Source organism: Carassius carassius, chromosome 19 (assembly GCF_963082965.1).
Source record: "Carassius carassius chromosome 19, fCarCar2.1, whole genome shotgun sequence".
Classification (NCBI taxonomy): domain Eukaryota; kingdom Metazoa; phylum Chordata; class Actinopteri; order Cypriniformes; family Cyprinidae; genus Carassius; species Carassius carassius.
The window spans coordinates 26,105,957-26,237,617 of NC_081773.1; the positions used below are offsets into that span (position 1 = coordinate 26,105,957).

The window sequence follows — 131,661 nt, forward strand, 5'->3', positions numbered from 1 at the left end:
CTGTACAGTTAAGCTATTAAATAATGTCTTCATGTGCTTCAGTGATTAATTCAGGCCTTTCATTTTTTATAAAAAAATATTCAAAAACACACATAAAAATAGTGTTTCGCCAAATCCATTCAGAAAACGTTTGCTGCAGCAAATTAACCACATATGGCAAATTGTTGCAAAGAATATGTTTTTGAGGTTTTGCAAATAAAGCCAATATCTTAAGTCTCTCTGTCTGTTGTTTAAAACCTAGTGAACACTCATCAACTGCCTTCTGTGGCAACATCATAACTAAAATTAAATATCATACCTATATGAAACAATATTTCTGAGCGTCATACATTTAAAGCGCATCTGGCAATTTTGCAGAGCAACTTAACCGCACTGTAATATGAGGACAAATCATAATATCTAAAAAAACAAACAAACAAAAAGCAAACAAACAACAACATCAACAAAAAACACTAAATTACATTAATTTGGCAGATGTTGTATGCATATGAGGATATTCCATTTATCAGTCTGCATGTCCGTGTAAATTGAACCCATGACCTGTGTGCTACAGTAATATCAAGTTCTACAGAGTAACATTTTATGTGTTTCAGTGAAAAATTCAGGCCTTTATATATTATTATTATTTATCAAATATTTAAATTGATTTAATAACACTAATAAATAACTCTTTACAAATGACTTCCCTTGCAAAACTAGAGAGTTGTGCCAAATCCCTTTAGAAAACATTTGGCAAACATTGCTGCCGCAAATTAACCATACATTAGTGGCAAATTGTTGGAAAGAAAGAATGTTGTTTGCAAAGGAGACCGATATCATATGCCTCTATGGTTCTGGTTTATAAACTAGTGAGCAGCCATAGACAACTACTTTCTATTAGCAACATCATAATCTCATACTATTGTAAATAGCATGCCTCTCACACAGAAGTCACATTCAAGACAAAAAATAGCATTCTTTTGGTTATCACAGCATATTTGCATAAAAAAAACAATGCAAAATCAGCTTGATTAAATGTTTTGCCCTTACGCGAAATTCCAGTTTGCCTAGATTCCTATCAAAATGACTGGATTCTGCAGAGCAACTTAACTCCACAAGTGGGTTGTTTTTTTCAAGAGTTTGGTCATAGGATATTGCTAAGGTAATGCCATGATACTCTAATAACCAGTCAATTTTGGATAACACTAAAACATCTGATCAATTCTTTCAAGTACACTCTAAAAAATAAAGGTGCTTCACGATGCCATAGAAGAAACTTTTTGTATAAATGGTTCCATAAATAACCTTTAACATCTTAAGAACCTTTCTGTTTCTCAAAAGGTTCCTTGTGGCAAAAGAAGATTCTTCAGATTATTAAAAAGTAAGAAAGAGAACCATTGACCTAATGGTTCTTTGTGGAACCAAAAATGGTTTTTTTAAGGCATCTCTTGAAGTACATTTTGAAGCACTTCAAAAGCACTATTTTTAAGAGTGTACTGAATTAAGTATATTTCGAGTTGCCCCTTCCTGTTTTGTCCACCATTTTTTTTTACAGATATTGTCATGATGTATTAAGGAAGTTTCTTTCTTCACAAAGCATATACGCAAAGCTGCCTTAAGAATTTTTAATGTCCCTCCTTTCTGGAACGCAACTATAATAGTAAGTATTGATATCTATGTAAGCAACTCACTAGACCTTGAGCAAAAAAAAGTGTTATTTTTTCATAAGGAACATGTTATTTTATAGTTATATTTTTATTATAGGTCTACTGTGAGATGATTTATGTGGTATTATTGTTCCCTTACTGACAAATAATGACTGAACAAAAAGTAATTGTGTGTGGGTGCGCACCATGAATACAAGATGGTTTGCCTTCGGGGACAGTAAAGCTGATCTCATTCATTTATTTGAAATCAATATAAATTTGAAATTTATTTTTAAAGAAACCCAGTTTGATCTGATGCTTTGGAGGCCATGGTGACCAGATCTCCCATCTGATTTTCAGAACAGACAGGCATCTCAGCGAGATCTAGTTTTTCAGCCCTCACTTTAGTGTCTGCGATCCAGTCCACTTCCTCTTTATTAATATTTCATGCGACCAGTCGCTGTGGGAAATCTCTCTCTGCTCCTAAGCAAGAGCTGACAGAAGATATCTTCAGGCTTACCATCTTCCTCCAACACCAAATGGATGCAGTCAGACACTCACACCTCGACTAGCCCGGTTAATGGCTGACTTGCCCGCTTCCCCATCACAACAACAGCATGTGAAATGAACAAAAGAAGTAATTGGTGAAATGAATGAGGTCTACTTGTCTAAAAAAAAATGTATCAAGCACATTGTTCACTTCACCGCGTGATGCTGACATCTCTATTTTCCTCCATGAAAGCGCTTCACTTTTTAATAGCATCTTTGGGTAACAGCAGCTCCTTTCCTTAAAAGAGACTCGAGCTGGATCTGCCAGACTCCATCAGAAAGGCAGGGATGCATAATTGAAACACCTGGTAAATTACACAAGAGTAGGTGATTACATTTCATGAAGGTCTTTTAGCTGTAACGATGCTGCATTACACTCATGCTGTATTGTCTAAAGGTCTGTTTGGTGAATCCCACTCTTTTTATTGGTGCTTTTATGTACAATTTTTCTTAAAATGTCTTTATTATTCTTTTTCCTTTTTTTTCATATTGTCTTGAGTTTTGATACTATTCAGAACCTGTGTATTGTCTTACTCTTGTCAAAATCAATCAATCATACAGATATTCTTAAATATAGACATTCTTAAAGCTAAGATAATATAGGTAAGATAAATAAAGGAAAACCTTTTGAGTATTTTACATAAATTATATTATATAATGTTATTATATTATAATTACATTATGTTTCCACAACAGTTTTGCAATCAATAATGTTTTTTCGAAAGCTATGTACTTGTTTACCAGGAAGCAACAGTGATAGGAAAGAAATTAAATTCGTAAAAAAAAAAAAAAAAAAAATGCTATAAACTTTACAGTTTTGTGAAATTACGGAGAAAAAATAGTGAAAATATTATTTAAATGTGTATATTTAGGATAAATAAATGCTAGCGATAATATTAGCCATTATTAGCCAATATTATTTCCACCACAAAATTAGAATTAAGTATTATGATTGTTTATGACTGATGTTTTGCGTGGATGTATTTCTATACTGGACTTTGTTACAGGGCAAAACAACTGAAATATTTAGCTTTTTTTATTTCTGTCACAAGAAATAAGAGTGAGGAAATTATATTTTTTAGGTGAACTATGCCTTTAAGAGAGTTTCATTCAAAAATCCAAATGGCCATAGTTGAATAAAAAAGCACTTGTACTCAGTTGATTGAGTGAGGCAGTTTTCATCCTGGCTCTTATTACACACCAGCTTTTATCATCTTGTCAAGTGATAAACCTGTGTCATGTTCTTCATTATCTCCTCCAGCGCTGGAATCACCATAATGAATCCACTATTATGTGTGAGCTTTGCAAAGAGCATGGCTCTTTTTCACAAGCTGTAATGTGATCTTAAAGTCTACAGCCTTTCAGAGAGATTGCAGTTTAAAAGCTTCCATATTTATTTCATGTCAATTCATTCACTAGACAAGACTGTGGTTACGGTGCTCTCTCAGAAAAATGAAAAGGGAAATGCAAGATTGCATGTGCCTTCGAGGGGCCTTTTCACCTGTTTGACCAAGAACAGACAGTACAGAGGACACATAGAGCAGAAGATCTGCATTCTGCACTAAAAATTGCTCTAGTCTATACATACAATTCCAGAACTTTTTTTTGTTTGATGAACAAAACTCATCACAATATACAAACACAATTCAATTCAAATCAATAAAAAAATCATTTAAAGATTAATTCATCACATAATGATGATAATTTGAAGACTTTACATCACTTTGGTAGATGTGTAAAGCATTGAATTTGCAAAATAGTAAACTGAATAGCCCTGTTTTTGACCACTGCATGTGATCCTTTTTTAACACATTATTTATAATGAATTGTAACTGATTTTTTTCAAGTGTAGGCAATTTCAATTGCTCATTATGGAAGCACTGATGATCAACAACTGGCAATTTTCAGCAAAGGAGGACAGGAAAAAAATAAGGCAATGACCACAAAGGAACAATGCAGAAATTGAAACAGATGTGTAGGTTTTCATCTATTGCATCTATGTTTAAACAGATATAGGCTAACTGATTTCAGCTAGCCAAAGCATTCATGCCTGAAAACAGAAAAAAATGGCTACTTGGGAAGAAAAAGCTTTGAATAACATGTCAAGTGACTAACCAGTTTGTTTTGAGTTTACGGTCATTTAGATGAGCGTAAAGCAGAAAAATGCCATTGAAATTCTGTCGAGCCATTCTTGCTACAACATGATGCTAGAAACAAGGTCATGGGTTTGATTAACAGTGAATGCATGAAATGTAAGTCTTGAATCTTTGAATCCTTGAATCTAATGTATAGCTTTGAATGATAAAATGTAGAAGCGCAACAGAGAATAAAACTTGTAAAGAAAACAAAAAGTCAAATAAGTTTTTTTTTTATTATTATTATCATGCCTTTTTAAGACCGGAAGGAAACAGGTACGTTTTTTTTTTTGACAGACATATTTTTTTTTGACAGTCTTTAATAAATGTGTAAAAAAAAAAAAAAAGCAATACCTTCAACACATTCAAGTATTTGTTGTATCTTTCCAAGGAGTTTCCCCTCAACACCTGTTTGAATTGTTTGAAAGGAACAGTTCACGCCAAAATTAAAATTTGCTAAACATTTCCTCACCCTCTGGCCATCCAAGATGTGATTTAGGTTTTTTCTTTGGAACAGATTTGGAGAAATGTACCATCACTTGTTCACCAATGAATCCTCTGCAGTGAATGGATGTTTTCAAACTGAGAGTCCAAAAAGCTGATATAAAATATCATAATAATCCAGTACTGTAAGCAATCCAAAATCTGTGTTCATAAGAAATCCATCATTAGGATGTTTTTAACTTCAAACCATTGCTTCTGGTTAAAACACAAATCCTCTATCCAAAATATCACTTTCTCCAGTGAAAAAGTCACCTTGTCCATTCACTGCAGAGGATCCATAGGTGAGCAATGGAAATGAAGGAAAATTTCTCCAAATCTGTTCTGATGAAAAAAACTAAATCACTTACATCTTGAATGGCCTGAGGGGTGAGAAATGTTTCAGCAATTTTTTTTTTTTTTACTTTTGGGAGAACTAATCCTTTTAGGGCTCTTTCTCTTCAGGTTTATATATTACTCTACTCATAGGTAGAAAAAATATGCTGTCAATTTAATACAAATTAAATATTTTCCAGATAATATTTTCTACTGAACTTGGGAGCAGACGAGCGACAGCTTATTCCCTGTGACTGTAAAGACTTCATTAAACTTTACTGAAATGAAGAGCCCTCAAGGACAAGAGCGCTTGTGAAACATGGCAGGATTCAGCGTCTACGTCCCGGGAGGGTCCTCGGAGACATTTGAGACGGATAATAAAGAGTCACACTTTCCAGATCTAAAACTGGCTTGAGAGAGAAGAAACCTCAGAAATGTTGGTAAGATTAGACCTTGTTGGCTATAAACAATGAATAAAGCTGAGATTTTGGTTACTTGCATTCTGTAAGACGTCAGTGTAAATGTGATAAGACTTCAGACCCAAGAGGGCTGTGCTTGGTCTTGTTTTGGCTATCTTCATTAGAGTGTTCTTCTCACTTACAGCCTTGAAAACCCCCAGAGAAAAACACAGGGAGTGTGCTGCTGCCTGTCTGCTCCTTAGGAGGAATAAAAATAGAAACAAGAGATGGTTGTTGGCATACAGTAGAGATGTAAAATTAATTTGGATAAAATAGCTCAGATTATGGTTTTGGGATTATTAGATTCAAGACACTAATGAAATCATTTAATTACAGACTTTTGCATTTTGGCAAATGCAGGTGTACCTTTTTTATTTTATTTTTTTCCACTGATAAGGTGCCATGCAAATCTTCATTCACAATTCAAGCGAAAAAAAGGTGGTTTGAAAGTTTGGAGTTGGTAAGATTTGTGAAAGAAATCTTTCATGCGCACAAAGGCTGCATTTATTTGATCTAAAATACAGTAAAAATATAATAAACACCATAATAAACTGACTTATTGATCTAAATGAAAAATAGAAATCAAGGACACATTTTGCTGCCATTGTGACATCTGTGTTTCAGAATCACCAGCTGCCTTCACATTTAACAGTCCAGAGATGTGTTTCCACTGCACTGTCTTCAAGGAGAGATGGAGAGTCAACATTTAATTTGGATCATCTGGTGGAGGGAAAGAGAGGAGCTTAAGGGAGGGACTCAGTTGCAGCAAGGAAGGAATTTGAATGCAATCATGCAATCAGCACTGGCTTCCTTGGGGTGCACTTCTTTCAGTGGGCTGGTTTGTCTCAAATACACACACATGGTCCTTGCTGAGAAGCATAAGCGTATGCTTATTTCCCAAGGCCCCTATCCAGAAGTTGTTCAGATCTATGGAAATGATGTTGCATTAAAAACTTAAGCATCTTTGTATGGCATGCTTTTTGTAATGACACTAATGATGCTGTATTAAAGATCAAACATCTGTTACAGTAAACACACACACAGCTATGAGCTTTTTCAAGAACAGCACTTTCAAAGCACGCTCAACTGCCAAACTGCATCCATTTTCAAGATCTAACTGTTATAGAGGCTTGGAAAGATGTCCTACTTTACCTTAAGCTCTGTTTGACTGCAAAGGTGTGTGTTCATGCAGAGAAGAGCTCTGTAAATCACATACTGGAGTGAGGAAGAACATCCATATTTTATGACGGAATATGGCGGAAAGCTCCAGCAAATTCCAAACATGAGTGGGAGGTCACAGCCCGATTTACAAACAGTCAATTGGGTGGATGAGCCATTGATTTATGTCCCATCGCTGCCTTAAAACAGCCATATGAATCACATTTCATTAGGCAAAGTATCACTGAATTAATTCACTCCATTCATAATTGGAGTCAGTCTAAATGAGTCAGGGTCATATTTGATTTGAGCGGGAGCCTTGCAGACCAATCTATCAACCTCTGTGATGTGTAACATTAGTTTAAAGCTCTCATTGCCTCAAGAAGCTGAACGTTGGGTGTGAGGGATTAAAGAAGGCCTCTTATTAGAGGCTCATCTTCAAGAGAGGCCATTCAAGCACTGGACCCATAAGCATGGGATTTATCTAATGAATTTTAAATGGCTGTCGTCAAATGAACAAGTAAATATACAAGAAGAAGAATGAAATTGAGCATGCTAGCACTGTCAAGGCAACCAAATATTCAAGATTTTTTTTCTCTCTCCGGCCATAGAACAAAGAGGTTTGGTTCTTACAAACATGCAGCTTTTCACTTCACACAACATCAGTTGATAGACTGGAGTCTTGTGGATTATTATGATGTTTTTATCAGCTGTTTGGACTCTCATTCTGATGGCACCCATTCACTGCAGAGGATCCATTGGCGAGCAAGTGATATGATGGCAAATTTCTCCAAATCTGTTCTGATGAAAAAACAAAATCAAGTCAATATTCAGCAAACTTTTTACTTTTGGGAGAACTATTCCTTTTAGGGATATTTCTCTTCAGGATTATACACCTACTCATATGTAATAATATGCTGTCAACTTAATACAAATTAAATATTTTCCAGATAATATTTTCTGCTGAACTTGAGAGCAGACGAACGACAGCCTTAAACTGTAAAGACTTCATTAAACTTTACTGAAATGATGAGCCCTCAAGGACACGAGCGCTTGTGAAACATGGCAGGATTCAGCGTCTACGTCCCCGGAGAGTCCTCAGAGACATTTGAAATGGATAATAAAGAGTCACCCTTTCCAGATCTAAAACTGGCTTGAGAGAAGAAACCTCAGAAATGTAAAATAAAATAAAATCTTCTTGTAGTAGTACCCGATATACAGGTGCTGATCATTAAAAAGTTGATTTATTTAACTAATTCCATTCAAAAAGTGAAACTTTTTATTCATATTATATTCATTCATTACAAACAGACTGATATATTTAAAATGTTTATTTCTTTTCATTTTGATGATTATAACTGACAAGTAAAGAAAATCCCAAATTCAGTATCTCAGAAAATGTGAATATTGTGAAAAGGTTCAATATTGAAGACACCTGGTGCCACACTCTAATCAGCTAATTAAATCAAAACAACTGCAAAGGCCTTTAAATGGTCTCTCAGTCTAGTTCTGTAGGCTACAAAATCATGGGGAAGACTTCTGACTTGACAGTTGTCCAAAAGACGACCATTGACACCTTGCACAAGGAGGGCAAGACACAAAAGGTCATTGCAAAAGAGGCTGGCTGTTCACAGAGCTCTGTGTCCAAGCACATTAATAGAGAGGCAAAGGGAAGGAAAAGATGTGGTAGAAAAAAAGTGTACAAGCAATAGGGATAACCGCACCCTGGAGAGGATTGTAAAACCAAACCCATTCAAAAATGTGGGGGAGATTCATAAAGAGTGGACTGCAGCTGGAGTCAGCGCTTCAAGAACCACTACACACAGACGTATGCAAGACATGGGTTTCAGCTGTCGCATTCCTTGTGTCAAGCCACTCTTGAACAGCAGACAGCAGAAAGTTATGTTCTCTGATTAAAGTAATTTTTGCATTTCCTTTGGAAATCAGGGTCCCAGAGTCTGGAGAAAGAGAAGAGAGCCACACAATCCATGTTGCTTGAGGTCCAGTGTAAAGTTTCCACAGTCAGTGATGGTTTGGGGTGCCATGTCATCTGCTGGTGTTGGTCCACTGTGTTTTCTGAGGTCCATGGTCAATGCAGCCGTATACCAGGAAGTTTTAGAGCGCTTCATGCTTCCTGCTGCTGACCAACTTTATATAGATGCAGATTTCATTTTCCAACAGGATTTGGCACCTGCACACAGTGCCAAAGCTACCAGCACCTGGTTTAAGGACCATGGTATCCCTATTCTTAATTGGCCAGCAAAATCGCCTTACCTTAACCCCATAAGAAACTATGGGGTATTGTGAAGAGGAAGATGCGATATTCCAGACCCAAGAATGCAGAAGAGCTGAAGGCCACTATCAGAGCAACCTGGGCTCTCATAACCCCTGAGCAGTGCCACAGACTGATCGACTCCATGCCACACCGCATTGCTGCAGTAATTTTGAAATTTTGTAAACTTTTCATGTTCATGAAAAACTACAAACTACAGTTAGTCCAAAATGCAGCAGGTTCTTACTAGAACCAGGAAGTATGACCATATTAGCCCGGTCCTGTCAACACTGCACTGGCTCCCTATCAAACATCGTATAGACTTTAAAATCTTGTTTATTACTTATAAAGCCCTGAATGGTTTAGCACCTCAGTATTTGAATGAGCTCTTGTTACATTATAATCCTCCCCATCTGCTGCGTTCTCAAAACTCAGGTAATTTGAGTAATTGAGCAGGCGGCAGATCCTTTTCCTATTTGGTGCCTAAACTCTGGAATAACCTACCTAACATTGTTCGGGAGGCAGACACACTCTTGCAGTTTAAATCTAGATTAAAGACCCATCTCTTTAACCTGGTTTACACATATCACACTAATTTGCTTCTAATATCCAAATCCGTTAAAGGATTTTTAGGCTAAAATTAGGTAAACCGGGAACACTTTCCATAACATCCGATGTACTTGCTACATCATTAGAAGAATGGCATCTACGCTAATATTAGTCTGTTTCTCTCTTATTGCGAGGTCACCGTAGCCACCAGATCCAGTCTGTATCCAGATCAGAGGGTTACTACAGTCACCCGGATCCAGTACGTATCCAGACCAGATGGTGGATCAGCACCTAGAAAGGACCTCTACATCACTGAAAGACAGCAGAGACCAGGACAACTAGAGCCTCAGATACAGATCCCCTGTAAAGACCTTGTCTCAGACGACCACCAGGACAAGACCACAGGAAACAGATTATTCTTCTGCACAATCTGACTTTGCTGCAGCCTGGAATTAAACAGCTGGTTTCGTCTGGTCAGAGGAGAACTGGCCCCCCAACTGAGCCTGGTTTCTCCCAAGGTTTTTTTCTCATTGACGATATCATTGACTTGATTGCAAATTAATGCACAGACACTATTTAAACTGAACAGAGATGACATCACTGAATTCAATAATGAACTGCCTTTAACTATCATTTTGCATTATTGACACACTGTTTTCCTAATTAATGTTGTTCAGTTGCTTTGACGCAATGTATTTTGTTTAAAGCGCTAAATAAATAAATGTGACTTGACTTGACTTCATACTTTTCATATGGCCAAGATTTCTAAAAATCCTTTCTTTGTATTGGTCTCAAGTAATATTTTAATTTTCTGAGATACTGAATTTAGGATTTTCCTTAGTTGTCAGTTATAATCATCAAAATTAAAATAAATAAACATTTGAAATATACCAATTTGTGTGTAATGAATGAATATAATATACAAGTTTTACTTTTTGAATGGAATTAGTGAAATAAATCAACTTTTTGATGATATTCTAATTACATGACCAGCACCTGTATTTAAATTAACTTATTTCACTTCTTTCTAGAATCATTAGTTAATCAGACTGAATGAATAAATGAATGAATTATTAATTAATGATTGATTAATTGATTAATTAATTAATATGTAGTAATACATAAGCAGTACAACATTACACTCAGGATACATTTTAACCCCCAATTCTCATTACTGTGACATGAAAAAGGGATTAATACAAATTAAAATTAAAATAAAGTTTCCAATACAATCAAATAAAATACAAATAAATTCTAGCAGTAACCTTAAAATTTTCAGGATTATTAGGCTAAACTTGTTTTAGCCCCAATCGTCAATACTTTTATAAAGAGTCTCATTCTCATCACTGCGACATGAAAAAAGGGTTAATATATAAATGTAATAAAACATAATAAATTATGTATTTATATACCCACTACATCATTACATTAAAATATTACTTATAAATATTAAAAAATATTATTATTTTATTTTAATATTTCATTAATATTTTATATAAATGACTACAACAGCAATATGAATAACCATTGAAAATTTGAAAAAGACAAAACCAGTTTAATTCTAGTACTGAACTGAGGCATACTGAGGATCACTGGCATACTATTTCTCATTTTCCTTTCATGTTAAGATTTATGTAAGAAATTATCTATAGCTAGCCGGTCATTACTGCAAAACAAAACTAATGACACTGGTAAGGTGATTAGGACCTCAATGTGAAGCCCTGAAGGAGTTAACTTGAGAATAATGACAGTCCTATCCTCATCCTATTCCCCCTCTCTCATTCTATCCCATAATTTCTCGTCTTTTCTCTGCTGCTTTACAGTAAAGAAGAAGCAAAAGGCCCCAAAATACAATAAAAAAGACAAATGTTTAGAGGAAGTTGAGCTGAAACATAACTTTAAAGCAGCAATAAAAGTAAAAGGGCCCTGAAGGGTACACAAATACCCTGACAGTGTTTCCTTAAGCTTAAAGAAGTCCATTAACCGACAGCAAATCTCTCAAGTGACGCTGTGGAATCTGCACACAATTCAACACCATGACGACAGATGGAGAAATGTTTTTCTTTTGCAACACCCCACAGCAGCACAAAGATCATCTCAAAAGGCTTCAGCCCTGTGGAAACCACAGCAACTCTACAGATGACCACAGAGCGCCATACGTGACAAAACTGCTATCTGCTCCCAAATTAAATCCAGCTGAGAACTGCGGCAAAGAGAGAGAGAGAGCGATGGAGAGAGAACGTGAGAATAAAGACGCCTCACACTTAAGACTGAGCTGCATCTCTTTGCCCCCGTGGGACAGAGGGTCTTTTCTCCTCCCTGAAGGGGGTTGAATGTGACATAGAGGCAGAGCCGTCCCCTGACAGAGAAGCTCCAATGCAGGGGACAGATGTTCCAGCTGGGCTCAGCCGCCGTGACATCTCGGCCTCCAGCTGCTGACCGCCCACTTTCCCATAGCGCAGTCTAGTTAGGGAAGGGCCTTTGCTTTTCAAGAAGGAGAAATGGAATGGAGGGAGACTAAATAAATTAGAGTGCAAGTCCACAGCCTCGGCTTGAGACTGGCATCGCATAAAGAAAGATCCACACTGCAGAGGATTCTGGTCAGGAATGTCCACAAAAGAGTTTCAACCATAGTTTCACTTTTTACAAGGCCTTTAAGGCCAACAAAGAATCAGAGAATAGAGAGAAGAAATTTGCAGAATGTTCATAGTCTTGAAACACTATTAGCAGGAACAATTATGCAAAGAAAATGCTGAAGAATTCAAATTTTATACAACAAAGCACACTTTGCACAATGCCTCCCACAATGCAACGTTTGGCCTTCCACTTCCAGCCGTGACTTCACTTCTTTCTTTTTTTTTTGACTGATTATTTGACTAGTCTTTCAAATCCAGGACATTTAAATAAATAAATAAAAGTTTTATTTACACAGAACTTATATATATATATATTAGGGGTGTAACGGTACGTGTATTCGTACCGGACCGTTTCGGTACAGGGCTTTCGGTACGGTGCACGTGTGACCGAATGACCGAATGCAATATTTTGTGTGCGGAACATATACATTTTCGTGTTTCCAAACGAACATATTAAGTTGCGGAAGTCTCCGTGTTCAGCGCAAATCCCGCCCTGCAGCTGATTCTAAGGCCGGTGACACACTGGCTGCGTGGCGTGAGCGTGGCGTTTCTGCTGCGTGTAAGTTGCGTGACACCTGCTTCGCGTTTTCTGTGTCTTTACCTGTTTTTATACAGTCTATGGTCTTTACACACCAGAATGGTGCCTGACGCGGCACTGACGCACTGCTGCTACTGTAGGTGACAAAGAGGGAGACCGCCGAGGCGCCGACAGACCAGGATCTTGTCTTCACGACAACAATATCTATACTTCATGTTGAGCATAAATATAAAGCCTACTGATAAAGGACACCGTCAACAGTATTGACTGCAAAATAGACTATGTTTGACACGTGCAATATGCTAGTGTGTCACCGGCCTAAGGTTTTCAAAAGGCATCACGCGAGTGTGAACATAACTACCACTAGGAAAAAACGATTGTAATTCAAACGCAGCTCCCGTCGGCATTTAAACAGACCTTTGCTCTTAATTCCGATCAGTCCAACGCAATAACGAAATCTGAGCAGGTCTAAAAACTGAAACTGTTCATGCTGCACTTTACACTTTGGAAAAGTTATATATATATATATATATTTAAATATGAGCAGGCCTACAAGCTGGGATTGGTAATGCTGCACTGTAATCATAGTTATTTATTTATATTTTTCATTATATTTTATTATATGATATTGGTTTGAGAATGAGAGTATTTTATTTAGTGGAGAACTTTGCAGCAGTATTTTATTTCTTATTCTTTTTTTATTTTATATATATTTTATTAAAACTTATTTAAAAAAGTGTAAACAAATTGTTAAAAAAAAGTTTATAGTAATAAACAACCTGCAGTTTAATGTTTGCATTTCTTTCCCTTACTGTACCGAAAATGAACCGAACCGTGACTTTAAAACCGAGGTACCTACCGAACCATGATTTTTGCGTACCGTTACACCCCTAAAATATATATATATATATTCTGTTTTCTTTTTTTTTAAGAAGTCTCATGTGCTCACCAAGGTTACATTTATTTGATAATAAAATTCTAAAATAAATATTTTAAAATATTATTACAATTTAAATGAATTTCTCAATTTTAATATACGTAAAAACTTTTATTCTGTGATGAAAAGCTGACTTCTCATCAGTCATTGTCCTGTGATCCTTCAGAAATCATTCTAATATGCTGATTTGGTGTTCATAAAACATTTTTTTTTAATAAGTATTGAAAATAGCTGTGCTGCTTTATATGTTTGTAGAAACCATTTAATTTTTTCAGGATTCTTTGATGAATATAAAGTTTAAAAAAACAACATTTATTTCAAATATAAATTTTTTTTTCAATGTAAAAGTGTTTACTGTGACATTTGACTAATTTAATGCATCACTCCAAACTTTTGTTTGTTAGTACATATTAATATATTAATGCATTTATGTACTTTCTGAAAGCCGTTTATAATTAATGCAAAATAATACAAAATAACACAAACCATTAAATCAATATGCCATCTGGATTGCCATGTGCAGGCAGTGTGAAAAGAACACGTGACAATAATGTAGCATATTGTATTGCAAGAATTTACCAAGAAAAAACTCTTTTCACTTTTATTTTTAATAACTGTAGGCAGTAAACAGTATCTACTGTGCAGTATTCAGTAAATAGCCAATATTCCATCCAAACACTGCCAAAGCTGCACTCAAGACCCTTGTTTACATTCTACTAAGTGTCTCAAACAAATCTTTGAGTCAAGAGGTTTGATGCCATAGACTGGCAAATTCTAGTTGTTCTTCCCTGGAAGCGTTCACTGCCTGGGAACTTGTAAACATGTCTGTTTCCCAAAGGACTGATAAAAACCTGTGTATTGACTCCCAGAAACTGCATAAATCTAGCTGATCAGATTGGACATTTTGAGGAAGCTCTTGCCATTTTAAGGGCAATTCACATCGAACATGGCCATGCCGTCTGAGGCCGAGACTGGACAAGCGGAGCACAACTGTCTAAACTCTGGGATCTTGGCCAGGGTCTGAAAACCCATTGCATTCGACATTCATTCCTTGGCATCTATTCCAGGCGGCCTCCATTAACATGGAGCTCCAGAGGGAAGCAGTGAACTCTACCCCCTGCTGTCCACAGTCTCTACAGATCACTACCACAGGATCAGACACAGGTAGATAAATTAAAGGGGTAATTCATCACTGGCATGATGAGGTTTTAATAAAATTGGCTGTTTAAGCAGTAGAAATGTGATTTTTAAATGCAGTATTACAGAAAAGACTAGAAAAAAACTATGGAAGCCCATTTCCCCACTGAATGAAACAACAGAGTAGGGTATTTTTTTTTATCCTACAATTCAGATTTTTTTTTTTTTTAAATCAAGCCATTCTGACTTTTTTTCCTCACAATTGCGAGTTTACATCTTGCAATTCTGACTTTTTTTCCCCAGACAAAAACAGAGAAAAAGAGCTGTGGCCAAAAAAATACGAAAACTTCGGCAGAAAACTTGTAGTTTTCAGAAATGTCCTGGGGCAGGGAAACAGTTAATACACATTGTTCATTTATGTATACTACTAACATTGTTACAAAACAATGCTGGTTGAAAATGGGCAAACTAGGAAAAACATGGATTCATTTAGTCTCATTTTTTGTGAGATATTTTTATTTTTTGCCCTCATAATTTTAGGGGCATATAACTGCATTCTAATAGAAAATATATTTAAAATGGCCTAAAATATGAATATTATATATTTTGATATATTTAAAAATGTCAGGAAAAAAAAGAGGACACACTTATGTCAAACCACCACTATAAAATAAAAAATAGATTTGATAAAATATAAAGACACACACACAGACACGCGCGTGCACACACACACACACACACACACACACACACACACACACACACACACACACACACACACACACACACACGCACACACACACACACACACACACACACATTCATTTTGTCTGAAAATAATCCATTGTATGCATAACATCCATATGGCAGCACAGCAGGTTTTCCATTGTGGTACAGCATTGTCATATGGCAAAATTCATAATTCTTCCATAATTCATAATTAATCTTTCTCAATTTTCTGAAAAGCCTTTGAAAAACTGTTTTGTAACAGCAACATATAGTCAACTTAAAAGTTAAAAAGAAAATCACGATGCTGAATAAACATACCAATGTTATTTAACCAAACATTTCATCTATAGTCCTGTAGGATAAAAAAAACAAAGGTCACGTAGCCACAGCATATTATGGTTATATTAATGTATTGTTATAGTGTGTTATGGGCAGAGAGTGAGGAAAATAATACTTTGCCATATAGCTATGCTCTATACCATACAGAGTTGAATAAATGTGCAAAAAGATTAAAAAACTTATTGTGCATGAAGTGCAATATCCCACAGTGCTGCACAGTGACACACCACACACAGAACACACAGCTCTCTGCTTACACGGCACAACTGCACTCCAGAGAATCACTCTCATATCAACCAGAGAGAAAGAGGAAGCAAGAAGAAAGGAGGCCGATAAGATCCACTCAACTCAGATTAGTTTCTCACACAAAGCGGAGGTGCTGTGCGACGGTGATATTCAGGACTTTAAAACACTGAGACAAATTGGCTTTGTGTAAAATCTCAGAGCCAGGTTTAATGGAGGCTCCCCGAGGGAGCACGGAGAGTAATTTGTGGCAGCACGGAGACAAACAAAACACTCGGGCTTGCTCTGACAGCCACAGATGGATTGCATAAAGACTTCATGGGAAGATGGGGTTCAGCGCACGAATCGACTTAAACATGACCCACATTCTTCAGTCTCGATCCTCTCCGCTCGGCTGCACGCTCACAGCCACTGCAGGCCTCAGATCCACGTGCAAAAACACTCGGAAAGCTGCTCAGCAAACCAAGTGAGGGAAAAAATAAATCATGTTTAAATGAAAAAGATGACTGCTGTCAAATATTCTGCTACATAATAAAGGTTGCCTACTTAATATTAAATCGGCATATTCTGCTTCAAAAAATGCCTTTGCAAAAATAATGTTTTCAGACAGGTTTCCTTAAAATACATTTAGAATTTTATGACACTACTACTGGTCTTAAAAATAAAATAAGTGATGCATTAATATTCCAGGCCGATCTCACGGCAATTCGTACATATTTTACGAGGTGGCTATAATGTGACAAATTCGTACGACTTCACTCGTACAAATTCATACGATTTTTGCTGAATCATACATATTTTACGAGTTGCACAAATTGTATGAATTTGTAGAATGACCTACACCTAACCCCGCCCCTAAACCTACCCATCACTAGACTGAGTGAGGTCGTACGAATTAGCTACCACGTAAAATACGTACGAATTGGTCGTGAGATAGTGTTAAATATTCATAGTTCTGACTTATTAAAGTGATAGTTCACCCAAAAATTCATTACTCACGCTCATGTAGTTCCAAACCCATAAGACCGTCATCTTCTTCTACCATCTTCCACCATTTTGGAGAGTACCCCAGAACGTAATCAGCGTTGTTTACGTTCAGCAGAAAGCATGCACATGCTGAACGTAAACAACACTGATTACGCTGATTATAGGGTACTCTACAAAATAGCGGAAGACGGTAACTCGGGGAGAAGAATTGTTGAATAAATTGTTATCTTTGTTTTCTTTCAGCGCAAAAACTATTTTTGTTTCTTTGTAAACTCACGGTTGAACCCCTGCTGTCTATGAAGGGTTAGAGAGATCTCCGATTTAATAAAAAAACATCTTAATTTGTTTTCTTAAGATGTTTAAAAGTCCGATGTTTAAAAGTAAACATCGGACTGCATTATGTTCTGCAACACCTAGACAGACCGGGGACCTATGTGAGGATCCTGTTTGTGGACTTCAGCTCTGCCTTCAACACGATCATCCCAAACTTCCTCCTGCCCAAACTAACTCAGCTCTCCGTGCCCACCTCCGTCTGTCAGTGGATCAACAGCTTCCTGACAGACAGGCAGCAGCTAGTGAGGCTGGGAAAATACACATCCAGCACCCGTACAATCAGCACCGGAGCTCCCCAGGGCTGTGTTCTCTCCCCACTGCTCTTCTCCCTGTACACTAATGACTGCACATCTAAGGACCCCTCTGTCAAGCTCCTGAAGTTTGCAGATGACACCACACTCATCGGCCTCATTCAGGACGGTGACGAGTCTGCTTACAGACAGGAGGTTAAAGAGCTGGCTGTCTGGTGCAGTCTCAACAACCTGGAGCTTAACACGCTCAAAACAGTGGAGATGATCGTGGACTTCAGGAGAAACCCCCCTGCACTCCCCCCACTCACCATCATGAACAGCACTGTGACTGCAGTGGAGTCATTCAGGTTCCTGGGCACCACTATCTCTCAGGACCTGAAGTGGGACATTCACATTGACTCCATTGTGAAAAAGGCCCAGCAGAGGTTGTACTTCCTTCGCCAGCTGAGGAAGTTTAACCTGCCACAGGATCTGCTGAAACAGTTCTACTCCACCATCATCGAATCCATCCTCGGCACTTCAGTAACTGTCTGGTTCAGCTCAGCTTCTAAATCGGACCTCAGAAGATTACAGAGGGTAGTCCGGACTGCTGAGCGAATTATCGGTACAACCCTCCCATCTATTCAAGAACTGTACTTATCCAGAGTGAGCAAAAGGGCTGTTAAAATCACTCTGGACCCCTCACATCCAGCACACTCCCTCTTTGAACTGTTGCCATCTGGTCGACGCTACAGAGCACTGAGCACCAGAACGACCAGACACAGGAACAGTTTCTTCCCTCAGGCAATCCATCTTATGAACAGCTGATAATAACTGTGGGACACACTACACTATTTATATTTATATACACTACACTTTTTATCCAACACACATACTTAGCGTACACGTAAATCTTTTGCACATAATATACATGTACATACATGGAACACACTATACTACTTATATTTATATTTATATACACATACACTTATTTATCCAAACACACATACTTAGCGTACAGTTACAATTTTTCCACATAATATACATGTACATACATAAATGCTCTTTTTAATATACCTGCCATACATTGTCAATTTGTATATTGTCAGTCCTTACCCACCTATTTGTATTTTTTTGTATTTTTTATTCCTTATTGTGTTTTTTGTTCTGTCGCTGTTATGTTGCACTGCGGAGCTCTGTCACGAAAACAAATTCCTCGTATGTGTGAACATACCTGGCAATAAAGCTCATTCTGATTCTGATTCTGATTCTGATAATTTAAACATTAAAAACCAATCATTTTAATTGCTAAAAGGGAATGTTTAATTTTAAACAAAATTATGTACAATAAGCCTAATATAAATGTAAAAATAGAGCATAAACAATTAAATATACAATATTGACTGATACTGATCAAATAAAGTCTGATATCAAAAGATTTGGTAAAATATATTGTGTTAAAAAAATGTTTAAACCACAATGCTTCCATTCCCTGTGTTCAGTAACAGAGTAGAAAACATCAGTTAAATATTTATTAAACTATTATTAAATTCCTTTATTTGATCAAAAATACAAAGTCAAACTAAAAAATGAATATATTTATTTAATTATTACAATTTTCGAGTCTTTACAGTCACTTTTAATCAGTTTAATGTGTCCTTGCCAAATTTAGTTTTCTTTAAATTGGCAAGGAATTTCTTAATAAATTAATAAATAAAAGAACAGTAATGTAACTAATAAGCATAAAGCCAGTGACAAGTCAGATTAGAGCTTGAGAAAAATACACAAAAACCACATATATGACCTTAAAAAAGCACAAGAAGACATGAAATGCATCACTCTTAAGTAGCGCCGTGCTCCTGCCTAACAGTGACAGCTTTTTTCCACAACCAGAAATGAAACCAGCGGTCAGGAAACTGTAGTGCACTAACAAGAGCATTACTAAAGAAAAGGGCAGAAGAGGCCTGTGGAGGCAGAGGCGTAGAGAAAAGCTCTGCCAATCTATCACAACAAAGCCTTTTGTTCTGGGCTGAATGTGAAGTCCCAGCTCCCAGACTGTGATACCCTCCTCCAGCATGGCACCTCTGGCCATGTCAAGTCCTCCATCTCTGGCAAGAAGCACCAGAGGGAAGCGACCCGCCGATTAATAACCTGTAACGGCAAGAAAAGCCCTCTGCCAGCCAACCGTGATCCTCAGTGTGAGTGACCGCTCTCCTGTGGCACAGAGCACCATTCATCACGGTCAAATGAAAGCGGCTACGGCAGAATGGACCTCATTCACTACGCTGTCCGTTCAAATTACACCAGCCACAAGGGGCCGCCACACAATGTGCCTTGTTTGGGATTTTCCTGATGGGATTCTTCCAAAAGGCCGTTCATGGAAACACCTTGTATGAATGGACATCCATTAAGCATGGAGGATGTCCAATCAGTCTCCAAAGTGTTGAGTGTGAAGAGCAGAAACTGTAATGGAACAAAACCAGGAGAGCCAAAGACATCAATCAGAGCCAGTGTGTCAATGGAAGTAAACTATTTTTATGTTGTAATGATTTTTGTGAGCTTAAAGATAATAATTAGATCACTTGCCATCTTGTTAAATGCAGCATGAACAGCATGTTTAATTGTGAAAAATGACTCTTTATAAATGGTTCTTTATAATGAAATGTACAAAAAGACTCATGAGTCACTGGTTTCTCTAATGAAGTCTTTTGACTCACTTAATTCATCAGAGTTGTATTAAAGGGACAGTTCATGCAAAAAATAAAAATTCTGCCATCATTTACTCACACTCCACTTGTTCCAAACCTGTATGAGTTTGTATGTGTATGTGTTTTTAAAAAATATATATTTTCATACTACAGTCAACGATTTGGCTGTAAACATTTTGTGATCAATAGATAGATAGATAGATAGATAGATAGATAGATAGATAGATGTAAATGTTGACCATTTTAATTTATCAAAAACTTTCATCTTTAAAAAAAAAAAAAAGATCGACATTTTTAATGCGTTTACACTTCATAATTTGTATCAATAATAATTTAATGGTTTGTTAAATGTAATATTTAGCTAATCTAAAAATGAACCTTAATCAGATACAGCACATTATTATGCAGGGTTGCCTAAATTCATTTGTAGCATTAAAAATAGCAGATTTTCAATTATTCATTTGGATTAGGGAAAGACTATTTATTAATAATAGCCATTTGTCTTTTATGAAGCCCTTAAAGTAACACAGTGATGAAAAATTCGATTTCGATGCTTTTGCGTTCTTTGTGCATTCTGCTGAAAAACGTTGCTTTTGCTGACAAAGCAGTCAAAATTAAAAAAAAAATAGTTTCCCAGGGGAACACATTAAAAAAGCATTTAAGTATTATTTATCCTTTGATCTCTTTTTTTTATCACCATGTCCCTTTAGGAGCTATGCAATCTCTATTAGCCATAACATGAAAATATTCATTTTATATTGATATTGGTATATCCCTGTTAGTTAGGTCCAATTATTGAGAAGAATGTCTTACAAGTACTAAAATAGAGTAAAGAAATTAAGTGAAATCGGAATCGTTAAATTCCCATTCTAACAGCGAACCTCCAGACACTCACTGCACTTAATCAGCGTAATCAGGTCAAAACGACCCAGATGAAAGTGAGAGAGAAAGAGAGACAGAATGAGAGATGGGGAGATGAAGACAGGGACAGACAGCAAGAGACGAGAAAGACATAGTGCAGCTCCTCACGTCATTAAACCAGTTAAGCAGTTTTTACAATCTGAAATCACATGACAGGCTGTCATAACTAAGTGGAGATTTGAGCTGCTGAGTTACTGGAAGGTGTCCAGTCTGTTGTAAAGGCAGGCAGCGGTGTTGAGTGTTTGTTCCTGGCTGCATGCTAACACAGAGTGTTAAGGATGAGGACCATCACACAGAAGCAGCACAGGGTCACGGACATCTAAAGATTAGAGCTGCTGATCAGTCTCCAGATGCTGCCATCCATTTAAACCGGGTCACAGACTGCCTCTGGAGTCATTCAAACGGATGGTGGACTTCCTGAAAAAAACATCAAAACATAAAATAAACTTTTTTAATATAGATCTTGTTTCATTCTACACAAGAAAATCTATACTTATCTTTCCATTTTTCTTTTAAATTTTAGTCTTATTTTGTGCAATCTTGTCATAATTAGACAATTCATTTTTATTTCAGTTTTAGTTATTTTAGTACATCAATTTAAATGTAATTAAAAATTGGCAACTAAATGAAATATTTCCTTAATATAATTTTTTTTTTAAATTTAAGTAATGTTTTTAATTTAAATTTAAATGTAAAGTTTATTTAATTTCTAGTAATTCCATTTTTATTTGTTTTAATTTTAATTTCAGTTTTAAATGACTATAATAATCCAGTGTAGGAAAAATGTTCATAAAAGTTTCATGACTTTAAAAAAATTTCATACATTAACTTATTTTTCCCAAAGATTGGCTGTATAAAAATTTTCACTCAGAAACTGCTAGTAAATTTCATAAACAATTACAAATAAGCAAAAAGTAAAACTGAATTAAAAATACTCCACCAAACTACTGTTATAAGCATGAGCCCCGTCAGACTGGTCGTGGAGGAGGTGTTGCAACAATATATAGTGATATTCTCAATGTTACCCAGAAAACAGGATACAGGTTTAACTCTTTTGAAATACTTCTGATAAATGTTACACTGTCAGACATGCAAAAGAAATCTAATGTATCTCTTGCTCTGGCTACTGTGTATAGACCACCAGGGCCGTATACAGAATTCCTAAAAGAATTTGCAGATTTCCTCTCAGACCTTCTAGTTACAGTTGATAAGGCGCTAATCATGGGAGATTTTAATATTCACGTTGATAATGCAAATGATACATTAGGACTTGCGTTTACTGACCTAATAAACTCCTTTGGAGTCAAGCAAAATGTCACCGGGCCCACTCATCGTTTTAATCATACACTAGATCTAATTATATCGCATGGAATCGATCTTACTGCTATAGATATTGTACCCCAATGTGATGATATTACAGACCATTTCCTTGTATCGTGCATGCTGCGTATAACTGATATTAACTATATGTCTCAGCGTTACCGTCTGGGCAGAACTATTGTTCCAGCCACCAAAGACAGATTCGCAAATAACCTGCCTGATCTATCTCAACTGCTATTTGTACCCAAAAATACACATGAATTAGACGAAATTACTGACAACATGGGCACTATTTTCTCAAATACATTAGAAGCTGTTGCCCCCATCAAATTGAAAAAGGTTAGAGAAAAACGTACTGTGCCATGGTATAACAGTAATACTCACTCTCTCAAGAAAGTAACTCGTAGTCTTGAACGCAAATGGAGAAAAACTAACTTGGAAGTTTTTAAAATTGCATGGAAAAACAGTATGTCCAGGTATAGACAGGCTCTAAAAACTGCTAGGGCAGAGCATATCCACAAACTCATCGAAAATAACCAAAACAATCCAAGGTTTTTATTTAGCACAGTGGCTAAATTAACAAATTACCAGACGCCACCTGATTCAAATATTCCACCAACGTTAAATAGTAATGACTTTATGAATTTCTTCACTGATAAAATAGATAACATTAGAAATACAATAGCGAATGTAGATTCTACAGCGTCTAACACTTCAGTTTCATCCATCGCACCCAAAGATAAACTGCAGTGCTTTACAAATACAGGACAGGAAGAGCTAAATAAACTTATCACTGTATCTAAACCAACAACATGTTTATTAGATCCTGTACCCACTAAATTACTAAAAGAGCTGTTACCTGTAGCCGAAGAACCGCTTCTCAATATCATTAACTCGTCGTTATCTTTAGGTCACGTCCCAAAACCATTCAAGCTGGCGGTTATCAAGCCTCTTATTAAGAAACCAAAACTAGATCCTAGTGTACTGGCAAATTATAGGCCTATTTCAAATCTTCCATTTATGTCTAAAATTTTAGAAAAAGTTGTGTCTGCTCAATTGAGCACCTTCCTGCATAAAAATGATCTGTATGAAGAATTTCAGTCAGGTTTTAGGCCCCACCATAGCACAGAAACTGCACTTGTTAAAATTACAAATGACCTGCTTCTTGCGTCAGATCAAGGCTGCATCTCATTTCTAGTCTTACTTGATCTTAGTGCTGCGTTCGACACCATAGATCATGACATACTCATAGATCGATTACAAAACTATACAGGTATTCAAGGGCAGGCTCTAAGATGGTTTAGATCCTACCTGTCCGATCGCTACCATTTTGTTTACTTAAATGGGGTGTCATCTCATTTATCATCAGTAAAATATGGAGTGCCACAAGGATCCGTCCTAGGTCCCCTTCTATTTTCAATATACATGTTGCCCCTTGGTAATATTATTAGAAAATACGGAATTAGCTTCCACTGTTATGCTGATGATACTCAGCTATATATTTCAACGAGACCAGATGAAACTTCCCAATTATCTAAGCTAACAGAGTGTGTTAAAAATGTAAAAGATTGGATGACAAATAATTTTCTCCAATTAAATTCGGATAAGACAGAGATATTAATTATTGGACCAAAAAACACCACACAGAATCTTGTAGATTACAATCTGCAACTAGACGGATGTTCTGTTACTTCCTCTACAGTCAGAAATCTGGGTGTTATATTGGACAGCAATTTGTCTTTTGAAAATCATATTTCCAATGTTACAAAAACCGCATTCTTCCATCTTAGAAACATTGCCAAGCTACGAAACATGTTATCTGTTTCTGATGCAGAAAAGCTAGTTCATGCTTTCATGACCTCTAGACTGGACTATTGTAATGGACTTCTAGGTGGTTGTCCTGCTTCGTCAATAAACAAGCTACAGGTAGTCCAAAATGCAGCAGCTAGAGTCCTTACCAGGTCAAGAAAATATGATCATATTACCCCAATTTTACAGTCTCTGCACTGGCTACCTATTAAGTTCCGTATCAGTTACAAATTATCATTACTTACCTATAAGGCCCTAAATGGTTTAGCTCCTGCGTACCTAACTAGCCTTCTACCACGCTACAACCCATCACGCACCCTAAGGTCACAAAACGCTGGACTTTTGGTAGTTCCTAGGATAGCAAAGTCCACTAAAGGAGGTAGAGCTTTTTCACATTTGGCTCCCAAACTCTGGAATAGCCTTCCTGATAATGTTCGGGGTTCAGACACACTCTCTCTGTTTAAATCTAGATTAAAAACGCATCTCTTTCGCCAAGCATTCGAATAATGTATCTCTTAAATTGTGAGTGTAGTTGCATCTGCATTTTTATTCTTTAGCTTGGGTTAAACTAATTTTACGTTGTTGGAACAGCAGCTATGCTAATGATGTCTCTATTTTGTTTCTATGTTTTGCCACGGGATTTATATCCCGTGGTAACTAGGATTTACACAAGCTCCAGTCTGGATCCAGAACACCTGAGAAGAGATGATGCTGACCCTCAGAGGACCCCAGATGATGCTAACCTTGAATCAACAAACAGAACTAACAATTATTGCTACATGTGTGACTGCATCCTATAATTACTATTAATTAATAATATTGAGAGTTCATCATCTAGCTGACTACGTCTTGTATTATTATTATTATTATTTTTATTTTTCTAAAATCCTGTCAAACGTGCACAAACTACTAGCTACTACTAAATATTGTAGAAACATAATTTTCTGTAAAGTTGCTTTGTAACGATTTGTATTGTAAAAAGCGCTATACAAATAAACTTGAATTGAATTGAATTGAAAAAAATGAAATGTTACAGTAGAAATTCTGAAAAGCATTCTTCTAAAACATACTCTACTTACATAAAACATACATACTCTATGGGGGAAGTCGTAGCCTAGTGGTTAGAGAGTTTGACTCCTAATCCTAGGGTTGTGGGTTCCAGTCTCGGGCCGGCAATACCACAACTGAAGTGCCCTTGAGCACAGCACTGAACCCCCATCTGCTCCCCGGGAGCTGCAGCATAAATGGCTGCCCACTGCTCTGGGTGTGTGTTCACAGTGTGTGTGTGTGTGCACTGCTGTGTGCACTTTGGATGGGTTAAATGCAAAGCACAAATTCTGAGTATGGGTCACCATACTTGGCTGAATGTCACGTCACTTATTTAGAATGAAACCTGAAATTCTATATTGCTAGGGGATGGTAGTGTAACAACCAAAAAAAATAAAAAATTCTAACTGGTTTCAGCAGAAAGATTTTCAGGTTGAAATAAAATCTTAAGACATGGAAGATGAACTATACTGACTTGCTGGGAGAGGATTTTGTCCGACACGTCATCCGCGAGTGTTTCGTGAGAGCGTGCGGAGCTGAGGTCAGCTGCTATCTCAGCAGTCAGAGAGCATCTGAGTCTCCTCCTGCGAGAATCGCAGAGAAAATCCCAGCAATAATCCACCTCTTCACAGGTCTGCTTCAATTTTCATTACCTACGCAGCTAGCAGATGAGGCCCACAGGACCTCAAGCACATAAAGAACCCGCTAAAGACCCTGACATCATACAAACCCCTGACAGAGAAACAAGCTTATTATCGACTCTAAAGTCACAACAAGCCAACTGAGATAAACCAATACTGTAGTAAAACCTGGCTTTATTAGCGCAAATAAGATATTCTCACCATCAGAAATAATGCTACTAAATAATACAAACAAGATAGATTTGATAGATAGATATTCTTGGTCTATAAAACCTATAAGAACCTTTTTTGTGTTATTCGTCTGGCTCAGGACGTTCTGGAATCAGCATGTAAATGCTGTCATGCTGTTGAACAGTCACATTGTAAACATATGTAAAAAAGATGCTGTGGCAGTGGAAAAAGCTCTGCATGTCAAGTAGTGAACAGAGAAAGGCAGTAGGGTTTCCTCACACTGAAATTTTATGAATGAAAAATAGTCTCTGTGATGAATAATGCATTGACTGTAAAGGAAACAGCTCCATCCATTCGAGCTGCTAGTTGTTTGTTATCAGCGGCCGCTGCTGAGGGGGTTTTGTTCAAAACAATCTAATACTGGGAACGTTTCTGAAACATTCGTTCCAGTCTCGTTTCTCGTTCGTAATTACTGTGCCTGATGTGTGTGAGGAACAGCGAAATGTATTGCTTGTAATGCAGTCATTTGGAACAGCTGGGAAGAACTGAGCTTGAGAGAGAGAGAGAGAGAGAGAGAGAGAGAGAGAGAGAGAGTCTTACATCATTATTACAGCACGCCAGAGGAAGAGAAAGGGAGACAAAGAGATGGAGGAGAGAAAAGAAGGGTGGATCACATAACCTGTAAATATAGCCTACAATTTGCATGGTAGGAGGACAGCACATTTGGGCTGTTCTCTGACATCGTGTAGGGAATTATAATACATCTGGCACAATGGGGCGATCACATCTAACCAGCTCCAGTCTTTTATTTAAAATAATGATTAAGGGGGCCATATTCTACACTGCTGCACTGTATTTCAATGAAGTCCTCTAATGTTAGCTAGAGCTATGCGATATGATGGTATATGCAGAAATGTGTCAGTCAGTAGAGGTTCTGCTACAGCATTTATGGACTGGACTGCTTCATGAAGATTAAACACAATAAAGATGTGTCAATAGAGTGTCAAGATGAGGATAAACTAGGTTTCATTTGATAGATAAATGGTAACAACTATAGGGAGACACAAAGATAGAACAACAGATAGAGCACTAGACAGATAGAACGTTAGATAGAAAGACAGGATGATAGAAACAGATAGAACAACAGATACAGTTAGAAGGGGAGAACGATAGATAGGTTGGCAGGTAGACAGACAGATAGAAGGATAGATAGAATGATAGACAGAATTATAAATAGACAAATAGAGAGACAGAAATGTAGATAGTCAGATAGACAGAATGATAGATATTATAGACTGACAGAAGGATAGAAAGACAGACAGGACAATACAGAAGAGCAGACACAATGATAGACAGCTAGAATGATAGATAGACAGAACAAGAATGAGAAAAAGGGAACGATAAATAGACAGAATCAATGATCGATAAATAGAATGACAGATAGTATGATACTAACTGCGATAAAAAGTACTATACACAGATACATTATATAGATTAGTGATAATAGGACAGATAGATAGTACGATAGACAGATAGATAGATGGATGGATGGATGGATGGATGGATGGATGGATGGATGGATGGATGGATGGATGGATGGATGGATGGATGGATGGATGGATGGATGGATGGATGGATGGATAGATAGATAGACAGACAGACGGACGGACGGATGGATGGATGGATGGATGGATGGATGGATGGATGGATGGATGGATGGATGGATGGATGGATGGATGGATGGATAGATAGATAGATAGATAGATAGATAGATAGATAGATAGATAGATAGATAGATAGATAGATAGATAGATAGATAGATAGATAGATAGATAGATAGATAGATCATCATATTCAACATTTTTTAAAATCCATTGCGTAAAATCTGAGGAACATTATCAATGTGATTAACTACTGAATATTTGAGGTCGAATTAATGATAAGGTAAATGACACAGACATGCTTTAACCCATCCACCCAACCATATACACACACAAAAAAATTAGAGGCAAATAAATGTGTAAACTCACAGAAATCCATCAATAAGAAAGCACAGAAGCCTCTCAAACGCCAGTATGCTGTACTGCACTTTGAAACAGGCTGTCATTAGCAGCAGTGGCTGAACCTCATTATGACTAATGGAGGCACTGAGACATGCAGGAATATTCACATTACTAGATTGCAGGTCTTAACCACACTCACCCAAAAGCTCAGAGACAGCATGCTGGAACAGCAGGTGTTGATTAAAGCCATTTGTACTGCTTATCTGAAACCAGTTCCATTGTTTTTCCTATTCAGTTTGTAAATGCTTAAAGCTGGTTTCAGATCAAATCTTTGAGCCATTTAACAACTACACATGCAATATCCTCACACCACCCTCCCTAAAAACAGAGATCCAGTCCACCAAAAGGTGCAGGAATCCTCCTCAAGTGCAATCTGAGAGGTCATTTTGTGTTGAGTGTATTTTTAGAGTGCATTTAGGTCCAGCGGCTCAATCATGTGCGTGGGAGAGGGACACAGCCATCATTTCCATGGCCTCCTGTTGCTGTTTTTTTCTGCTGATGGTGCCGTGCAGTCCCCTTTCAAAAGACTGTTTCCAAAAGCTTTTTATCTCTGTCACTCCACGCTGAAATCTGAATCTTGACGTTGCCCCTGGGCATGCACTCTTGATTTAAAGGTTGCAGGTGTGTGCTGTGTCGACAGCTCTTTCTGTGAATGAATATGTAAGCTCATCTCTAAATAACATGCACACTTTTAACTAATATTTTGTGCGTGTGTGTGTGTGTGTGTGTGTGTGTGTGAAATACTATGTATACTCTTTAATTTATTTAAATGTTTGTGCTATATAAATAAATTAAGCATAAGTTTTAAAAGTTTTATTTACTTTTTTAAATTAGTCAAATATGAATATTATAAAATTTGCATTATAATAAAAAATATATAAAATATTATATATACAAATATTTGTAACAATAAAAACATAAATTATGTGTGTAAAATATTTACTATTTTAAAAGATAGTAAAATGTGTTTATTATATTGTGTGTGTGTATATATATATATAAACGGTTTTATTTTTAAGTTTACATTAATTAATTTATTCAAACACACCAATCAACTAAAATGAACCACTCTTTACAATTGGATTAGCACAGCTAAGTTGCTTGATATTCATAGATGCATTATGTAATATTCGTATGCTCTTAGATTCAAAGCAAAATTCAAATCCTAATGCAAGTCTGACTTCCTGAAATTTAAATTCAAACAAAATTCTATTCTGTATTCTGTGGGCAACATTAACTCAAATTCAATTCCCCAAATTCAAAAAAATCTCAATTCCAACAATTGTTACAAAACTGCCACACTAAACACATCCGAGGCACTGGAAATTGCAGTTAAGTCATAGACATGTGGTTGCTTTTACTTAGCTATTCACCAACAGTGGCCTGTGGGCTGACTGCACCACAATAAAACAATCAAACACTGCTTTAAACACACTGAGCTCCATTTGCTTAAAGCCACAGCGTCACAGCAGGGAAAATATCTTTTTAATAGCTTGCTGGATGATAATCAATTAGCCCCTGAGTGCCATATCTGAACGCATCTGAGTGTGCTAATGTTGAGTGACATTGACTCGTGTCCTGTGAATGCCCATTAACGGGAGGACCGATCGAGTAGTCAGCTTATCGGTAATGCCTGTTTAACCTCTTCTCCCAGCTTTAACAAGCTGACAGGGCGCCCTGGGCACGATGGGAGCAGGACCTGGCCAATGGGGCGGTAAAGACAGCAGCTTTTCAAAGGGAAATTAATTCAGCTGACATGCGTCACATTCTCAATGGTCCATAAAGGATCATGTCCCAAGTTGAAATTTTCTTTAAATGAATCACAACGTGCTGGTATTGCACACACAGACTGGGTCATCCCTCACGGATGTCGATAAAGTGATCTGCAGCTCACCGTAAGAAACCTTTTAGTGAAGCATTCGTTCAGCTGTGAGAATGCGGCAGAAGAGATGATCTTACAAAAAGATGGGAAATCAATAATCTGTGAACGCACGATGTCCCAGTTGACTTTATCTCACGTTATGATTGGAAGTTAAATGAAACTGATTGATTTCTTATCATTACACTTCCACAAATCCAATTACATCAACATTATATAGGTGAAGAGTACCTCTAAATTAAGGATGTGCAAAACTACACGTTTTCTTTATTATCTAGTCCACCACATAGTGATCAAGTATGTTTCTTAGAGAATATATAGACATCTTACATAATGAACGTACTAACGTTTTGTCAATGTACTATTCCTACAGGGAATAAAAACACTCAAACAGTATATTGGTTACATCCTCAATAAAATGCGATTTCTCATCCATTTAGCTTCTGTTTATTTCTGTAAACGTATAGTAAACCTAAAAAGAACGTCTTGTTCTTCAAGCTTCTTTGTATTGTGATTCCAATGTTCAAATGTTTGATACCAAAAAAGAACATTTATTTTTAAAGTGTGCCTGTTTACGCTTTGCTGCACTAATAATAACAAAAATATCAAACAAAGTTACAGTTGTAATATTTCAGTGTAAAAACTTTGTTGTTATTATATTAAATAAAATAACTAACAAGAATATCAAGCAAAATTACAGTTGTAATATTTTACTGTAACAAATTATTTAAGAAAAATAATAATTACAATTTGAGATTATATAAATGACGGCATGTCATTTTTTCCAGTTTGCACCCTGGGTTTTTAAAAATTACACTTACATTTATTATTTATTAGCAGACACTTTTAAGCCAAAGCAACCTGAAACCAGTAAATTGTCAAGATAAAATGTAAATTTTTATCTAATGATTTAATTTAATTTCAGCTATATGCACTATATTATTCATTTTTATTATATTAACTTTATTAATTAACAGCTTTAATTAAATAAACTTTATTTAGCAGCACGAATTATGTGCCCAGCTACATCTGATTCAAATATTATGCTAATTAACAGTGAGCGGTGGTTTCAGACATTACAGTGCTTCACTCGCACTGACTCTTATTCTGCCTGAAAGAGTGAAAAGACCGAGCTGAAGGTGGAGCGATTCGACCAATCAGATGAAAGCAGCGTTTCAGCTCCGCCCACAAGTGCGAATGAAATATTGAAGCCATAAACCGAAATGATCAAAACGTACACGGACCAACTGTCTTGTCCATGTTCTCTCACTTGAATCCTCTTCTTGAGATTTGAGTCTCTTGACCTTCTGCAAGCCCCGCCTTGTTCACGCAGTGATTGACATGGCGCGAGGGGGAGGAGACGTGATCGGCTCAGAATGCATTTTCAATGAATTTTGACATTGAATTTTGCTACATTCATTGCGGGACATTGAATGAAAATACAATCATAAGTGTCTTTACTGTGAGTGTTAATGCAATTAAGAAAAATAGCATTTGAATGATAATTTTGCCACAGTTTTTGCTTGAACATGTTACACATATCTAATCATTTCTATAATACATTTTCATTTTAATTTTGCAACTTATAAGGCGTTAAAATTAGTATTCATTTTACATATTAAAACTAGTGTGTGAAATGGCAAATTAAAATTATGTAATTTAATTTTCATTTTCATTTTGCACCATACGTTGCACAAATGTATTGGAAAATGTAAATGTAAATACAGAAATGCATTGCCATTTTACATATTGAATTGTCATTTTGCATATTACATTCCAAATTGAATATTGCTACCCATATGCTTCCATACATAACTGGTTTCACAATGTTAAGGTAAGAAAAAAAAAACTGCTGTATAAACTGAATTCTGTGGCAGGTTCTGCAGAGGTCTATCAAGCGCATCACTTTTGCATACAATGCATGGGTGATGTGAGAAGCCATCAATCATGTATTCATGAGAACCTGAGGTCAGCTGTAGTCTGATTGAAGCAAATGGAGCGAATGAATGCATAGAGAAATACCTCACAATACAAGCATGCAAATCATGTGTACATGCATGCAGCGCCACAGTCATGTATGAGATGTCAGAAGTCATGAAACCACCCTGCCGTAATGGAGAGCTATTCTGACATATAACGATGAGCTGTCAGTGCCTATATCCATAATGAACCTTAAGTTTGCAAATGTACAATAAGCTGAAGACTTATCCAGGGTTGGGATTTGCAGAGCAGTCATCATTTATTTACCATATGTACAGTAGTTCTGACATATTTCAGTCCACTGATCACTAAGATATCATATGGCTTCAGAAGTCTTCGGCACACGTTGTATGGACTAATTTTATAGCACTTTTTTACTGAGGTGGTAAAAACCTGATTTTAGTTTCCTTGTGTGGGTCAGATGCACTGAAACTGATTTTATTAATCAATTATGTAAAAACTGTATTTAATTATCAGCATTTAAATCAAAACAGAGTTGTATATTTAAAGATTTCGAATTAGAATTTTACATATACGGCGTTATATATAAATTTTATCAAATAATTAATGTTTCTTCTCCAATTTGTTGTTGAAAAAAACATGTATACAGTGGATGTAATAAAAAAAATCAAATAATAAAGTCAATGGGTTAAGTAACAATTAATAATGTAGCGCATATAGCTGAAATAATATACAGTAATACAATGAAATGAAATGAAAACATCCGATGAAAAACTAAAATTAAACTTTAAATTTTACCTTGACAACTAACTGAAATGCATTTAAGTGTAAGTACTAAAATTACCAACTGGAAATAAATAAAAACTAAAACGGAACTCAAAATAATTGAACCTGAAGAGTTATATTAATGGATATTTAAAAATATATTGATTATTATTTTTTTTATATTTAAAAAGACAAAAGCTAACAAAAATGACAAAATCTAAATGACAAAAAAGGTAACTCAAATTAAAAAGAAAACTGCAATTTTTAAAAAATAAAATCGAATTCAAAATATTAATAAAACCTTTGATAGCATATAAATGCTAAAATGACAATGATTTTCTGTTAATCATTTTGTTGTTCATTGAAGAAAAGAAAACATAACTGGGTTGGAATGAAATGGGACTGAGTAAATGACACAATCAGCGGGTGCATGACATTCATTCTTAGCAAATTCCTCCCTAAGTCTACATGGTACAACAACAAGAGGCATTATAGTGCAAAACTAGCTCCTGCTCTGTTAAGACACCCATTCTTTCCACACAGGACAGTAATATTTGAGCAGCTATTTTAATAACTTTACCAACACGATTTCTGTTTAAGGAATTCACTAAAAGACATGATGACTTTCCAGTTTATATTCTACAAACATTAAGCAAACACCACAGAAAATCTTGTAGATGATTTTGTGGAATCGTCCCGGTGAGTTGCCTTGACCATGCCTGGTCATGCCTCTTTAATGCACCAGCACCACAGCACTTCCCTCTATCACATCTGACTGCGGGGAGCTGGCGTTTACCACCAACCGCCTCACAAATCACAGGCGCTGCGGTTTGATCTACATTTCACAGAGCTGCAGGATGGCACATTGCGTCGCCTCTTATTAAAGTAAATGAGCCTCATCTTACTCTGACTTATGGGATACACAAATTCATTGCTTGTTGAATGTATAATTAGAATTCACTGACATGTGTAACATAAAAAAACTTTTTTTTTTGGAATATAATGGAATTTAATAGAATAGTTCACCCAAACATGAAAACTTTGCCCTAGGCCATCCAAAACTCCTAAAGCAACTTTGTTGCTAAAACTAAACTACTCTAAAATAGACTAAAACAATTAAAATCAAATTAGATGAAAAACTTAAAACTAGAAATATTGCCTTGAACATGTTGAAACGTAATAAATTAAAATAGATCAGTACAAAATTGACTAAAACTGAAATAAAAATATTTGATAATCAGTATTTAAATAAAAGTTGTATATAAGCATGTAATATGTGTACAATTTTTTATATTACGGAATTATATTTCTACTCCAATTTGTTGCTGAAATATATTAACATATACAATGCTTGCAAAAAAAAAAACATTTTCGTTGCAGATTTATGCAAACATTCATTAAATAATAAAGACAAAAGAACAGATTAATAATGTAGTGCACATAACTGTCACGGTGTGGTGTTGGAGAGAAGCACGTAAACGATTATATACGTGAAAATATAATCCGCTATCAATCCAAACTCGACACAAGCACACTATCCAAGTGGAAGCCCTCCTTAACTGCGTGTGCATAGAAACGAATGTATCAACAGAACAAAGGAAGACAAAAGGGATGCAAAAAGACTGTGGTAACGAAACACAAAATCAGCTAGCTCTGGGTATATCCTGTAATCCCTCTTTCAGCCCCAGGCCTCAGCAGCAGAAACTGGAAGTAATGTCCCTAGACAATCTAAAGACAACAAAGAGAGCACACACCCATCGCATTCACAGCTCACATCCATTTCTCACTCAACGCCGCTCTCTGGTGAGAAATCATTGCAAGAAGTCTTCGGTGATTGTAAATAAATTTGTCGCGAGAGAAACGCCAATTGTTTTTGGAGAAGTCCCTCAGGTGGCAGTACAGAAGCTTCTGCGTGAATCTGTGATCTAAGTGGCTCCTACCTCTGCGGTGAGCCGTGAGTTCTGAACAGTCATCTGTCATAATCATCCTCCTGCAGAAAGCATTGTTTAAATGACTGTGAAGTGACACAAAGGCCTCTTAAATCTAGCATTCAGGAGAAAACCTGGGCAGGGAAAACAATGGAAGGACGCATGCTTTCAGCCACTCGCAGGAAATGCGGCTCCTCCAGGGGCCGTTTTGACCCCTGCCATACCGACCTTGAGGTCTACGCTGATTTAAAGAGCCCATCCTGCAGAACATGATATTAATTAGGGGAAGAAAAGATACACGTGCTATTAGGGCTGGAGTACAGGAGGTTGTGAGCTCTTTGCATACTTTATGTTAACCTGATAATCAAAAAAGCAGCAGTGGTGCACAACAGACCTGTAAAACAATTTCCTACAGCAATTTTTGGCTCCATGTTTAAAAACGTGGTGTCAGATGATCACATTCACTTTAAGCCAACAAATGTTTACATATGTTTAGCTCGTAGGAAGCTCGCTAGTCAGGTCTGCCATGTTTTACAGTGGCATGCGAAAGTTTGGGAACCTCTTGCAGAATCTGTGAAAATTTGAATAATTTTAACAAAATAAGAGAGATCATAATAGATCTTTTTTTTTCATTTAGTTCTGCCCTTTGTAAGCAACAGAAGATACTTGTATGTTTCCCGGAACACAAATTAAATACAATTTACCTTGATCTTCAAATTCCAAAAGTTTTCACCCCCCAGCTGTGAAAACTGCATCTTCTTCTGGAGCATCAGTAAATGCTTGAACCTTTTTTAATAGTTGTGTTTGAGTCCCTCAGTTGTCCTCAGTGTGAAAAGATGTATCTCAAAATCATACATTCACTGTGGGAAAGGGTTTAAATATGCAAAGACGCTGGAAAACTGAAGGATCTGCCGAACCTTAAAGATTTTTCTGAAGAACAGTTCTCAGTTTAACTGTTCAGAACAGACAAGGGACTCATGCACAACCATTAGAAAACAGAAATCCAGTCGTGGATCTTCCAGGTAACAGCACACAGTATTTTAATAATTTCAGCAATTTTTCGTGTGTTGTGGACTATATGCAAAAATCTTTTATGTAAAATATCTTACTCTTAAAATAACATGCATTTAGTATGATCTCTCTTATTTTTTGAAAATTAATCACATTTTCACAGATTCTGCAAGAGGTTCCCAAACTGTCGCATGCCACTTTATATAAAAATGCAACTTTCATATTTAATGCTGGTTTTAAATTGAATTGGCAGCAACAGATTTGACTTGGAATGAAAGAAAGTTGAATTTACCAAATTACAGTTAATAGAAATTAAACAGGTGGGAAATAAATTGTTCTTCCACTGTGGTTTAGAAATGACTAAATATAAAGAAATACATATTGAAGTCGTGGCCTAATGGTTAGAGAGTCGGACTCCCAAACGAAAGGTTGTGAGTTCGAGTCCCGGGCCGGCAGGAATTGTGGTTGGGGGGAGTGCATGTACAGTTCTCTCTCCACCTTCAAGGTGTCCTTGAGCAAGGCATCGAACCCCCAACTGCTCCCCGGGTGCCGCAGCATAAATGGCTGCCCACTGCTCTGGGTGTGTGTTCACAGTGTGTGTGTTCACTGCTCTGTGTGTGTGCACTTCAGATGGGTTAAATGCAAAGCACAAATTCTGAGTATGGGTCACCATACTTGGCTGAATGTCATGTCACTTTCATATAAATTAAGTGCACATTTTTATAGGCCATATTGAAAATTAAATGCTTTTAAAAAATTCAGACAAGTATGTAAAGTCCTCACGCAAAGTTTGCCTTAAAATCCCAATGATTGAAATTATATGAATTTCTACATCCTTAAATACAATTTCAAATTGAAATTCCTCATTGTTTGCTACATCAATAAAAAAGAAATAGCCTAAAGAAAAAAAATATAATAGATATGCTTAATTAGAAAAATTACTATATTGGAAATGAAAAACAAAAACACTAATAGAACTTAAATAGTTAAATAGTTATATATATATATATAAAGTATATATATATATATATATATATATATATATATATATATATATATATATATATATAAAGTATATATATATATATATATATATATATAAAGTATATATATATATATATATATATATATATATATATATAATATTAATATAACAAAAACATGCTAAAATTACAAACTTAAACTAAAATTAAAAAGGCTAAAAAGCTAATACATTTTTAAAATAATACTAAAATAACACTGGTTATACACTGACGATAATTTTATTTAAACTATGATAGAAACATTTTCGTGCCATAAAATATTAGTGATAAAAACAATCAGCTATCAATCCAAACTTGACAAAACTGAAAAAAAAAGTCCCACGAGGCAGCCTTTCAGAATGTATAGAAATTAATGCATCAAATTCAATTCAAAATCAATCAAAATTTAGAACAATACAAAACAAATTCTAAATTCAATTTTAAATGAAACACAACACTGGAAAAGCCCTGGCCATATTCTGGCATGTAATGCACACCATTCACAATCAAACAAATACCTTATGGTTTAATCACTGCCTTATGAATAAATTCCTCAAAAACTAATGAGTACAGTGTCAAATCACTGAATATCCTGATTTGTTGGAGAGGCAAAACGTCACCAAAATGTGTTGGACACCATAACCAGCTCCACCGTGCTAGTTCTGCAGGACTAACCAGTAAACTACACCAGCCTGGAAACTCATGCTAGTTTAAGCAGATCATTGCCACAGAAAATAAGAAAGTGAAGGAGTGAAATCACAAAAGAAGGCTATAAAAGTGGAAGCCAACATGGCTGAGCGAGCTAAATCTCAAAAAATGTTGCTAGCCAAGCCTAGAATCAGCCCACCATTACATTCTATTACCCATCAGGGGAGCCAGGGAAGAAGTGGCCGCAGATTGCAGTGATTAAAAACAAACTCTGCCAGTGAGCAGTCAGAAAGGAGGGGCTGCACTTCACTTTGTGGGAGCTGAATAATACAGCTGCTCTTCCATACGGAGAGGGGCTGGAGTCGGCTCGCTCTGTCTGTCTGTGGCCTTGGGGACGCCTCTTGAAATGCCTGCACCGGCCAACATAAATAACCAGTGCCGACTTCTCACTGTCGCCACAAACCACTGCTGCACACCTTCCGTCAAGCAGTCTCTGAGCCACAGCTAAACCCAGGCCAGAAAGACAGAGTGAACACGTACAAAAAATAAATCAACATGGGACAATGGCTCCTCAGTTCCTTAGGCTCCAAACCTACCCTGTATAAGTAAGAGAGTGTGAACGCTTCTAGCTACGCAAGCTCGATTTCACACATTGCTATGTTCCAAAATGTGTCAGAACCACCACTGTACTGCAAATCTCTGAGGTTCCCTCTCCCAAGAGAAGTGACGTCAAGCATGGAAGTTGTGCATTAAATCTAGCCCTTTCTTCTACAATTTGAATTCAGTAACTGCTGTTTCTTTTGAGATTTCTGACAAGTAATAAACAAACTTTGCTGTTCAATTAGATATATTTTACTATTAATTTTGCTGTTCAATTCTTATTTTATTTCAAGCACATGCTACTTTGTTTTTCACATGTGATTCCGGTGTAAATGACGCTTTAGAAATGTGCACCTTTTTAGATATGGTTTTCTTCTGCATTGTAAAGATGGCCTATTCAATAGTTGGCTGAAGAGTTTTTCGCTTGTAACTATAATACAAGTATGGAGTGAAAAGATTTTGAACTTCCAAAGAATCCGAAAAATATATATCTATATTACAAGATCCGGAAAAATATTAAGCAGCACATCTGTTTTCAATACTGACAATAAATTTTAAAAAAAAAAGCAAATCTTGATTAGCAAATCAGCACTGAAGACTGGAATAATAACTGCTGAAAATTCAGCTTTGCTCTTAAAATAATTACATTTTAAAATATATGAAAAAAAAACCTTTACTATTATTATTTAAAATTATTATTCTATATAATTATTTGTTTAATTTCTTTAAATTAGAAATAAATATATTTAAAATATTATTTTACAATATTACTGATTTTACTGTACTGTATTACCATAGTGTATTACTGTATGAAATAATTGCAGCCTTGATATTAAATAAATTATTTTTCCCAAACTTCTGAACAGTACTGTATGTAATAGAAAAAAGGCAAGTGGACAGTCAGTAATATATCCAATATAATGATGTACATCTCTATATAATGATGTGCCTCTTCTTATGCTTGAATGTAAAATGACCAGACCTGAAAATGTGCAAATTATAAACTTTCACTCTAAAATGGTACAAACTAACTATGATTATGATTTTTTTACTTTGTTTATTGAGTTTTTCTTTTTCACCAAACGAACATAATATTGATACTGATAAATGCAGTGCACAAGACTCTGGCTTTCTCTGTCTTCTTTGCAGCTCCTATAAAATAACAAGAGAGAAAATACTGTCAAGTTCAACATTATGATGAATAAATATTAATGGTAACACTTTACAATAAGATGTCATTTATTAACAATAATGTATTTACATGAATGAACAACGAACAATACATTACACAATTTATTAATCTTTGTTAATGTTAATAAAAATGGAGTAATTGTTCATGTAAGTTCACAGTGCATTCATGTTTACAAACACAACTTGCGATTTTAATAATTCATTAGTAAATGCTGAAATTAACATGAACTAAGATTAATAAATGCTATGGAAATATTGTTTATTATTGTTTTTTATATATGTTAACTAATGAACCTAATTGAAGAATGACCGCAGATGAGGCATTCAGTGCATGGCACTGCAACCAACTTATCCTTTTATAGAGTTTAATGCAGCAAGATCAGTTTTAATTGTGTAACTGTTAATAGATTTGAACAAAGAAATAAAGTGTGACTACGCACAGGCCGTATTGAATGCAAATACAAAAACTAGACTAGTAAAGAAAACGCGTTACTTATTAAAATAATCACCCTTTAATCAAATATATGAACACAGAAAACTGCTGTTAACAGGTTAATATAACGTTTCCCATTCTATGACCAGTAAAATAATGGCAACTTACTCTGATGAACACGGCTCTCCTCTGAGTAGCTGCGAGCGCTGTGTCTCCTTCTTGTGTGACAGTGTCAGCATTAAGGCACAGTACTGCCACCTGGGAGCTCAACCAGGTACTGGCACTGGAGTATTTACATGTGGTGTTATCATAAGAGAAATGCTCATTTTAAATATTGCAGTTATTGCTAATACCGGTATATCATTACACACTAAATTAACACGATATCTATAATTGTTGCTTTGAATATCATGGTTATCGCCAATACCGGTATATCGCGACACCCCTAATCTCTATCATGTCCTACTAACTGTACTAACCCTACCAATTTTACACTGATCAAGGGTCAAAATTTTCTTTAACATAGTTGTGTAGAGAAATGTTTCTGGACATTTCAAGAGCCATAGTCAAACATATGAGCATATTCTAACCTGCAATGCTACAGCACATTTTTTGCACTAAGTATATTCCTGTTTGTCATTGTGAGGCAGTAAAGGTGTGGAATTCTTCAGCACTCATAAGTAACAATATTAATTCAGTCTATTTCCATTTGAACACACAGTCGGTGGCAGCGTAGCAATTGTGCTGTCAGAGGACAATGGACCCAGTGGAGATGTAGAAAAGAGCGAGGAGCAGGAGGGGGGTGTTGATGATTTGAGTTCAGCGGCATGTTAAAGCATCATGCCAGAGGCAAATAAAAGACTATAAAACACCCCTGGATGGCACCCACAAGATCAGGTTTCTACTCCATCACTGTAAACCACTTTCCAATCTTTGAATATCACCAATGACTGACAGTGTAGGATTCTATCCAGAGAGTTTCACACAGCAGATTTGAATTCACAGACAAATAGAAAGAAAAACATGTTAATTCTAGAGAAAATTAAGACTAATCAGCAGTGATACTAACATAATAATTGCACATCTTGAGTGTTTTTTGAGTGTTTCACGCCAATTGAAGTCCATTGATTTTACAGAAGTATAAAGACTATAAGTACAATTAGTATATAAGTAATACTAAAATAACACTGTGCAAAAAGTAAGAGCTTTTACTAGCAACTATCCCAAGTAATGTCAAAGAGAGCAGAAGAAAATAAAAAAAAACACATTTCACACTTTGAAGAGCCATGCAATTCCATTACTGGAAAAACACTAAAGAAAATAAAAAAACAGTTATTTTTGAATGGCTGTCAATGGAGAAACAGGCCTTTTCATCCAGAAGGGTCTAACAGGGTCATCCTAACCACCAAACCTTGACACAATTTATATTTTGCAAGATGTATTTATAGAAAAAAAAAATTATGACACACCATCTTTCAAAAAAAGATAATGGCACAAGAGATGCATTGCAATGGTTAAAAATGTCCATCTGACACATATGCACATTCACCAACAATCAAAATAGAGCTCATGCGTGCTACCACCCCACCCCCTAGACCTTGCTTGACCAAAATTCCCATCCTAGTGGCTCATCATGCAAATGTTTCATTGACTGCAGAATGAAAACACAAACATCAAACTAGTGGCTTCTAACAGATGAAGCATTGTGAGACTCCAGAGTTTCCACTGCTTATAGGGCAGCATTCACTGGAATCCCATCAATCAATGGGACCTTAGCTCTGCTGCAAGTGTTTGGCATACTTCCATGCAAATTTGCACAACACAAACAAACACAAACACACACGCTCACAAGTCTGGCACAGTTTAACAGACAGAACAAAGAGAAGACAATATATTAATGACCAGTTATCAGTTTCCTTTCTGCTGGCAGATAACAGATTTTTTTCTTTTTTCACTATTAGCATAACCAATCTTGTTTACAAAAGCAGTGAGTGAGTACAGTGCCTGTCTGCGACAGTATCAAAAAGATCACAAAGTTGGCTGTTATTTGAACACTAGACAGGGATCATCTGATTTTTTTTCTAAAGAAAGAATAACACACTCATGAATGCTTTATTTATAAGGCTGACACAATAGGCTTGTTTGAGATTAGCAAGTTGTATGCATAACAATCACCACCAGGTGCATGCTGGGTACAAATGCTATCTGACATGCTGTGATGTCAAAATACAAAATACTTTCAGGTTTTCAGAGCCAGGTGCCACAACTGCTTTCCACCAAATGAGGAAACTAAAAGTATAATGGGGAATAAATTACTGAGAAGGAAGCTTAGTGGTGATTGTTTATCATTCTAAATATAGGAAGGTGTGTCTGTGGTTAGTAATTTGCATAACACACACCCACAGCATCTCCAAATAAGGGTGTTCCATGCAAACACTCAACATTATTAACTGTAATTGTATCCTGTATCTGCAATTGTGCTCTCTAAAGCTGCACTTTTTTTATCTGGCAAATGGAACATCCAGTACACAGACACAAATGAGAGTGTGAAAAATATTATTAATAATGAAATAAAATATTTGTATTAAATAATATTTAAAATGATCTTTTTTTTTATAAACTAACAAATATATAATAATACTTGAAATGTTATTATTTAAACACTTAAAAATTCATATTATTTTATATTGAAAATAAATATGTCAGAGACATCCCATTTTAGTGTCCACATTAAATTAAATTAGCAAAAAGTATTTTATATGCACAGAAAGTAAATTAAATGCAAACAAAGTGTCTACTTTAATGTTGCTGTCAAAATATGAGTGAAATAACATTCTATCGTCATTCAGTGTAACAGATTTATGTAAAAAATTAATCAACTTATTCTGACTTATTAAAATATATAAAAGAAAAAGTGATCATAGCATTCTAAATTTTATTTTATTTTAGATGATTCAAAATTTGCTGCCAGACAGGTATAACCTAGTGGTTTGAAGGATAGCGATTTTTGTTAGAAAAAAATTAGATTTTTGGGGCTGCACTGTGAATCATTTAATGTTATCAAATGATTATTGTACTAAATATGCCTGACATTTTTTTTTGGTATATGAACTATTGATAAACTGAATCAAATGTTAGTGGGAGTCTTCTGTAAATCATGGCAAACATGTATTATAGTCAATATTTTATTTTTATTTTTTCGCTTAAAAGCTCCAGAATACAGTAAAATACAAAATGATGCATTTTTGTTTTGATTAAGGGCTACCTGAATCCTTGCTGATGGGGCTATGGGGATGAATAAGACCAAAAAGGTTTGGAAACACTGGTGTATATACAGCATAAACCAGCGGTTCTTAATTCCAGTCCTCACAACCACCTGCTCTACACATGTTGTATGTTTCTCTTATGGCTTCAGAAGTTTGTTCTATCTGAACGCAAGTGCCCTGCGAAGTGGACATCACAGGATATTCTGCCATGATTCCAGTTCGAATTGAACGTATATATTCCATTCAGAGTACATTGAAGTGTGTGAGAGGAGTAGGGAGCAATGAACACTGTGTAGGGACCATGTCAGTGGGAACACAGTTCAATCACTTCTAACGAGCTGATTATGTGAATCAGGTGTGTTAACAAAGAGAGCCATGCAAAATATGCAGAGCCAGGAGGCGCGAGGACTGGAATTGAGAACCGCTGGCATATAGGATGCAGTATTCCTAGCACTAGTAAGCTAGTATTCCATTTAAAACATTCCGAGGCTTTGGGCCAGTGTCAATAAGCTCAGTATTGTGTCACAAATGTAAAGCCTGGTGTGCTGCTCCTCCCTCTGACATCAGACATGTGTTTATAATTTCACAAAAGCTCCTATTCAAGCGGGGTCTCCGTAAAAAGCTTCAGTGACGGGTCTCTTACACTTGAGCAAGTCCTCAGCATCGCACTTCAGCACATTTACAGCACCGTACATACAGAAAGCAGCCCACCGTTGAACCTGTGAGGTCAGGAAAAGCAGAACAGATTGCACACAGCTGCTCTCTTAGTATCTGCATACAAAAGCAGTTGGAGCAAAACACCCTGTTGCTGCAAGAAATTGGTATTTAAACAATTCTAATTGAATTAGTTATTGAGGCTCTCCTTCAACACTATTGAATATGCACAAACACATCTCATCTACAGTGTCAGCCAAAATGCACATGATATAAAACAAAGTTGACTTTTAAAAGCAGTGATCTTTTGTTAATATAAAGTGCTGTCATGAATCAGTAAAACTCCACTGCAATATGAACAGCAACCAGCTGTGCTATTAAATATTAATGCTCTTTTCTGCCTCTGTATGCTGACAGCCTAATTAGGAGCTCATTAATATTCAAGTCCACAATCATTTTGGGTTAAAGCAATTCCAAAATTTACTCTCGCTTAACCTTTAAGGCACAAAATGTGGATTTTAGTGGAGTTGATGTTGCATGTTTATCAGCAACGCTCTGGGTAAAGTAACTTAATGATTTTTAACATAGTATAAGGCTCTTTTTTTCAGATCGGGTTTTAAACATCTTCGAGTAGCAGACAATTTGTTGCATTCAAACTGTTACACAAACGGTTATAGGTCAACCACAACCCCACTTGGATTTTTGGTTTCCAAAATGCAGTAACATTCATTGTTATAGACCAAAAAAAAAAAAAAAAAAGTGTATTTTTCTTGGCAAGAGCAATAACAGCTCCCTTGTTATAGGCACTATTATTGTCTGTCCCAGTGCACTCTTCTTCCTGTATATGTCATTCCGTGCATTTTTCAGTACACACAGGCATATTCAATCAGATACAGCTTCTCTTTGCAACATGGCATTTATAGGACATCTTGTGCTATAAATTCACAGAGAAAAGGAAATAAAACGATCCTAATTCTTGTATTTAATATCAACATGATATCAGAATTGACCTTTTTATTTTCCTAATGCACATTCTGAGACGTACTGCCCATAATTCATCAGTTGTGTATACTCTTCACAGTTCAATCAATTCACAATGGATACATCAAGGCACATTCTAAGTTTCTTCTTTCTTCACACAGAAATGTTTTGAAGAATGGAAGCAAAATGGGTTGCAAAAAGCATTTTATGCTGACTTTAAATGGCTCATTACATGGATTTATATTTTTGTCATATTTCGCATAAAGTATCTTTTTCAACTCTCAAACTGGCCAAAATGAACAACTTTGGGGAGCGTTTCCCTTAAGGCTTGTAAGTAAATGGCCCCCGTTTTAATTGGCTCATGCAAATGCATGAAAAAAAAGCATGTTAACGCTGTGAAAACATCGCAGCTGCTGCCGGATCCAATACAGTTGCTTTATATTTCAAGAAACATTTCTTTGCAAACTCTTGATTACACTGTACCTTGTTTACAAAATAATCCGGGACATCATTCAAAATACACTATCCATTACTTTCTGAAGGCTTTGTCCAATGGACAATGGACAATGGATTTGTCCTGTTGTCGGAAATAGCTCAAGTGCATCGAGTAAATCTGAAATTAATCAAGCATCTGTATGCAGTGTAGATAACATCAGTGATTACAATGGGTTCTATCTGCTTTTGAAGTCAGCCATTAAGTGATTGAAGTGGGCGGGGCCTATGATGCGATGATGTAAAATGATTTGTAAATGTATTGCTCTAGAATTATTCATATTCAAATGCATTTTTCATGTGTAAAATCACAGATTCCAAAATATGCAATTGTATAATTGTTGGTGCTTGGTTAAATACATAGGCTACTTATGAGGACATGTAAGCCACGAAATTGTAAATTATGTTATCAAGTACAATCCAGAGTCCCTTGTATCCCATCCATCTTCATATAGAAAACAGCAGCTTGGACATTCTGCTAAGTCCTTTTCTGTTCTACACAAGACATAAAATCATGGAGTGCCATGAAACTTTTCCTTTGACAGACTGTCTAAGGTCATCATTTCTGTTTAGATGTGAGTCAATTCTACTCCGTTTTTTAATATCAACATTCCTGTCCTCGCAAGCCTTCTAAAGTGTTTTATCTCTCCACTTATATTTGATTCATATCACTGCTTTTGTATTTCACTCTGAGCTCCCGTATGTCATTTTTTGACATCCAGTGGTAAGCATAAACCCACACGGTTCTGTTTTCTTTTGCTTCCCCGTGCTGTCAATGCGCTGTCACACACGATAAGCACAAGAAGTGAGACACCCGCACACATCACGCTGCCGAGATTCTGGAAAAAAGAAAAAAACTAATACCGCCTCCTAAACCTGCCCTGCTCCCATCTCACCTGGAGATTATCACTTAGAATGCGCTTAGAGAGACGGGAAAACAGTGTTGCTCTCATCACGGCGATCTAGTTTAGTGGAGTGCGACATCATTTGCTTCAAAAGTGTTCTTTAATCTAACATTTCAAAGCAGGTGAAACTGAAACTGTGCTGGTATGATACGGAGATTAACATTTCAGTCCATTGTCAAAGAACAATAGAGTTTGAAAGATATGAGCTCTCCAAAAGTATTTGGACACTCGAAGTCACTTAAAATGTCTGAATGGCACTGACAGCTAAATATCAAAGCAAAATAAATTGTCTCCATTTCTGTCACCTGACTGAGTTTTTTTGCTATTGCAACCCTTGTTACACAAAGGAGACACTTTGTTGGAGACACTTAATATCCATTCCTTAATATTCATTCATTCCTTAGGATCCAAACAGTGATGAATTTAGAAGCCACCAAACACTTCCATGTTTTCCCTATATAAAGACAGTTACATGAGTTGTTACACGAGTAAGTATGGCGATTTTCTAAGCGGATAAAAAATAATGTATGGTGGAAGAGCACTTTGCAGCACTTCGACCTCGGAGCAGTAATATCATCACTCCTGAAAACTCCTCACGTTGGTTGTATTGACGGAAGTTAGAGGGAGAGGGTCGAAGTGTCGAAGGTCGAAGTGCTGCGAAGTGCTCTTCCGCCATACATTATAGTTATCATTTTTATCCGCTTAGGAAATTGCCATTGTTTATTTAGTGTCACCATACTCGTGTAACTACTCATGTAACCATCTTTAAATAGGGAAAACATGGAAATGTATGGTAGCTTCTAAATTGATCCCTTTTTGGATCCTAAGGAATGAATGGTGCTAAGCTAAATTGCGCAGTACAGCAATTGGGTATACGCACTGAGAGGGAGAGGTACATATCAACTCATCTAAGTTGAGGGAAGAACATAGTGGAATATGAAAAAACGGTGGTGTCTTACTTTAAATATAAAAAAACTGTAAAAATTACAATTTATATATTATGTGGTGCATATTTAGCAAAATGCTCCTAATTTTTTCAATTTCATTCAGGTAAATGTGACATTATGTGACATTGTTCACGAGATGTTTTATTGGCATATTTCCGCAGTTGAAACTCTGATTGAGAAATTACATGATATAGATTTTAAGTTTGGTAAGCACCCTTTCTTTTAAAAGACCTTTGGATGTTCATTTATGTTTATTTTGTGCTGTAACTGGTATGAATGCGGAGGAGATGATCAGTTTACGTTAAATCAGGTTAAATCAGCACAAAATCAGCACCTATTGTTTGAATATTGTAATAAAATGTACAGAATTTGAAATCTGAGACTTTGTTTCATATTAAAGTAACAAAGTACAAAGCTTATTGTGAGTTATTGGATGGGAGGATGCACTACAGTATTCAGTTAATGAACTGAAAACAGGCTAGACAAATCGATTCATGGGATTCAAGGATAGTTCAGAATTTTTTTTACCCAGCCTTAATAAGGACGCTAATGTCTTCAATAAATCTGTTGAGTGCTGAATTGAACTTGTTTAATAATTGAACAAATCATGCTCGACCAATGATGCAAACTTCTTCAAATATGAGACAAATTCTCCTCTAAAGACAATAGTGTCTTTATTCCGCTCAAATCAGTTCAGAGATGATTCTTTTCAATTAGGCGACTCTGTAAAGTGATTATCCTAAGCCTGTGCACATTTAAAGTTTGTACTGAACATTAAAGCTTGCTAAAGCTATCTGGGCGGTCACCAGTAATGTAGAATAAACTGTGCCTTTTGGAGATACCGGAGTGGCCTTACTGTACAGAAATACACATGCAACCTCAGAGCTATTTTAAAATGCTGTCAGAGGAAGGATGACTAACAATCCAGCAAGGGAAATAATTGGGCAATGTTCCTTAACATGTCAAATCACTTATTACAAAAAACAGATGCTATTGTCTACAGTGGAGAGTCTCAAATATAGCTAAACAGATGAAATATAATGAATGAACTCTAGCTTTAGAATTTAAATGGATACACTTGAACTAAGCATGCACTGCAGAGTGTAATCATTATAATTAGGGAAAACCGAATGTATTATAACACCATGAACTATACTCTTAAATTTTTTTGGTTATGTTATATACATATAATGTTCAATCCATCCAGACCAACTGAAAATCTGCACAATATAGAGGCCTAAGGAGGCTACAGTGAATTAAAAACAGTATATGCATTAGAGCAGTATGTACTATAAAGAAAGGACATTCAGAGTGTATATTATTAACTATAGAAAAGTCTATATATAAGAGCAATATGTTGGCATAAAACTACAGAGAAGACATGCTAGTATAGGTACTAAAGAGTAAGGTATTTTAAATCCAAATACTAAAGACTAGAAGTAATGAAGTATATTCAATTGAGCTGAATGTGATATAGACTATAGTAAGCATATAATCAGTAGAAGTATAAATTAACGATTATACAGAAATCCAATGATAGTCATATATTATATAGCACTACAGACAATAGAGATAGTTCATAGATGACAGTCAGAACATAGAACAGTCTATACTAATGTCAATAAAGAAGTGAAGCAGAAGACCATAGATTAGTCATGTAGTATCACAGAAGGGAAAGTATATACACTATACAGAATTTGTGCAAAATATACTACTGAGAAGTAAAACATCTTATAGAATAAAGAGGTACACTTTACCGACTCTAGAGAATCAATACAGTGCATATAAACTACCAAGACATGCTTTATTATAAATGAGAGTTTACTTTAGACTAGAAGTAGTGCATACACTATAGAGCAGAATGTAAAAATGACTATAGTAGTGCGCTGTACATTAAAGTCATATAGGCTCAATATCATCATAAAACATACAGTAGCCTACACTTAAAACAGGTGACTACAGAGAAAGCTGAATGTATTTTAGACTATAACGACATCATGCAGAATATGCTATAGAGTAGAAAGTAATACAGATTATATTGAAGTAAAAGAGCATATAGAATAGAGAAGTAGGCTACACACTATTTACTCCTGAGGAGTCAAAGAGCGGCACGGAATGAAGTGTAGCAGACAATAGAGAAGTCATACAGGAAGTCATGCAGTGCTGCTGTGCAGGGACTCCCACCTGCGCTGGAATTCCAGCCAAACTTCTCACCCACGCTCAAAGTTTCCGTGAGCTGATTGCGCTCACCATGGAGCCCTCACAACAACAACATGTCAAAACTTCCTCCCGACGCGGCGCCACAACATCCCCCCTCGCTCTCGACAGGTCGCTGCCGATGTCTTCTTCACACGCACGGTGACAGGTTTTAAAATCCTGCTCAGGTGGAGCATATCGTCAGGTGATACAATTTGACGTTGGTTTAAAGGTTGTGTGGGACCATCCGAGGCGGTAGACGCTTATGTCCAAGCGCTGCACAGCGCCACCCCTCGGCCCAGAGTTAAACTGCAGCGCCTCCTCTCCTTCCTACTCTCCAATGTTCACAGCTCGGCCGGAGCCCGTCGTCTTCCCGGCTCCATTTCAACTGGATTTTTAACACTCCTAACCACCCCAGATCAGGACAGGACCGCGTCTAAGGTAAAGAAGAAGCTCTAAGGGTCTCGTAGAGTCCACACTAGACGGGGTAACGTCGTCCTTTCTTAGTGTTTTCAGGTCTGAAGAGAGGGGAGCTCGAAACTGACTTCACGCATCAGTTGGTACACCATGCTGATACTGGAGTGCCTCCTACCATAACAAACCTCTTACAAAGGATTTTAAAAGATCCAGTCTGAATCATTTCGCCCCGGCGTGCGTTAAAAGGCTCGATTTTTCCTCGCAATCCGCTCGCGATATCGCCTCGTTCTCCTAAAGTGAAGGGGGTGGACATGCTGCGAATAGGTGCAATTATTGCTTTCCTTTGCAGCTCTTGAAATCCTCTTCTTCTCAGCGACAGATTCTGCTGGAACCGCCGTGTGTTTTTCTCGTTTACTCTCATAAGCTCAGCCACTTGCACCTAATCAGCAGATGGAGAGTGAAAAAACTAAAGGCTCTTTTTGCGGAGGAGGGTTTTGTGAACGTGTGATGGTCGCTGCAGCTTGTAACATTAAGCGCAAAACTGATACAATGTATCTCGGATCCATTTGAAACGTCATAATGGTTGCATCAATGTTGCCGCTGCGCTATTTACAAATACTATCAGCTCAGTCGCGAATGGCTTAAGTTGGTGTGTGTGTGGCTATACGTGTGAAAACGGGGAAGATTTGTCCTTCAGAATGACAACAGTTTGATGTAATTGGATCGGATCATCTGTAGGCTTGCTTGTGTTTTCAGAGTCCAGATCCTATGGATTCATTGTGGTTGTTGCTCTCCTGGCAAGCCGTTTGAGCGTTTACTCCTAACTAACAAATACCTATTTTTGTTGTGTTTATTGGAACTTCTTTTAATTACCAGTGTAAGTAATCCAACACTGACTAGCCTCATTAGATTCTACTTGCCAGTGTTTACTGACATTCATTACTGTTGTGACAAGTGACTATTCCATTACCATTTTTTAAACAATTAATTTCTATGGGAATATTTGATTCATATATTAGCTATTCACAGCCAGCTACTAAGCATTCCAGCTGTTGCAGGCACCTATTCCAGTTTTTCTTCTACCTGTTTATTTGACACCCGTGTTTATTATTTTATTTAGTTGCAACTATCTATTTCACTGTACCTTAAAGGTCTATTTATTAGAGGCAATTGTTGCTAGTAAATTTAGATTTATGTATTTGGTGGATGCTTTTATCCGATACAGAAATAAGTGTTTAAAAGAGCTTGAAATTCTATTCTTTATGCCTGTAGAAATGGTCTAAATGTGTTTGTATATCCTCCTTGCTTCTGTTTGTATTTAGAAACAAAAGGGTTAGGGTTCCAGGTGGCCTTGAGGTTAGGATTTAAGTTTCCACTGAGCAAATTTGAGATTTGTGATCACAGTCAGCCCTGCTTCAGAACTTCTTGTTGTCCTTTTACAAAGGTGGAAAATGTCCAGTGAACGACAACGGTCAGATGATGAAAGTCCCAGCACCAGCAGCGGCAGTTCCGATGCGGATCAGAGAGATCCTCCGGTGCCAGAACCAGAAGAACAAGAGGAGCGAAAACAACCCACGCCTCCACAACAGCAGAAGAAGTCCACCAAACTGTCCAGCAAAACAACAGCCAAATTATCCTCCAGCGCAAAGAGGTAAAGCTGACAAATCTATCTGTTTTGCAGTTGAAAAAAATTAAATCTCATTTCTAAATTCAGTCCTTTCAACACATTTAACTGCTTTTTATTATCACTTTTTGTGCGTTCAAGTTCATTTTCACAATGTGCCAATTAACAGTTTTGGCGTCTGTGCTCCATACTTGAGAATAAAAGCACTAAGCTTAAATAATTACTTCACTGCATGAGCAAAGAAGCCGTGCAATCGGCTTATATTTAATTTCAACAAACCACACCATGCTTACTTAGCAAAAGTTCTTTTGAGGCATCCCAGAACTTCTATGTAAAGTTGTTTGAGGAGCAAGAGAAGTGAATCGAATCCCTCTGCCTCATGGAGACTAGTAAATACAGCGATTCCACCATAAAAAATTTAATTGATGCTAAAAAAAAAAACCCCACTAACCAATCAATCTGCATCAATGCTCATTAAAACACCATAGACTTTCTCAATGTGGGTGGAATGACAGATCAAAAAAACAAACTGTTATTCTTAGAAAATGTCAAAAATCCTGCCCTGGCTCCTTTACATGCTGTTGATAATGCTTAAGTAACAGCATCAGAGCTGTGCATTAAAGCTCTTGTCAAATATGCCCGAGAACACCCCCCCCCCTCCCTCTGCCTCATTTGCATATAAGCTTTAAAAGAAAATCTTTTGTGCCTAAAGTGACTTAAACCCGCTGACGAGGGGCGGGGGGTGTGCTAAGGGGAGCGGGCTTTGAGCTGAGGTGATGATCAACGGTGTGCGATGGAGGGAAAGGCAGAAACGAGCACGGCAAAGTTTTCCTGTTATGGGATTCGGGTTATGCCTCCGAGAACAAAGAGGAAGCAGCCATGTTAGCTGTGCTGAAGGGAGAGCCAGCCGTGCAGTAAACGCAGCAGAGGTAGAGGGCAGTGTAATTCCCTGGCTGCTTGCAATTCTCACAGCTTTCTCACCATCTCTCCCTTTCTCTCTTCTCTCCCTCGCAGAATCCAGAAAGAGCTTGCAGAAATCACTCTGGATCCTCCACCCAACTGCAGGTATGTGATTTAAGCGTGCCGTCATATATTATTCCTTTAAGGGCTGTTTTGAGATAGGACGGCTGTGGGAAAGAATTGACTCTTATCACCGGCTGTTGGAGTTTTTAGACTCGCTTTAAACCGATGGACTCCTTAGGAAGGATAGCATTTTTTTTTCTTTGGGCAGTATTGTTGCTGATGTTCCTGTGGTCTTGCCGCTGTTGTGTTTTTAATAATATAGCATATGCTGCTCCGAAGCATATGGCTTTAATTTCACATCCTCATGCTGAACTTACTGCTGAACCCTCATCTGTTTTAATGAGCTGACCTAGAGATGCCAGAACAAGACGAGGGAGCTTTTGAAATTCTCTCTGTAGCTCTTCTGTTTTGAAGGACAGCAGTTTTCTGATTGTTTCTTGGTGTTTTCTTTAAAGTCTTTTCATTAGGTGGATTTTGATTGGAAGAGTGTCCTCTGGTTGGTAATATTCTTAACACTCTGTGCTGGATGTGTGTTTTGGCTTTCTGCAGTATTGGAAGAGATTTATGCTTATTGATTTATGCCTCTCAAACTAGATTTTATAAACATTGTCATGAATTGGCTCTATCTGAGGTGGTGTGAGATTACATTTATTGGAATCATAAATGTATGTCGTGATAGACTGATATTTTAGTATTTAAACTGGCTATTTTGAGAATATCAGCATTAATTGTCAAATGAGCATTTGGGAGAAATGCGTCTGCAGTTCATTTTAAGTCAAGTAAGATAGTCTTTTATTCAGAAAGGATCTATTTAATTGATCGAAACAACAATATGAAAGATTATTGTGACAGTCTTTTAAATGATCTTTTCATTAAAGAATCCAATGATCAAGAAATAAAAAATGCGTGTTGTATAAAAATTATTTCTGAGGATGATATGAGTGACGACTGGAGTAATGGCTGCTGAAAATTCAGCTTTGCCATTGCATGAATAAATAAAACTTTAAGTTAGTTTAAACTATTAAAGTACTACACAATATTGCTTTTCTTTTGATCAAACAAAATGCATCTAGCATAAGAGATGCCATTCAAAAACCGTAAAAAAAATTTACCGCCCCCGACTTTTGAATAATATTTCAGCTGCTCTAGTTTTTGGCATTTAAAAACCACACAGACTGGCAAATGTTATTTAAATCAAATGTTTGTCAAACAGCTGTGCAACAAATGCGCTTGCCTTTTTTAATTTAACAGTCAAGGAGAGTGCTAGAGTGTCTCAGTTACCCAACATCAGATAAAGCCAAGTGCAAGTCCAATGTCCAAGAGCAGGCATTGAATACAGCACGTTCATTTGATCCAGCGTTATGTCAGAAAGTTCTCCAGCAACTGGTCTCAGCTCGGTTGACAGGGCATGCACCACTGACTCTACAAACTGGGGCTGATAAAGCACAGCGGATCCAAAAATGTATCATGTTAAGATGCTATGTTTTTGCATATTTTAGCAGCTGAACCGGATGACAGAGTGCTGCTATTCAGCCCAGTTTAGGTAGTGTGACATGAAGCGTAAAAGCAATGCAGATGTATGTTTTTAATACATTTGCGGAAGTTTGCCAGTTTCATTCTGTGATTTACTGAATTAACATCAGATTTGGTGTTTAAAAAAGTCATTTGTATTCTTTGCATGGCAGAATATAACTGCTTAAATTTTGCACTGGAAACAGATTGGTGTAAAAACAGTTTCCACTCAGTAAATTTCACAGATAATTACAAAAAATGGCAAGTAACATTGAATTAAAAAGTGGAAAGACTAAAGTAGTATTTACAGGACTCAAAACTATTGTATTGCTTCAAAAGAACTGCACTATTGTGAAATCAGGAGTCTTACTAACCACTTTTAGAATTCTTTTATGGTGGTTTATTAATATTGTTTTTTTTTCTGAAAATTTGAGCCTCTATTTGTTGTGTTTGAAATGAAAAAAGCAGCCAGGATCCGAATTTGTCCACGCTTGTGTTCCATGGAAGAAACTAAGTCTAAGAATTTTTCATTTTTGGGTGAACTGTTCCTAAGTGCAAATGTTCAGAAACGAAAATGCCTTGCTTTTTTGAGAGGGCGCAACACAGTGTGCTCTGCCAGCCGTGAGATCAGTTCAGCAGCTTGGAGCCGTGAGCCAGAGATGCTGATAATGGTAATTGACAATGCAGGGATTTGGTGGCTTTTCATGGTCTGATCTGTTCAGCACACTGAGATGTTTATCCCGTAACGTTCATCATTAGCTCCTTCACTGGTTCTTTTCTCAGACAGCATTTCCCTTGAGCGCAGTTTACCTGGAGGCTGACACATTATACTGATTTGTTGGTAATGTGCCACATCACATAGTATCTGTGGGAACATATCGCATATCACTCTGGGCTTTCATATGGCTCCGAGTTTATTTCTTACAGCAGGTCTGGCCTTCATTACTTGAATGAAATGAAAATTCATGTAATTCCAAACCTGTATTCTGCTCTTTCTTTTTTTTTTTCCTGAGGAAAAAGGTAGGTTTTTTTTTAAAGCATCATATTACACAGTACAGTGATGTTTATGGGAAGTCGTGGCCTAATGGTTATAGAGTCGGACTCCCAATCGAAAGGTTGTGAGTTCGAGTCCCGGGCCGGCAGGAATTGTGGTTGGGGGAGTGCATGTACAGTTCTCTCTCCACCTTCAATACCACGACTTAGGTGCCCTTGAGCAAGGCATCGAACCCCCAACTGCTCCCCGGGCGCCGCAGCATAAATGGCTGCCCACTGCTCCGGGTGTGTGCTCACAGTGTGTGTGTGTTCACTGCTCTGTGTGTGTGCATTTCGGATGGGTTAAATGCAGAGCACAAATTCTGAGTATGGGTCACCATACTTGGCTGAATGTCACTTCACTTTCACTTTTTTAGAAAAAATACTGACCAGATGCTGTCAAGTGCCAAAAAAGATTAAAGGAAAAGTTCACCCAAAAATGAACATTTGCTAAAAAAAATAGGACTCAGATCATCCCTAGATGTAGATTAGAAAAGCATTATTTCAGCAATGAACAGCTTCATCGAAACTTACATCACTTGTTCACCAGTGGATACCCTGGAGTGAATGGGTGCCATCAGAATGAGAGTGCAAACAGCTAATAAAACCAATAGAATGGATCGAAAACTCAAACTTTAGCTAAAAGGTATAGTTTGAAGTTAAAAATAAATTCACTTTATAAGATGTTGATTGATGGACTGGAGTTGTGTAGATTACTTGTGGATTATTGTGATGTTTTTATTAGCTGTTTGGACTCTCATTCTGACGGCATCCATTCACATCCATTGGTGAGCAGTCGATGCAATGCTAAATTTCTAACAAATCTGTTCTGATGAAGAATTGGTCCCATTTACACTTGGATGGCCTGACACCAAAAAACCATTAGCATATGACTATTACAAACTCAGAATCATATCACAAAGTGCCTATCTGTTATAGCCCTTAGGACACTCAAAATCAGCTAGATTGAGCACGACTCATTTGGACGGTATTAAGGTCTCAAGACAAATGTTTTGGGTGATATTCTTTTAATCAGGCAGTGTTGCTGGTGTCTCTGTCAGCTCTCCTTCAGAGATTGATAGCGTAAACTATGCTTTTGTCACTGGTTTCACGCTGCTGTTGTAATAACTGTTTAGGCAGGCGCAGTTAGACTAACGTGTTTGAAATGATGTGTTCCAGCATGACTAAAGGGGAAAATGCTTATGCTGATCCACTTAAAGACACATTCAAATGCTTCTGTGTTCAGGTGCTGCCTGACTTTCTGCATTTTCTCTCAGATCTCTGTCCAGCCACTTGTCCCGTCGCTGTGATTTACAACTAGATCCTTCCTGAGTAGCAGATTTTTAACTGCGATGTGGAGAGCACTCTTTGAGTTTTTAAGCAATCTATTAAAATTCATGCCGTGGAGCGAGAGGCCGATTGCTTCCCGGCATGAATTTGCATGTCTTCATAAAAATAAACAGTAAAGCTCAAATCGCCTCTAAAGATGAATGATGTGTACTAGTCGAAGCTGTGCATCCATGCTGAACAGGCAGAAAGAGGAAGCATTGCAATAAGAAAGAAAAAAAATTATCTTGTAGTCCCAGCGAAGCAACTTGCAGATAAAAGCACATTTGTTTTTGTTTTTTTTCTACTCAACGACCACTGTGTAACTTCAGTCATGGTTTACGGTTTGAATTGTCACATTTTTGAAAATATAACCTGTTCGAGTTGTGAATAATTCCCCTAAGGCTCTTAATATAACCAGAGTATGTTTGAGGAAGTAAGAGGCTTTGACATGAGCTCGCTTGGTGAGTTATAGCATGTCAGTTGAACTGTGCCTTGTTTGTGTGTGTGTATGTTACACTTAGGCAATATAGTTCTAAAAATATAATAATATTTTTTCTACCTTTTTGATTATATTAATTTTAATAAATGTTTTATGATGTTTATTTTATTTTATTTTAAAAGAGGAAATGTGGTTCTAATGAAGCCATATTAAATTCTGAGAACTTTTAAAGAACAAATCAATGCATTTTTGCTGCTGAGGTTAAAAGCAATAAAAATAAATAAATAAATAAAAATAAATAAAATAATCAATAAAATAAATGCGCTGTAAAATCACCGTGTTTGTTCTATACTACCAACAAAATATTACATATACAGTAAATATTTTATATCAACCAGCTCTAGTGTGTGTGTCTCAGATGTTCTGAACTTAGAAGCAATAAAAGTGTTAAAAGTTGATTTATTTTTATTTTTGCTTGATGATAGAATTCCTTAGAGTAAAGATTTGCCATATTGGCCCTCATTATCAAAGCTCTCTCATGTGAGAATTGAGCTTGCATGCCTCTGTTGTGTTTTTTTTTTTTTTTCTGTCTCTGAGTTTACGTGACCCGCGGTTACAGTGCCACAGTGTTCGACTTGTTGAACATGTCAGCAGCTCTGGATGAAGGTGTTTTACCCGCTTCTGATGCAACAGTTTGAAACACTCGCTGCACACGATCTGTTCAGGGATTTCTGGGTTTCTTTTTGTTCTCGTTATTTAATAAAGAGTGCAATATTTGTATGGTTTAATTCTTTATAATTTACTCTACTTTATTAATGGAATCTTTTCATTGATTCACCCAAACCTTCTGCATCATTGGAGCACAGTATCACCAGTGTGTGTGAACCAGGTATTTAAGCAGTTGTCCTGGCAGAAACATCCGTGTGGTGAAACGGAAGAACTATTTTCAGACTTGGTACTGTGGGAGCTTGTACTGTTTGTTTTGTAATACTAGAGTGAGCATTTTTTTTAAACTCCAGCACAATACACACCACCATTGGAAAATTTGGAGTTGGTAAGAGTTTTTTTTTTTTTTAAGTAATACTTTTATTCTACAATGATGCATTAAATTAATCAAAAGTGAAATTAAAGACTATATTATTAAATTAAAAATTTTAAATATTCACCGAATTATCCCAAAAAATTGCACATTATTAAACCATATTTATTATTTAATAAAATTAATGATTCTGGCCATATCATACCTTTTATTATTATGAATAGTCTACTGTAGATGGATACTTCTGTTGACGTGGAAGTGTTGTTAGGCTCGGTTATTGATTTTTAATTCTGGCCACTGCTGTAGATTTCACACACTGTCTTTTTGTTCTCCTCTGCAAATATTGAAGCAATAATATCAAATTTATGGACTGAAAAACTAGACTGTAGAAAGCAATTTTATTTTTATATCTGTCTGTACTCTACACCAAAGAGACGTTGTTTAAACTAAATGAGTCCTACAGTTAGGGCGTTTAGACAAATGACGAGATCATTACAGATGTAGGGTTCAGAACCTTGCAGCCTCTACGGCAAAACATACCATCATCATTGTGGTTATTAGAGCAGACTGCTGCAGTAACTCCCATTCATTATGGCTGAATAAAGAAGAGCAAGGACAATGAAGGGAAACGGCGCACGAAGTCCAGGGCCTGCGTGCTGAGACGCTCTGAGTAAATATTTAAAGAGGACTCTTGGCAAGATTGTGTAATTGAGATCTGATGCATACTCATGAATCACAGAAAGCAATCACGTCGCCAATTATGGCCTGGATTCTCACGTAGTTTGTGCCAGGCTCTCCGCAGGCAGTTTGTACACCAAAAAAATCCTGCAAATGTATTCAATGCTCAGCAACCCTTTGTCTAAATTGAAAGGTAGCCCTTCACAGTGCCTCGTTTCCTCAGGGGGTCTTCCTTAACCCGCTTTCTTTCTCTCGCTGCATCTCTCTTTCTTCTCTTTCCCTTGGTGAAGCTCACATTTATTACAGGCTTGTGACAGTGACAGTGTTTATCATGCCCTGGCTCTGGTCCAGCTGTCAGATTCACTGTGGGGCTTTTTTTTATTGGTGTTGTGTCAGAGAATGTCTTGCAGACAGCCTCGCAGCCGTCACAAGACACCCGTCTTTCACACGAAACAGAAAAGAAACGCTCCAGGAGGTGGTATACTGAAGCCAACATTGAAATATTTTTTAATATTTTAGCTTTTTTTATTTATTTTTTTCACATTTCTGGTCTTATTTTGAATGAATTATAGGTATGTGTTATTTTAAAGTTAGAAAGTATCTTTGTTTTCTTACATAAATAGTGACCCCCACCCCCTTTTTTACTCTAAGCAGTTTAGGCTGCTGGATAATGTGTTATTAATATTACTGTGGCCATTTATTTATGTAATTGTTATTATTATTATTTTTTATGTTTTTCATGTGAAATGTCCCAAAATAATAAAAATGGGTTTTGAATTTTTATATATATATATATATAGGCCTTATTGTTACTTTTTCCTTTGTGTGTTTATTAGTTTACATATTTTGGATAATTTATTATGCTTTCAGCTATGAGAGTGCAATACTTTCTTGTCTAACATATTTTACTATATATAAATCTTATTTGCATATTTTCCCCAAAAAATCTGTGCAGAAAATGCAGATATATAATACAAAACACAATATATAGCTTTCTAACCATGTTTTATTCCTCACTGTTAAAAAATAAGTGGCCGGAATAGTGAAGAATTCTGTTTTGTTCAACTTGTTTGTTGCGATAGTGCGGTCGACAGTGTTGTGTAATCTGTCTTTTTTGTTGATTAAAGGAGATGGGAGGGCAGTCATTTCCTTTGACTGGAACTGCAGACATTACTCCTATTGTGTCAGCGCTCACAAAGAGGTGAAATGGCCTGAGCCGTATCTATCCATAGTCTGCGATAACCCGTGCCCAGTCTCTGAGACTGGTCTGTTTATTTCTGCAGATCGGTATTAGTGCTTTGACTGTTCTTTGTTGAAGCTGTCATTTTTTTTCCAGTGTCTTGCCCTCACTGTGATAATCACTTATCAGAGTGCTTGTAGGCCGTGATTCCTGGGAATGTAAGTTGGCACGGAATATCATGCACCAAAGTTAAACAACAAAATCTTGCACTAGTCATCTGATTTTCTAAAAAATGAGGCAAAATCAAAAAAGATTAGATAAGTGATTGTATTTACTGTACACAGAGCTCCCACGGCCATGTGCTTTCATACCTAGATATGTGTTGGAAATGTATTTCTTTGCTTGTTTGTTTGTTTGTTTATTTTATAAAATCTTGTTCCAGTAAATCACAAACGACTAGAAATAAGTATCCATCTGTATCCACAAAATGTGTAAATTAATAAGAATATAGTTTATCTATTTTAGTAACAAAATCCAATCAAATTTTACTGCTTGAACTATTTATTTGATTGCTTAATTTAAAACATGCTGATAGCATGCCAGATGATTTAATTTTCTTGGAAAATTTGCATCTTTTTAAATTCATCCCTTCTCTAATCCACAAGCATTCAGGTGGCCTTTGCGTCATTTCTCAAGGTATTTTTTTTGCATTCATTCATTTAGCAGACGCTCTTATGCAAAGTGACTTACAAATGGGAAACATCACAAGCAATTTTGAGCTGCTCTCCACACACACACACACACACACACACACACACACACACACACACACACACACACACATACAGTATATAGATAAGAGACTATTTTATTTGACGCATTGGCATTTATGCTGAAGTTTTTTAACTTTTTTTTTTTTGTGGGGGGGGTCAGGCTATTGTTAAGGCCTGTTCACATCAAGATTGATAATGGTAAAAATAACTATATTAGCATTCACATTAATATATGATTGTTTTTGTCTTCTGCAGTTTTTTGTAATTTGATTGTTTAAATGATCAAGCTCCTAACAATTGAGTATATTCTGATTGGGTTTTTATTGTAAAAGAAAAACAAAAGAAAAAACAAGCTCTGAAGATGATTTCATTGATATCATGTTTTAATATTGCATTGTTAGTTGTGAGTAAATGTTCATGCAAAGCTCAATTATCAACATAATTTTTTTTTTTAATGCGTGAATAAATCATTTTGTTAATGACCCATTAAAACACTTCAGATCTGTGTCAGTTGAGCCTTAAACCAGGCTAATTCTGCAGGGTTTCCATAAAACCAGTTACTTTAGTATTCTCTCATACAACCCAGCAATTAGCTGTGTTTTTTAGGTGTAGTTAGGCCAGACCTGTCTTTTTTTATTTTGGAAATGCAAATGTAACACTGTTCTTGCATTAGATGTCCAAAGCATGTGTGTGTGTGTGTACATACACCAGACATGTCTCTTGGATTCTTGTGTCTGCCCTCTGCCTATTAATGGTGCATGATCCTCCCCCACCCCACCGAGGGCCATCGCTCCATCACCCGCGGCTGATAAGACAGGAGAGTCATGTCGTGGCTCAACCGTTTGGCCTGGTCTTTAGATAAACAAAACCATAGCACCTTACTCTGTGACTGTGATAACCAGAGCCTTTTTCTTTTCAACACACACACACTGCTGTTCTCCAGCGCCATTGCATCCACTGCGCTACCATACACGTCTGCTAATATGGTTGCGTTCACACATGCTGTGTTTCACAGATTTGTTGGGATGTGTAAAAACGTGTTGTGGCTTATCATGAGGGTTTTGTGAACCTGTTTGAGAGCTGAAAATGAATATGCGTCTCATTCAGGCTCGTTGAAGTCATTTATTAGTTATAACAAATATTTGATCACGCTGCTTTAATCATATATGTGGGTATCTGAGAGGGTCCTTCTGTGTTGTTTGCTCTCAAACCAGCCCCCCATTTGCTATGTCTCCCATGGAGACGTAACCTTGTTATGCCATTACCGCTGCACTATAGCCCCCACGACACTTGGACTCTCTGGGGGCGTGTATTGTGATGCCTGCCGTTGGCTGCTGCTGGGTTATTTGCACCGTGGTGACATGAAATTGACTCCCATTCAGCTGCTTTCACAATTATCTTGAGTGCAGACTTAAAACTCTCAGTAAAGCTCAGTGAGAGCTGCACTGTTAATTTTCCTTAATGGCTGGCGTTTTGGATGAAAGATGATGAATAATGAGCAGTTTGGAGGAATAAATTGTGTAGTAAATAGTGTAGCTTTAAAGCTACTGTATACTGTTCAAAAGTTTAGGGTCAGTAAGATTTTTGATTAGAGCTGAAACAACGAATCGATTTAATCGATTAAAATCGATTATTAAAATAGTTGTCAACTAATTTAGTCATCGATTCGTTGGTAAATAATTTATTTGCCGTAAGCGGCTTATTTCGTGCATATTTCAGATCTGCGGTGACCAAAGTGTGGCAGTAATGAGCCGCCGGAGGATTTACTCAGCCAGTACAACAGGAGAAGTAGCGAATAGCCAATAGCTGGCCTTGTTTTGTCACGTGCTTCCCGAACGGCGTCTCTGCAGCATTCAGCAGGATGTGGGAGTACTTTATTTTGAGCCTTCAAAAAAGAAGATTAACCTGTAAACTCTGCACTACTGAACTGTTTAAGGGACCGTTCACATATCGCGTCTTTTGCGCGCTCATGTTCGTTATTTCCAATGTAGGCGCGCAGTATGCGCGCTCATAATGGAAGCGACGCGGTCGCGACGCACCCGTTTTTCCAGGCGCGTGCACACCGCATCGAGTTAAAAACATTTCAACTTTTCAGAATGCAGCAAGCGCACCGCGGGTCATGTGACAAGAACTAAATAATCAGCTTCATCCTTTCCCGTAACAACGTTAAAAGCTCAGCCAAGATGAAGGAACAGCTGATCATAGCTGTATATGGATTCCCATTTTGAAATTAATTTAGTAGCAGAGCTACTGCAAGCGATTTTTAGAGCTGCAAATCCATTTATCCTTTGCTGAAATTTCCGCGTCTTCAAGGAGAGAGCACGTCATGGTTGCTTAGCAAAGGCAGACGCCTCAGGGGCGCTTCTGCACAAGCGCTTTGGAAAGGAGGAGAAAGCGGTGCGCACAGTCTATGGGTGCACCTAGCATTTTAGGCGCGATATGTGAACGGCCCCTAAGCCTTTTATTTGTGCAGATTCTCCAGTACAATGTTGTTTGCAAATGTTTAGTCGTAAAAGCTGATAACATTGCTTTTTAACAGTTAACATTTAAAGCTTTACAAACATGTTCTGTGATCAGTTTGTCGTTTACCAGTTCATAATTCAGTCGTGCAGCCTAATTAAGACTGAATGAGAGAGGTAAATGTTTAAAGATATTTGAAATGCACTTTTTTTTTTCTAAGTATTCACTGCGCTTTTTCACACAGCAGGTTTTTTGTGTGTCCGTTTTTTCTGGACAACCTTCTGATGGATTTTACTTTAAATTGTGAGTTCCATTCAGGTTTCATGCCATTGGCACTTTATTCGAAGGATTGTTTACAATTTCACAGCATAAGCTATAAAGCTGTTTCCCAGTAAATAATAAAATACAACGCACTGCAATCTTATTCTGTTTTATCCTTTTTCTTCGTGAAAATATGTTCTGAAAGATTCCTTAAGCTTTGTTCGGGATGTTAAACTACTTTAGGAGCTCTAAGGACTGCCATGGTGAAAACATTATTTGAAATCTCCTTGTGAAATTTGATAGAGTATGGGTCAGTGTTTTGATTGCAGAAGAGTTTGACAAGGGATCACTAACACATAATAAAACAACTCCAGGTATATTTGTGATGAGGATATGACAATGCAAAATTATTAAAATCTCTTAAAAATCTATGCTGAATGATAAAGACCCTTTATTAATAATTTACTTTGGGGGGGGAATGGGAAAAAATAAAATATAAGTACATAAACCGATTAATCGATTAATCGTAAAAATAATCGACAGATTAATCGATTATCAAAATAATCGTTAGTTGCAGCCCTATTTTTGATGCTTACCAAGGCTACTTGTTTATTAAGTTAAATTAGTTTTCCTTTTGTCTTTGGAGTGTTACAAGCAGTTTTTGCATGTATAATAGGGCTATGCACATTGCGGAAAAAAAGCAAAAAAGACCAAATAAATTTTACCGAACAATAACATGACTGGTTCAGGGTTAGTTGTTGCTGGTTACTGTATGATGATTTGAAAATTGCAAAATGGCCTTAAATAATTAGTAAATAAACTGCATAATGTAATGTTTTCTAATACACGCATGGACTGGATGTATTTTGACAAGGCATGGATGTGACCATGTGATACGCCAGACAAACATCTTCCCAAATTCTTAATGAGAATCATTTATAAATCTGCTGTTGTCAGCAAAAAGAACTGAGGCTTTCATGGGGGTTTCTGCCAAAATACAAGCTCTGTCAACATACATAAATGTTACTATTGTAATTTTAATGTTGTTCTGTAAAATAAAATAAAAAAAACGTAATTATGATAATAATAATTACAACAGCTATATTAATACATTTATTTTTACATTCTCACATAGTGTTAAAATCTGTAATAGATTTGTATCTGTGGGATCTGAAATATTTTTTAATATTTTATATAAAATAAATATTTTTAAATAGTTGTTTTGTAATAGCTTTTTTCTTTGAAAAACACAACAAAACAGTAAAAAGCTAAATTTGGGTATTTAATTTATGCAATGGTGAAAAAAAAAAAAAGCTAAATACATGGGGGGGAAAAGCGGGAAAACCGTTTTCGGTATTTGCCCTCCTGCGTTAGGCTCAGTGTTTCATTTAGTTTGGCTTTGGCCAAAGATTTTCATTTTGGTGCATCTCTAATGTATTAAATCTGTAAAGATGCAAAAACTAAGTCTCAAACCCAAAGAGATATTCTTTATAAAAGTTAAGACTTTTCCACACATTCCTAAAACACCACCCCACACACACACATTCACGTCATGGTGTTGGAAGATTTGCATAACACCGCCCAAATGTTTGTGCAAAGAAAGAAGGTATAACTTTTATTCTAGCTGTAATACTGTCGCTGCTGCCACCATGTCGTAGAGACACTGTGTGTTTCCAAAAGGGTCTAACATTTCTGTCACACATTGAGGTATGTGGCCAATCACAACACATTGGATAGCTGGCCAATCGGAGCACACCTTGCTTTTCAGAGGAATGAGCTTCAGAAAGGGGGTGCAGAGAGGAGCAAGAATAATGTACAGTGTATGGAATATAATGTGTTTTTTAAACCTTAAACATTGTATTACACCAAATACACAAACTAATGTTATTTTTAGAACCCTTTAAAAAATAGTAATATCAGGAACATAATGAAATAATATTAATATGTAAAATTGCTTTTTTCTTTTAATAAATTGAAATTTTCAGCATCGTTACTCCAGTCCTTCAGTGTTGCACGATCCTTCAGAAATCGCTCCGATATGTTGATTTTCTGCTCAAGAGACATTTCTTTTTATTATCTATTTCGAAAACATCGTTTTTTCCCCCTGATGAATAGAAAGTTCAAAATAGATTTATTTGAAATAGAAATCTTTTGTTATATTATAAATGTCTTTAATGTCTCTTTTGACCATTTTAATGCCCTCTTGCTGCATAAAAAAGCCCCCAAACTTTTAAATGTTAGTGTACTTTTTTTTGTCACATTGCTATATGGAGCTGTACAGGATAGCAAGTTTTGATAATGAATTGCATTCTTCTAATGTTTTCATTTTTCCCTCATATATACCATTGAGAAATTTGATTCATGTTATTGAATAGTTTTTTTTTTTATACAGAGTCCCTGTGGGTCAATTTTTATAACAAAGTGCTGCTATTCAGTTTTCAGTTTTGTTAGCTTCTTTTTTAAGGTTTTGTAGTTTAACTACTTTTTCGAAAGGTTAGATTGACTGTAGGGGCTTTAAGTGTACGAGTAGCTTAAGGAGCTATTGTTAATACATATTCAGAGCAACATTAATGAGCAATATAACAAGAAAGAAATTGTATGAGTTATTACTTTAACTTGTAGTGTAAATTAACTCTGCCAGAAATCAACTTTCGCCCCATTTCTCAGATTAGGCGCCTTTCATCTTCCTGTGGTGTTCGGGTTTCCCCTGCTTACACTAGAGAAACAAATCCTGAGGTTTTTAATGTGTGTGTGTGTGTGTGTGTTTCTAATGCTGTCTTGTGACATAAAACGGCCTCTGGTTTAGTAAGAACTATTTCAGACAGCTGCAGTAAGTCTGCCAACTCGTCCTTATTTGAAGGCAGCAAATATTTAGCCAAATTCTTATCAGATTTCTTGATGCAGAGTCACAACAACTTAGTTCACTGAGGCTGTTCATTGCTTTACTTATTTTAGTCTCGCAGATTGTGAAATTGGTTTGTTTTATGGAAGAAACCAGTTTTGAAACAACGTGAGGGTGAGTAAATGATGACCGTTTCCATTTTTGGGGGTGAAATATTTTGTTTAAGGATAATCTTGTTCGAAAGCTTTTTTTAGTCTTGAGGCTTTTAAGTAGGAGCTTTCAATTGGATTTGAATATCAAGTCAGGACTGTTACTTTAGCTTAAAAAATAAATCCTCCTGTCGATTAAGCAAATGTTTTTATTTCCAGAGTTTTGTTCAGCTGACTGAATGTCTCATAGACTGGCACACTGTTTACATCGAGTGTGCATGTGTGTTTGTTGGACAAAAGAGAGCCTGGGGTCCCAAAAAAGTGTCCTGTCATGGAGATGTCCTACAAAACACCACTGGTATTCAGACAGGTTTCTATATTTGCACTATGCTTTCAGTGAACCATTAGCACACGTTCATACTGGTGAAGTGTCACCTGATCATAACTGTTTTATACTTAATTTATAGCATTTGCTTATTTGTACTGAGCTGATTTTAAAGGAACAATTCACCCCCCTCCACCCAAAAAAACAAAACAAAAAAACCTGTCATCAATTTCTCACCCATATGTTTCTTCAGTGGATCGTAAAAGGAGATGTTTAGTACAAAGTCTAAGCTGCACTTTTAGATCAGTGTTATTTAATATTTTTTATATACTATTATAGTATTTATTAATAGTTGGAATTAGCTTTTCGTTCATTTTAAAATTCATTTTTTTATATTTCTATTTAGCATTATATTTATTTCAGTTTTAGTACTTTTAGTGTAGCACTTTTGCTATTGCACAACCCTAGTAGTGTAATAGCAAAAGTTCTGAAATTAATATAAATGAATTTAATTAATTAACTGAACAGGAAATTAATTAACCAAACATATTTGAAAATGGACAGTGTTCAAATTTAGCATTTGGGAAAGTAATACTTCCCAAGCAAGTATGGACATTGTAGATGCAGGTAATCTTAAAATGGCTGGCTAATGGTTGACGCACCATCTGCTTTTGTTACAAGTGAATTCTTGTCTTGCACGTCATGTCCATGTGCCGCCCAATGTCCTTTCATTGACCTTCTGATGGACATTTCTCTCAAAAGTGGCAAGCGTTTTTATCATTTGGCAAGCTATTATCTGATTGACTGACTGTACTCTTGTCTATTGCAGGGTTTCCCAAACTTTTTTGTTGTATTGTAAAATATTTTCTTCAAGTACCCACAGAGATTTTAAATTAATATGTCAACCTTTTTTAGAAACCCCATGCATTTTGGGAGTTTGTGAACCACAGTTTGGAAAACCAAGGTCTATTGGCAACTTATGGAGAGTTGAGAAACGTCAGTTTGCATGGAAACGGAGTTGTTTTTATACAAGATAATACAATGTGTGCTTTTGAAGAAGATTTACAAAGTAAATGTTTCAAAGTGGCATGAAATATTTGAAGCAAGTAATCTAGATTTCCTGAGAAGTACTGTAAGTTCTTGATTTTATGTCTGTTTTCTGTGCAGACAGTCATTTAACGCTGCTGAATCATTATTTGGAAGCATTTCTGTCATGCAAGTCTGTGGTTTTGGTATCAAATACTTCAGATATACCTATTTCTAAATGAAGTGTAAAAACTAAAGGAACTGGGATTTACTTATTCTTCACCTTCTTGTTGTCAAAGGCCTGGCTGCACAAGCCTTCTTCTCTCCTATACATTAAAACACTAACAATGTTACACTGGTGTCCAGATCTCTCATCCTGACATACTTGTGCTTCCTGTAGCATAAATGAGCTTAATTAAAAATTTCTTCAACATAAGAATGGTTTCATTGGTGCCATTTTACCTCAGTTAATTCAGCGGCTCTTAATGGGTGTCATATCTCATAATCCACTATTAAAAATCTTGACCGATCCCATGGCAACAAGTCTCAGCTGAGGGAGCTCAAAGCATGACGTTGGTAATGTCTTCTCTCACCTCTCTTCTCCTTTGCTGGATGGAAGCATGGTTGTTTTTAGCCAGCTTGTTTAGTGATCTGCTGATTTCATGATTGTGAGATCGTTGGCTGGCAGTGGGCTTGACGTGTTCAGCGGGGAGAAGCTGCCTTTAAACGCACCGCTGGAGCAGGACGTGTGTCCTGTAAGCCCATGAAACCACATGGACCTGCCGTGTCATAACCCGCTAAGGTATCTTGTGCAGATGACATTAAGTTCTCACTCATGAAGCATGTGGATCTTTTGCAGGTTACAAGAAAGGGCTGAGTTGGATATGCTGTCAACTGCTAGAGTTTTTTGCTATACGGTTTATATACAGTAGAAGTCCAAAGTTTACATACACCTTGCAGAATAAAAGGGATCATACAAAATGCATGTTATTTTTATTTAGTACTGACTTGAATAAGATATTTCATGAGTCCTTTATTTGTCCTGAACAGTTAAACTGCCTGCTGTTCTTCAGAAAAATCCTTCAGGTCCCAAAAAATCTTTGGTTTTCCAGCATTTTTATGTATTTGAACCCTTTCCAACAATGACTGTATTTACATTTACATTTAATCATTTAGCAGAGGCTTTTATCCAAAGCGACTTACAAATGAGAACAACAGAAGCATTCAGGTCAACAAGAGAACAACAACAGTGTACAAGTGCCATGACAAGTCTCATTTAGTCTAGTACCGAACGCATAGCCAGAGTGTTTTTTTTTTTTTTTTTTTTTTTTTTTTTTTTATAAATATGAAAAACAAGAAAATGAAAAGTGCTAGTATTAGTTGGTTAAGTGCTGGCAAAAAAGATGAGTCTTAAGATATTTCTTGAAAATGAGTAAAGAGTGATTTTGAACTTCTTTGAGATGGCACCACAAACCTGATGACCTTTTTTTTGGCTCATTGAAGACAACCCTCGCTGCTGCATTCTGGATCAATTGCAGAGGCTTTATAGTACATGCAGGAAGAGCCAGGAGAGCATTACAATATGACTGTATGATTTTGAGATCTATCTTTCCACACTGAGGACAACTGAAGGACTCATATGCAACTATTACAGAAGGTTTAAACGCTCACTGATGCTTCAGAAGAACAAAATATTATTGTGATATTCCATTACAGTGATTTAAATTGATATATCCTGTGATATAAGTCTGTGGTCATACTGCCAACCCCATTTTGAGGTCATGCTGCCAGATCACTTTACAATAAGTGCTAATACGTGTAGGCCATTTGCATTCACCCCCCCCCCTTCTCTCTCACTTAAAGTTGTGTGGTAGCATGCTCTGAACATGACTCTGACATGGACTGTATGTGGTTAGCGCTTAAAAGCTGCTGTAAATATTGCAAGGTGTAGAAAACCACTTCCTGTAGCAAGTGCATCATAATAGAGGTGATACCTCTCGCTCAGGGGTCTCGGGTGTTTATTACAGATGTTATCCTGAATCAGACCTGCATGCTGGGGGATGCATAATAATGGGTTTGTTTTTCCTCCATAAAGCACAGAATTACAGTAATCACGATTTGAGTAATTGCATTTTGGGCTCATTGTATCCTCACAATGGAGAAGTCTTTATTCAGAAATATTTGAAGAATGCCTTGAAATAAAAATCCTACTTTTTGGCAAAAAAAAAAAAACCTGGGGGGAAAAAAGCAATAATAATAATAAAACATTTAATTAACAGATTAATACTGGGTATGTTGCACTTTAGGTATTGGCAGGGGAATGTTTTATTTTCTGATTTCTGTTATTATTTTGTCTAAACTAATATTTCACTGTGAATATTTGGGGTGCTGTAATTCATCTGCAGGAAAGTGCGTAATACTTTTAATTAGGGTTGTGCCGATAGACGATAGTATCATGTATCGACGATAGTCAAAGATATCGACATAAGCAGATTTCTCTGTCGATGATGAATAAATAACTATTTATTAGGCTGCTTAAAACGAGGAGTTGGTGTCCCACACATTTAATGGCTAATACACGACAACGCACTCTTCTCATACATGAGAGATTAACTCTTTCTTGGCATTACAAATAAAGTAAAGATAAAATAATAAGGCGGCAGCAGAGCGAACTTATCAATAGTGGTTCTCACGTAGTCCTTCTCTTAAAGACTGATCACTTAACTTATAACACACACTATGTGGTGATGATGTAGAAGGACTACGTGAGAACCACTATGGATGATAAGTTCGCTCTGCCGCCTTATTATTTTCATGCACACCGCATTATAATGTGATGCATGCAAAATACAGAGTTTCGGCCGTTGCAAAGTCTCCATCCACAAACAGACGTACATCGTCTGCAGATATAAGGTATTTCATTGCAATTTAACAAGTAATCTGAACGGCCTATATACGTGTAATATTTTAACCGAGCCCTCATTGAGTTTACAGCCACAGTTATGTTAGAATGCATCTCATTCTTGTTTCTGTGGCGGTGCGTCGGTCTCGTCATGAGGTGCGTGATCCGGAGCGCTGGATGACTGATGCATCAGTTCAATTCAGCCTTACTACAAATATATGAACTTACCTGTTTTAAATAATTTATATTTAACGTGTTCATTTATGTCTAATATTAGTGTTAAACTGCTGGATTTTAAATGAAATCTACTATTGATTTTCACCGATTTCTCACCGACTGATTTTGCAGAACCTTTAGACTGATAACTTCCGTGCGCAGATGCGGCAAATCTGTCACAGGACGCGTGATATATATCCGACTGTATATGAACTAGCTGTTTTAAATACAGTATTTTTATGTTTAACATTAGTTTATCAGTATGCTTGAAAGTATATTTTTTCAAATATTGGTGATTCCATAGGCTCTCTCTCTCGTGCATCTCCGCGGTTTAAAACACCGGAACAGAGTCTCTCTCTTGCTCCACCCATGCACGATAAGATCGTGTATCGTCGATCTCACAGGGGTGACGATATGACGATTTGAAAAATGACCATATCGCCCAACACTACTTTGGATCCTGAATGATCTGTTATGTATAACTGCTTTTGACTTTTGACGAGTTTTTGCATGCTTGGACTTGTAGATTTATTGAATATATATGTTATATTCAGCATAATTTCTGATATAAAATGAACTATCTGCATTATCAATATTGCAATGATTTTAGTGCACTTTTTATATGGCTGTGAAGTTGAAGTCAGTGTGAAATGTAAATTGTGATCACCTTTTCTTCTGTATTGTGAGGTATATCCAAATACAGCCAGTTTTTTTACGAAAATAATGCATTGCAAGGAGTAGGGGAATTTTGAATAAAGATTGAGGGTACATTAAAAAAATTAAAAAAATACACAAAAAACTGTGGATAAATTTATTTAATTTTCTTTTAGTAGGGTTAAATGTTCATTACTATTTACTGGTATTGATGCATAGAAATAAAAATATTCAGTATTATCCCTAGCATTCATTTAGTTAATAATGGTATTGACAACATAAAAATCATGTTTTACTTCCTGCATTAAAGAGTTTTGATTGTACTGCACTGTGCTATAAAATATATCAGAAACAACCATTCTTTCCAATACATAAATATTAAAAGAGAATTTGATGCTGTTGAGTGTGTTATTCTACTGCTCACTGTCTCTGAAGCGCGGCCTGTAGTCCTGTCATCATGCACTCCCGGACCTCACAATCAGCATTGCAAAGCAAACTCACACTCCATGTAATGAATCACTGTCAGCATTCAGCTCAGACAAAACAACTTCATCAAATCACCCACAAGTTCTTAACCAGCATGAGTAATCTTTACATCTGGCTCGGAGAACTTCACTAATAAAGAGACTTAGGTCTCTGCAGAGCAAAAGTGGGCATTTATGACTTTGTGGGTGTTTTCAAACTGCTGGGTGTTTCTAAATCATGCAATCAAAATGATCCCCCTTACCTAACCCCACCCCTAAACCTACCGTCAGCCAATCGGGTATCATGGTCTAAAAACACCCTCATCTGGTAACTCCCATTACTTTCCTGCAGAGACCTATACTTGCTAATAAAGGGAAAGTTTACCCAAACATTTCAATTCTGTCATCATTTACTCTTCCTCAAGCATGAGTTTCAATCTTGTGTGGAACAAGAAGATTTGCTGGTAGCTTTTGTGCATTCTTGCGGTACGCATTCGTACCAAACTGAAAGACCCATACCAAATTTTTGTATGAATGTGTTTACTGTTACACCCCTAATATGAATAAATCCAGCATCTGATTTAAATTTTCACCTCACTTTTTAAAAAGTGCAATGGACTGCAGCTTCTTCCTAATCCTCTTTCTCATCCCCTATATAGCATTGACTGCTCTGTACAGTGAGTGGAGTGTGCATTGCTTGGCTCATTCCACTTCCTGTCTCTCTACGTAGTAGAGGGCAACCCAGCCAGCACGCTGCTTATCTGAGCTGTCAGCCTTCATCAATCTGCTCTACATCATCATCATCACAGGCAGATGCAGCGGGCTGACGCTCCCCCTATTGATGTTTCAGCCCAGGTTTATTTATACACGCAGGCCATATTGACTTGGGCTTATTTTTGCCATAGTTGCTTTTCATGCTGAGCAGAGAGAGGCAGCACTCTATCAATGCACTTCAGACCATGGAAATCAATAGGCCTTTCTCCACCAATAACAAGGATTCCAGGGCACACAACATTGGTATTGGTGCCAACCAAACAACTTGTGTACTGGAAGCCTGATTACTGCTGATGATTTTATTTATTATATATATATATATATATATATATACAGGTGCATCTCAATAAATTAGAATGTTGTGGAAAAGTTCATTTATTTCAGTAATTCCACTCAAATTGTGAAACTCGTGTATTCAATTCCATGCACACAGACTGAAGTAGTTGAAGTCTTTGGTTCTTTTAATTGTGATGATTTTGGCTCACATTTAACAAAAACCCACTAATTCACTATCTCAACAATTTGAATATGGTGACATGCCAATCAACTCAAACACCTGCAAAGGTTTCCTGAGCCTTCAAAATGGTCTCTCGGTTTGGTTCACTAGGCTACACAATCATGGGGAAGACTGCTGATCTGACAGTTGTCCAGAAGACAATCATTGACACCCGTCACAAGGAGCAACAAACATTCATTGCCAAAGAAGCTGGCTGTTCACAAAGTGCTGTATCCAAGCATGTTAACAGAAAGTTGTGTGGAAGGATAAACTGTGGAATAAAAAGATACACAACCAACCGAGAGAACTGCAAACCTTATGAGGATTGTCAAGCAAAATCTATTCAAGAATTTGAGTGAAATTCACAAGGAATGGACTGAGGCTGGGGTCGAGGCATTGGTCTTAAGGAAAATTTTGGAAAATATGAGTTTATTCCTCCACCTTTTTATTTATTTCACCATTTCACGTCCTACACACACACAACTACTGACGAACAAGGCCCGGTGCAATTCATGAACGTGTACACGATTTGAAATAATTGCGAATGTGCGTCACTACACTGAAACAAATGCTTTTCAACCGGTGTCTGCAGAGTTAAGAATTACATGAATGTGAAGCATTTTGTTCAAATAGAGACATATTTGTGAATACAAACGTTATAGTTTGTATTAAAAATTATCATAATTTGTGCATGTAGGGATTAAAATTTTGCATTCGACCGCGTCTATTCTGAGCTTCTGAGTCGATTCTATTTGATTCATTTGAATTTTGAGACTTTCGTTCCGCCCTTTAAGCCTTTCCCAATCCACACACACACAGTTCGCGATCCACGGGCAGCTGAGCCAAAGAGAAACATGACCACTAGATGGCACTACAGCCATCAGTGTATGAATGTTACATTGGGTTTTCTTTTTGGTTTGGCATATATTATAAAACATATCAGTCGGTATTGATACTTTTTTCCCCATTTATGTTCATTATGTTCTTTTTCCTACATTCATTTTCTTTGAGCAGTTTTTCATTTGCTCATTGATGTGAAACAATGCATCTACCAGTAAATAATGTACGGCGATAAAGAGGGAATATAAACTCAGCCATGGTCTGAATGAAAGATTGCTGCTACATCTGAAAAGCATTGCGATTTACATTCACAGCTGATTAGATTACAGACCAGCCATCAGTGTGCGTTCTGTCTTAGTGAAACGCTGAGGGTATCTCATCAATTCCAACTGAACAGTTTAGCAAGTACAGTGCTGCATTTCAATAACCTGCTTTAAATCAATGTCTGCAGGAATAGTGTTGAAAGAGAGTAATATCTCATGCTTTCTGCTTATTAAATAGACCACCAGAGCGATATAATTCTGTCAGATTCATGTTGTATTTAAATGAGGCAAATATAATGTTACCTACACTAAGAGAAAAATATGGTTCAATGATATATATATATCATCTTTCTTGTAATTCTGAGTTTAGGCCTACATCTTACAATTCTGATTTTTTGCTTCCACCATAAAAAATAAATAAAGTAATTGCCACAGTTTTCACAGTTTATTTCTTATTTTATCAGAATTGCGAGTTTATATCAATTCTGTGTTTGAATTGTGAGATTGTGAGGCTGGGCGATATATCTAATGATATGATCATGCGCATCTAGTCAGTAAATCTGGTTCCTTGATTACCGCTAAATCGCCATCACCTGCTTTCAAATGGAGCTGCACTTAATGACAGAGCCGTAGATCACTGACAAGCTACACAATATCGTGTTCATATTGCGTATTCATCAAAGGCGATAATGAACGCGATATTGCATAGCCTTGTCAGTGATCTATGGCTCTGTCTATTAAGTGCTGCTCCATTTGAAAGCAGGTGATAGCGATTTAGCAGTAATCACAGAACCAGATTTACTGAATAGATGTGCATGATCATATCGTTAGATATATCGTCCAACCCTAATGTAAACTCAGAACTCTGAGTAAAAGTTTTAATTTTGAGATATAAATTAAAGCTTTGAGAGTAAAAAAATGCATCTTCACCTGGCAGATCTGAATATATGCAAAGACAAGTGAGATTGAGTAAAGAAAAAAAATCTTTTATATAAAGACTTAAATTATAGTCTGTTCCTTAACATTATCCCTTCATATAGCTCCGGAGGAAAGCAAATCTTTAAGAAACATCCCACACAATTCCTCAGCAGTGAATTAGCATATGAACAAGCACTTATCCTCCAAAGAGGATCGTGTTTATAACACCATGAATATGTGAAATGAAAATGATGGAGGTGTTGGTGAAAATGTTATTTATCTGGTAGCAATGTTTATCCTCTTCCTAATGTATTTTCTTGGATTTATATGTATATTCCTGACTTAGCAGTGAAGTTGTTGTCAGGCTCTGTGCCCAATGCAACTGTTGTGTTCTTCAGTCTCTTGTTCGTCCGCTGTCCACACTTCAACGTAATGCCCCATAGATCATCAGGTCGCAAAGGAGGTCATAAAGAAAGCCCACGACCACAAAGAGGACACTCGTTAGAAGCCTTTTGAGTCATAGCATGACAAATGGTAAACACTGCGGTTTCAGAGACTTTGTGAGCAAAGACCGCAAGTCCATTTCAAGTACATTATTTGGGACAAGGCCTCATTGTTATTGCTTGTCATTTGAAAATTTGGTCTAATGAAATCAAAATTGACATTTTTGTGGCTTTCAGTCCATGTATGTTAGCTTCCAGGAGTTCTAAACAACCTTTCAGAAGTTTGTGGTTAGCAAGATTAAAAAAAAAAGTTTTTGAAGATTCTTATGCTCAGCAGGGCTGTATAGGACTAATTGTTCAGAAATACAGTAAAGAGTTATATTGTAAAATATAATTACAATTTAATACACATTTATTTTAAAATATATTAAAATCAATAATTTAATTCCGAAATTGCTAGTAAATTTTGCAAACAATAAAAAAAATTATTAAATGAAATATTGTAGTAAAATTTTCTTGTACTCAAAATGATCTGTATTTTATTTTGCTACATCAGAAAAACAAAAAAACATATTTTGTGTCTCATGATCATTCAGAAATCATTTTGCTATTCCAGTGTAACACAATGATCATTCAGAAATCATTTTGCTATTCCAGTGTAACACAATGTAGGAAACAGTTGTGCTGTATTAGTATTTTTGGGAAAACTATCACTCATGTTTTTAGGATTCTCTGATGAATAGAGCATTTATTTGAAATGTAAACATTTGGTAACATTACACTGAAAAAAAACCGGCATAATCAACAACACCCTGTGGATATTCGACCATGAGATTGGTAGTCGAATCAGGCTCCTCGAATCAAAACATCGATTCGTCGACTATTCGGGGTCACCCCTACAGTGTATGAATATCTTTAGTGTCATTTTTGATCAATTTATTGCTTCCTTGCTAAATAAAAGTATAAACTTAAAAAATGACCCTAAACTTGGTAGGGTATATGCTAGAGTACTTATAAACATTGCTAAGTTAAACTTTTGAAGAAATAACTAAAATATGGCTCAATTTGCAATTGTTGGTATAAACAAAAATATCATTAGGCGTCTAATCAAAATAATAATTTTGTCCTAGAATAAGAAATTCTCTCCCCCAAATAATGGCTGCCTCTAACTAGCAATAAAAAGTAGCTGAGAGGTAAACAAAAACCTAAAAAAGGAGGCAAGCCCATCCATACGTCACCAGCTTGCCATAAATAGGCTATATATCAGGGGTGGCGAACGTCGGTCCTGGAGAGCCGCAGCCCTACAGAGTTTTGCTTCAACCCTAATCAAACACACCTGAAAAAGCTAATCAAGGTCTAAAGGGTTACTAGAAAGCTACCGGCAGGTGAGTTTTAATTAGGGTTGGAGCTGAACTCTGCAGGGCTGCGGCTCTCCATGACACCTTTGCTATATATGAACACTTAATATAAAACTTTTTCTCAATACTGTTTTTTTTTTCCCTGTTTTTGTAGCGTACTGATGTTGGCAAGTGACATTTTTCTGTTTGATTTTCTTCTCTTTTGCTCTTTGTATGGTAATAAATGGCCCTGAATTTGACATTTTAAGAGCTTAAATTATAGTTATTCCTATAATGTCATCATAAATACAGGGCTGACCATGACTATTCCAATTGTCAGATAAATAACTGAGTGGGACACTGGCAGGCAGTTGATTATAGTTGTGTATGCCAGCAGGAGCGGAGGAACGGGGGATTGATAGCTGAAAGTATAAAGTATAAAGCCCAGGCCCAGAGGTTAGCGCATTAATTGTGGCCAATTTTAAAATCAGCATCAGGTCATTGACTCCGCTGCTGAATATTACATGGCATTTCTGTGTGTGTTCACTGGGAAATGTAATGTTGAGCGGCAGCTGATTTTTTTTTTAGGGCATGTAAAGCGAGTGTGGTTTTATTAATGATCCGTTTGAATTGCTAACATAATTTCGCTGTGCCCTTCTGTAAAGTGTGAGAGCATATATTTGAATAGTTGTTTCCAAACTGTAATGCATCATATGGTAATTTATGAGAATGAAGAGGATTTTTGTTGTTGTTGCTGCTGTTAAATTGATTGATTGATTTGTGCAGTGGCTTAGCGGTTCACGCATGCACAGACATGTTAGATTTTCCCAATTGCTGATTTTACTGTTATTACAATGAACATATATCTCCGGTGAGCTTTTAAAACAGGTTTTGATGTATTTGGAGTATGTGCATTCTTACGGTTTCTGACTCTTAGCAATCATTTTACATCAATTACACTTTTTGATATTTACGTTCAATGGTAAGTCCCTTTTGTAGTGAATTTGTCTTCTTCGTGTAAAGTTGGGAACCAAGAACTGATTCTTATTCCAAACAGATACATTTTTCAAAACCCCGAATGAATGACCATTTATAACATTCTTTTATGTGTGGCTAGATCTGTGCATTTTCTGAAGACATACATTGAGTTTTTACAGTGGTGTTATAAAATGAAAAAAACCTATCATATTGTCGGTTTAAATATATAACAAACTTTAAACTTTTGGTAACTTTTGGTGCTCTCTTGATCAAACTCTTGATGGCAAAGTGTTGTATTTTATTTTAGTTTAGTTTTTTTGGTAACCCTAAAGTTTAGGGACCAATTCTCACTATTATCTAGTCACTTATTAGCATGCCTGTTTTTAACATATTGGCTGTTTATTAGTACTTATAAAGCACATATTCTGCATGAACATATTATACATCTCTGATCCTACCCAAAACCTCAGACCTTGCTGACTATTAATAAGGAGCAAATTATGAGTTTGAGGCAAATGTTGTAGTAAATGGTTAATAGTGAAAATTGGATCTTATTATAAAGTGTGGCAATTTTTTTTAAATTACAGGAACAATTTATCAGTGGTTTCTTTGAGTGTACAAAAGCAGGAGTTTCTCAGGTAGACTTTTGATATAATTTCATAAAACCACCATGCCTTGTGACTCCATTGTCCAGTGCTTTGCTTGCCCTCACCATCTTTCTGGGTTATCTGAAATGATGGACGCAGATTGATAAATGGTATATGTTTACGCTTAGGTTAACTTAATTCGCTTCTCAGGACTATCCCCTGTGTAATCTGCTTCACCCGGAGCTCTTCTCAGACAAGCCGATAGACTGGTGAGCCGGCAGGCTTCGATTCCCCAGCCACAGCGGTAACTTAATATCATTAAGACTTGCTCCTTTCAAGAGAGTGTGTAAGAATTTGAACGGAAGCTTGTTTTGTTAAATGGTAGGAGTTTGCTCTGAAGCGTTAAAGGATAACAAGTCCTTGCTTGGTCATTAAAGCAGTCTCTGCAGAGAGAAATGTGTGCTACAGGAAGTGGGCGAACTGCAAACACATTTGAGGTGATTATAGTGTGTGTGCGCCTCGAGGGAGCGGCGGATTACACAATACCCAAGCCCAGAGCCCATCGCAGCGGTGGCAGAGCTGCCTACCATAGAGCCACTGGATTATTGAGGTCGCCCCTGTTTTTCAGCAGGATTACTGCTTGAAATTCACCGCTAACATACTTTCCGGGTTATATAACATCGACACATGGTATTTGTTGTAATTGCATCATAAATGTGGGTATTATCGTAGGTGGACCTGCTTTAGGTTTCCCCTGAAACACCTACGAATAATAGGAAATTTGCAGTGAATTTGAGAAAAGCTGGGTTTGACACAGTTGACTTTAGTTTGTTTCGATTTATTATTATTAGGGCTAACAGTCGATTTAAAATTAATCAAATTAATTACACTTTTCCATTTAATTTACCTAATTCATTGCAAAATAAAATTGATTTAGAAAATACCCACAAAAGATTTTTTAAAGCAGTTTTTTTGTTAAATTAGAAAGTATGAAGTAGACATTACGAATTGTAGCTTTAGAAATATTTGATTCAACAAAAAATGTATTACACATAAACATTTAGGCTACAATGGCCTAACAAACTATGGAACATAAAAGAAGATAATTTGAGAAACATCTCAGTATGTTTGTTCATACAGTGAAAGTCATTGGTAACCAGAAACTGCTTTGTTACCAACAGTCTTCAAAATGCCTTCCTTTATATCCCACAAAAGAAAGGTTTAAATGAGGGTGAGTAAATAATGACAGAATTAAAATGGATGAACTGTCCCTTTCATGTTGTTTTTAATATTATTATTATTTATTAATTAATTAATTAAATGATATTCTAAACAAACTAAATCTGCCTGCCAGCAGCTGGCGATAAATGTCTTTCATTCGATTCGTTCAAACGTAAACTGCTCACACTATGAATGGGCTACTGAATCATTGGTTCACACGATTTGTTCAAAACGTGGATTTATTCAGAAACTAAACAACTGTGTTGCTTGAAGACACACAACAATTCTGATATGGCATTAAAGGTAATTATGTTCTCTGCAAAATTGAGCAAAAATTCATAATATTGTGTTTCTGAAATTCGGGACAAACAGCACTCAGGTGAGATTGCTCTCGCTGCTCCTCTGATTGCTTATATGAGGCAAAAACATATACAGGGCATCTTTGGACCAATATCTTGAATTTTAGGGCATAACTGCATTTATGGAAACATATTTGTCAACAGTCAACTGTATGAAATGTAAGATGATGTACAGGTTTGGGGGTGGGGCCAGTGTGTTAACTGCATGATATTAGTGCGTTATAACTAATTAAGTTCATGTGTTAAACTGACAGCCCTATATATATATATATATACACACATGGCTCTCCATAGAGTTGCACACAGACCAGGGTTGTAGTTTCACCTTTCATTTAATTAAATTTCATTCCGTTTTTGATTTAAATTTAGCTTTTGCCATTTTTTACTCTATTATTTTATTTTTTGTTTTCTGGTTTCAAGTTTTAATTTATTTTTGTATCAAAATTAATCTGTTGCTTTTTTATTTTAATTATTTTACAGTCATGACAATATATATATTTTTTAACAGCCCTCTACGGACACTTTGGCAATTAAATCCCCATTGGCTAGTAAATATTTTAGTTTACTCCCCAGACTAGACTTTATATATATATAATATTTGTAAAATGGTGCATATATTTTTTAAATATCTGTAAGTACACTATTAACACAAGTCAGTCAAGCTTTATAATAATCAAGTATTATTTAATAATAGCACTTTAGTAAATAGAAGTAAACTTAATAACCATGTTTAAATGCATATTAGTCATTTTAAAGGAGCTATGTGGAGGTTTTTACTTAAAAAAATCTTTAAAATAGAGATTTCATTTGTACATCTATGAGCCAACCATGATGTAAAAAAAAGAATGACACCTCGACTGTCCACCACGGTTGCCTCTATCAGCCTGTAGGCTCAATTGTGTGTGGAGGAGTCGGGCCCGAATTGGCGCGAAAATTCACAAAATGTGACTCCATGCGCGTTGTCGTCTACTTGGGCTTACAACCGTACGGCACGCCAGCCATTATAGTAAGCAGTGGCAATAGTGTTTTCAAATGGACTCTGCGGATGGAAAGAAGCGACCAGCCTCCAGCACAATTCAGACACTCACGGACACTCCTCGTAAGTAAAAAAAAAAAAAAAAAGATGGTGCGCACTGAGAACGAGCATGAGACTGGCTGCAGTTCCTCTAACGGCCACTGGTGTCAGTAATGGTTAGAAATTTCAGAACCTACACAATGCTCCTTTAAGTGAACATTTTAACTGGACTGGTGGTGGAGCTTTTTTTTGTCATTTAGTGATTCTGTAAAAAAAAAAAAAAAAAAAAAAAAAAAAACGGGGAAGAAAAACTAACAAAAATACTGATAAGATAATATTGATGCAAATTCTAATAAGAAGAACTATAAAACACACTAAAGATTACTAAGGATTAATTAGCTGCTGGATTCATGAATATTAATCAGGTTTTGTGCATCGCTCAAACTGATTTGCTGAAATCAAAATGGACAATAATAGGTGAGATGAGATTGCCGTTTGCGCATTAACTCCACCCACTACCGGAAAACTCTGCTGTTCTTAACAGCTGAAGACTTCCATAGGAACGCCGTTATTTTGACTGGAAAATACAACAAAGAATATTGTTTAGCGGGTGAATTCTCTCTCTCTCTCTCTCTCTCTCTCTCTCTCTCTCTCTCTCTCTCTCTCTCTCTCTCTCTCTCTCTCTCTCTCTCTCTGTCTATCTGTGTGTGTGTGTGAGAGAAAGCGAAGTTAATTTGTGCGCCTTCACACTAGTTTACGGTACATCAAATACAGGTGCGCTGTGCATCCATTGATATGAACTGAAAAAAAAAACACAGATCGCCTGACAGAGAGTGAAACTCTGAAGTGCTCTGTCAGAGAGTGTTCGCAAGTGAAAATATATCTGAGCTAAACGTATACTTGGCCTCCAACTCACATACACATAGCCATTGGCTAATATTAGACATCATTTAGTCACCAGAATTTAGTCGCATATGCGAGTTATTTACTCACAATGTAGAGGGTTGTAGAACTTAAATTTTATGCCAAAAATCATTAGGATATTAAGTAAAGATCATGGTCCATATTTAGTACATTTTCTACCGTAAATATATCAAAACTTAATTTTTGATGAGTAAAATGCATCGCTAAGAATTCATTTTGACATCTTTAAAGGCAGTATTTAGATTTTTTTTGCACCCTCAGATTCCAGATTTTCAAATAGTTGTATCTCAACAAAATATTGCCCAATCCTAATAAACCATATGTCAATGGAAAGCTTATTTATTCAGCTTTAAGATGATGTATAAATCTAAAAAATTGACACTTAAGACTTAATGTTTTGTGGTCCAGGGTCACTTTTGGTTATGAATATATACATAAACATAAATATTATTATAACATAAATACATTATAACATACGTACATATTTAGCACTCTAAAATGGGGCTGACACAATATTCTGCTGTTTTGCGAGCGTAATTGAGTTTTTTTTTTTTTTTTACTCTGTTTCTGTGTAGATCTGATCGTTTTATTTTCCCGTCCTTGTACGAATCTCTTTTATTTACTGGAAACCATGTGGAGGTGATTGTGTGTTTCCGAGAAGCATGTGTCAGCCTTGGTCTCAACAAACACACTGTCCACTTGATTGCCAAGAATTCATCAGAGTCTAGAGGACTCGTTCTGCTATTAACAGTGGCTTTTTTCAATCGTTTGCCACTGATATGTTCCTGTTAAGAGTTTGCTAAATCTGTTATGAGTGTCTCTTCAACGTCAACATAATTGCTTCACATCTTCACAGTCCAGCAACAAGAGCGCAGGCAGACACTTAAGCATGTATGGTGGTAATACATAGAGCCACATTAGCAGCGGCTGCTCATTACTGTGATGCGTCTGTGCATCCACCGTAATGAAGAGGTCATGATCAGCCTGTAAACACATGCAAGTGAATTGACAGATGCAGCAGCAGCAGCCTTTTCCCAAGATTGTCACGAGATTTGGTTTGCCGTCCATGTCAGGCAATTTGCATATTGTAGATTAGCAAAATGCTAAATGTTACACTTCTGTCTGCGTTGGGAAGTGACTTAAAATGTCTCTTAAAAAGCATTGAGAAGTTTTCATTTAATTCATTTAAAGAAATTCATTTAATTGGTTCACTGTCTACTACTACTACTACTACTACTTAAAAAAAAAAAAAAAAAAAAAATATATATATATATATATATATATAAAGAAATATATATACTACTGTTCAAAGCTTTGGTAATTTTTCTTTTATTTTTCAAGTGCTCATCAAGTCTGCAATTATTAGATTTTATTTTTAAATCTTTTTTTTTTATAATGAAATATTGCATTTTAAAATAACTATTCAATATTTCTTTAAAAGTGTAATTCTTTTCCTTTGGTTAAGCTGATTTTTCTCATTCGAATTTATTTAGAATTTATTTTGCTCAAGAAAAATTTCTTATACATATATAATTAATTTTATATAATAAATGTATACATATAAAAGGGTTAGGGCAGTATTGTGAAATATTGCATTTTAAAATAATTATTTAATATATTTATATTTATTTAATATTATTTAATTTATTTTAATATTTCTTTAAAAGTATACATATATTTCCATTTGTTAAGCTAATTTTGCTCATTTTAATTAACATAGAATTTATATTAAGAAAGATTTATTATATAGCATTGCTGCTTAACATTGTGTAAACATGATAGTTTATTTATTTATTAATTTATTTGTAAATAGAGAGTTCAAAATACAGCATTTATTTTAAATGGAAATCTTTTGTAACATTAAAAAATGTCTTTACAATAAATCTTTTTTGCTAAATGTTTTTAAGACTGACATTATATTAAATTATTACAACTTCTAAAAACACGCCTTTAGCTTTTGTTTGAGGTCAGATGATCTTAAATCCAGCCTGATTTTAAACTGTTTCCCTAAGACATTTGGACGACTAGTCGATTTTGAAATGAAGTAGTTTTTCACACCCTTATGATGAGGTTGCACACTTCCTTTTGACTTTTGCTCTGTGGTAACGCTGAAAACCCCTGACAGTGCCGGGGCAAAGCGTTACCCTCGCTTTACTAAAAACACCCTACTGACGTCCTGTCAGATTGATGTTCAGAAAAGATTTTTCTATTTCCCTCATTTTTCCCCCTCGTAAGCTACGGTTATACGATTCACTTTAACGTGAGCTAAAGCCTCTCTAAATGTCAGGTGTTGATTTTATGGCGATAAGTGATGACCAAAGACAACCCCGCATGTTGTTGTTGTTGGTGTGCGGTTAAATTATCTCTGTAGCAGGTTGCTCTTGCTAAATCTGCCATTTGTTGCTCTTGACTCTCGACTGTATAAAGCATTTTTCCCTCCTCGCTGCTGGGGAGAGGCAGTCCAATAGTCCCAGATAATTTATCAGGCTCAAAGAATTAAGTAAGCTACGTGGCGACAATGAATTGTTCCACTGTGCTGTAATCCTGCCTATTTTTGGCCCTTTATGGCGAGTTGAGTTTGACAGCCGTTCTCTCTCGCTCCAAAGCACGAGTGTGTAGGCTGGTGACTCGCTGGCAGAGACGAGCGTTTCATCACATGCTAATTGAGCAATAGATGCCGATGATAAGTGCCTGCTTGTGGCTGCGGCTGCTACATTCACCTGTCTCCTCCATTAGAGCATGGTCTCTCTCGCTTCTACACCAGCACAGAATCACAGGAGTGGGCCTTTATTTTTCCTTCATTGCTCTTATTTTCCTCCATTAGCCATGTTTGTGTGCTTGTCCCTGTTATCTCAGTCTGTCCTTCTCTGCGACCTGTGTTGCAGATATTTAGCTTGCTGTTTAGGTACAACACAATTTGATCCAATTTCAGTTCAGTTCTGATGCATTTTCACTACCGGTCAAAAGTTTAGAAAAACTGTATATTTACAATTAATTGCTCATGAATGATTTATTTTAATATTTTTACGCAAAAGATGCAGTCATTTGATCAGAAATAAAGTAAAACAGTAATATTGTGAAATATTGTTAGTCTAAAAAAACATATTGTAATAGTAATAATACATTTTATTTCTAACTTGCTTTTCTTAGACTCAAAGCGCTACAGTATACAGGAAGAACATCAATAATAAAATTCAATAAAAATCAATTAAAATCTCATTCAATTACAGTAAAAAGCTCTAAAAAGATGTGTCTTTAAAGAATTCTTTAAACAATCTAATGTTGGAGAGTCTCTAATTTCCGGCGGTAGAGCATTCCATAGACGTGGTGCTGAAACCGAGAATGCTCGGCTGTCCATAGACTTTATTTTATATTGAGGCTGCTGGAGAATGCATGACATGGAAGAGTACAAGGTGCGAGCTGGGATTTGAGCAGTGACTAAACTGCAGAGATAAGCAGGAGCCGTCCCATGAAACATGTTAAGATATGTGTTTTGAATTCAATACGTGCTTGTATCGGCAGCCAATGTAAAAAAGAGAGTACTGGAGAAATATGTTGACGAGTGGTTGTATGTGTCAATAACCAGGCGGCTGATTTTTGTATATATTGTAATTTTTTGATTTATTTATTTGGGAGACCAAAATAGAGCGCATTGCAGTAATCAATGAAATCTGAAGGATCATGTGACACTAAAGACTGGAGTAATGATGCTGAAAATTCAGTTTTGCATTACAGTAATTATATTAAAATAGAATGGTTATTTGAAATTGTAATTAGGGATATGCTGGTATCAAATTTTCCTGTTGTGGTTAATTGATAATGCTTTTATCACGGTATTATCACGGTATTGAAATTTTGTTTTTTAAAAAGTGGTCATAATACAGTATAACAAGTTAAATAACTTTTTTTTCTTATAACAAAAATAACTAAACATTTAAAACAAAACAATACAGATGTTTTACACATTAAAGTGCAAAAGAACTATAAAAACCAATAGGTATCACTTTACAATAAGACCTCATTAGTTAACCTTAGTTAATGCATTAAGGCAAGGCACGTTTATTTATATAGCACATTTCGTACACAATGGTAATTCAAAAAGAAAGTAAAAAAAATCATGAAGAAAAATAATACAAGCAATTTAAGAACTTGAAAATTTAAAATGAATTTAAGACATTTTAAAAAATAAAAAATGATTTTACATAAAATACAGTGCAATACATAAAATATAGTGTAATCAGTTCGGACATCGCATAGTGCTCATTCAATAAATGCACAGCTAAACAATGAGCAATAGCTGCATTTACTATAGAAGTTTATATAGTAAAAAATACAAGTGTTAGTTCATGTGAGCTCATTAAATAACACAGTTACAACTTTCAATTTTAACAGTGCTATTAAATATTGGAATACCTAAGATTAATGAATGTTCAGAATAATTTTTTCATTGGCAGTTTGTTAACTAATGAAGCCATAATGTAAAGTGTGAATGAACAATAAAAGAAAACACTTTCAAACAATATCTATGGCATTTGTAGTCCAGATTAAAAAATAAAATAAATGAATGTTTGAAGATAAATAGCCTATTAAGTCTAAATATTGCAGTAGTTGGCTCTGTAATAAACACCATAGGGAAAACACAAATCTGAATGGTTATTTAAGATTATTTAAATATGGTTTAGAAAGTAACCGCTGCTTTATTTACGGTGTTTACAGGGTAAGGGCTGCATTTAGCGCCATCTGCTGTCAGAGAGTGAATGTGCTTTCATTCAGTGCGTCTTGTTTACATCAGAGCTCATGCGCTCTTTCAAGCAGCATACAGCGATGTTGTGCATTTTAAGCAGCTAATGTGAATACTATTCTTAAAATGCATTCCAAATTCGGAATAATTTGTAATGTATATTTATTCACGGTATTAAGAAGTGCCCACGATAACAATATCGTGCGTATTAATCACAGCAATATCTCTAGTCTAATTGTAATATTTATTATTATTATTATTACTGTTATTTATGATTAAATAAATCCAACATTGTCGAGCATGTGAGACTTCGTTCCAAAAAAACAAATTTGACCGCTAGTGTAGGTTCTTTCTGACCTGTCAGTAAAATTAGTATAAGAAAGTCCAATAACCTGTTACTTTATATATATATATATATATATATATATATATATATATATATATATATATATATATATATATATATATATATATATATATATATATATATATATATTTATATATATATTTATTTATTATTATTATTATTTTTTTATTTATTTTTTTGTCTGTGTGCATTTAATTTATTTATTCTGCTATTTGATTTTATTAATATTGTTCATGTCCACATTAGAGTGACCATTTATTTGTCATTGTTAATTAGTGCATGCCTTGATTTCTTTGTTTGTGAGCAAGAATGATCAACTTGCAAGTGTTACATTGTGTCCTGTGATCGTGATCCGTGTGTAAATATATTCATGCCACCTCGGTGCTGCTTTAAAAACTTTGTGTTGTGGCATTATCCACCAAAACAAGAGTCTGTTATATTTATTCATATAAACTATATGCATTGTTGATGCACAGAATTAATAACAGTATGAAAATCTGATTTAATTCATTTATTGTGATATTATTGTTGTTGGTATTATTATTATTATTATTATTATTATTTATTTTTTATCTTTTTGTAAAATATTTTCTCAATTCAGACAAAATAATTAAAACACAAATCTCTCATTTTATGTTTGGATATTGGTATGTAATGCTTCTGTCAACCAGTCAATGCTCATATTCTCACAATGGTCAAATATTGGCAAGTATTTCAGTCTTGGTGTAAGATGCTCAATCACCTTGGTTTATGTGTGTTTTTTTTTTCAGTGCGGGACCCAAGGGCGACAATATCTATGAGTGGAGATCCACCATTCTGGGCCCTCCAGGTTCAGTCTATGAGGGAGGCGTGTTCTTTCTGGATATCACCTTCTCTTCCGATTACCCCTTCAAGCCACCAAAGGTACAGTATGGAAAAACATCTTCCCATTTCATTCATATGCTTAATCCTGCTTCTAGAGAGCTTCCTTCCTACTTTGGTTTCATACAGCTCTAATCAAAGAGTAAACTCTTAAGATTCTGTTTCAAAACCTAGTAAGCAGTCATGGTTTTTACTGCCTTCTAAGAGAGAATTCTGACTGACACAGCAGCTGATAAGTGAATGATACATGAAATAATTATGAATGCCTTCGAACTTGGCCAGCAGAAGGCATCTAAGAAGGCAGCATCATCACTCTTTCAGAAGCAGCATAGGCAGCTCATTACGTTTGGCAGCAGAATCTCAATATAAATGCAAAATCAAATGCATTGGAACATATTTGGAAGTACTTCAGTCTCAGTACATCAAAGCTGTTCTTGAATATGGGGCAGAACATAAAACAGCTGGATCAGCCATTTGATGCTGTTCTTCAGAATAGAAGTTCATGACATTTTTAACCTATGAAAGTAAATGGTCATTCAAGCATTGTACTGTATATTCTGAAAGTTATTTACGTCTATTACATCAAATATTACATCAACTATTGTTGGATATTTTAAGGGTTTTTTGTTGCGTGTCCATATGGCACAATGGTTAAAATGTTTTCCCAACCACACTTTTCACTTCAATTGTTAGTAAATTCACATACACAAAAAAAAGGCAATTAACACCTTGAATTAAACATGAACTTTTAAAGTAGAAATACTGAAATAGTATTTTCTTGTAAAACAGTTTTATTTGCAACATCAAAAAATCTTTTTTTACAGTGCAAGCTCTGATGCATGTTGTAAAAAGAATATAATAATTACATGAGACAAATATACATAGTAGTACAATAATCCACGCATACCGAAGTCATTTTTTTAAAATGTAATTTTATTCTGAAATTAACATTTTGTATTTATAAATGTAAAAAAACAAAAAAAAACAAATGTGAAATTTATCTTTTTTTTCTTTTATCCAGATGGTAAGGTGTTCTTGCCTTCATTAAAGTTCAAGATGGAGAACAAAGTTTTTCACTGAAAATGTGTCTGCCAGTATAACTTGTAATGGGGAAAAGCTATGAAACTATTATAGCAAAATACAAAGTCGAAGCATTTTCACGAGTAGATGGTTGAACCCTTCGGTGTATGTTTGTTTTGCTATTATTAGTCTCAAGTCGTCACAAAGAGCAGCGGCCTTTAATTAAGATGTATTAGCTCTACCAAGGACACTCTGAACGAATCGTTCAGAACAGGTATTGATTGACCTCGGGTAAAATACCTTAAGGATAATGTGAAGCTGAACGATTATGTTTGTCTGTTTTGTGTGCTGCATAAATGAACAAACTCCTTCAAGCACTGGCTATTTTCAGCGTAAAGCAATTAGTGAGATGCCGACAGGCAGAGATGTGGTTTACTATGTCTTCAGCTATAAAGGTGAAAGAGTCAACCATGGCATTTCGGATTAATTAGTATCCGAATCTCCTTCCTCAGCATGTTTGGGAATTTGCGCCGTTCCGAGTGGCTCTGCGCCGCCGTCTGGCCCTCATCTCGATCGTCAGTGACATCTGTAAACAACAAGTTTATATAAAGCTCATGGGCTGGAGGGGGCTCTTTGTTCAGATCAAGCCACTGCAAAGCTCTTATCCACTAATTATGAACAGGATTCATCCTCTGCGGTGGATGCCGGGCAGAGCCGGTGGCCCGCACCCCCTCATTCTTTTGTCACCAGATGAAATGCATGGTAACTTGGGGGCCGATCTCGCCTACGTTCGTTTAGGTCGGTGCTCTGTGAAGTCTTTCCCCATAGTTTGTGCTCCACTAATCTGTGCTTTTGTGAATGAGTCTGTCTGTGTTTGGAAACAGGGCAGAAAAGACAGAGAGACAGGCGTTTCATCCTAAAAGTCTATTTAGAAATAAGAGTATTGATTAACTCGAGCTGTAAAAGGTTTTAATGCATTGGCTTGTTTACAGAGCATTTTGGTTGGGTCATAATCTGCATTTAAAAAGAGCTCTTTTTCTCTTATTTTGTGTCTTGTCTCTTTTTTCTCTCTCTCTCTCTCTCTCTCTCTGTCTGTCTTTTTAGTAACTTTAAAACCCTACCTGGCTGTCTGCTGCCTACACGGATGCCTTTGTTATGATGCCAAAGGATGATAATTCAGTAAAGATCTGATTATGGCTTTGATAAACATTCAGATGAATTCAACTATAAACAAGTTCACTTGCTGTCATTTATATCTGAACTAAGGGGGCATTTACATTACATCATGTTCAGCAAAAATGTTTTATACGACAATGATGTTTTGGGGTTTTTGAAAACTGATTTCAAAGTTCAAGCTTTTGAAAACAAAACCATTATAATCTCTGTGTAGTCTACAAAAACACGAATTAGTGAAAATATTGAAGTCATGCTCATTCATATTAGGTGTTTGCATAGTGTTTCTGTATAAAGTGACGTTGCCGACTACTGGCCTGGTGTGCATAATACAATGGAAGGGGATTGTTTTATCAGTGTCCTTGTTTGTATGCAAATCTTGTAAAAAAATGCAAAGGAAAAAAACATTTCCATATATATATAAACTTTTCATAGTTTAAAATTTCATATCATTTTATTGAGTCAAATATTTTATTAATTTATTTAAATATTTATTTATTTATTAAAACATTAATATTCAATTGTTTTTATGCTTATTAAGTGTATGTTTGTTGCATTAAATAGACTATTAATTTTGTTAAACATAATAATACTAGATTATAATTATTTTATAATTAATAGTACATTTGTAATTTCTTGCAAAAGTCCAAAACTCTGGGGCATGTTTAACACTTTAGCTGCCTTAAAAATTCAAATTTAAGACTCACCCAAAAATTCACAGCACATACAGTGAAATATTGAGTAAAGTAGGAACATTTCTCAATACTTGTTTACTAGTATTTGTGTACGTTGCATTAAATAGTAAAAACTGTGCTGTGTGTAAAACATTATACTTGTAGTTTATATATAAAAAATGCTTAATGTAACTGTTTACATTCAACATTTCTCTCAACTTAAGCATTCTTGGATTAATATGTCTGTGTAAAAAGGAATGCTTGACAAAGGGATGTTCAAAACAGTAAATCTTGTATGTTGCATTTTGATTTTTTTAATTTATTTTTTTATATGAGATTAGTTTAGGAAAGTAAATACCCTATCAGTATTTTATCTTTAATTTGTTTATTTTTGGCTAACATTTGACTAGCAATGCAAAGATTGTTCCTAAAGTTGGGAAGCTGGCTCTTTTATTGTCAGTATGATGCCTTTACATGCTATATAGTCAGCTTCCTAGGTTTTCCCCCTCACTTCCTCTCCATAGGGGGCACATGTCATGAACTCTGTCTTGTTTTGTTTCCCAGCATTGGCCGTGAGGCCTCACACATGCTGCCCGTGTCATGCTGGCTATGTTTTCAGACTCCAAGACCACCGTGTTCATACAATACCCACATTGTGCCAGGCAGGCAGGGTTATTTTGGTCGCTCGGTTTATGCTGCATCATGTGACGGACGTCTTGGTAACTGCTGCGGGTGCAGAGTGAGACGCAGTCAACGAACAAGAAGGGAGCCTTCTTTCTTAGACCCTTATCCGGCAGACTCAGCCCTCCCACAATACATCCCATCCCGTTGGTCCTGTAAGCTGGGGCCAGAAGTCGTCAATACTCTAGATAGGGCTACTGACACACAGTTGAGAAGCTGGGTCAGGTTAATCTTACTTGGCTCCCTTTTCTCACTGGATCGATAGCTTTCAGGATTCAGCCCTGGTTTCTGAGAGAGCCGTTAATGAGTGAAAGCTGCCATCCAGCTCTCAAAAGCCCCGTCTATAATGAAAGCCCTGCTAAAACACATCCAGAGTATTAAAGTGTGGTTCTGAACTGGTGAGCTAACATCATCCCTTTTTAGATGGACTTGTTTTGTGATGGTTTTGGTTTCCTCCTCCTGTGCAGGTCACTTTCCGCACAAGGATCTATCATTGCAACATCAACAGTCAGGGTGTGATCTGCCTGGACATCCTGAAGGATAACTGGAGCCCAGCTCTGACCATCTCGAAGGTCCTGCTTTCCATCTGTTCTCTGCTGACAGACTGCAATCCAGGTGAGCACAGTAATTTAAGGCCCGAGCCCTAAGCATAGCTTTACTAGTAAAATCAGAAGACTGGAATTAGATGTGCATTTTAAAGTGAAAGTTCATCCAAAAATTTGAATTCTGTCATCATTTACTCACCCTTGTTCCGTTCCAAAAATGCAGTTTGTTCTGTAAAACTCAGTGGGCATCGTTCACCACAGGAAAGTTATTAGTGAAATATGATTTGTTCTTGAAAATGAATATTTCCTGACACATGTTTTCTTGAACAAATCATGATTCACCAAATATCTTTCATACTAAAATTTGTTCTAAATTACGAATAGATGTTGGGACTACCATATGAAAACCCATTTCCACCATGAAATAAAAAATTATAAGGTAGTTGTGACTTTATCTCACAATTTTTTAAAAATTTTTCTGACATGGAGATATAAACTCAGAATTGTAAAATGTTAACTCACAATCACTAGATATTAGGGATGCACAATAAGCTAACACTGACAAGCTGCTCCAAACCACTATCATATTTTGTGCAGCTTCTCAGTGAACAATGGCTCTGGGTAGTAAAAAAAAATCATGCACATGTAGAGATTTACCGCTTATTACAGAACTGGCATTACTGACTTATCAGGCGATATTTATTGTGCTTCTCTACTAGATACTGTATAAACTTGCAGTTCTGAGACAAAAAATTATGAATTCTGAATTGCGAGATAAAAAAAATGCAATGACCTGTTTTATTATGTGGCATGAACAACAAAACAAAATTGCAAGATGTAAACTCAGTTCTAACAAAATAGTCAGAATTGCAAATCAATTTTAATGAAAAAAAAAAATGAAATTAAAATTTCAATGAAAATTTCTGTGCTTACAAATACAAAATAAACCACACAATTATAAGCAAATGAGACCCAGTGTTTTTGTGTAAAGATCTCTAAAACATCAACGTTTGTGCTTCACTGATTCCGGACAGGTTTGGAATATCATGAGTATGAGGGAATGATGACATAATTGTCATATTTGGGTGAACTATTCTTTAAGTCTGGTACTTCTATGCAAAAAAGGGACAACTATCAACATCCTTGTTGCATTCTTTTTCACAGCCAACTTCTTGCACCAAAGAGCCTATTGACATAGTAAGCAATTAGCAAATTGAATAACTTGTAAAAAAAAAAAAAAAAAAATCTTACCTAATGCTTGATTGCATAACTCTGGTTCACTAAAAGGTCCCAACCACAACATAAAGACTACACCCATCAGATGAAAATAAAATCATTTGATTAGATGATGATTATGATTTTTTATTTCACTGAAGGCCCTAAGGCAGGTGTGTCTGATCCTGCTCCTGGAGAGACACCTTCCTGCAGAGTTCAGCTCCAGCCTGCTCCAACACACCTAACTAGATGTTTCTATTAATCCAAAAACCTTGATTAGCCTGTTCAGGTGTGCTAAATTATGATTTAACTTAAAGGTTAAACTGGTCGGCCTCTCCTGAAGAAACATAGAGAAATAAGTTATTTCAACAATATTCATTTTCATGAGGTCATATATACACTGTGCTGAAAAGGACTTTCCATAATCACAAACACAAGTCCTGGATCCACCAATAAACTTTTAAAGGGTTAGTTCACCCCAAAATGAAAATTATGTCATTAACTACTCACCCTCATGTCAATCCAAACCCATAAGATCTTTGTTTATCTTCAAAACACAAATTAAGATATTTTTGATGAAATGGGAGAGTTATCTGACACTCCACAGACAGCAACGCAACTGAAATTGGAGAAGAATTGAGTAAATCATATTATTTTTGTTTTCCTTGCGCAAAAAAAACAAAAAAAAACAAAAAAAGTATTCTCATAGCATCGCATAACTGTAATTTACATAATAATAATAATAATAATAATAAATAAAAAAATTAAAAATGAAAATGAAAGCACAAATATTAGATAAAGATTTTGAAAAGAAACTCCAAAAGAATTGAAAATTAGAAATGTTGCTTTGGCCAGTAAATGAAGTACAACAAGTTGAAGCACTAAAATTAAAACGCATTAATACATTATATAAATTGTAAAATAACACACAACCTGTACATAAAAAAAAAAAAAAATATATATATATATAAATATATATATATATATATATATATATATATATATATATATATATATATATATATGAAGTGAAGGTTTTGTCACGAATAAGGAAAACCAGACCTTTCGGAAGAGGCCTACAGTTTGGAATCCTGTAAAGCTGTCGCAGTGTTTGTCTGGAAAACATCTCTGACATTGTTGTGTCAGCTGAGTCAGCACATGACAGATGTGTCTGTTGAATCCCACACGGCTTTCATTTACCCTCCACGGTGGCTCACTTCCCACTGCTCTCTCTCTCTCTGTGTCCTTCCCAGCGTCCATCGGCGTCTTTCAGAATACTGTGAATGTCTTACTTTTTTCCTTTCTGTTCTTCTGTCTCTCAGCGGATCCTCTGGTGGGAAGCATAGCTACTCAGTACCTGACCAACAGAGCAGAGCATGACAGGATAGCTCGACAGTGGACCAAGAGATACGCCACATAGACGGCGCCCACTCGCTCGCTCGCCCTCCCATCCACCCCCACCCGTGCACCACCCCCTTCTTCCCGGCTTCCCTTTGTCTGCCCCTCCTTGCCCCACTCTTCTCCAGCGCCGCCCCAGTTCCCATCACCCGCAGGAGGGTAAAGATCCAGGAGAGGCAACTTTACAACGTGCAACAAATCTTTATAGCCTTTACAATACGGACTTCTGTGTATATGTCATACTGATTCTACCCCGTGTTTTTACCCGATACGGACTGGGAGCGCAGACAGGACCCGCCAAGGTGTAAAGGCTGCAGGAGTAGAATTTTGTAGCTGTAGATTTAGTTCTGTTTAAAAGCCTACTTGCAAGTCTTGCTTCTTTGGGATATAAAAAAAAATGTATTTTGTGATGTAATAAGGAAAATGTTCCTAAAGTCTACCAAATATTATGGTTCATTTTAGCCTAATTCATTATCTGTATGAAGTCAAAGAAAACCACAAAAAAAGATAAAAAAAGAAAGAAAATAAAAACGAGCTGTAGATTATTAGAAATGATGTCATTTATATGAGACCCACACTCATTTCCAGTTCTGTGGTACATGCTGTTGTGAATCTGTTATACCTTTGTCAGTTTGTAATGAAGCGATCTCATTGAACGTTTTGTAGCTCAGCTGAAATGAGCAACCACTGTAAGATCCCCTCCAACACAATAAAAAAAGAAAACTGTCCCCCGGGTGAGGTGTTTGTGTGTGCTGTTTTCTCAAAGGATGTGTGCTGCACTCTTTACACCTGCCTTATGATCTGATCGGATCACAAATGATTACTAAATAATACATTACCATTCAATTTTGATTTCTTTTGAAAGAAATTCATGCTTTTATTCAGCAAGGAATTGATGCAATAAATGGGCCAAAAGTGAGTGCATTTAAAATGCTACAAAAGATGAAGATTTTAAATCATATCTTCTTATGATCTTTATATTCTTCAAAGAATCTTGAAAGAAAAAATTAAAAATCATGGTTTCCACTAAAATATTAAACAGGACAACTATTTTCAACGCTGATGCAAAGTAGAATTGTATTTAAAAACATTAAAATCTCACCATAACCAAATGTTTGTGTGGTTGTGTAAACAGGCCTGGAGAGATGTTTTATTGTTTTTTAAGAGCCACATTTGGATGCTTTTTTTACCTTAATATTTTTGAATGCATTTTTATTTATTTAATCTTTTAAAAACCCACAGCTTTACATATGCTTGATTGTATAGATTTTTTCATGAAATAATAGAAAAAAAGCTGATCAGGCATTTTCTTTCCACACTTTTTGTTATTTATTTTTTTAATCCAAGGCATTTTCTTTTGTGTTCTTTCTGAGTTTTTTTCTATTTTTGTAGGTAATTGCAGAAAAGATGCAAACAATGTTTTTTTTTTTTGTATTTCATTGAAAAACTTTTACAATCATCACAGTTTAAAACAAAAACAACTGTATATACACAGTTAAAACAGTTTTACACAGCATGACCATTCAATCACTAAATTATATATATATATATATATATATATATATATATATATGAATGTATACGTGTTGACATTTATTATTTATTTGTGTATTCGTAGAAGCAGTTGTAGTAGTTGTGGTGAATCTTTAATTTGTATATTTTTTACAAAAAGCTCTCATGCTTTTACGCTTGATTTTAAGGGCACTGGCAAAATATCAACTGTAACATATTGAAATCCTTGCAGTTTGCATGTTGCTTGCAAAGAATTTCATCACAATATATGGTTCTTTTTAAATGGCCAACAAAAGAGAAACAGGCTTTTTGCCAGCATAATTATCCAACCAAACCAAATCCAACCAGCATGTATGATTGACTCGAGCAGGTGTCAATCAAAAACTGCCTATTTAAGAATTCTTCCTGTTGATTTAGGGTCATATTGGGCCACAGCACTGACTTGTGGACTTGGTAACTTCACAAAACATGTGGGTATGACATTCATTAGCACTGTTATGTCATTTTTGGCATCCATGAGCAGTCACTTGGTCTCCTGTGCACATCTCACATTCATATTGGCTCTGCCTTCTGGATGTTTTTCTGGTCAGAGTTAGACGAGATTTTTTAGGGTCGCTCCCAGAAGAACATTCGTCATGGGTCTCTTTCGCTGTGGTTGAAGTGAGATTCATTCTGACCTGTGTTGATAGTGTCAGATTTACACCCATGAGGGCATGGGAATGTCAACTGCTGTAGGACCCAACTTGAATGTTTGCAGCCCCCTGGTGGCAGCTTTCTTAATCACACTTAGCAGGGAGGGGGATGGAAATGGAGATCAATCCGGTGTCTAGTAGGTACTGATTATTTTTTTGGTTGTCGATTGTCAATTGATTTTTTTTATGATATATGTGATGATGTTTTTCTATTTTTGTGAGTCTCAGTGAATCAAAACAATTGCTTTAAAAAAAGTGTATGCATATAGCGATACATTATTATTTTACTCTATTTAATAAAAATGGTTTTAATTTAATTTACATTTTATTTATAGCTAGTACTGCTTTTGATTGATTTATTTTATTTTTAATTTAGCAAGAATCCTGGAAAATGCATCATGGTTACCACATATTGATATTTCTAAAATATTAATACTATTATAAAATATTATTTGGCACAAAAATAACAACAACAACAATACATAAAATAATAATAATAATATATTTTCTTGTGTTTTGTTTTGTTGATGAGTTGGATTGGGTGATAGTTTTGATGACTTGAAATTTTGAAAATTATAATAATATTGTATTGCAATGACACAAATTCCAGTTGTTAAAGCAAAGAGTTTTGCATGAATGCAGTTTATCTGTAAAGCTTTGTGTTAATAAAGGGCCTGTTGGAGACAGAACTGGATCTTAGCCACAGGAGGGAGACAAACCATAATGTGCCTTCCTCTCGCTGCCTCCTTTGTTTAGAAATGGAGGGAAGCTCACCGCCAACCTGCCAGCAGTGCTGTTTGTATCCAGTCAGGATGCTCTCCACAGTGCAGGTGTAGAATGTTCTGAGGATGCTGGAGTTCATTCCAGACTTCCTCAGCCATCTCAGGAAGAAGAGGTGTTGATGTGTCTTCTTCAGCACTGTGTCTGTGTGAGCGGACCATGTGAGATCCTCACTGATGTGAACGCTGAGGAACTTAAAGCTGTTTGCCCGCTGCACAGGTGTCTTGTCGATGGTGATGGGTGTGTGTTCTCTGCTCTGTCTCTTGAAGTCCATCACCGGCTCCTTGGTCTTGTCGATGTTGAGTGAGAGGTGGTTCTCTTGACACTATTTAATCAGGGTGCTCACCTCTTGTCTGTAGGGCGTCTCATCATTGTCGGTGATCAGGCCTATCGCCGTTGTGTCATCAGTGAATTTGATGATGATGTTGGAGCTGTTTGTGGCTGCACAGTCATGTGTGTACAGGGAGTACAGGAGTGGGCTGAGGACACAGCCCTGAGGAGCACCAGTGTTGAGGGACAGCGGGGATGAAGTATTGTTCTGACCACCTGACTTCTGCCTGTCAGGAAGTCCAGGATCCAGCTGCACAGAGATCTGTTTATTCTCCGAGTCTGGAGCTTCACAACAAGTGTGGCAGGCACTATGGTGTTAAATGCAGATTTGTAGTCCACAAACAGCATTGCACATAGGTGTTCTTATTTTCCAGGTGGGAGAAAGCAGTGTATAGGGTGAAAGCAATAGCATCGTCTGTGGTTGTTACAGTATGATATGCAAAGAGTTTCTATCAGAGCAACGTGCCTCCAGTCATTCAAGTATGTGATTTTATTTTTCTTTGGTATGGACAAGTTCATCTGTTGAAGTAAAAATTAGATCTCACACTCACCTTGCTTCATCCCAAGCTACTCAAACTGAATTCAAACTACTTGGCCTTGAGGTGTTATGGTTGAGGATTTTCTTAGGTGTGTTTTCTTATATGAATCATTTATGTGTGGCATTAATTATGTTTTGTGTGTGATGGTTCTGTTTGTGGTGCTCAGATGTGTCCTATAGTTTAATCAAGTTTACTAAAGCAGGCACTGGAGGCTGTGCATTAATGACACAAAACTGCCTTGTCACAGATGCTGAAGTGGCTTATTGATTTTATAAAACAATAGAAATAGAAAGGAGGAGAATCAGACAACATTGTTCAATAATCTTAACATTTATTGGCAACCCCTTACCAGTATGTGTTTAGGTTAAAATGAATGCATTAGGCATCATAAATTAAAAATGAACAACTTTTTACAGCATTTTTTTTTTAAATCCAGGTAAAAGGGAAGTTATAAATATTATTAATTTTGTATTTGTTTGTTTATAATACATTAACTTTATTATCTCATTTGTTAACATTAATGTGTTAATTAACATGAACTAACAATGATCAGTATGTTTGATACCATTTAACTTTATTAAAATTAATTAATACAAAGTATCATATTTATGCGAGTTCACAGTATATGAATGTTAGCAGATATGACTTTGGCAGAGATTAAAAATAACCAAATTTAAAAAAAAGTGTTCAATTTTTAATTCATATTTTATTTTAACATTTATTAACTTTGTGTTGTCATTAAATTAAATTGTATTGTAGACGTAATACAACTACTGCTAATAATAATTATTATTATTTATTGTTAATATATGTTTGTTGTTGTTATTAATGATTCACTATTAATAATAATAATGAACTATATTAGTTAAATTAGTTTATTGTTAATAAATCATCCTCATCTTAATAGTTTTTCCACTAATCTAGTTCAAAGGTTATGTAGCTTTTAGAAATGAAACCTAAATCAAGATTAATAAATGCTGAAAAAATATAGTTAATTAAGTTCATACTGAATGCATATATACAAATCTTGTCTATTATTATTATTATTATTCATAATATAAATTATTTATTATTACAATATTACGTATTGTTAATATATTATTATTGAACACTGAATATTTTGTTGCTATTATTATATTAGAATTAGTGTATTATGAATACATAATTTTTTTATGAATATTATTATGATCAGAGTAAGGAGTTCTTCCACAAATACCGTTCATTAGTCAAACAAAAGCTACATAGGGACTTGATACATAAATGTTCAGTCACATGTGCCATTTTAACTGTTTGATGATACTGGCTCATCCAATCAGAACAGATTCTGCTTTATAAGAAGGGTTAACATGCTTTAAGCAGATTTTCTTAAGCTGCCATTACATTCTCATAAGCAGTGTTCTGCCTATTAACCCCTCTTTGGCCGTGTTGGTTATAACCTGTGAGACAAAGGAAGGGGTGGAGGTGTTGTGTCAGTGAGTTCAAGTGTGTTCTAGCCTGTGAACTCCAGCCGCGGCGATCGGGCATCACAGGCCTCTTGTGTGCCGTTACAAGAGGAGAACACAAAGGCTTGATTGAGATGAAGTGAGCCGTGGATTAGTATGGGTGCTGCTAAACACCCTCGTCCTGACTGACAATGGAGGCCTTCTGACGGGGTCCCGTCGGCTGAGACGACCCAGCCTCCTCTTTTGTTTTTCAAGGACCCGTGTGTTTGCCTCCACCAAACCGCACAGCATTCGCACCGCAGACGATTCTTGAGTGCTGGAAGTGTGTCCAAATTAGGCTGGATTTGAGTGAGTGTTAATCAGAGTCAGTTTGTTGGTTTTTCATTAAACAAATGGGGGCGAGAAGCTCAGTGTTATAGAGATATCAAATGCCATTTTTCTAAGACAATGCAATGTTTGACAAACCCATAGCAACACCCCCGATACATTAATTAATCTTCCAAAATTTGGGGTCTGTAAGACATCTCATTTGCTCAACAAGGCTGCATTTATTTGATGAAAAATACAGTAAAACTTTGAAATATTTATACAATTTAACATAACAATTTTCAATTTTGATATATGTAAAAATATAATTTACTCCTGATGCAAAGCTGAATTTTGAGCAGTCATTACTCCGGTTTTTTTAATGTCACACGATAATATGCTGTTTCTCTGCTCAATAAACATTATCATCAATTTTGAAAATGGTTGTGCTTAATAATTTTGTGAAAACATGATCAGTGTTTTCGGTTCATATGAACACCACTGAATCAGTTGAACATTTATATGATCTTAAAAAAAAAATCTTACTGCTCAACGGGAATGAAGATCATAACAGAGTATTTGTTTTTTTTATCCTATATTCCAAAGAAAAATTTCCACAGTCGTTATATTTTGTACTAGCTCTTGGGTAAACTTAGAAAAAGGCAGTTTTTTTTTAAAGACGTTTTATATGGTGTAACTTTCTAAATTGTGTTATTTTAAAATAATAAATTAATAAAGAAATTATGTATATTTAAATGGTGGTCATTTAGGTAACTACAGTTGGGTATACTTTTTATTTTACATAATATTGCATTAACACCTTAAAAGTTTTGCAATCCATCAGTAATGTTCCACACTCTATTTTTATACAAGACGCAAGCATCTCGAGCAATTCAAGATGAAATACAATCCCTATAGACCCCAATTAGGTCTCACCACATTCTTTCATTAACAAGTCTTCTGATTTTAGGCACTGAGAGGTGTGAAACTCTCCCACTCCAACCAGTATGTTCCAGAATCATAATATTTAGATCAGCCGTGTGTTTTGAGACAGCTGGCTGCATAGAGGGTGAAGGTTTCTACAATTATCTTGATTAAAACTGCTTACAATGTTCCCAGATTGTGACTAAACCTCTTTCAGAGGACACCTTCATAACAAAATTGATTCTAAAAAATATACTCAAATGAATAAACTATTTTAAATGATCATTTTATATAGTGAAGAATTTAGGTTAGGATAATTGTGTAGTAATTATTTATGTTTATTTTAATAATTACGATGTTTCTATATATAGCTTGGTAAATATGTACATATTTCTAGGTTTGACTTTATGGTGCAGCTATATAACAAATATTTTAGACTTGAGATCTGCACCTGCACCAAATTCCTTATGTATTTAATAAAAAGTGTTACTGGCATGAGTTTGAAGACTCCTAATGTTTTTTTTTCCCATCTTCCCCTGGCCGATCAGTTGAGCTGTAAAGCTGTGGCAGCCAACAGATGGCACTGATTCCACGTGTGTAAGGCTTCTAGCCCTCAAATTGGAGAGCCTTTGTCTTCATGATGATGCTGGGATAGCTCTCTAAGTAGCTCCTCGGGGAGGTTATTGTAATGGCAGTTTTAGCAGTCACACACCAACACTAGATGCTTCCACAGATCGCAGCTGCTGCTGGGATTACTGCACTGTTAACCTGTCAACTTTAAGAAGTGCCTGCGATCCCCCTTCTCTATCTGCCAGGAAAAAAAAATAACCCATCAGTGCAGCTATTAGAAATGCTCCTTCAGATTCTTGGCAAAATTCTCACTGACGGAGATGTTTATCATATAAGAGCTCGACTGAAAGAAATATTTTTAGTCTAGCAAAGAGCAAATGGATGAATCTCAGCAAAACCATCAAGAACATGTCTAGGTCACATTTCACCCCCACACTCTACAAAAAAATAATCTGTTTTTAGGACTTTTTTTCACAACAGTAAATCACTTAATTCCCATTTTATTATATTTTTTATTCTATATGTTGCAGATCATATTTCACCCCAAATTCAATAAATAAATACATATAAAAAAATAAATTATTTGCATAAAATAAACTACCTATTTTAAGACATTTTTTGCACCGTGACATTTTACAACAGTAAATCCCTTAAATCCCATTATTTTATTATATTTTTGTACTAGCTGTAGAGTAACAAACACAAAACGGTTTGAAATGTATTCCTTTAAATAATGAATTAAATACAAATACTTTCTATTAGCTAAAACAGATTTTTTTTTAACTTTTTACAGTTTTTCTACTTCATGGATTTTGTATTTCAGATTTTTTTATTATCAGATCTTATATATAAGTAATTAAAGGCATGAATATACTAACTTGTATAAATACTCTGCAATTTATAGTTACTTAGATACTATATAAATATAAAGGTAAATTTATTTTTAATTTAATTTTGTTTCATATTTTTATTTTATTTGTCTTATCTGATCCTATCTATTTTTCCGTCCATCCAAAACATTTTTATAATTTATTTCAATTATTATCTTTCTTTTTTGTGGAAATATGACCTGGACATATTCTTAATGTATTATGATATTTACTGCTATACAAATATAGATTTATGCTAGAAAGAGTTGTGTTGTTTTATGGTCTGCATGTCACCTGTGTGATATTTATTGTGAGACTGAAACTCTCTCACTTGTCCACGCACACACAACACACAACTGTCCGTCTGCTTAACCTTAGCAACTATCAGCCGGCCCACACTGATCCTCAGGCTTTGAGGAATTTAAACTCTAAAATGAATCTGTCAGAATGCATCTGTGTTGATAACAAACATCATCTGACACCAAAGTGATTTCTTGTGGTCAGATTCCATTGCTGTCGACTCAATGCCAGTGCATCTTATTCCTAAAAGAGTATGTTTCAAATTAGTCAGGGCACATTAGTCCAGAATGCCCCAAACAATGGGTTTTTGTGAGAGCGCGCAGAATGCCTCATCTGGGCTTCAAACGCACAGACTGCTGCTGGTGAGGAACCAGTCGGCAGACAGTCTCCTCCTAATTATTTTAGCCCCTAATTGGCATTCAAAACAAGGCAACAACACCATCTCTCGTTCTCTCTTTCCGTCTTTGTCTTATGGTGGGAGATTCCAAGCCTGTGTGCCCCTCTGCCATCCATCATAGAGTGGAAAAGTCACAGTGTCATCTGAGTTAACTCTATGAGTTCAGTTTAGATCCTTTCACCTAGTTTATCTGATTTGCAACTTTTGCAATATGCCCCTTCTTTATTATGTCCAAATGTGCAATGTTATCATTTAAAGTGATAGTTCACCAAAATATTTACCAAATATTTTTCTAAATAGAAATGTTCAATGTTTACATTTCTGTGTCATATTTATGTATATATACATACATACCATTTTTTTAATTAAAACAAAAACATATATTGTAACAACTTATTTTTAATTGCGCTTATTATCTGAAATATGCAACATTGTTTATAATGTACACTTATGTAGTTTTTTAATCTTTTTGCTAGCACATTATTTTTGTTTATGTGAAACAAAATTTATATGAAGTTTATATGGTTTATATGAAATACATTTTTTATTTAATTTATAATTTTATTAATTTCAACTAGATGAGAATACTCTTCACTTGACCGATTATGCAAAATGTTTTTTTAACGTTACATTATTGCATAAAAATTACATAATTCAAATTAAAGGTTCTTAGCATTAATGGTTTGGTTTCATGAAGAACCATCCACAAAATCTTTCTTACACAAAAGGTTCTTTAACATTCTTAAATGATTAAAATGTTCTTTGCACTAATGGTTCTTTTAAGAAATGTTCACTGAAAGGTTCTTTAGGGGGCCCAAAATGTAAAAAAAAAATGTGACCACTAAAGAAAAACTGTAGTTGTAGGGTTTCTCTTAAAGGCATTGCACACATTCCTGTGCTGGCCTTCAGAAATAGTCCCGCAAGTGAGCATTAGACACCCGTCCTGCAGACCAACATCATGTGAAAGATTAAGTCACACTTTTTTATGAAGTCCATTTGAATGATCCCGAGTGTATTCTGATGTGGAATACTGGGAGTGTGTGGGAGCGTGTGAGTTGAGCTCAGATCACACAGGAATTTCAGATCCAGACGAGGCGACAGGAAGAGGAATCGCCTGCATGTCCAAATAAGGACAGAAACGTCTATGTGCTTCTGGCCTGCCTGATACCCCCAGCCCCTCCCTGCCTCCAAATGCTTTTTGCCAAATACGTCATCACTATTAGCACACTAAACCACCATGACCCCATCAAACCAACGAAAGCAGATGGTTTCCATCATAAGGAATGAGACCACTGGGCCATTTTGGGGGGAAAGGTTGTGTTAGACTGTGACTAAAGTATGACTAACTCTATGCATGATGCAGACCTACAGGACATAAACAGAAAAGATGCTCCGACCCCTTCATGACCTCACCTCATAAAGTTGAGAGGAAGTCGACTGCACCCTCAGGTCACTGAGAGACTGGAGCTGGTGTTTTAAATTAGTGCGGTCTGTTCTCAGGTGACTCACGCTTTACTTAACGCTGGATGAGCCACTTGCCCCAGAATAGCTCAGGATTATAATAATAATCACATGAAGATAAATAAACCCGCAGCCCACAGCTCAGCACGGAGGGAAGCTCACTATCCTGCCAATTACAGAGAACAGGTTTTCATGGATTACCTCAGCCATGTGCAGGATCCATCAGCATCAGCTTTCCAGATGCTGTCAGCCTCCACTCGGTTCTGACCAGGTTTTTAAAGGGATAGTTCACCCAAAAAATGAATATGTCACCATATTCTCCCTCTTGCTATTTCAAACCTGTTTGATTTTGTTCTGAAGAACACAAAAGGAAAAAATTTAGGCATTTAACAGGCACTTTTGTCAAAAGTGAGACTGCATTCAATGTATGCAGTTTTTATTTATATTGTTTATTTAAAAAATTGTATGTTATCCAGTTACTTGTATCATATGCAAATGCATACATTTACATGATATGATATGATATGATATATTAAAAACATTTATTTATTTGTTGGTTAATATTTTGTGTCCAGTTACAATGAATGGAGACTGATGCTTTCCAGCTTCAAAAAGGATAAAAGAGCTAGTATTTAATGTTTTACTTTAATTTGTTACATTGTCACAGTTACAGTATATTTTACATAAAAATAAAGTTACAAACTTAAAATACTGTATCTGCAATGTATACATTATTATATTTAATATTATACATTTTTATACTATACTATTATATATGGTATTATATTATTTATTCATATTTTGTTACATTATAACATATAATTAAAGCAATATATTAAAACAGTTTATTTTCTTTATTTGATAATTTTATACTCAAAACAATAAGAATTTATTTTCTTATTGCTAGCACAAATTTTTATTTTATTTTTTTATTTTTGTACAATAGCACTAAAACATCGCTATATACTTGTTGGTTGATATTTTTTTTCTCCAGTTAGAAGGAAGACTAGAAGGAAGACTTCGAAAAGGATTGAAAAAAAAAAACTGTTACTTAATACTTGAATTATTTTGTTACATTATATATTTCATATGACAAAAATGAAGGTCCACAGAATAAAGTCATACAAGTTTGGAACAACTTGTGTAGATGATGACAGAATTTGAATTAATTTTTTTGGTGAACTAATTCTTTACAGCTCAATCATTCTATGACTATGAGTTGATAACAGAGTGTTTTCTGAATGTTCCTGACACACTTTACACCATGTATCTCTTGAGATCAACTCATCGACTCTTTGAGAGTGAATCATGTAGAAAAACGAGAAATATCAGAGAGGAGGAAATGCTGGAGACACAACGAATCCATCATATTTTCCCCCTTCTGCTCCCTGGATTGATTTAGCCTATAACTGCAGAACCCCAAATTATTTCGGGAGCAATTAAAAGCAAACTCATTTTCAGTGAGAAGACATTAAAACTATTGGGGAAAAATAGAGTCTGACGTCTAGCAGAGACTTTTCACTTTCTATCTCAGCAGCCGTCTGAATCCAGCAGCGCTGATGACTTTGAGAGAGGAGGACGCGTGTCAGGACGTCTGGAGCCTGGAGTTTCAGCCGCACATTACTTCTGCAGATTGCCAAGCTTTATGTGCTTCACGCGGGTCCCCTGGCTACTCTTGCGATAAATGCCATCAGTGGCAGGCTGGCAGCACAGGGTACGAGTCTTAAAGTTAATGCAGATCACTGGGGAGATAAAGCAAAGCACTGCCTGTTTAGTAAACAACAGCATATCACAACTGAAAGACTGTATTCCCAAAGAACATTACGTTGTAATTAGAATTAGTGCAATGATGGTTGCAAAAACATTGTCAAGCAGTGGCAGAAATTAACATTTTTTTTCTTGATTTTACAAGTATTTTTTGTTTTTACCTTTTCCACGCTTTTTTCTTACAATATAAAATCACTGTATCATCCATACAAATCAATTAATCAACATCAATAAATATGTAGTCAAATATTTGGAATTGTTATGAAGGCAAAGTTGTGCAGTGTTGAATTGGTATGAAATTGTTTTTTGCTGAAAAGTAAATATAATATACATTTCCATAACTGATATTATTCTAATATTACAAAAAAATGCAAGTTAGAACTTTTGTTCAAAATGTAAACATAATTAATATTTAAAAATACATAATAAAAAATATTTAATATTTTCAAGCTAACTGCAACTAAACTATATATATATTAATTTCTTTGCTTTCCATAATTTCATTTCAGTTCCTCTTTCAACAACATTTGTAACACACACACACACACACACACACACACACACACCAAACTCTGACAGCAAGCAACAGGTCAGACGCCCAACCATGTTACTAAAACGGAATATTATGAATATTTTTTTTTTGCCATTTTTGCCCCACACCCTTGTTAATTTCTGCCCCTATTCTCATGGGAACCTTCGAAAAATAATACCGAGTTGGGTAAGTTTACTGTTAGGAAATTTCCTAATATGTCACTAGAAGTCTGTGGTGAGGTTTTTGACCTCACACTTTCAGTAAACTGAGTTATTAATCACATCTGCATTAGCAAACATTTGTAAAGTTTGTGTTTCTGGCCTAAAAAGAACTAAAATACTAAAACCTATTATTTGAATGCATTGAGAAAAACAAATCACCGTTCCGTTCTGTTCTGTTGTTCTGTTTGATGTGTCCTCATTAACCCTGTGGATTATAGATGTCATTTAAGGTTAAGCCAAAGGTTAGGCTTGGGCTAATATACCACAGCTTTAATCTTGACATGCTTAAGAGGGAAGAGCCCTCTAAAACTGCTCTACAGCTTTCCTGGACTCAGTAACTGAGCGTGACAGGAAAGCAGCGCTGTGTAACGTCCAGCCTCTGATAAGTCAGGTAGACACTCCACAGAAGCCAGCAAGGACAGATTTCACAGAAGTGAGAATTTTTAACAGACTGCTCCTTCGTCAAGTTATTTTACCTTGTTTAGTTTGGATGTATTTCAGCAGTGATGACTCGGTGCAGGGCTTAACAACTTACTATCTGTTTTGTTAAGAGGTCAAGGTTTGGCTGGTTAGCACGAGCTCCTGCTGCCAAATGCTGTAATTACAACATTTTGGGGCCAAAATGCATCTTTTTCCATTGAATGGTGACATAAAACTTTGTAAGCAAATATAAATCACAAAGATTTAATTATATTGTATAGTTTAAGTTTTGCCAGACTTTTTCCCCTGGCTGTAGGATTTGATGTCAAAGCTCAAGATATAGACTAGTCAATCCAACATGAAATTGTCAATTATATGTAATATAATAATGTAGGAGGGTTGAACAAGTGTCGGTTTGTTGTTTCCAAACTAAACCAAATTAGTTGTCATTTTTATTCATTTCAGTTTTGTTTCTCAGTTATGTTAGGTTTGTTTGTTTGTTCTGAGGTTGCAACATTTGCTCCCTAGAATTTTGATTTGATCATTTTATAATTTAATAATTTTAAAAACATTTATTTTTACTTCTTTTTACTAACAATATAAAACTGCCATGAGTGTCAATTACCTAAATTCAGTAAAATAGTTTTTTTTTTTCTGAAAAGCAGATAAATACAAATTAATTAGAATTGAATCAATAAATTAATTAAAATAGTATAATTAATTAAAAATAATTAAACAATTTTAGAGAACAGTTTATTTCATATATTTTATCAGCAAAAAAATAGCTGAAAATTAAATAACAATACATAATGGTTTTTATGTATTCTATTCTATTAGTTCATTATGTTTATGTTATGTTATGTTATGTTATGTTATGTTATGTTATGTTATGTTATGTTATGTTATGTTATGGTATGGTATGGTATGGTATGTTGTTAACATATAACATATTGTTAGTGCCTTTTTTACAATATTATTTCCGTTAATGAATTTATTTGCACTTGTGAATTGTCACATGACATTTATGGCTGATGTACTTGGTTTAAATTCTGTGCCCAGAATTGAGTGCCCATGAGCAAAGATGGCCATAAGCCGTTTCTGCACTAGCCAAACAACATCCACTGAAATGTACAGGAATGCTAATGGATATTCTTCAGGTGTTACAGACTTCTCAGTTTGTTGCTCTGAACTTTTCTTCATGAAGAAGAAGCTTCCCATGGAGTTGGAGAGAGCTTGCTGCTTGCTAATGCACACTAGCTAGCTGAAAACATTCTGTGGGGTAATTAACAAGAAAAAGCTCTCTAGCATTGGAATCCATTCCCGAAGTCGAAGCGTGCTGTTTCTCCCTCTTGTACATGTCTGGAGCTAACCGAGTCCTGCAAATGACTGATGGAACAGCTCCGCATATTACGGTATAAATAACTGCACTGGTACATTAATTACCACCTCCGACTGGATCTCACCCTGATCACACTCCCATCTAATGGCAAAGCCTGTCAAAGCGTCAGTGGGAACCTTGACACCTTCCTGTGAGAATAAAGTGATGAGAACAGCGAGCTATCCGCTATCAGAGGCCGTGCCAAAGTGCTTGGGAAAAAAAGGAGAAGAGATGAGATGAGGTGCAAACCTTGGCACCTTTCTGAGCGTGTGTGGCTGGAAGATGAGGGGCTAGACATGTTGTCATGAATCTGTCATCATACCACTTGTCCTCCATCCATTTTCCCCCCTTCTGATCAGTCCTGCTGCACACTGACACCTGTCTCAGAAATCATTTGAGAACATCTGTCATCGGATTAGCACTTAACTTACCAGTCAAATACTTTTCCTGTTGATTCTTTATGAATATAGAATTACTGCTTGCTCTTGTAAACCTGTAGCAATTGTTTGAACTGTATCCACCTCATTCAGTTTTAACGAGACACTGGTTTGTAGTGCAAACAATATTACCATTTACTGCACTTGTTCTCGTTATTTCCTTACAGCGGCTATGAACCGGAAGTCTCGCACATTCACAGAAAACACCTTACTTCCACGTTAAAAAATAAGATGGATATATAAATATACGCCACTTTTATTGATGCGCACAGAGAAACATTCAGCAGCACAGAAACTTGTTGTCAACAACTTTTATTAATCTGTACATTATATTTATCTGCAATGAGGAGGTAAATTCTCTGTTTTGAAGTAACTTGTTTGTAGAGAGAGATGTGGATCAACTTTCACCCCCCTTCCCCTCTCAAAATGGTTATATTTCTATCATAAAAGGTTGACTAATATTAAGAGATTCAAAGCTTGCATCTTACCTCACTCTCTTTCAGTGTTTCAAATGTTGCAAGTGTTGATGCTAAACCTCTGCACTAGATCCCTGCACTCTTATCTTGTGAGTGTGCATCCTCCCTAATGCTGTGTATGTGTAAACATGCATATTTTACATAAACTACTCTTTTGCAAAGTCTTGTAGCCTATGGTATTATTGAAGCTGTCCTAACAGGACTTTCCTTTAGCCCTGCATTCTTCACCAAACAGGAAGTGCCAAGGAGACGAGGTTCACGAAAGCTCGCTGACCCTGACGGTCCACAGCCCATATCCTTCCACTCTCACTTAAACATGTGGTCACTCCTTTTACACACGGCTGCTGTTCATAAAAAGGGTTAATGTGCCAGCCGTCTATTTGCAAGGGAACACTGGCTTCCTAATCCAGATTTCTCAGACTGCTCTGTCTCTTTCTCTATCCACGGCCTCTTTCAGATTTGAAATCAATTTATGATCTTTTGACTCACATTGAAATGAGCAAAGAATTTTCCTAGATTTTTAAAGATGAGCTTGAGTAGAAAACTAATGCAGAATTTTCATTAGAATTTTTAATTCAAGAAGAATTTTAATGGAATATTATTTGAATAAAAAAACAATAATATATAATTTTTTGTATTATGACAACAGAAATGTATGATTAAATCTGCATATATAAAACACATTATACAAAAATACACAAAAAAATATTACTTTATATTAAAACAAATTAAATTGATAAAAAATTAAACTAATTTATAATATTACTAAAAAGTTTATGGACCATGCTGAAAGAATGAATTAAATATAACAGTGTGTATCATTGTTTTGTTGTTAAATTCAGATTTTTTTGCTCCATTTATGCAAATTCCGTCAAGACGAACAATCTGCTGAGTATAATGATAAAAATCACAACATCGCTGGTTTCTTTATGTGACAGCAGGCAGAAGCAGTGGATTTAATGTTGCTGTTCCTCAGATGTAAAAACATTATTTGATTTCAGTTTGTTTGTACAGAGCGTGGCCTCTGAGGTATTGAATATTTCAACAGCCACATAAATAATGCTCCGGTGGCCCTGTTTCCACAGGCGTTTTACTCACAATAGCATGAACAGAAGGGAAAACAGACTCAGTGGGATTGGGGTAACACCCCTCAGAGAGGCTTTTATGAAGAGTACAAAAAGTAGGCTTTTAATAAAAATACAAATACAAATGGAGTAATGTGTCCATGGGACATGAGAGAATCGTGCTGAGGGAAGTGAAGGTTACTGTATCCCTCATGATGTTCCAACCCAGATGAATGTCCTTCTTCTGTGGGACACAAAAGGAGACTTCAAACCAAATGAACAAGCTGCTCTTTTCTAAACCGCAAAAGAAGATTTGGATTATTGGGTTACTGTTTTTTTTATATTATTATTATTTTATATTGTTATTATATATGGGGGTTCGTAGAGTAAGGGTGGGTTTGGTGAGAAATTTAAGCTGTAAGTGGGTGGAAACTGGCAGGAAGTTCGCGTCCCATCTTTCTGGGACCATTACATAAACATCTACAAATTCTATCAGTAAAGAAAACACACATTTCAGGCAAAGTTAAGAGTTTCTATAAAATTATTACGAAAGCAATGACTGACTCAAAACGGCCTAATCTTCAAGTCATGTTTAGATTTGCTGTTGTTTTTAAAGTCGTACAAGGAGTTTTTTCCCAGCATCTATGTTATGAGTGTATGATCTTATGCTGTCCAGAGTCATAAACATGCATATTTCATATGGACAAATTCCCATCCCCGTTCACAGCAGGAGAAGGCACGTCTTGCATCTGTGGGACAGCTCTCTTAGGACCGGCCTGCCCTGAGTCATATTTATATTAGCGTCTGATGCATCTTTTTGCAGTAATATGAGCCTGCTTATATATACTCTGGTAAAACAAACAGCTCCTTTTAAAAATCCTCAAACATTTAGCTCCATCTCTCAAGGGGTAAATGACATCACAAGTGGATATATTAAAATTGCACAGCCTACCTTCTGAATCCAAACGAGATAAATAACCTTAAAAATACATATGCTTGTGCTCAAATTAAAGGTTAAGAACTTGCTCAAGATCGTAAATTCAGTTGTTTATCAGAAACCATGTGGGTGTTGTTACCATTCTTTTATTATTTCATCAGGTTTAACTTTAAACTGAAAACACTTTACAGTCGAAATAAATCTCATATAAATATTTTCTTCTACCTAAAATTAAAATAATAAAAATATTTAATAAAAATAAAGACCATTATAAAAAAACAGTTGTTAATGTTGTAAAAACTTAAGTAGCCTAATATTCAAATCTTTGCAATGGGGGAAGAAATGTGGGAAATAGGGAAGCATTATTAAAACTGGTTAGTGACTGAAAACTTCCCACAATTAATTAAATCGAAATGTAATTATATTTCAAACTTTGTTCTTGACTTTAATTGATTTTAAATGTTGGATCCTGTTGAAAGGTCAAGACCTCTGAGGACGAATTCACATTTGATTTTAATCACATTTGGTGTTAAATCTATCATTTCCTGCTTCATTTTTGTTACACAATAGTCTACACATTTAATAATTCTCATTATTAAATCATGGGTTTTGTGGCTCTAATGCTTAAAAACATTTAATATGAATGTGGCTACATTGCTTTCTGAAATAGCTGTAAATGATCACTTCTACCCATCAGCAGGCGTATTTCATCATGTTTTGCATCCTGAATACTTAATCAGTTCCTGTAAGAATTATTTTTATATGCAAACAAAAATAACTGGGCGTAGCAACCTGCAAAACCATTTCTGCATTTCTGATGTGAGCTCTTAAGCCGAAGGGAATATGATATATTAAAACAAAGATGATCGTTTTGATTTGCTGACTTACTTTTTACCCAAACTGGTAAGTTTCTGTTTAAGCTTCTGGAGATATTTTAATACTATGTAAATGTGGCAAAGTCGTTTAATTAAGTCTAAAAAGAGCAGGAGTCTCAAATTAGAGTGTGGGAGTACAAGATTTGTCTAAAACAAGAGATCTACTTCCTTCTAATGTGTGCAGGAGCCAGATTTAGCATTGTCCCTGGGAACCGCTGGTGTGTCCTGCTGTACCAGTCTTATGACTTCCACACACATTGTTTTCAGAAGACGTTCCCCAGCTGTGCTTTTGCACGGGACCAATTAGCACAGAAGGTTTAAGTCACACACACACACACACACACACACACACAAACGGAACATCCTTCCGCCTACTCATCTTCGCGTTTGATGAATTAGAAACGGTCTCCTTTATTTTAGCGTCAGCCTGACCGTGCTTCTTTTGTATTTCTCTTACTCATCGATCTTTCACCTGAGCTCACATTAATAAACTCGTGCCCTCACGTGCTCTCCTCACAAAATAAACACATTATTGCCGTCATTACGGAGCAGGCGGTACAGTGGCGCGGTCCTGACAGTGCCAGCCATCCTGCTTTTTGATGGCGGTGATAAATGAGCCGTTGCTTCTCATCCACACTGGGGTATTTCATTTAGATTACTCTTACTTTAGGGCCGCTGACAAGAGTGAAACGCTGTGGGTACAGGTTAGCATTGTTTTGTTACGTCCCTGTGGTACATTTGTATAGCAAACAGACAGGATAATAGAGCGTCGTTGTCAGGGCTGCTGCTTTTGGTTGCATTTTTCCTTTTTTTATGATTATTATTCCAGGCCGAGGGAGGAATGGGGGGATCAGACCTGAAGACCTCATTTCACACCTTGCATTGAGGCAAGGTCAGTGCAAACTCAGTATGGCTTTCGCCCTTTCTGCCGGTTTCATCCTATTTCGCTGCACCTGCAGCAATACTTGCTGTACACTTCCTATATTTAAGGGAGTTGCGCTTAATGATGGCGTCTCCTGAAGCACTGGCTGTAGGCCTCATTTGAATGGAAGTAAATGTTAAGTGAATCAGTCCTGCTGAGGCTCCCCGTGGAGCCGGATTATGCCCCGTTTTGGGTCTGGAACTCCATCATGGGCTCAGATGGGGCTCCTTCTGCATGGAGATAAGCTTGCCTTAAAGCCATGCTGTCAACACAACATGAAATTACAGTGTTTGCTGCCTCATTTAAGCTGCTCAAGGTTCTTTGCATAAAACTTAGACCCTCAAACTGAAAGATTGTGTGTGACGGTGGAGGGTCATAAGTCAACTCTGATCTTGGATAGCAGGAGAAAAGCAGTGCTAACGAACTGTAGAAGCATACAGAAAAATAAATAGGCCTATTCAGGGGCGTCATGCACTCATCATTTTTGAGGGGGCATGGGGGGGGGGGTTGTGTTGGGTGCTGCTCCTCATGCTTTTCATGTGACACACAACTACATCATAAGATGTCTCTATTCTTCGTAAGTAAATGCATTTTGCACCTTTATAGATTGTGTTAGTTGATCTGTTATGGGCAATAGGCAAAGTAGCCTAATAGTGTAATCTATTAATAATCTATGGAACTCAACCCGTATTTTATAAGTACCAGATATGGGTGTCATGAGTAACATTTTAAGTTACTTAAGTTAGGCTACTAATTGGTTTATAACACTTTCATTGTACAGAGAGCTGTAGTGTAGTGATTTCGCGAGGACAGAACGAGATCGGCAGATCTGAGATGTGAGCGTGTAGCTAAAAGCTGTTGATTTATGTTAAAAAGCATCATTAAAGTCTGAATATTGAGTCGAACAACACAACAAGAGCAAAGAACATTTATATCATCAAAGAACATTTTAATTGACTTCAGTCTCAGTATTATAATTAGTGGTGCTTGCTGGGGGCAAAGCATCACTTTTTTTTATCTCACATACTTATTCTTCTTCTTCTTACTTCTTCCATACAAAACTTGGGCGCGTAACTCATCCCGCAGCTTTTGTCACAGACCAATGAAACAGGCGTCAAATCGTGAGGCCTATTGAGGAGAGGGTACCCTAACAAAGGCCCTAGCAACCATCATGGGGACCCTAGCAACCACATAGCAACACCGTAGCAACCACCCCGATTACCCTAGCAACCACCCTGGGTACCATAGCAACAGACCTAGCAACCATCATGCGGACCCTAGCAACCACATAGCAACACCCTAGCAACCACCCCGGGTACCCTAGCAACGGCCCTAGCAACCATCATGGGGACCCTAGCAACCGCCCTAGCAACCACCCCGGGTACCCTAGCAACCCCATAGCAACACCCTGGCAACCACCCTGAATACCCTAACAACCACCCTGGGTACCCTAGCAACGGCCCTAGCAACCATCATGTGGACCCTAGCAACCGCCCTAGCAACCACCCAGAGTACCCTAGCAACCACACTGGGTACCCTATCAACGGCCCTATCTATCTATCTATCTATTTATCTATCTAGATACTTATTTATTATATTACTGTCATGGATTGGCCATAAGCGTAAAGAAAAAAAAGGAATGGAAATTCAAGAGTCATTTATGAACTGATTTTTTTCTGTGTGATTTTATTAATTTTCCATATTGTTGGGCATGTGTAATTAGTATTTCTGCTTTCTATATTAAGTCAAAATTGTAACAGCTTTTTTTTTAATGAACATTTGCATCTCAGAAAGGTTGATGTTGTTTGCGAATCCACAGTTTTGTTTGAGCTTCAAGCTGTGGTCCCGATCAGAAAGTTCCCTGCTGGGTGACCTCGGTGGGCACTGAAGGAGGAGGTGGGCATGGTTTGCATTTCCTCTCTTTCAAAGCTGGAGGCTATCGACCACAGCCTCCGAAACAGGGAGCAGAGCCATGTCTGTTTGATCATATGGCATGCGAAAGAGAAGTAATTAGGAGTGGAAAGACCCTTCTTTGAGTCAGGACATGCATGATATCCCATTACAGCTCTATGAATCCCCTGCTTGTGCAAAAGATTTGTGTGAAGTCCTACAGATGATATACATGAGCTTTGAGTTTTGCCTTGACCATGCGTTAAAACCTCATTGTACTCATTTGCTGATTACGACTAAATTATTTAAAAAGTATAAATGATTTACCCCTAAATTATGTAAATGAACTTTTCCTTTAAGAATCATAAATCACTTTAAATGAGAATCAAATTTAAATCAACTGTGAAATCTGTCTTTTTTTGTGCTACATAATTTGGAACATATATATATATATATATATATATATATATATATATATGTGTGTGTGTGTGTGTGTGTGTGTGTGTGTGTGTTATTTATTACATTTTTACATTACACAATTTTGTTACTATTGTAGATTTTATAGAAATTATATTTTTATATGACTATATATATATATATATATATAATACAATAATATGAACTACATTAAACTATTATATATTATAATGTTTACATAATTTTATTTTTAAAAGTTTTTTTACGTGAATAGAAAATTATATTTAATTTTTGTTTGCCCAACGTGCAAAGACAAAAATTGTAGCTTTGCTTTTACTAGCTATCAGAATAAGTTCAAACCTCTTTCAACTGGATACATCAACAATAACCTGAATGAACAGGTTAGTGTAGCAGTTACTGTAGCAGTATTAAGCTAAATGTTACATCACCTAATTAATATTCATGAGCCAAATAAGTTCGTTAGCCCTTGTTTGCCATGACTTTCTAAAACTATTCCAGATATTCACAGTCTTCCATTAAACAGCAGGGGAACGGCAAGTAGACGTATCTCATTCTTTCCCCTCTATTACAGCATACCTCTCTTTTAGTGCATACTCCAGATAGTGTGTTTTATGTGCGTGTAGTGGTGTGTAGCACTAGGCCCTCGGGCTAATGACCTCCAGCTGTCGGAACAGTGATGGCTCGCGGCTTTTCTGAGGGACACAGCGGTCGGCAGCACATTCCATATGTTCCTCCATCGTTTCACCCTCCTTCTTTTCTCCTACTCTTTTCTCCTCCTCCGGCTCCTCTCGAGAACAGCTGGGGCCGACCTGGGTGTGCGCTGTACTGCCATGTCTCAGTGCCTTGCCTCAGGACCCCTCATTTGTTTATGTTATTGCTGTCATTTCACAAGGAGCGCATTTATAACCCCGTGACAAATCGAAGTAGTGAGTGAATTACTCCTCAGTTTCCAAATGAACAAAGTGATATGTACAGACGCATCAGTGCAATGGTCAGTGTCTCCCATTGGAATGTTCTGAATTCAAAGTAATATTTCACCCAAAAAGGCAAAATTTCTCATTGTTTAGTCATCCACAAAAGCAAGTCTTATGCCTGATGTTGAAGCTGCCAATTTATACTGCCAAGATTCAAAAAGCACCATAAACGTAATGCATGTCAACATTTTAAGTCTTCTGAAGCTGTAAGATAGCTTTATGTGAGAACGGACCGAGGTTTAAAGTGTTCATTGATCACGTCTATTGTATTTACTGAATGGCATTTGCAATTGCATGTTCCTCAGACGAAGCTAATGCATGATTTCAGAAGAATTGGATAATAGTGCAAAAGTTGCATGGACATGACACTTTTTATGGTTTTCTTTTTCTTTGGCAGTATGAGTTTTTTCTCAAAATATTGAGTTTATATATCACAATCCAGGCTTATTTCACAATTCTGAGAATTCCCAGAATTGTGAGAAAAGCATCTGAATTGTGAGATATAAAAGTTTTATATCAAAGAGATATTTGAGTTTACATCTTACAATTCTTTTATTTAAAAAATAAAAAAGGTAACTATACAACTTTTTATCTCACAATTTTGTCCTTTCTTCTGCAGAAACAATGTTCCATAATATAAACACATATGAGAAATATATGGAAATGTATTGATGTTTATTGATGATCTTTTCCTTGAATCTCATTTGCAATTGCATATTCCTCTCTCAAAACTATAATGTATGACTTGGAATGAGTTGTGTGGACTACCTTTATGACAATTTTATGGTGCGTTTTTGTTTTTGGATTACAAATTACCATCTGTACAAATTACCATCTGATTACCATCTTATATTTTGTTTTTTAAGGAAGAAAGAAAATAATACAGAGTTGGAACAGCATGATAACCAAAATTTCAAAACAGCTCGGAACAAAAGCGTAAAAATAAAATGTGCTAGAATAAAGACAAAAGTATGATGTGAGTGAGTTTCACACCTCAGCAGAATGGGACATCATGCAAGAAGGGCCTGTGTGGTGTGTGTGTGTGTGTGTCTGTGTATGTGTGGGTGTATGTGTGAATAAACCCACACTCCAACAGAGAGCATGAGTTTGCAACCCCTTGCTGTGGTTTTGCCTTGTCTCTCCTTGTTGTAGCTCAGGTTTTCATCACTTAGGATTGACCCAGCACTGACCCCAACGGTGTCATTTGAGGCATAAAACTGAGCAAGTGCAGACTGCAGAGGAAAAAAAAACTTGACCTGGTTACTATCCAGTATGCTTTGCTGCATGCAGTATCAAAGTGATGCATAATCAACTGCACAAATGTAAAGTAAATGGCTATTATTTGTTATAAAACAGATCAATTTGAAATTCTTCCGATGAGCCTGAGTCAAAGCCGTTGTTATTCCTATAACCACATACTTGTTGCTACACTGTTTGATAGCTGCTTTTAAACTAACAAGTAAATTATTTGGCAAAAATAATAGTTGATTTATGTTGAGCCCAGATTTTAACACTAGGCAACAATTAAAAACAGTATCAAAATTGATTGTTTAATTCAAGTTTGAGGTCAGAATGTTTTTTTTTAAAGAAAGTAATGAAAGTGTCAATATAGAAATGTGTTTATATTAAACAAAAATGTGTTTTTGTTTTTTTAAATGATGTTCTTTAGAACTTTCTGTTCATCAAGGAGTCCTGAAAAAAGGTTTCAATGCTGTTTTCAACATTGATGATGATAATGATGATGATGAGAAATGATTTAGGAACATTAGAATCAGAATATTTGAATAAATTCTAAAGGATCATGTGCCATCGAAGACTGGAATATTGGCTGCTGAAAATTCTGATTCAATAGGAATTAACAACAACAACAACAACAAAAGACTTGGTGTGCATTAATTAATAGATTATATTGGCCCTAACATTTAAATGGTATTTGCACTGTTGTTCAGGAAAGATTTGACTGATTATGTTGATGTCGGTAATGAGGTGTTACAGTATAATGTTGGATGTCTGCATGGTTTCCTCAGTTGGGCCGGTTTACTGTTCACAAGCGTGGGAAAACACTCTGACCCTCATTCTCTCACTATCCCGCCTTATTAGGCTGTCCAGCACAGCTTACAGTACACACTACAGAAGGAAAGGAAAGTCAGAAAAGCAGAAGAGAGAGGAGTTGCATGAAACCCCCTGACATATCTGTAATGATCACACCCAGTCACAAACCTCATCTCGCTCTGTATCACACACAATAGAGTTGGAAGCTGATCTGAAACTATTGTGATCTGTAGGGAATTCGTCTGAAATGTATTAAAAAGAGAACAATAGATGTAGATGAAACTCATGATTTTTTATGCTGTACTGGTTATAAATTGCATGTGCAGCTATAAACATCGTGTTCTTTACTGTTACAGTTGTCCTCATTTTAGATTAATATAAAATCTAATTCATGTAATAACACAAAGAAGAATACGAATTATGTAGTGTTAAATGTTAAACAAATGAAAACTCTTATATTTGAGCTTCAAATTTGTCATATTGCAGTCTCACTTGTTTTTTTCCTGAATGAATCAGAGTTTTGAACAAATCAGTTGACTGAATGAGTCAGTATATACATAGAGTAACTTTTCATTTCTGAATTAATTAGTTGATAGAATCATTCAACTAAATCTAAATGATTTTAGAATTTACATGGCTCATAATAGAGACTTGAATATGGGTTATTATTGTTAACTAAACCTCAATCTAAAACCATAAAAAAATGTTTTTTGATATATTTGAAATTAAATAAATGTGAAATAAAATAAAATATATAAAGCTAAACTGTTTAGTTTAAGTTTATTTTAGTAAATGAAATAACTAAAACTAAAACTGAAATGAAAATGAAAAAAAATAAATAAACCTATGGATATTTTTAAAAACACAACAAAATTACTTTTTTTTTTTTACTAAAATAAAAATAAAAACAGAAAATATTAAATTATAAACTAATTCAAAATATTGATAAAAACAGAAAACGGTGTATCAGTGATACTAAAATAACATTGATTCCTAATGTTTACACTGTGTGTGTGTATATATATATATATATATATGAATTTAAAAAAATGTTAAATGAAAGAAAATAACATAAAAAACTTTTATTTCATCCATAGTTGCCAAGCCAACAATTTTCCTTTTTGTTTAGTTTTTTTTCTTCACTTAATCAATAACACTAATAATAATAATAACCATACAAACATATATATATATATATATATATATATATATATATATATATATATATATATATATATATATAAAAGCATGACTAAAAAATTAATTAAGTGTAATGACAAATAGAAAACGATATAAAAATGAAAGCTAATTCAAAATATGAATAAATCTACAGTAAAATATACTGTAGTTTAATTCGTTTCAGTAGTAAATCTGTGACATGTAACATGAACTTAAATGTACGCATACTGTATGCCATTGTTTTGGAATAATTACTGATGAGTGTGTGTTCACGCTTGGCTGATGTGTAGTGTGCAGCAGAAGAAGATATGGTGGTGCCACTGTGTTCGACATGGCTGCAGCTGGTTGAGATTCAGGTTCAGAAGACAGTGGCTCTTCAGCACAAAGCTCATGCAGTCAGCAGCCCTGCTCCCACCTGGCAGCCCCCACTGGAACCACTCTGCCTGGGAGAGGCGAACACGTCACATCAGCTTTAATGCTCTACTTCCCTCCTCCAGAGGCCAGAGCCCAGATCCTCCAGTGTCAGCGAGCTAACAGCTGCACCGCGTCCTCCGTGAATGCACACAAATGCACATGCACACATAAACACATGTGCATGTAGGCCTACACATGCTCACACGCACCTACCATAAGCATTCTGTTTGCCATCAACACTCAAGGCTAGAAGATGCCGTTATGTACACTGTTAAACACCCAAACATCCAATTAGACTGAGGCATTCACAAGCATGCAACTTGCCTGTAAACGGAATACACAGTTGTAACCAGGTTTATAGTAGCGTTTACACAAAAATTTGAACTTGAAAATGTACTCACCCTTCCAAAATATAGATGAGTTTGTTTCTTCATTGGAACAGATTTGTAGTAATTCAGCACTACATAACTTGCTTACTAATGGATCTACTGTTGTGAATGGGTGCCATCAGAATGAGAGTCCAAACAGATGATAAAAACATCAATGAATGTCTTATGAAGTAAAAAGCTGTGTGTTTGCAACAAACAAATCCATCATTAGGATGTTTTTTTCTTCAAACTGTTGCTTCTAGCCAAGATACGAGTCCATAATCCATAATGATGCTTCCTGCTATGAAAAAGTCCATCCCCTATATGTATTATACATTACATAAAGATTACATAAAATCTATGCAGGATTCATTAATTAATACCCGCATTCATTTTAATTTACATAAATCAGTAAACAGTCAATAGTATGGTGCACATGGGAACCTGTCTTTGTCATTATATGCTTAAAATAAGCACATAAAATCAGCATCAATAAGCACATTTTTAAAGCTCTATTTAAAGAACCATAAGCTGTCAATCACTGATTTTTTTCATTCTGAACGGCTGTATCTAAACAAGTCTGATCCGGTTTTAGTTCATCAAAATTAAACTGCTACATAATGCAGTATCACATTAGAATCACACTTGAAGTATTTAGTCCAAAAACAACATCCTTTAAACTGCATAAATTAGAAGTGTAGATTATATGGGGTAAATAAGACAAGGTTCTGAATAGAAGGAGTTTTTAATAACTGGTGGGAAAATATACTGCGGAGCATGCAAGCATGAAATAAAAAGCATGGGAACCAGCCGTCTCCAACCGGAAGAGAGAGCTTGGAATACAATTAAAGCTGCCATTTATATCATGAACATCTATGATGTATGGTGTAGGCTTGCTTCTAAGGTCTTTTGTAAGGCAGTGAGATTGTTTGCAAAGATGACAACTGGCCAAATATAAATGGCTTCTAATCATGTTTATGAGCTGGCAAACGGCCCACCCCAAGCCGAGCCCTGCCCAAGCTCTGCCCAGCACTCAGGGTTATGTCTCGCTCCTTCCTGTGATATACCATTTCACTAAAGCATGGTGGAGAGGAAGGAGTGTTAAATGAGCTATGCGTCCTGTTCCAGATCCCTTCTCTTTCCCTTCAGTGCAGCAGGCAGAGTTCATTATAAATGAAGCGTGTTGTCTACGTATAGCCTTGTGACCCATACTGCCTTTCTGACTTTGGCCATGTACACATTATACAATGACAGCATGACAAAGGTCATCGCTAGATTTCCCATTCACCCCAGTGGCATGTTTAGAATACAAGTACAACTCAGTGTTCAGAATCATGTTTTCACAGAGCAAGATAAACTGGAAATACATAAAATAAAATAAAATATATATTTTCATACTTTTCATCTTGCTCAAGAACACATACAAAAACACTCCCAGTTTCATTAGACTTGAAATGATACTTTGCATGGAAACAGATAGGGTGTGTAAATTTTAAAATTCAGTGATTTGTATGCGTTCTTGAGCAAAATGAAAAAGGGGAAGCTTGTTAGTGTTCAGTGTTTTGTTATGTTGGGATGTACAGTAGAATCGTTTCTGGGGTTACCATTATGCTGTAGAACTATGGAACTTAGGCTGCGAATGATCTTAATCATTTAAAATATAAAGTGCTTTAGCTAATTATGAACTGAAAAAGATTATTTTGCTTTGATATCACATTTTATTTGATTTAGCTATACAAACACAAGTTCTTTATAATATTGTACAGTATGGCTCCATGAAAAGCATTCAACATCAATGGAACTTTTCCTTCGCACAAAAGGTTCTTTCAATCATGAATCATGTTCTTCGGAAGCTTCTTTGGGAAACCCAAAATCTTTCTTCAGTGTAATCACTGTGAAAATTCCTTTTTGGTTCCTTTATTTTTTAGGATCGACTTAATCTCTAAGTTTACATGGCAGTTTCATTTTTTCATGAAGTCGTACATTTCTGAGTATATGCTGAAAGGACAGCAACACATAAAAATAGATCTCTGATATCAAATATAGATATCTAATCATTAATGCGATTTTAAACTCCTGTAGTAGAAATCATCCCTCTTTTTTACCATGAGGGCCAGACTGTGACACTAAAGGGCTACACTAATGGGATCATGAGTTTTTACTTCCACTGTTTCATGCTTTATCGGTCTGTCTGCATTCTTTAGCACATCAATAAATCCACTATACCCTATTGAGTGTGAATATATACTTTACAGCACATAACCAAAAGACAGCATCCCACAAGCCAACTCGCTTCTTAGACTACTATGTAAATGAAGCATTTGACTGAAAATTGGCAGAAAAATCAGCTAGGATCACATCACAATATAGACTCACCTACTATCCATACAGTGTTTAATTAGGAGAGTAATTAGTGTAGTTCTTGCACATATATTCATGCAGATAGAACAGACACTTGAAGCTCACAGGCTAACATGCTTCCAGCTGTATCAACATAACGTGTTTAAAATGGGTTTTTGTTTCACTTGGTGACAACGTGGGTGGACAAAATAAACAATGGGAGTGTTTTTGAAATGCTGGTGATGTGAGAAAATATATCAGGGCAACAAGAAGATATATATATACTTTGCAGCTATATTATGGTGTTGTATATGGAAAAGAGGATTCAAGACATTGATGATGTCATGAATAAGCTCTCAAAATGACTCAAGATCTCCTTTTTTGCTTTCTGGGGAAGTTCAGAGTGGCTTAAAGTGCTGAGCATGTTCTGTTGTAACAAGGAGTGGCCTCTTCAAATATATGTAGGCATGTGTTTAATCTGTTTAGAGCAGTTTATTTCTTTTAAAACAATGAGAGAGCTGTAAGATTTTTAATTAGAATTCAAATTCATTTGAATTTTGATTTGGATGTAAATGTGGATTCCAATAAAGATCCAGGTTACCTTTAAGATACTTTTTATTTTAGATTTGGAATCTGATTTACATTTACATCCAGTTAAGATTTAGATCTGGATTCGGATTCTAGAAGATTTATTGACATGGTAATATGACTTAGCATTGACAAAGCTTTCTGAATTATTATGGCTAATTATTATTTTTATACTACTGAGTATTAAAATGTCTCATAGTGTAAATAAGTATATAGTTTTCTGGTTGGCTGTTAGTGTTCACATTGCAAAGCATTATTTTGCCATATTTTGTTCTGCTCTCCTTTATTGAAGTGTTTTTGGAAGACATGTAAACTTTTACCCTGTTTTGCTGAGAATAAAATATATATATAAACACACACACACACACATACTGTATATATATATATATATATATATATATATATATATATATATATATATATATATATATATATATATATATATATATATATATATATATATATATATATATATATATATATATATATATATATATATATATATATATATATATATATATATATATATATATATATATATATATATATATAGTACAGACCAAAGGTTTGGACACACCTTCTCATTCAAAGAGTTTTCTTTATTTTCATGACTATGAGTCACACTGAAGGCATCAAGGGCTATTTGACCAAGAAGGAGAGTGATGGGGTGCTGCGCCAGATGACCTGGCCTCCACAGTCACCGGACCTGAACCCAATCGAGATGGTTTAGGGGTGAGCTGGACCGCAGACAGAAGGCAAAAGGGCCAACAAGTGCTAAGCATCTCTCGGGGAACTCCTTCAAGACTGTTGGAAGACCATTTCAGGTGACTACCTCTTGAAGCTCATCAAGAGAATGCCAAGAGTGTGCAAAGCAGTAATCAAAGCAAAAGGTGGCTACTTTGAAGAACCTAGAATATGACATATTTTCAGTTGTTTCACACTATTTTTGTTATGTATATAATTCCATATATAATTCCACATGTGTTAATTCATAGTTTTGATGCCTTCAGTGTGAATCTACAATTGTCATAGTCCTGAAAATAAAGAAAACTCTTTGAATGAGTAGGTGTGTCCAAACTTTTGGTCTGTACTGTATATATATATATATAAATATATATATATATATATATATATACATACACATACACACACACAATTTAATATTTTTTACAAAATTGTTTAATGATTGGAAGTAGGTGTAAGTATATGCAGTTTCAAATTTAGTTGAACATTTTCACACTTACTGATTAAACGTTAACTTTTAATTAATGTGTTTAAAAAAATACCCCTGGTTATTCTACTGCTTAAACTTAAAGGGAACTGACTTCATACATCTACTAAACATCCGCTTGACACCAGCTGGTTGTCATTACAAACAATGTCTTGCATCTATTATTTGAAGATGAATCTTACTAGAGATATTAAATATGACTTTTTAAAGTGTTTCATGCTGTTCAGGCATCTTTACACACACATACACAATTAAGGTATCCATCTCTCTTATTCAATTTCAATTTCAATTTAGGTGTGCTTTATTGGCATGACAAAAACTGTACATTTGTATTGCCAAAGCAGTTGCAGCTTGGCTGCTTACAAATAGTGCACATATGTATTTACAGAAAGAAAAGAATAATAGTAATAATAAAATATATAAAAAGTATTAACCATGTAGTGCAAAGTGAATTAGTGTATGTGAATGTATAAGTTAGAAATAAAATAAAATAGAATACGGTATTAGATTTACAGAGTTAAAATATACATCTAAGTAATACAATACAGTAATATGGCATAACATAATCTACATGTGTTGGAAACATCAGATCAGGGCAGGTTGAGTGTTTTCTCTAATATCATGACAGGCAGACACATATTGAGCCACAAACACACAGCAGTTCTTGTTAGTTTTAAATGTCCGATGGATCTGCTGTATTTTATCATAGAACACTGTCCGTATGTCCGTGTATTTGGGGCATTCTGTTAGGAAGTGCAGTTCTGTTTCCATCTGATTCAGATCACAGTGTGAACACAGTCTCTGCTCTGTGTCTGCCCGTCTCTATCATCAGCTTGTGTCCGCTGAGTCTGTATCTGGTCAGTGTGCTTCTCAGTTTCTGATCTGACACTGTGTACAGATACTCTGCCATACTGTACTCCCTCTTTAGAGTCAAATAGCATCGCATTTTACTCTGTTGATCTGTTTGGGTTTATTCTCTCTCTTTCTCTCTCTCTCCAGGGGTGGAAGCAGCCCCTCCTTGTTTCTTGGGTCCTGACTCCATCTCTTTGCCTGTGGCTGGAACAGCTGTTGCAGAGGCTGAGGATTCTGGGTACACAGCACTGGGGCACCGCTGCCAGTCATGCTCATCCTCAGCACAGCTGCCACTCTCCATGCAGAAAAACTCCAGCAAAACTTCATCGCAGGGCTTCTACTAGCGAGTTGCTTTGGTAATAAAGAGCTACACACTTGAATGTGTAGAAAACGTGGTTCTCAGTCCTCTGGGTAGATGTGATACATTGCACAGTGAAAATCAGTCAGCGCTCTTCCCTCATTGGAAGATGGCAAGACCGTTTCCAAAATACAACCCATGGGACACAGTCAATCAGCTCACTGATTACTTTACAAGGATCATTTCTCCAGCAGACAGGCCCACACGAAATCTGAGCCTGTAAAAAATTCAGCAGATTACGGTTACTGCCACCATTTGTTTTAAAAAAATGTATGTATGTTTGTGTTTTCATTTATTTGGCTAATTTAATTCATACCTTTTTTTTATTCTGCAGGAACCAGTAGTTCCTTAAATCTGTCGGCCTACGATGACAACACTTTTGGCTATTGAACTCTTTTATAAATAAATATTAAAAGCTGGAATACACTACATGACTTTTGCCCAGATTCTAGCTCTGATTTGCAGCCTTTACAAGTTGACTCAGATTGCTCAAAGTCAGAGCCAGACTGCAGATTTTAGGCAGTCATAGTTGACAGAACACGCTGTGTATGAATGGCACGGATTTCCATACTATCCATCCTAAATAGAATTCAAAACTAGAATTAATGTGTTCCAAATTGTAGTATGCTGAATTGAGTATTCCAAAGGTACATGAATAGTCTATAAACTATCTCCAAAATTCAATGAAAATTCACAGTGCAGGTCCATGCACTCTCAGGTCTATTGCATACAACCCATTGCGCTTTGGAGGAGAATTTGACTTGAAACTACAAACGTGAATTAAAAGTATGGAAAAACTAAGCATGGGGATCACGCAAGACCAGCGGATAGTTGCACTTTATTTTAAGGAGTTTTTTTATTTTTTTTATTTTTTTTACAGTGTAATACTTTTATTTGTGTTCGCTGACAATAACAACAAAACATTGTGCTTTTGCTAAATAAATATATATATCTGCCATCTAGGTCTCCGTGAGCAACTTTCTACATGTCACAAACTGAGCGAATATTTGACACAGAGACATGAGAAATATGTCTATAGAAAGCTTGTATCTACTTTTAAACGAACTAATTCAAATTGGAAACAAATATTCTCTGATTATGTAATCCGTATGAAACTAAAGCGAGGTACAGTCTTTCAAATATGTGAGCTCATTATATGCAGTCACCTGCGTGCAAACACCCTCATCTAGGTACAAAAAAAAATTATTAAAAATCAAGATTCATCTAATTTTCATAATTTTTTGAAAGAAGTCCTGCTATGAAGAATTTACTTCAGAAGAACAGCACGATCTGACAGCTTTATTCAGCAGAGAAGATAATTTACTGTATGTCATTTATTCTTACCTACATTAGTTAACATGTTATTTTTTACATAAACCTGTACGGATTTTAATAGTTGTGCTTTTCCTGAACATCTTGCCAAACTGAAATGTATTGTTTAACTTTTCTTATGCTTTTTTGTTATTCAGATATGTTGTTATTCAGAGTAGACTATTTCTATTTGTTAACTAAAGAAGTTTACATTTTTTAAACAAATGTTTAAGTGATACAGTTGTTTTAAAGATAAAAGACTAAACTATTCTATGTTTGACTCAAATTGAAAGAATAAAGAGTTTAATTTCTATTAACTATTATAGGGATTTTAAGATGTAGCCTAATTAGGGATTTGAATAATTAAGTTACTTACTGAGTAACTAAGTTACTTTTCAGACATGTGTATTCCAACCTTGTACCAGCAACAGCCTGGTAATGTAATATTAATAATGTAATAAAATACAGAGAGTCATTTATTGTAAAATGTTGTGCTCAAGGTCAAAGACATTTCAAATCTACAGCTTCTGGTTCACTGACACAACCTTGAGATAAAGTCTCAAAACTAACAAGACCACCCTATATTGTAAATGTAATGTACTTTGCCTTACTTGTCATTTATTAAACATCTTGTCTTTCCAAACCACAACTTTTTTATCAAGGGGCTATACGGCATGGCTTAAATGTACTTTAATTGATATGTTATTAATACAATCAATATTAATGCCGTTATTAAAATAATCTTAAATTAAAAATACATTTCCCCCCTTAGTAACTATTGTTACTGAAGAAGAAGCAGTTCTTGAAACTTCTGGGATCCCAAAATGAATCTTGGTTAATTAAATTAATATATCAACATTTCAGCTTCTGTTAGTAAAAAATTATAAGTTAAATATATTAGCTTATATTGCGGGGCAGTACAGTGGGAGGCCTTTTAGTGAACCACTGTAATAATCTATTTTAATAATTAATCAGTTATGGAAATTTTCTTTAATGCAGTTCATAGTGACCAATACATAATTTCATTTTGGGGGGGGGGGGGGGGGGGGGGGTGAGCTAATCCTTCAAGTCAAAGGTTTCCAATATTTTTGGTCATTTTAATCTATTGCAATTTGATTCAGTGCAGTCAGGCCATGTACTGTTGTTGTGTCCCTGCATCAGCAAGTCAGTAACTCCATTTTCCATAACTTCTGTTGGAAATGACAGCTTCTTTTAAACAAAGCAAGGCCTTGCATGCTGAAGGCAAACACGTTCTCACTGTCTGCAGGATTATTGTTCCTCATTGCACAATCTTAAGACAAAAGACTTCCTCTGCTCTCTGCCGAGCGGAGAGTTAGCCATGCAGATACTGAAATTCTCATATATCTCATTAGGCACCTGAATGTACGCCGAATTCCCATGGTGCACTGGGAACACCTCCTTCTCTGAAGCACAGCAGTTTGGCCCACATCTGTCAAGCAGTGGTGTGATAGACAGAAACTGAATATCAAATATTTCCAACATATGGTCATGCATTTTAGCAATGGAACTTTGGCTCTTATATGCTTTAGTGAATATTTTTGGGAACAGGGTGAAATAAACAATTTCTGCATGACATCAGAGGTATAGTGGTAAATGGTAAAAGGTTTAAGCCTCTTAAATCTTAATAGAATCTTGATAGAACTGAATGATTTTAATTCTCATTTGTTTTAACGATTCCAATTTTGTAATGGTTCCATTAACAATTATTTTACCTGTAAGGAATAAACTAAGAAAATCTTAAAAAAGTTTTTGCAAGAAATGGGTTTGCAAAATGTGTTCTTTGTTAGTTACTGTAATATTGCCGCTTGTCTTTGTGTATTAGCATTGCTGAGATATTTCATTTGAGAAATGTAATACTGACTTGACAGTTATTGGCAGTGTTGTTTGTAAAATAGTTATTTTTGTATGTAGAAATATAAATAGTTAGAAAAAGGTTTTCTTAGCGTTACTTAACTGCTACATGAATTAGTAATGTTAACGCTATCTCACGACCAATTTGTAGCTATTTTTTTAATGAGGTGGCTAATTTGTAGAAATTTGAACAACCTCCCTAGTACGATTTTGTAAGACTTGTCTAGACCCCAGTAAGGGGCAGGTCATTTGTATAAAGTCATACGAATTGGGGAACTCGTAAAATATGTATGATTAATTAGCCACCTCGTCAAATATGTATGATTTGTTCTTATAGCCCAGTTCTTATTTCCCAATCTGTGTTGACCATTGTTTCAGGGTCCAAGGATCGTGTATGACAGCATGGGTTAATGGAGCAGAAGCCAGGGCTGTGTGTCAGGAAGAGGCCCCAGAGAGAGCAGAGTTTGAGGTGAAAAGGAAATAGCCTCTTCTCGGATACCAGAACAGGAACTTATAACGTACAGGATAGTGCTGTAAATGTGCTTTAGAGTGCTTACACTGACATTTTTACTACATTTATGTGACCTTGACACATCTTCATCAGCTCATTTACATAAAAACACAAGTGAAGAAAAGACATATGACAGATGACAAACTGCGATTTATTTATCCAAGCTGTTAAAACTATTTGTAATCATATTTCACAATAGTACTGTTATGACTGTATTTTTTTATGTAATAACTACAGCCTTGGTGAGCATAAGAAACTTCAAAAATCAAGTTGCACACGTATTCTTTATGTGAGCTAAAATGTCTCCATGAATAAGACTAAAAAGCATGCAGTGTTTTACACAAGAATGTAGTACATGTTGTTATGATTTAGGAGAAGCAAGCTTATGAGTTTATGTCTAGTCTAGCATAAGTTCAAGTACATTTTAACAAATGTAACTTTTTGGCAAATCATTAAGGAAAACTTGATTTATAGTCTAGACGTTTTTTCCGCTACAAGCACATTTCCTCCTTGAGGTCCAACAGTTAGTCAGTATTACTCATGACCACAATTACAGGATATAGCTGTTCTTTGAACAAGAGACAGGTCTGATAACTCATACTGTACACTTACATTTATTCATCTATCTCTCTCTCTCTCATTACAAAATGCATATATTTTGTATATAAAATCTATGGAAATTTGCAAGCCTAAATTATCTATCCCACATCCAACTCTAAATAAAATGCACCTTCAATGTTTAGTTTAAACCTTCCTAAGTTTGGAATAACCGAATCCCAACTTATCATCCTTGTGGATTCACCTTTTAACCTTTAGCCCTGGAAAGCAAGAGCTTAAAATATTTCAACCAGTGCTCTGATTTTAATTTGGCCACTCTCTGTGCATCGCTCCAACTTCCTGTTTGTCTTTGAGTCTGTCCTCTAAGCTGTCAGTACCCTACTGCAGTCTCTCTCCGCAGGATCCATCTCTCTCTTGACCCTTCCTTTTTGTTGAGCCTGCAGGGATCTGGGTGATCTGATCCATAATCACAGCTTTCTGGCCCACATCTGGCATTCTCCCTCCCTCAAACCCCCCAGTCTTGATCTTTGATGGTTAAAACAAGCACTGCCAACATCCAACAGACCCAGTTATTGGAGATGACCTCACAGGCATCGGTTCCTCCCATGCAGTGGCTGTTAAATTTGCTGATGGTAAATTATTGTTTTGTGGTTGCTCTTATGTTATGTTACTGTTGTGAGAGCGTCATGGCTTTGTGTCTAAGGAGATGCTTAGGAAAGAAAACACATGTGTGCTAATTACATTGTGGCTGATCAGATGAGGAAAGCTGCGATAGAAAGCGCCAGTCAAGGATAAAGAGAAAGAGAGAGTCTGTTTCTTATTCAACTGCTGAGTCAGATGCACCACACCCATGAAACAGTGTTTCCATTGCATCTGGCTCACCAAGATATTGTAGTCGACACGTTAATTTAAGAGAGTTTTTTATTCCATAAACTGGGAGTGGAGATGGAAGAACAGTTAAAGGAATAGTCCACTCAAAAATTTAAAATATGCTGAAAATGTATTCACCCCATGCCATCCAAGATGTAAATGAGTTTGTTTCTTCATCAGAACAGATTTGGAGAAATTTTGCATTGCATCAGTTGCTTACCAGTGTATCCCATGCAGTGAATGGGTGACGTCAGAATGAGAGCCCAAACTCTGAAAAGCTGATAAAAGCATCACAGTAATCCAAACGACTCCAGTCTAT

The 131,661-nt window shown here is 36.0% G+C and overlaps 1 protein-coding gene and 1 long non-coding RNA gene across 2 annotated transcripts; one reads left to right on the plus strand and one right to left on the minus strand.

The window, feature by feature from the left end:
- Positions 1-1,619: 1,619 nt before the first annotated feature.
- Positions 1,620-49,350, minus strand: LOC132095477 (uncharacterized). The gene is made up of 3 exons (XR_009422452.1): positions 49,199-49,350; positions 2,331-2,479; positions 1,620-2,209 (listed from the first exon to the last, which is right to left on the minus strand). It is a non-coding gene; the product is annotated as an uncharacterized LOC132095477 (long non-coding RNA).
- Positions 49,351-49,501: 151 nt separating this feature from the next.
- On the plus strand, positions 49,502-95,113 carry LOC132095476 (ubiquitin-conjugating enzyme E2 E3). Its single transcript, XM_059500524.1, has 6 exons — positions 49,502-49,651; positions 51,072-51,278; positions 52,266-52,316; positions 87,589-87,721; positions 91,695-91,842; positions 94,310-95,113. Exons 2-6 carry the CDS (start codon positions 51,079-51,081, stop codon positions 94,405-94,407), a joined length of 630 nt encoding a protein of 209 aa, XP_059356507.1. The 5' UTR covers positions 49,502-49,651; positions 51,072-51,078; the 3' UTR covers positions 94,408-95,113.
- Positions 95,114-131,661: the final 36,548 nt, after the last annotated feature.

Coding starts and splice junctions, on each gene's coding strand:
- LOC132095476 (XM_059500524.1), top strand. CDS start 51,079: ATGTCCAGTGAACGACAACGGTCAGATGATGAAAGTCCCAGCACCAGC. Junction 87,722..91,694: donor ACCCCTTCAAGCCACCAAAG/GTACAGTATGGA, acceptor CCTCCTGTGCAG/GTCACTTTCCGCACAAGGAT. Junction 91,843..94,309: donor GCTGACAGACTGCAATCCAG/GTGAGCACAGTA, acceptor TCTGTCTCTCAG/CGGATCCTCTGGTGGGAAGC.